Here is a 144,179-nt window from a genome sequence, read left to right on the forward strand (position 1 = left end):
GTCTGTTAAATATGGGAAGTGCCCATCCCCAGAGAGATGCGGAGACAAAGCAGGGGCTCTTGACTCTAGGCTCCTTGGCAGGTATTCTTGGAGATCTGGGGCAAGTCAGCTGCAAGCATGTCACTTCCATGTGAAGGAACAGAAGCTGGGAGGGAGGCTTAGAGTCTGGCTGGTCACCTGAGACAGGCCTGTGTCCTCTGTGTAGGTGGGGGAATGATCTGGATGCTTGGGAGGCCTGGGAGTGCCGAGACCCAAGTTCTGCCGCTGGGTTCTCCCTGCAAACACCGGGCCATGGACGGAGACCTCAACCAGCAGGGGCCTTCTTGAGCCAGGAGCATGGAACCTGTTAGGTCACAGAGACCACCTCATCAGACCTGGAATCACTGATCCCGTGGTGTCTGGAAGGCGGACACCCCACCCATACACCACATACACCAGTGAGGTCGAGACATTGTATTCTTACTGTTTGAAAGGGGTTGGGGGACCCACTCCAATTCCCTGGATGCATTAGCAAGACATAGAAATTAACTTCCACCTCTGAAGTGGATGGCAGCCTCAGACTCAGCCTCCGCACTGTCGGAGCCGACTGCAGCCCCCTCCCCAGACTTGGTCTCAGTGTCTCCTCAACCCCCACCTAAAATGATGGGCTGCATGGAGCTACAGAGCTCCATTTCTTCAGCCATGTGGTGGAGATCATTTCCACCACGGAGAAATTACCAGTAAGGGAATGCTCCCTTCTTGCCTGAAACCAAGGGATGCTTTACGCATAGTTTCTTACTTAATTTACATAATAAGTAAGCCACTTCCCTAAGGCCACAGAGTAGAGAGTCACAGAGCCCGGGCTCCAATGAGTCCTACCTAGTTACTGGCACGTGGATCACATGGTGTGGTGGGGAAATGCTGTTGAGAGCCAATTAATAGTTCTTATTTTTGCCAGGCTCTAGTAAAAAAACAGTTACCTTGCAAAGCATAGTGCAGCGCCTGACGTGTGGCAGGAACTCAGAGTAAACAGTAGTTACTCAGATTACTTTATACAGAGGTGGCACAGCAAGATGAGATCCAGCGCACCTTCTGGGTCAAACCACTTGGGCCCCTGCTCTCTAGTCCCCAGGGCTGATGCGCTGGAATTAGACAGGATTAAAGGCTTACTGGAGCTGGAAGCCGCACCCCAACTCCCGAGTTTAGCCCCAGACCTTCTGTCCGCCTGCTGAGAAGGACGAGGGAGGAAGGCAGCCACACAGCAGTGCCGTGGCCTCACGCACAGTCTAGGGGGCTTTTGTGCAGCTCTCCTGCCGGATCCACATGACGAGAGAATGGGCCCTGATCTTGTCCATGCTGCTCTGTGGTCTGGCCGGCCCCACGCACTTGTTCCAGCCAACCCTGGTGCTCGACATGGCCAAGGTCCTCCTGGATAACTACTGCTTCCCGGAGAACCTGATGGGGATGCAGGAAGCCATCGAGCAGGCCATCAAGAGCCGGGAGATCCTCGCCATTTCAGACCCGCAGACTCTTGCCCATGTGCTGACCACCGGGGTGCAGAGCTCCTTGAATGACCCTCGCCTGGTCATCTCCTATGAGCCCAGCACCCTCCAGGCTCCCCAGCAAGCTTCAGCCCTCACCAACCTCACCCAAGAGGAACTGCTTGCCCGCTTGCAGAAGGGCATCCGCCACGAGGTTCTGGAGGGCAACGTGGGCTACTTGCGTGTGGACGACATCCCAGGCCAGGAGGTGGTGAGCAAGCTGGGGGCCTTCCTGGTTGCCAGCGTCTGGAGGAAGCTCATGGGCACCTCTGCCTTGGTGCTGGACCTCCGACACTGCACTGGGGGCCACATTTCTGGTATCCCCTACTTCATCTCCTACCTGCACCCAGGGAACACAGTCCTGCACGTGGATACCATCTACGACCGCCCCTCCAATACGACCACTGAGATCTGGACCCTGCCCCACGTCCTGGGAGAAAGGTACAGTGCGGACAAGGATGTGGTGGTCCTCACCAGCAGCCACACGGGGGGTGTGGCTGAGGACATCACTTACATCCTCAAACAGATGCGCAGAGCCATTGTGGTGGGCGAGCGGACTGGAGGGGGTGCCCTGGACCTCCAGAAGCTAAGGATAGGCCAGTCCGACTTCTTCCTCACCGTGCCCGTGTCCAGGTCTCTAGGGCCCTTGGGAGGGGGCAGCCAGACCTGGGAGGGCAGCGGGGTACTGCCCTGTGTGGGGACACCAGCGGAGCAGGCCCTAGAGAAAGCCCTGGCCATCCTCACTTTGCGCCAGGCCCTGCCTGGAGTGGTGCGGCGCCTGCAGGGGGCGCTCCAGGCCTACTACACACTGGTGGACCGCGTGCCCGCCCTGCTGCACCACCTGGCCAATATGGACTTCTCTGCGGTGGTCTCTGAGGAGGACCTGGTCGCGAAGCTCAACGCAGGTCTGCAGACTGCGTCCGAGGACCCCAGGCTCCTGGTGCGGGCCGTCAGTCCTAAGGAAACCTCTTTTGGGCCCGAGGTTGGAGAGGACGACCCTCCGGAGGTGGTCCCCACGGTGCCCGACAATGAGGCTGCCCGGCGAGCCCTAGTGGGCGCTATGTTCCAGGTGTCCGTGCTGCCCGGCAACGTGGGCTACCTCCGCTTTGACAGCTTTGCCAACGCCTCGGTGCTGGAGGCGCTGAGCCCCTACATCGTACGTCAGGTGTGGGGGCCCCTGAAGGACACGGAGCACCTCATCATGGACCTGCGCCAGAACCCCGGGGGACCATCCTCCGCTGTGCCCCTGCTGCTCTCTTACTTCCAGGGTCCCGACGCCGGCTCCGTGCGCCTCTTCACCACGTACGACCGTCGCACCAACATCACGCAGGAGCACTTCAGCCCCATGGAGCGGCTAGGCCAGCGCTACCCCATCCAGCGCGGCGTGTACCTGCTCACCAGCCACCGCACAGCCACCGCCGCCGAGGAGTTGGCCTTCCTCATGCAGTCGCTGGGCTGGGCCACACTGGTGGGTGAGATCACCGCGGGCAGCCTGCTGCACACCCGCACGGTGCCCCTGCTGGAAATGCCCGAGGGGGACCTGGTGCTCACGGTGCCCGTGCTCACCTTCATTGACAACCATGGCGAATGCTGGCTGGGGGGCGGTGTGGTGCCTGATGCCATCGTGCTGGCCGAGGAGGCCCTGGACAGGGCCCAAGAGGTGCTGGAGTTCCACCGCAGCCTGGAGGCCTTGGTGGAGGGCACGGGGCACCTGGTAGAGGCGCACTATGCACGGCCAGAGGTCGTGGGGCAGACCAGCGCCCTGCTGCGGGCCAAGCTGACCCAGGGGGCCTACCGCACTGCTGTGGACCTGGAGTCGCTGGCCTCCCAGCTCACCGCTGACCTGCAGGAGATGTCTGGGGATCACCGCCTGCTGGTGTTCCACAGTCCCAGTGAGATGGTGGCTGAGGACGTGCCCCCACCACCCCCCGCCGTCCCCTCCCCAGAGGAGGTCTCCTACCTCATCGAAGCCCTGTTTAAGACAGAGGTGCTGCCTGGCCGCCTGGGTTACCTGCGCTTCGACGCCATGGCTGAGCTGGAGACAGTGAAGGCCATCGGGCCACAGCTGGTGCAGCTGGTGTGGCAAAAGCTGGTAGACACCGCAGCACTTGTCGTCGACCTGCGGTACAACCCCGGGAGCTACTCCACCGCGGTGCCGCTGCTCTGCTCTTATTTCTTCGAGGCAGAGCCCCGCCAGCACCTCTACTCTGTCTTTGACAGGGCCACCTCAAGGGTCACGGAGGTGTGGACCCTGCCACAGGTGGCCGGTCAGCGCTACGGCCCCCACAAGGACCTCTACATTCTGATGAGCCATATCAGCGGGTCAGCCGCTGAGGCCTTTGCTCACACCATGCAGGACCTGCAGCGGGCCACGGTCATTGGGGAGCCCACCGCTGGAGGAGCACTCTCCGTGGGCATCTATCAAGTGGGCAGCAGCCCTTTGTATGCCTCCATGCCCACGCAGATGGCCCTGAGTGCCAGCACAGGTGAGGCCTGGGACCTGGCTGGGGTGGAGCCAGACATCACTGTGCCCATGAGCGAGGCCCTCTCCACAGCCCGGGACATAGTGGCCCTGCGTGCCAAGGTGCCCACGGTGCTGCAGACCACCGGGAAGCTGGTGGCGGATAACTATGCCTCCCCAGAACTGGGGGCCAAGATGGCTGCCAAGCTGAGCCGTCTGCAGGGCCGCTACTCCAGGGTGACCTCAGAAGGGGCCCTGGCTGAGATGCTGGGCGCCGACCTGCAGATGCTGTCTGGAGACCCACACCTGAAGACAGCCCACATCCCCGAGGATGCCAAGGACCACATTCCTGGGATCGTGCCCATGCAGGTGAGATACAAGGGGCACTTAGCCTAGGACTCTGTGCATGGTGCAAGACAAAGGCCTCCAGACTTGTTTCTGGGTTTAAGGGCTCACCAGTCACACCTTTTCCTTCCTCTCCTCCTGTCATCCCTTCCCCTTCTCGCATCCATGAGGTCCCTGAGCAGCTCTGTAGAACACTGGAACTCACAGGAGCTCAGTGTGAAAAGCCCTCGTAGAGAAGGAGTTTCACTCTTAGCGGGGCAGAAGGCAAGTGTTTGCAGCACTTCTTATAGTCAGTGGTAAGGTAAAGGTCAGGTCACAAGAAGTCACAACGGTTTCCTCCTCTAGCAACATGGGATTTGTGTTCGTTCACACCACCTGCCCGCCTCAGGAGGCTGCAGTTTGTGGGAAGGAGTTGAGGGGTTGGAGAGAGAAGCAGGCAGAAGTCTTGGCCTCACAGTTGTCTCAGAGCTGAAGCATGGAGCTGGGACATGGGCTGGGGCATGGTCAGGGGTGCCAACGCACAGCCCCAAGAACCACAGCCATGGTGCGGCCCCGACTGTCTTCTCCTCCCCTCCCACCACGCATGTCATTGTGGTTTCCCTATATCTGGAAGGAGCTCGCTCAGTGGGTGTGCACTCTGAACCGAGGGCCAGCTGGATGGGAAATTCAGAGCAAGGCTATTGTGATCAGTTTATTTGAAGCCAGTAAGGATGTCTGGGGAAACACTGGAAAGTTGTTTCAATCAAGGTTGAGGATTTCTGCTGCTGGGTGGTTGAGGGAAAATTTCTCCAGACCCATGGCCCAGATAAGCCAAGGGTTCCCCAAACGCTCCCGTCAGCTAGGAGCCTCATCAAAAGGCAGCATTTACAACATCTCTCCACCTGGTTTATCATCCATCATTTCACTGCATTGTCTCGAGTAGGCAGGGCAGAATTTGTCTCTGGTACCCTGGAAAGCAGGTCTTAGATGCAGGCAGTTTGTGGGGGAGGCAGTCTCTGAAGCAGGAGGGAGGGAGCAGAGAGAGTGGGAAGGAGGGAAGTGGGCAGGGGGACAGGTGGGTGCATTATTGAGGCTGTTGCTTCTGAAGATTCCAGTGGGATCCTAACAAGTGTGGGGAAGGCCTCCCAGGGCTGTCCATCTGCAGATGGGACCTGCAGGTCCTGTCCTTCGTCGACTGAAGGTCCCCCTGCCAACGTGAACTCTCTCAGACTCTGAGGCAGCTTGGAGAAGGTCTTGAAGGAGAGGGTTGGAAGACGTGGAGTATGCCAGGGGCAGGCCCCTGTAGCCAAGGCCGGCGACAGCCAGAGTCAGAGGAGAGCTAAGGGCACCAGAAGCAACTACTGCAGAATCGCCATCCCTGTTTTACAAAAAAGTGAAAGGAACCCCAGAGGGGATGCACAGGAGAGGGGCCAATGGTCGAAGAGCTTGAGACCGAGGGCAGAGGAGGCCTGGGAGGCCAGGAGTCCCAGTTAATAGCAGTGTCCCTGTACACTGCTTGCTCTCATTCCAGCCCACAGAGCCCGTGCCCTTCTAGCAGTCCTGCAGAGAGAAGAGGAGGCACAAGGCAGGTTGGGGGAGCCTTGTATGTGCCAGCACTGTGCTAGGCTCACAGGCCCACCAGATTCCAAATTGAGGACTCACCCCTTTCCAATATAGCCTGGGTTCATGGTTTAGAGTCACATGTGGATTCAGCTTCTATACCAGCTTCTACACTGGCTTCTACACTGGCTGTGTGACCTTGGGCAAGTTACTTAATGACTCTGTGTTTCAGTTTCCTCATTGAAAGGATAGGGATGCTACAGGGTGCCCTGAGGGTGATGGTAAGGGCTCCAGTGTGCTCAGCAGTGGGCCAAACCCCTACTAAAGACTCAGAGGCCCAGTAGCTAGCTAATGTCTTCCTCCCTTCCCCGGGGAAGGAGAGGAAGTTGAATTCAGAGTCATCAAGGTAGTGTCTTGTGAGGTCTGGGTGGGAGGAGGAGTCAGAGTGGAGACCATGACCACACCTGGACCTTGCAGCTCTGGACAACATGGCCCCTGGAGTAGGGTTGGCACACAGAGTGTTCTCTGTAAGGAGTCTGCCAACCACATCCTACCAAACTCGGGTCCACATCCCAGGCCCACCACCCACATAATGTCCTAGATTCTCCACTGGAAAAGGTCCTGACACCTACTGCCTCTTTCAGAAGTGTTAGTCCCCTCCCACCCCTCAGTGTCATTCATGTATAAAGGAAAATTATGATGCCCACTTTCCTGAGTTGTAAAATCTGCTCGTTTGCTGACACTACCCTATCCTCCCCACTGATCTTTCAGATCCCTTCCCCTGAAGTCTTTGAGGACTTGATCAAGTTCTCCTTTCATACTAATGTGTTTGAGGACAACCTTGGCTACCTGAGGTTTGACATGTTTGGAGACTGTGAGCTGCTCACCCAGGTGTCAGAGCTGCTGGTGGAGCACATCTGGAAGAAGATTGTGCACACAGACGCTATGATTATTGACATGAGGTCAGTGGTCCAGGAAGGGGGGAGGTGCGGGCAGAGGTCTCTGGCCCTGGGGGTCCTGGCTTCATTGGCTGCAGAGAGCCCCAGCAATGGTGGTCTTTTTAAGCTCCTCAGATGATCCCAATGTTAATTCCAGGCTGAGAGTCACTGGGCTACCCCTTGACACCCAGGCTTGCCTGGTCATAGGATTCAGTGGGGAGAGAGGGGCAAAGGGAGACATTGAGAACAGATTCCCAGTCCCCAATGCCACCCTACTGAAACCAGAGCACCAGGGGTGAGGGCTCCTCATCTGTGTACTTGAAAGACATCATCCCAGGTGATTCTGATGATCAATCATGTTTGGGACAGCTAGGCCACCACCTGCAGCTGTGCCTCTCATGTCATACAAAATCAGCCTATGACCACTTCCATCATGAGAATTATAAAGCCAGAGTCCCGTATGTCAGTTGGCTAATTGAATTTAAGTAAAATTTTAAAGAAAGAAAGAAGAAAGAAAGAAAGAAAGAAAGAAAGAAAGAAAGAAAGAAAGAAAGAAAGAAAGAAAGAAAGGGAGGGAGGGAGAAAGAAAGGGAGAGAAAGAAAGAAAGAAAGAAAGAAAGAAAGGAAAACCAGAGTTCCCCTCTTTCTGCCTGCCTCTCTGCCTACTTGCGATTTCTGTCAAATAAATAAATAAAATCTTAAAAAAAAAGAAAGAAAGAAAGAAAGAAAGCCAGAGTCCCAGAGAGAATTTGCAAATTAGCCACTATTGTTGCAAAAAGAATTTTTTGCATCACAAAATGACTGTTAGAGGGATGCTCTCAGCTAGCGACCTCTCTCCTGGAAGGGGTGGAAGAACACAGTCCGGGCCTGCAGGGACCAGGCCCAGGCTTCCATGATTGCCCTGGGTACCCTCTGTGGACACAGGGCGAGGCAGACTGTTTCCCCGCTCCCCCTCCCCACCGAGCCGAAACCCCCACCCCCAGCTGCATGAGGGAAGCTGCCAGAATTGGTGGAGTCATGACCTGCAGCTCAGCCATGGTTCTTGGTCGTCAGTAGGGGGTCCGGATCTCAGAGGCTTTTTCTCCTTGGAAGAGGAAACACCTCCCGGGGCTCAGGCGTGTGTGTGTGTGTGTGTGTGTGTGTGTGTGTGTGTGTGTGTGTGTCTATGTCCAGAACTTGTGCTCGAGTGCTCCTGTCGTACTCCTGAAGATTTTATCCTTCAAACACATATTGAACATGCAGATGCTGCTCAGGCTAAGTCCCTTTATGATGAACTGTGAGACCACATTTGTAAAAGGAAGTGGCCCAGCCTACAGGTGTGCTTTGTTTAAAGACTCTTCCACCCAGAGGTTGGGGGAGGTTCAGATGCTGAGGTAACAGGCCCTAAACCCTGTCCTAAGCCCCATCGGGCCATCCTAGACCATCAACCAGAAGAGACTCCTCACATATTACCAGCCCACATTTCTTGTTCACAAATAAGAAGACAGAGGCCCAAGTAGTTCACCCTGTGCATGTCCTAGGATAGGCACAGGCTCTCCCCTCCCCCACCCCATCGCCCCGCCCAATATAGTTCCACAGTTCTGAGCACTCCGCTACACTAAGTGCCCCATGAGGACACAACAACAAAAATGTCCAGTGGGTTTTGTAGAATTATGGAGAATACAGCTGGGGAAGGCTGCATCCTCACAGGCAGCAGGGGTGCAGGAGAGCCGTCCGAAATCAGTAAGTGGGGAAAATTTATAAAAAATTTCACAACTGCATGACTTGTCAGAGCCTTTAATATAATTTCTACAGTATATACCACATAATGTATTAATATTTGATCAGAAGGGGTAGTTATGGCATTCAATATTTTCTACACAAATTTGACCACAAAGTCTCCTATTCTCAAGATTTATATGCTGGGAAATATCAACTAAGGAATTCTGCAGGAGGAAGATGGGGCACTAGGATGGGGCACTGAGGCTGCCTGGGATTAGTGTCCTCCTCAAGGCAAAGATCCCAGGCTCTTCAAAGGGGAACTGAGGACCTCCCTGTGAACTCCTCCCTAGTGGTTCCTCCTTCCCTTCCCTCAGATTCAACATTGGCGGCCCCACTTCCTCCATCTCTGCCCTGTGCTCCTACTTCTTCGATGAAGGCCCTCCAGTTCTGTTGGACAAAATCTACAGCCGGCCCAATGACTCTGTCAGTGAGCTCTGGACCCACTCCCGGCTCGCAGGTATGTGTAAAAGATTTCCTTTTCCTGTTCTCATTCCAGAAGCTTCTGGAAAGTCAGGGAAAGGAAAGATAGCTTGAGTTCGGGGAAAGTAATAGTAAATGGGAATATAAAGTCCCTGCCCTATGCTGTGCACTTTTACAATGATCCTTAATCCCTGCAAAATGCTACCATTATATTTAATTTCTAGAGGAGAAAAAAATGAGTCTTAACTGAGTTGAGTATCTCATCCAACATCACCCAGCTAGTAAGTGAAAGAGCCAGAACTTGAACAGTGGTTTGTCTAAAACCAAAATGCCCTCCATTCTCACCACTACAAGCATCAGACTACAAAACAAATCAAAAACTAGAAGGATCCCCCTGCCCATCGCAAACCCTAGATGGTGTCTAGCGCCCATCCTGCCCGAGCTCCCAGCAGAAGTTCAGAATACTTGCTTGAAGAAAGTTTGTGACTCTGGGCCCAGAGCAGTGGCCAGAGGAGCAAGTGCGGGCCCAGGGCTCTCACAGCTCCATTGTGGGTGACAGGCTCACTCTGACTCCCTTGCTCAGCATGACAAACCAAGGAACTTACACTCCCATCCAACAAGGGGCTGGGGGCTCAACGGTGGGGGGGTGCATATTACCAGAAAATCACCCCACAATTCTCACTCGTACACTTCCTTATCAAATGAGGATTTAAGGGGAGCTGCAAGACATATATTCAAAAATACTGTAAAATGTAAATAAAAATTAGAACCAGGCGAATTGTAAATTCAAATAGACATTCAAAACCAAGAGGTACAAATGACTCCAATCTGCAGATCAGGAGGTCCTAGAATTGTGGAGTCTAACCTGGGACCTGCACACCACACTGAGCATTGAAACAGGGCTCATATGAACTGAGATGTGGAAAGTGGAAAGTGCAAAACAGATTTGGAAGACTTTTTATGGAAAAATAAGGATGTAAAATATCTCAATAATTTTTGTGGATTACATTTTTAAGTTCTACTGAGTTAAATAAAACATTATTAGGATTCATTTCATCTGTTTCTTTTCACTTGTTTAAAGTGACTCCTAGAAAACTTAGAGTGACATCTGAGTCTCACATTTTGGCTCGTGTCACATTTCTATCAGACATCGCTGTCCTAGAGAGTTGTTGCCCTGAATTTGCATGTTTGGCTCTTCCTGGATTCTGGAGTAAAAAGTGAGACTGGTCAGGTTGGGCATTCTCATTATTCATGAAGAGGAAGCACCTCCTTTTCTGGGGCACACATTCTCATCTCCATTTTACAGATGCAGAGCTGGGGATCAGGAAGGAGTGATTTGCACGTGGACACGAGGCCACAAAACTAAATCCCAGGCCTTCCTCTCTGCTGGTCCAGACAGCATGGAGAAGGCAGGTGCCCCCGGGTGCTGACTGGTACTCGCCATCTTGAAGGACCTTCTATTTTCCAGGTGAACGTTACGGCTCCAAGAAGAACGTGGCCATTCTGACCAGCGCCCTGACGGCCGGCGCGGCGGAGGAATTTACCTACATCATGAAGAGGCTGGGCCGGGCACTTGTCATTGGGGAGGTGACCAGTGGTGGCTGCCAACCACCGCAAACCTACCACGTAGACGACACCCATCTCTACATCACCATCCCCACAGCCCGCTCAGTGGGGGCTGCCGATGGAAGCTCCTGGGAAGGGGTGGGCGTGGTGCCCCACGTGGCTGTTCCTGCTGAGGCAGCCCTCACCAGAGCCAAGGAGATGCTCCAGCACACTCTGCTGAGGGCTAGGCGGAGCCCCGGGGTGGGCGGGACTTCCGGGCCACAGACAAAGGGCTCTCCAGCTCGGGGTCCTGCCTGAGGCCCCGAAGGGCAGCAAAGAGGGCTACTGAACTCTGGCAAAGTTAGAGCTGGAGACACCCTTGGAGTTCATCCAGTGGTCTCTTCACCACTGCCAACATCTCTGTTTGGGCCTCTAGGGACAGGGACCTCACCCCTCAGAGGCAGCCCCCTCCATAGTAGTTATTTCGGGGAGGTGACGTCCAGGGGCACCCGCACCCCTGCTTCTTAATGGCCGACCCCTGGTCCAGAGCAGCTCCAACCAATAGAGTTACAACACGAGCCGCAGGTACCAGCACATGCGCCTCTCGTCATTTTCTAGTAGTAAAAAGAAACAGGTGATATTTATTTTCATAGTGTAATTTATTTAAGCGACTATATCCACAGTAATGTCATTTCGGCAGGATAAACATTATCATGAATGAGATGTTTTGCAGGGAGACTTTGAAAGCTGGTATGTAGTCTGCACTCACAGGATATTCCCTTCCTTACACACATACACCCAGTTCTCGGGGGCTGCCTCCAGCTGGGGGATCCCCTGTGGGACAGCGCAGGCCCACAGGCCAGGGACCCCCCCCCACTTCCCCAGCACATTGTCCCCGCTCTGCTCTCCCTGCATCTGTACCTTCCCCATGCTCTGGGATTGTTTCTGTCCCCCATCATGCTTCTCCAGGGCCACGACCAGCCTACTCACCCCTGGCTCCTACTGCCCCCTACTTAGCACAGCACCTGATGCCCAAAAAACACACATGAGTATCTGGCAGCAAATCTGTTTTCCTCCAGATGGCAGCCCTTAGACACTTGAAGACAGGTCCAGTTTCACTTAGAATCCTCCCAGCCCAATTCTATATGGCAAGTCTCTCATCCGTTCACGTGTTCCTCCCATGGCCTTGTTCTCCAGCTTCTGCCAGGGACCAAAAAGTGAGCTCTAGTGCCATGCATAGTTGCAACTTGAGGGGAGAGTGGCCCTGGGTGGGAGTCTGGGTGCCTGCCCTTCTTGGCCTCGTGCAACCTATCACTGTGCTGACTCCAGCGACCAAACGCACTCCTAACAGGAAGAGAAGCTGGCAGACCTCAAGACCTCTTCCAAGGCCAAGCAAGCTCCAGAAGGAGATGGGGAGCTTGGGGGTAACCTGGAGGAATAAGGCCCCTGGCAGGCCCTGGGATCCAAGCAATCTTACTCTGCTGGGAATCACCAGGGACCCTAAAGTAAGACACTTCTACTACCTGCCCAAAGTCATGGTAGAGATGAAGCTGGAATAGTGGGGACATCCATAGCCCCATTAGTCCTCTCAGAGCCTGGGCTCCAAGATGTCTAATGAGGATAAAGTCCTCGTGTCATCTGGGCTTGCTATCTGGTGAGTCCAGCCTGGAGCTGCCATGGGTGACATCCCCCAGGGCACTGAGCTGACTTCACTACACAACCCTGAATTCATAGCCCCCTCCCCAGGTCCCAGAGAGCTGTGGAGTCTGAGCACACCCGTGGGTCACCACCAATATCTAGGGACATGGCCACCTGGAAAACCTTGAACCAACCCTGTCTAAATAGGAAAGCTCTGATGGAAGGCACTCCAGTTCCTCTTCCTTCTGCTAAATTCAAATAAGGTTAAGTGCATGACTGAACATTAGCAGGAGCATGGATACGGGGATCTCACCTTTTTCTTCATTAGACCTATTAATATCAGGGCAGATGTGTGACGCCCCTACATGCTTTTATTCTAGGGGTTCTCTCTCCTCCCTCCTCCTTCTCACCTCTCCCCACACACGCTATCTGAGGACCACCTAAATCAAACAATGGTTCCTCTAGGTGGTAGAATCAGGGGTAATATTTTAATGTGTATGTCTTTATACTTTTCTTTTTTTCTTAAATCCTTATAATTAAGCATAGATCATAATTTTCAAACGTAGCAGTCATTATTCCAAAAATGAAATAAATAAAACAGATTACATCTTGAGTCACTAACCACGCCTTAGTGATCACTAGTAATTGCTTATTTTTTTCCATGGGTTTTCCTATGACATCATTTGGATTTCCTTGATTTACACAACTGACATTTATTGACAGTTGATTTTGTTTAAGGTGTCAGGCTAGGTGCTGGGGGTCTGCCAATGGCTCACATCTCCATGGGTCTTAAATAGGGGAAGGGATGGGGTAGCTCTTAGGGTAGATGACATAAATAGTTCTCTTCCAAGCTTCACAGTGCATGGAAAACCATTTCTTTTAATGGAACACATCACGAATTTGCATGTCATCCTTGCACAGGGGCCATGCTAATCTCTGTATCATTGTGATTTGTGTGTATGTGCTGTCGAAGCGAGCACTGGACAACCATTCTTACCATTTCCGCAGGAGTCAGGTGACACTCAGTTAAGCTCAATAATTCACAGGAGGTCACACGGGTAGCACAATGGACACGTGTCCTCCTTTAGGCCACCCAACATATGCACCCCCTTTGAATGTTCAGAGAATCGCTCCCCATATGAACCTGTGGGAAACAGACTCACTAATAGCAGTGAGGTGTTTGGGAGCCCAGGTTCCCAGGTTCAAGACAGGTTCCATCTTGAACCTGTCCTGGGGGAAAGGCCAGGCCAGCCACTTCCTAGCTGTGTAACCCTGGCCAACTTGCTTCATTTCTCTGGGCCTCAGTTTTCTCATCTGTACAATGAGAGGCATAATAGCACCTTCGGGGCTATGAAGATGAAATGAACCAATCCAGGGTCCAGCCAATGCCATCTAACACCACTTCCCCACCATTAAGCTGGACACAGCAGAAGTTCACTTTCCCGGCTCCCTGGCCAGCAGGGTATAGATACAAGGTCTTTCCTGGGCCAATCAGAGAGGTTCCTATGCAGAATATTCCATCAGTCTAAGCAAGTTGAATGTTTAAGCAAGGGAGAGCTGGGCAGCAGCTGTGGCCAGATGCCCAGTGTGCAGGGCAGCGGAGATATATCCCCACTCAACAGGAATGAGAGAAACGTTTTCCAGAGGCGGTCCCCTGCCTGACCATGGCTGAGGTCCTGCTGAGTAGTTCATTTTTCCTGCCCATTGTCCTCCCCGAGCCCTCAGCATGGCTCTCCAAAACTGGGTGCAGGCCAGGCTCCTCTCAAGACCTCTTTTTCTGCTTCCATCAACCACAGACTTTTTTTTTTTTTTTTTTTTTTTTTTTTTAACAACGAACTGCTCTGTCTGGTGAAGCTAGGCTAGGGGATAGGTGAGCTTTGAACCCACACCTGCCTGGCTCCAAAAACCCTGCTGTTTCTACCATATCATGAAGAGGCCCTGGGCCTGGTCTGGAAAGAGGGACTAAAGTGGGAGAAGTGGACCAAAAGGGTCCTGTTCAGACCAAAGAGAAAGCGTCAGTGTTCCTGAGCCGGTTTTCTTGCATTGTTACCCACTTGGAGACAGAAGACTCAAGAAATAGGAAAAGGAAAACAAAATCCCACTAGGCCTCTCTTCCAGTGGGAGAGCCATGTGACCCCCAGCTGCCTAGGAGCCTCTGCTCCAAAAGACTACGGGCCTCTTGAGCTCTTGATGTCCCAGTATGAGCTCATCACCTCTACCTTCTCTCACCTTGCTTGGCTAAGGCCTGCTCCTGTCCCCAAGACCCTGTCTTGTGCACAGCCACACCTCCCTCCTGAGATTAGGGCAGAGATCTGAGAACTAACCCAAACTGCCTGCTCTCTACCCCAACCCCACTGTGTCCACACAGTCACCAGGATGATGAGTTGTCTTAGTTAATAGCACTCTGCCCTGGGCCCACCTGCCATTCCCTCTCCCTTGTTTTGGGGTCCTGGCTTGGTTCTTAAATCCCCACCACAGACTCCTACCCACATTTCTGTGGCTCAGCCTGCAGTCAGGGCTATAGCTCTGACATGAAACCTTCTCAGGTCTCCCCCTGCTTAAGAACTAACCCCCACCAAGGCACCCACTGACCTGCAGTGGCTGGGCCAACCCGTCCTCCCCATTTCCCAAGGTAACCCCAGCCCACAGACAGGCTGGACCTTCACCGTCCAGATCCTTGCTGGAGACTTGTCTGAAGCCTCCAGTCCAGCAGGAGCCAGGGACCACATTGGAGCATCAGAGCGAAGGACCCCAGACCTTTTTCCATCTTGCCGTCCTTCTTGCTATGTCTCTGCGTCTCCCCACACAGCCCAACACAGCCAATGGCCATGTTTGCATGTCAGTGAGGGCCTTGGTTATCCACACACTTTTATTTATCTTTTTATTGTGTCACATTCATCATCATACAGCACATCATTAGTTTTTGATGTAATTAGTGTTCCATGATTCGTTGTTTGCATATAACACCTTTAATGCAATGAGAGGACATGGCTCAGAAAAAAACACTTGTGGGCCAAGAAACCTGCCTAGGAGACCCCCACTGGAGGGCGCCCATCTCTTGCCTCCTCGGTCCTATAGGATTAGCCGCCACCTGGCCTGAGGACCTCCTTTGCTGATGAGGACAGCTGGCAGTGAAAATAGCTTGCTAATCCAAGCAGCTTAGAATCGCAAGGGTATCAGAGGCCCCTGGCTTCCTGTCTCCCTCCCCCAGGAAAATACAAGACAGCCAGGGAAGAAAATGTTAAATTTAAGGAACCCCAACCCTCCTCCCAGAATGTACTGCCTCCCAACCTCCATTCAAAATTGGTTTCTGGAAATTCTCTCCTGGGAAGTGGCACAAATCAAAACACTGTGAAGAATAATTTATTTTGAAAAACCAAACATTTTTCTATGGGATTTATCTCTTACAATATGATATTTAGTCCTTTCTCATGACTTCTACTACAAAAAACAAAAACAAAGCTATGCAATTAACCAGGATATATAAAACCCTCTCCGAAGATAAGTGGACTGCTGGGGAGGCACGCTGCCTCCAGGGGGCGCCAGCACCTTTCAAGAAAAGGGAGGATGTCTGGTTCACCTTAGAACAACTAGTGAGTGTCAGCCGGAGGTTCTTTTCTTCTGCTCAGAAGAATAGGGTGGTTTGTGTGAGGTTAGCAGGACTGGGCCCAGCACCCAGCTTCTTCCAAGTCTGGATACATAATAGTCAGGGGTCTCCAGACGGCCATTCCTCTCCCTCCCCATCACCACCACCACGAATGTGCTTCCTTAAGTCCATGTTATTCTGGCCATCAGCTTTCAAAAACCAACTGAATCACTAATTTCACATATAGTACTTATTTCTAGCCTTTCTTGAGGCCTGCATTCATCCTGGCACCAAAGAGCTTTCCTTCACCCAGGACACAGGAATTCTAGGTGTCAGACCCACCCTCCCTCTTCTTCCCTCCCCTTCCCTAATCCCAGGGGACTTCACTCATGTTCATTAATCTAATTATAGAGTCATTTGAGTAGGATACCCTGTCTTTACAATCTAAGATTCAGGAACTGGCCAGAGGTTGAAATCTAGGATCCCAGCCTTGTTAAGGTTTTACTTCTCCAGATAAAAGCAGGGAGGTATAAAGCAGATTTTGGTTACAACTGAGAACTAAAATCGACCTGAATTCAGAATTCCTCATTAGCACATTTTGTGTTGCTTCTTAACTGAATGGCTGCTTCTTGGGAGATTAAGATACACATTGCCACTGTCCCAACCACCAGAAGGTATTTTCCCTCGCCTCTTCCAAGAAATTAGCCAAGCCTTTCTGTTCATTGACTCGGTGGTTTCTGTGTGACATCACGAATGACAACATGGCCAGAAAAGAGCCAAGACCCAAGATCCTGGAAGAGGGGAGGAGTCTGAACACATTGGAAGACAGGGACAAAGATACCAGTGCCCCATGGGGAGACCATGTGACACTCAGGGAGGCCGCCATCCTAGGTGGGGCACATTGGGGGAACTTTCTGTGAACTTGAAAGACAGGGGAGGAATTTGAAAATGACGAACTGTATATCTTAACAGAACCACAGGATTGGGATGCAAAGCAGTTTAAATTAGACATAGAGAATTTAAGGAATGTTGTCATTCTTACCCCAGACTTAAAGAAGAAAGTTCTCATCTGCTGATGTGATGTTTTGTGGCAACATCACCAGCCAACTCTTAACTAGTATGGAAGGTGGCAGAGGGAGCTTAAACAAAGTCATGATTCAGAGTGACTACTCTGGAAGGGCAGGAGAGAAGAAGGGATGAGACAGGATTTGACTGCTAAAGGGACTTTGGGCCCAGCCTGGTGACAAGTAGGAGCTGCCACATTCATAAACTGTAAGTCATCATCTCCACAAGTCATTTTGGAGTTTGTCAATTTCAATGGCTGCAAAGCAACTTGCGTGTCCATTACTTTTTATTAAAACAGACTGCATCTTATAAAGTTGGGGGAAGATGTTCCGTTATGTTTCTTCATAACTTTTATTTGGTTAGCTTTAATATTTTTCAAAATGCCTCCCTTGCTTTAAAATGACAGGGTCACTGTTAGTAGTAATTCTGCGTGTGGCTATAACCAATGTGCTTAGAGGCATGCGGGCAGGTCACAGAAGATGCCCAGGCTGACATTTCAGGGGTACCAGCCTTGACCTCCCCACTGCTTACCCTGCCTCACTTTGCAGGTCTGCTCATCAGTGGACCTCAGTGCTCACTGCTATAAAGTGAGAGGATGCAGGAGAGCTCTAGAGTCCCTTTCCATTCCAAATTTTGATTCTGCTTTAGTGTAGTGCACTTGTGCCTTTCAACGTGATTTCACAGAAATATGGACCAATCCAATAAGCCAGAAGGGGACAACAGTGCCCATAATCTGACAGTTGTCAAAACATTTATGAGCAGCTGACTCCAGGTTTGTCAAGGGTGAGACTGGAATCAGGCATCTCATTCATTAATCCATTCATTCATTCATTCAACAAATGTCTGTTGAACATCTACTATGTTCCTACATTGTTCTTCCTGCTGCAGATACAAAAGTGAACAAAGCCAAAAATCCCTCATAGAGCTTATGATCCAGTAATGGGAGAGACACTGTAAATAAGACAAATTGGTAAACTCATGTAGCGTACAAGATAATAGAAAAGTGTTCAAGGAAAGGGTGATAGGAAATGTGGGCGTGTATGCAGGGTGCAAGGTGAAATTTTAGAAGGGGCTAGTATCTGACCTTTAATCCTATTTGTAAACCATCCATGATGCCACATAACCACATGCTGAACAGACGCATGGCAGGCTGGGAAGGATGTGAGCTCAGAACTCGGTGGTCCTGGGACGGTATTCTTGCACCATTTCTCCTGAACCTATGATCTTAGAAGAGACGCTTAACCTCTTGGAGCTTAGTTCCTTCTGCAGTAATACGGGAATTAAAGGCCTACCTCCCACGTGTGTCATGCAGATTCAATGATGTATGTCCCTGTGTCATGCGGAGCCTCAGGTTCACACTCCAGGGGGCGCCTTTTCTTACCCACATGGGATGGCAGAGGAAGGAGGCTCCCTGAAGCTTCAGCCCCCTTCTGTGGGGAAAGGAACCATCCTACAGAGCGTCCCTTGTTTCTCTCAGTGAAGGGAGCCTGCAAGAATGGAAGTGCTCCGTTGGTGCCAGCAGGAAGCACCGCTGGCTCCTTCCAGATGCGGAGGCTCCTTCAGGAGGTCCTCTCCTCTCCTCCAGACCACCCTTTCCCCTGCAGCCAGAGGAGTCCCCAAAGTGCCTCTCAGAGCCAGCAGTCCTGTGCTCTGGGCCAAACTCCTGTCCTTGGAGGCCTTCCTCCATCTCCATCTCACTCGGTTCTCACACAGACCTTGTAGTATCCTAGAGCATCTGTAGCTATGGTGCCCCCCCAACCCTATCCATCGCCTTCCATCTAAACCTCCAGCACCTGCTGAACTTCCACAATCTGCTCTTGCCCCCACTCCTCAGGAGCCTCTGGGAGCCCCGCCCTCCCCTCCCACAAGTCTGGTGTGAGCCTGCTCCCATGTGCCCGGCACCCCACACAGACCTCTGTTTGGCATCTGTCACGCCATACGCTAGGTTGCAGACCCTGAACAAGGACCATGGGCCGAATTCAGGTGTCTCCCCTGGGGACTGGCACCGACCATGACACAGCAGGGGTGCCTGGGGAGATCAATAAATGAGTGAATAAATGGCTGGTTCTGGGTGGAGAATAGAGGGGTGTGTGGGTGGAACGGGAGGGGAGAGAGAGTCAAGGGAATGGGGGTCGGGTGGGCCAGGTGGGAAGAGCTGCTGCCTGCACCAGGTGGACACATGGAAAGAGAGAGAAAAGGTCAGGTTTGGGGGCTGTGTGGGTGGATCACTGGCCGCTGAGATGCCCCAGCAGCAGTTTCCCAACCACAGCCTGAGCTCTGCATGGGTGGCCCCACCAGAGGGTTGAAAATTGCAGATCAAATGAACATGTCCTCAAAGGGAAGTGGAAACCAGTCAAAAGAACTCACTGACTCAAAAGAACTCCCAGCTGATGGCCTTACACACAGACTGGCCTGAGTTACATCAGAGTTTAGGACTGAGGTTTACAAGGACAAAGGCAGATAAACAACAGTTACTGAGAGAAACACAATATGCAGTAGGTTCTGGTAGCCAGAGTTTTCTTAATTCCCACAAGGTTTTAAGCCTAAACTGTTGTACATGATCACTTCCTGAGAGCTAAGGGGTGTGTGGGTCTGAATTCACATATTTAGAATGTGAAGAACCATGGAGCGAGTGTTGGTTGAATTACTGGTCCCAATTCTTCATGCCCCTTCGGTAGGATTTCACATCTGCCCCCTCATCATGGCTTCACTGTGGGCAGCACGCACATATCACCCATTTACTTTGGGCCTGGCCATTGACTTGCTTTGGCTGAGAGGATATACGTAGAAGTAACCCAAGGGATGCCGAGATGGCTCAGGCAATGGTCAAACGTCTGACTCTTGGTTTCGGCTCAGGTCTTGATCTCAGGGTCTTGAGATCCAGTCCCATGTCTGCCTCCATGCTGAGCATGGAACCTGTTTAAGATCCTATCTCTCTGCCCCGCCCTCCATACTCTCGAATTCTTTCTCTCTCTCAAAAAAAAAAAAAAAAAAAGGAAAAAGTGACTCAAGCAGAGACTTGAGGTGTGCTTCTGTATTTGGATTTTCCTTCTTGGGTTCTTGGCATAAACATGAGAGAAGTATTACCTGAGAAGCCCATCAGTACTAGAGTAAAACATATGAACTTAGAGATGATTTGTGACCTGGAGCCAAGCCTAGCCAAGACCAACTCAACCCTGCCAACCCATAGACCCTCAAGTGAGAAATAGATGCTTTAAGTTGTTTGCCAATGAGATTTTGTTATTTAACAACAGCTGACCGATCTGGACAATAATAAATATCATTTACTTAGTGATCACACTGCGCCAAGTGTCATGCAAGCTATTTCCACACACCTTCCCACATAACCCTGACAACAGCCCTAAGACACAGGTGTTCACCCTCTGCATTTACAGATAAGAATACTGGGGCTTTAACTTGGTTAAAGCAATGTGTCCAAGGTCAGGGCTAATATGTGAAAGCTTTGAATCCAGGTTTGTCTGCCTCCAAAGCCCAAACTTGCCTCCACATGGAACAAACAGAAAGGTGACAGAAACAGGACCTCCATGTTGTGCCTCACAGTCCCAATGCCCCAGGTTTACAAAGCATATCATTTTATTGCATGACTTTATTTCGATCAAAACACATCAGAGCTGAGGATTCTCTTTTTCAAATGATGACCAAGCTATTCATCTACAAACTCCAATGCAGATGGTCCTGCTGACAAGTCTGACCAGCCTTTCCAAAGGAAACACCCGTGAGCCATCTCTGGTTCCTTGCCAAAGCTTAGAAGATGCCCCTACAGGTTTGCTCCACAGACACTAGCTAACTGTGAGAAGTCATGTGCCGAGACAGGTGGTGGCGCTCCTGGAAGTATTCATGGCAAATGGGACATGTGAGGGCCTCTTCTCTCAGCTTCTTAGAATGTAGGTCAGGCCTTGCGTGCTCCTTTTTGTGGTGGGACCGCATGTGAAAGACCAGGTCAGAGGTCAGGCGAAAGGACAGGTTGCACTTTGCGCACCAGTTCTGGGTGGACAGGCCCAGGGATGTGAACGTGGGTGGCAGCAGAGCCCAAGAGGCAGAGGAGGAGGACGATGAGGGCATGGGCATCTGGCCCATGGCATGCTTTCGCCACAGTGTGGGGGCACCCACTAAAGCACTATAGACAGGAGCATTTTGTGGCAACATTTGCAGGTGCCAGAAATCACCCACCAAAAACTTAGAATTTGAAACTTGACCCCAACAAGGGACATCTACCGTGTTGATGAGTCCCAACAGCTCCCCAAGGACGTCTGCCGGTCCACCTGCCTGGAATATAGAGGGTGGTCCCGGTCTCCCTGTGGGACACCTGGCTGGTTTGCTGAAGGCACTTCTCTGTTCCCCTCGGGCTCCGCTGGGCCACAGGCTGCCAGCCGGATCCCTGGGGATATCCTGGGTCAGCTGCTGGGGACCACGCTGGCCTGTGGGATTATCATGCTCCTTCTCCTTGGCTTGCGCACCCACCAGCCTCTTTTTGAGCCGAGGTACCTCCGTGAAGGCGCTCTGCCCCTGTTCCCAGCATACCTTCTGCGACGTTGGCCTTCCCAGTCTGAGTCTGCCTGGGGTGGCTAATGGCACCAGCTCAGCACAGGCCTCATGCTGACCCCCACTGCCTGGGGCAGCCTCAGAGTCCAGGTGGTTGGTTTTCTCCAGCAGCACTGGCTTGCAATCCTTGCCCTGGTCAGCTTCACTAAGCCGCCATCTGTTTTCAGCCGAAGAGCTCCACACAGCACCCTTCCCAGCAGCCATGTTCACCAGCAGGGTGTGAGCTGGCTGACGAAGGTGGAGACCGCAACAGCTGTCAGTCTTCAGGGGCGCTGGTGTTCTGGAGGGCTTGGCCCAGGGAGGAGCCCTGAGACTGGAGAGCTCCCCTTGGCTGCGCCAGCCACGCTTGGACCACAGGACTCTGCACAGAGAGGAAGCGACAGCGGTGAGACATGCGCTCTTCATCTTTGTCGTCTGCATCCAAAGAAGCCTGATTGCTGCAGATGCAGCCGCTCACCCTTACTCAGAACGCTGTGCCACCTGCTTTCACCTCCAGGACTCCCTCCTCAGGGAGGAAGGACCACACCACGGGCCCTGCCCCTCAGGGACCGGGCTCAGCACTGACCCGCACCTGCCAGCATCCAGGCAGCAGCTGCTGTGTTCGCACAGAACACAAGGTGTCAACCACCGGGCAGTTCTGACCCAGCTGACAAATCTAACGTGTTTACACCCTGATTTATGAAAAGCTTTCAATTTTTTAGAGCAGTCTTGCTGCTCAGTGTGTCCATTTTCCTTCCACACCATCAGACGTGGCAGGACACTGAATGGAGCTCCTGCAGCACACGTGGCCAGAGGGTAAAGGCTGAACAATAAAATGCCCGGGCATGCCGGTGTGGGTTTGGGCCCTGATCCCACTCTTGGGGGACAGCCACTTCTTCTCCACCTGGCCCTGGCCCTGGAGCAAGCGTGGGTCTACCCCGTATCCACTCGCCAGAGTGCCCACACTTAGTTCTCCTCAGACATTAATCCATTTCCTTCTCCTCTGCTCACCTTTCAGCTGTCCTCTTGGGCCAGTCTCCTGGGCCTACTCAGGCAGACCAGCCTCCACTTTGCCCTGGAGGTGCTCAAGGCTTGGAGGAAAGTCATTCATGGCCATGAGGACGAGAGAGGACCATCAGCCCTGCTGGGGAGGCTTTCCTCCCTGCCCTTCCCTAATCAACTCCACCAGCCAGTTCTTGAAGCTAGAACACCCATCTTCAAGCATCCCCCCCACTGGTGAGCAGCACTGGCTGAACTAGACTCACATGCACACACACACACACTCAAAGACACATACACTCAGAAAAACAAACACATATACGCACATACATACACTCACCTGTACACACTCAGACATACACATACACTCACACACACACACACATTCCCCCCAATTCATCTTTCTCCCCCCAGATATGCCTCAGACAACCCTCCAGATGACAATTTAGAATGACATGATGTCTTTCCCAAGCCTGGACAGGCACCCATGCTACTGTCCTCCCATGTCCACCCATGCTACAGCGGGCTGGGCTGCACCCCGCACCCCTCTGCATACAAGCCCACTGGGCTGCCTTCTCAGCTTGGGAAACCTCAGCCAATCGCAGCTGCATAGACCCAATCATCAGAAGTGCCCAGAGTGCCCTGAGCCACAGACGTGACAACTCTGCTTTCAGCATTCAGATTCGAAACATGGGATCTTACTGCGGAATGAAATATTTACTGCCAGAGATGCTTCATCACGTAAACATAGCAGTGACTGTTTGTTGAGTATGTAGGTGAACACATGCCAGAGACACCAGAGGCTTCATATGCCTTATTGCATGGCATTTTCACCATAACCACATGAGGGAAGCTGCATGGTTCAACCCAAGTGCATTCATCTCCAACCTGCCAAATGCCACACTGCTGAGTGCAGTGCTGCCTTCCAGCTTCCTGAGACCACTGTGGGTCTGAATTCTGTCAATCACTGTATTAGATATCCATCCAATTTCATGCTCCATCAATTTTATTATTCAAATCTTAATAATAATAATGGGACCATTATTAGGAGGAGAAAGAAAAGGAAATAATATAAAATAATAATAATAATGATAATATTGAGGAGCAGAAGAAGAAGAAAAGGAGGAGACAAGGGTACTGAACTGGCTGGGGACCTTTGGCATGACCAAGCTCCCTGAGGGTCACCTCTTTCTCATGCATCAGCCTTGCTGGGCTAAGGTTACTCAGCTAAGTACAAACCACGTCCTACAACACTGGCTGAGGCTCCATCTAACCAGTCCACTCTGTGACATTGCCAGATAGAAGCTTCTCAAAGAGGAAAATGATGTGTGTCTGATGTGGCCTGTCTCCCAGTGAGCCTGTGCCAGCTCCTGATGCTCATCTCTTCCTGTCAAATGGCTCACAGGCCCTTGCCCAGGGTCAATATCGGACCCTGGGTCTCATCCAACTCCAGGATTCACGCACCTATCCTGTGATCCACCTCCCAGATGACCTGTACAGAGGCATGATGTCATCTCTGGGGTCACATCATGCCCTGACTGTGAGTTCTGGGTCAGGAGACCACATGCACAGCTGCTTGTGCTGCCTTGCTGCTTCTTCCTTCTTCCTATGTGGTCCTTCCAATACCTTTTGCAACTGGAGGATGGTTCTCTGCCAGACGTTCAAGTGAATCTATGCAGCCCTTGTTCTCCCTGCTCCCATGCAATAGTAAGGGACCCTTTGCTGTCCCTCCACTCTCCTCAATAGCCTCAGTTCATTCTGTGCTCTCACCCCCTGACACGATCTGCTCGTCCTCATCAGTCTGTTGTGTGTGTCTTGAGAAGGGTTCTCTTGTCTTCCTTGGATTTTTTTCAGTCTGAGCTTAGCAAGAAACCCCCTGAGCCACACAGACATCGTTCAGTACCCCCACCATGGTCTTCCTATTGAAAGGACCTCATTTTGATCCCAGACTCTCCAACACTTCTGAGCCCTTAGATCATGGGTTTATAAGTGATCTTCTTTGAAACCTTCTGAATCTGAGCTCCCCAAGTTGACATGGTGTATGACTATATCCATCCTTCCCTACCATACAGGATACTTCTCTCTCAGGCTTCAACCTTCCTGGGCCACCAGTGAGGATTCCACTGATGAACACAAGAAGGGCTACATTCTTGGGAGATGAAGCTTCACCCACTTCACAGTGTTACAAGCACATGTGTCCTTGTTTATTACCCATTTCCAGGGCACCGAGTGCAGACGCTGATCATTCTTTCACCTGGTCACATTCTGTTCATGCTATGCCCAGGCCATCCCATGATCATCAAGCCACATATCACACAGAGGATAAGTGCATGGGCTCTCACGTCAGATGCTGCCACCAAACTCAACTCTGCTCTGACCAACCCGATGACCACAGGCAAGGTGTTGATCCTCTCTCTGCCTATCTTCTCAACTAAAAAAGGCACTTTCTAAAAAAGGATCACCTTGGGGCCCACTTCATCAGGTGGTTGGTAAATATTAGATCGATTAAGGTATCAGAAGTGCTAAAGAGCCTGGTTCAATAAATGTTAGGTAGCATTCATTTATTCATTATTATCACACTAGTACAAAGGGTAAGAGTCAAGTTCCTGACTGCCTTTCCTCTCCTCATGTGCTCCCAGGAGCCAGTGCACAGTAGTGACCAGTGCACAGTGAACCAGTGCACAATGAGTGACCAAAAGGCCTGCCTGTTTTCCTCCTTCCCCCTTCATTCATGTGAGAAAGAACTTTTAGTAAACAACTGGATGACCTCCTTTTCCTGAGGTATCTGGAGGTACTCTCCAACCTCGGTCAGCTGACCATCTTCAGCCTTTCCAAGCTGTATCTCACTTAAAAACTGGATCTTATTCAGTGATACCATTTACCCCACCAACTATGTCTTCCTCTGCCTGCCTTCCTCTTTAGCTAAAACAAACAAGAGCAGATAATATCTCCTGTGCTCTAATCCTTTGGTTTCTCTAGACCTTGGAGATGTTTCTCAGACCATTCTGGAAGGTGCCAGAGAATAATTATCTACCTAACTCTTCTACATATGGATTGTGACGTCCTGGGTTTTCCTGAACGAGAAATACACATGCATACTCCTAGCTCTGGAACCCTGAGAAAATTAAAAACTGGGGAGCTATCCAGGCTTTCCTGGAGGCTGGCTGACGATGTCACAGAGCTGGGAGAGAAGAGATCTTTCCAGCCAATCCCTACAGGCTCTACATCCAGCTCTGCCTACACCCCTTCAGCAACAATGCCTGCTGTGTTCCAGCAAAACCAAATGCAGAATTCCTAGAATGCAGCCAGTCACCAGGCCCATAATATGTTCAACTGGAGTCCTAACACAGCTTGGCCATGTAGACCAATGCCAATGACAACCTTTTGGGGAAAGTCTATGGCTTGTATATCAAACTGTTCATCCAGACTTTACCTGATGCCAATAATAGCATCATCATCTACTAGAAAGGAGAGATACAGCCTACCAAAAGAAGGAAATGAAATTCAAAAGCATTGCAGCTCAACACAAAACCTTGGAAAAAAATCTTTTTATTGTAATTATCTCTTTTTTAAAAAACTGAATGTTTAAAACAAGTAAATAAAACTTTATTTTTTTATTATGTTATGTTAGTCACCATACAGTATTACCCATTTTAAAGAAAAGTTGTCACTTCCTGGGTTTCTGAAAAAGAAATCTGCTAAGCAAAGCAGACATGATGGTTTTAAATCATTTGCAAAAGCATCCCTTCCATCCCACCTCTCCAGAATTCTGATACATTGGAAGTCCACAGTACAATGACTTAAAAGTCAATTTGACTCTTCAGCACAGAAAACAACCCCCTGAATCAAAGTTCCATGCACATAAGAATTTGTCCAATGTTCTTTGATTTAAAATGAAAAAATTCTTTCAATAAATACACTGCAATCCTCTTCCATCATGATTCATTTTTGTTTGTGTGATTTATGTAAGGTCACATTTCCTTTCCCATAACAACTGAAAAGTCAAAGAAACTGAAATATCATTAAAATCATAATAAACCAAAAGGTAAAATTATTTTTAAAAAACCTGTGTTAGGTGGTAATTAATAGCTTTAAAAACAAACAAGCATATATATATATATATATATATATATATATATATATAGTGCGTGTGTATGTTTGAACATACAGCTATATGTCATAAAAATAACATAAAACAATGGAATCACATCTCTCCGACAAAATCACATTTTTAACAAGAAGAAAAAACATTGCTTTAATATACAATACTTCTACTTTATTCTCCCCAAATGAATCAGGTTTGTTTTTCTAGATTTCTTCACTTAGTATGTGTCTAAGACAATCTTTGATATTAAGATGAGGATATTTTCAACTGTGGTCCTACCTAATGTACACAAAAACATTAATCTTAAATGCCACAATAATTGCTATAAAATGCCTGTCTGATTCACCATAATTATGGAACTTAAATTCTGCACATCAGCAGCACTGACAATTATCTATTTTAGAAACATACAGTTAATTTCATATTTTAACTCTCAATGGTTTCACATGAAAAGCCCTGTCATCTCTATTGTCTTCCCACAAGTAAGCTCTGAATTCCACCCATTCCCTCCCTATCAACCTGGCCTTACACAATTTCCAAGGAAGGATGGTGTGGGCCCCAATGTCCCCTCAATGTTTCTGCATGATTTAGCTTCCTGGTATGCTGTCTGTGCCTATTACTACAGGCAAATGTCAAGAAAACGATTCATTCAATGCCTTGTCTCTAAAACCAACTATTTTCTTCCAGCTCACCCCAAACCTCAGATATTTATAACTAGATTATTTATGTATTTTTCCCAAAACAGGCGCTGAATGCCCAAATCTTTGGATAGAGTCTGTTGGAGAAAGGATCTGGAACAGAGGCACCATTATTACCCTAGTGCCCAGCGCAAGCTCCAACTGAGTATAACAGAGCAACCCAGGATGAGAGGATGGGTGGATGGATAAATGGATGAATGTAAAGAACTGCAGCCTCAAAAGTCATCCTAGGAGAAAAAAAAAAAAAATCAAAAGGCAAAATTCCTGGGGGGGGGGGGGGGGGGGGGGGGGGCGAAGGGAAAGACCAAGAGAAAGAAAAAGAGAAGGGGTAGGACAGGGAAAGTAGGTAATGAAGAAGAGAAAGACAAGAAAAAGTGAGATACACGACGGAGAAAAACAGGAAGAGACAAGGAGACAAAAGACAGAGGCAGAAGGCACGGACTGGGGGGCACGGGGAGAAAAAAGGGGGGGGCGCGGTGAAGGGCGCTGGCGCCGAGGGGAAGAAAGAACCGGGCAGTCGAGGGCAGAACTGCTCACTATGCCCTGGGGAAAGGCCAGCAGAAGTGGGATGAAACGCACCCCCCACGTCCACTCGCAGCCCGTCCCGGGGGCAGGACGGCGCGTCTCACCTCGGCTCTTCCGCGGCGCTGGGCGCTGGAGAGGCGCTGGCAGCCGCTACCGCTTCCAGGTCGGACCGCACCACACGCGAGTGGGAACCTGGCGCGCGAACCCCGGGGGCCGGCCGGACCCCGCCCACCCGGACTGCTCCCGCCTCCGGGGCGGGGCCTCGGGCAGCCCACCCCCACGGCCCCTTCCGGGAGGGGCCTGCGGGTCGACGCAACCCACTCAAATGGGAGCAGCGTGCAGGCCTCCCGCGCTCGGCACGGCAAACCTCGATCCGCCTCCAGGGGTCTCGGCGTCCGCCCACGCCTCGCAGCAGCCGGGCTGAGGGGGAGCATCCCGATGCGGGCCACCCCACCGAGTGCCTTGGGAGGTGGCGCCTAGGCCACGGCGGAGCCGCCCCTGCCGCTGCTCACCCGCCCTAGACGCCGCGACTTCTCCGTGGGGCCCGGGGTCCCAGGCTGCGGCCCGGGTGTTAGTGCGGGCTCCCCCCCCGCCCCCACTCCCGGCGTCCGGGCAATTCTTCCTCCTGCCAGCTCAGCTGCGGAGCCCACTGCATCTCTGCATCGCCGCGAGAATCTCCCAAACTTCAGTGGAACTGTCCCTCTGCTTCGGGGACTCCTCAGCGGGGAGATGGCAGCACTGCGCCAGACCACGGTGAGTTCTGCGACCTCACAGAAAGCAAAGGTGTCGGGGAACTTAAGTACCCACGGAGGTGGGTCGGACCGTTGGGCGGCGGAAGGGAACGGCTTCTGAGGGGGGACATTCATGACAGAACTCGAATGAGCTCGTAGTGACAGGTGAGAAGAGATGGGAGAAGTGTGTCAGGTCACCAGAATAGTTGCAATGGCAGCCAGACGTGAGGGTCCCATTGTTGGAGCGCAGAAGGAGGGCAGAGCAGATTAGACTGAGGAAAGGAGATCCTTGACGGACTGGAAGAGGAAACAGCGCTGAGTCCCTGCTCCTTTCCTCCTTCAGTCACTCAGTCAGTTTTCTGGATGCCCGTGGGGGGCAGGGGATGCAGGGACAGAAGGGGACAGGTTCAGTGCTTTTCCCCAGGTTTTGGAGCATCTATTACACGAATAAGATTGTCAAAAAAGAAAAAAAAAATGTTTTATGGTAAATCTGGGGGGGGGGGAAGCTGATTCAGAACATACATTAGAAGAACCACAAAGCAAAATTTTCTTTTGGTGAATCTGGAAATGAGACATCAAATCCCTAATGTGAGTATTTATATAGCTTTAGTGAAAGAGAAGCTTAGAGGAAAATTTGTGGCCAAAGATGATTATGTTATGGGGGAAAATGGTGAAAAATAAATGAGTTGATAATTAACCTAAAAGTATTTGAAAAAGAATACTAAAATGAAACCCAAAGAAAATGAAAGGGAGAATATTTTAGAGAAAAAATAAACACCAAAAAATAGTAAAGTATTAAAAGCCAAAAGTTACTTGAAAAGATTATTACTATAGATAATATTCTAATGATATTGATTGTAAAACAAGACAGTGCTTCTCAGTGATGATGATGATGATTATAACCTCCCCCAGGAGCTTTTTAAATTTTTTTTTCTTATAGACCCCCATGAAATCTTAGTACCAAAAATTTACTGTATATTTCTTTATGTACTGTGCTTTGTAATTAAAAACCATAAGAAATATTTTCACCCTCTTGGGGAAATATGCTCCCTGTTGTGAATGTATAGGCTAAGGAAAGATACGAGTAATATTAGCAATTAAAAAGATATACTACAGATAGAGCTGAAATAGAAAACTCAAACATATTCTGAACAACTTTATGCCAATATATGGAAACAAATATCCAAATTCCTAGGAAAAAAAAGGTACCTAAATGACTGATAAAAGAAATACAAGCACAAAATAAGCCAGTGTGTTCGTCTGCTCAGACTGCCATAACAAAGTACCACAAAAAAGTTCCTCCTCTAATGAAACCAGACCTATAGGATGAGAGCCAATTTCTAAGGACCTCCTTTAACCTGAATCACCTCTTCATAGTATAGAGTATACTATGTGACTGTAATGTGACATTATATATTAGATATATAATTAAATATTAGTCACATTAAATATTAGAGCTTCATAATATGAATTGAGGTTGGGGAACACAAATCAAGAATATATGATATATATAATATATTAATAATATGTAATGTCCAGGAAACATTAAATAAATGATACCAGTAGTTTAAAAAATTCTCACAAAGAAAACACCAGACACAGATGATATTATACCAAATATACATGGAGCAGATTGTTAGGATCACATTGAAAGTATTTCCAAGTTCTTGGAAAGAAAAGTAAAAACACACTAAGCACATTTTCTGAGGCTATTATTACCTAACAAACGAGTTAAGACAGCACAAAAATGGGAAATTACAGATCAGGCTCTCTCATGTACATAGATTAAAAAAAAATTCTAAACTAATATTAAACTCAATCTAGCAGTATTTACAGAAATCATGGCCAAGTTGGGTTTATTTATAAAATATTAAAATTGGTTTTATACACATTAATGTAGTTAATCATATTAATAAATTACTGGAAAAATTAAATTCATCACAGAAAAAGAACTTAGATAACTCATTAATGATTTGTAGCAGACTAAGAAGAGTAGTGAAACTGCCTAATTTGTTAGAAGATGTCCACCAAAAGAAGTATTCTTTCTAAAATCAAGAATGCCTCTATCACATCTTCCAGTCAACATGTCATTGGAGAACTAGTCAGCACCACGTTTTTTGTTTTTTATAGAAACCCAAATGGCTCTACAGATATATTTTAGAATAAAAGAGTTTAGCAAGTTAGATGAATAATCAATAAATTAATAAATGTGTCCACAACACCAATTAACAGTTTAAAAACTATTTTTTAAAATGCCATTTATAATAGCAGCTATATGTATATGTATATGTATGTAAATATATGTGTATATATGTATGCATGTACATAAGCAGACATATATTGGTATATATACAGTATAGAAAAGGCATGTGGCTAAACAGTTTAAGATCTTCATAGGGAAGTTTATATGAAAGCATTAAAAAAGACCAAACAAACAGAGCTATTGCCATGTTCACCAATAGGTGAGGCTAGATGACAATTTCAAATCCTTTCAAAGGTATCTATATATTTAATGTTATTGTAATCAAATATTAAGAGGGTTTGGGGGAGTGGAGAATTGATGATCTGATTCTAAGATTTATATGAAAGAACAAGTGGCTATAAAAAAAATAAGGTAGATGATTTATATTGCCCCTGCTGGGACTTGCTGTAGACCTCTGTATGCTAGATTAGTAACCGATGCCCTGTGTGTATCATATTTGGCCAGGCTGTCTTCTGATAACAACCCCCCAATCTGATCAGCTTAAAGGCACAAATATTATTTTCTACCCATATTTCTCACTCTCCCACATATACACAACCACCTCAGATTCCCAGGAGTGCATTGCCATTGGGATTGCTGTTGGGTCCACCTGAATCATATCTAGATTCTTAAAGTGTCTGTCCAGAAGTGGCTCATGTACTTCTGTTAACATTTCACTGGTGGAATCAAGTCCAAGCCTGTCCTGAATGTGGTAGGGAAGCACAGTCCTTCTCTACGAGAGGAAGGGACAGCAAGGAAAAATAATACAAACATCCACACTATAATAATTGAGATAGTGTGGTATTTACACTATCAATATAAACCAGTAGATGGATGCACAGAATGGATAAGAGAGCACAGATCCACATCCATACCTGCATGGGACTTGCAACACATCAGAGGTGACATGCAAATCATTCAGAAGAAAATAGAACAGTGAACAAATCGAAAAGGATGGTATTGAGACATACATATGAGAAAACATGAAGTTAGATCCCTGGCACAAATCACACTTAACTAATTAATTACTGTAGGATTAAAAACTTCAGTGTGAAGTAAAATCTTTAAAACTTTTAAGATAAAGTGTGTCTCACTTTAACAGAAAAAAAAATCACTTAATTACAATACAAAATCCTGAAAATCTTAAAAGTGAAAAATAAGCTACAGGCCAAAAGAAAATACCTGCAACAACTGATAAAGGATTTGTATCCAAAATGTATAAGGAATCAGTATAAAAAGTATGAATACCTGAATCAGAGAAGGTACAGTAAGAACAAGAATTTCATAAACAAAAATGAATGACCCAAAATCTCTTGAGCAGATAAACAGTTCCATCAGGAATTATGGAAATGCAAATTAAGACCACAATGAGATGTCTAATCAATAGATAAGCATGAAAAAGTGTGACAATACCAAGTGCCATGAAGGATGTGAAACAAAGCTACTACACTAATGACAGATGCATACCAATCTTATCAATTCCAGAATACCATTTAAGATATCCCATGGTTTTATCACCAAAGGCAAGGGAAGCAAGGGCAAAAATGAACTAGTGGGACTTCATCAAGATCAAAAGCTTTTGCACAGCAAAGGAAACAGTCAACAAAACCAAAAGACAAATGCAGAGTGGGAGAAGATATCCGCAAAGGATGTATCAGATAAAGGGCTAGTATCCAAAATCTATAAAGAACTTATCAAACTTAACACCCAAAGAACAGATACTCCAATCAAGAAATGAGTAGAGGACAAGAACAGACATTTCTGCAAAGAAGACATCCAGATGGCCAACAGACACATCAAAAAATGATCAACATCACTCGTCATCAGGGAAATACAAGTCAAAACCACAATGAGATACCACCTCACACCAGTCAGAATGGCTAAAATTAACAAGTCGGGAAAGGACAGATGTTGGAGAGGATGCAGAGAAAGGGGAACCCTCCTACACTGTTGGTGGGAATGCAAGCTGGTGCAGCCACTCTGGAAAACAGCATGGAGTTTCCTCAAAAAGTTGAAAATAGAGCTACCCTACAACCCAGCAATTGCACTACTGGATATTTACCCTAAAGATACAAACATAGTGATCCGAGGGGGCACGTACACCCGAATGTTTATAGAAGCAATGTCCAAAATAGCCAAAGTATGGAAAGAACCCAGATGTCCGTTAACAGATGAATGGATAAAGAAGATGTGGTATATATATACAATGGAATACTATGCAGCCATCAAAAGAAATGAAATCTTGCCATTTACAACTGTGTGGATAGAACTTGAGAGTATTATGCTGAGTGAAATAAGTCAATCAGAGAAAGACAATTATCATATGATCTCCGTGATATGAGGAATTTGAGAGGCAGAGTGCGGGGTTTGGAGGGTAGAGAAGGGAAAAATAAAACAAGATGGGATCAGGTGGGAGACAAACCATAAGAGACTCTTTATCTCACAAAACAAACTGAGGGTTACTGGGGGGGGTGGGGTATGGTGAGGGTGGTGGGGTTATGGACATTGGGGAGGATATGTGATATGGTGAGTGCTATGAGGTGTGTAAGCCTGACGATTCAGACCTGTAACCCCTGGGGCAAATAATACATTATATGTTAATAAAAATAATTAATAAAAAAAGATGTTCCATGGTTTTAAATACCACTCCAAAAAAGAAAACAAAACTGCCTTTTTATCACTTGTAATTTTTATATAATAAACATTGGAAGATCTATTTTAAACTTAGAAGGATATTTAGTATATATCACTCTTGTTTTGTGTATACAAAAAATGAAGAAAATAAAATCAGTTAATGAATTTCTAAATGCTTTTTATGTTGCATACTGACTTTTTGCAATCACTTTTGACTCAGAGTTGTCCATGCCTGTGTTTTTTCCATGAAGCACAGGCAAGCCATCCCCTCTCAGCCTTCTCTGCATTTCTGATCCACAGAACCTGTGCACATAGGAAATGGTTCTCTTGTATGTCACTACATTGGGGCGGTTTGTTACACAGCAGTACCTAACTGGAGTGTCCCTCATTTACAAAGGACTTTGGAATGCTTGCACAAACCTTCTTGACCTTCTAGATCCTTCCATGTCCATGGGTGTTCACACCAATGACTATTACTGTACTCTAGTCTCCTGGTTCCTGGACCTTCTCACCCACAGGGATGTCCTCATCTAAACCACCTCAGCTGCCTGCTTTGAGTTATAAAAAGGCAGGGTCTTGAGGATTTGAATGGCCATCTGGAGGGTTTGGGATAAGGGACAAATGGCAGCCTCATCTTATCCCCCATTCAAAGATCCCATGACTCCCACCTGGGGTTGTCAACAGGCAGGACACTGAGCAGAGCTGCAGGTCACAAAGTCACCATGCCAACCCTCCTGTCCATCAGAAGGGACATCACAGGGAATTCTGCCTCTGTGGGGCAGGGGAAGGGCCACTAAGGCAGTGGGGCCATCTTCCCAGAGCCAGCCATTGGCCTCTTCTGCCCAAAGGGCAGGTGTCAGGTGGAGGCTCTCAGAGCATCTTAGGGAAAGGGCTAGAGGGGACAAGGCCTCAGGGCACAGGGGTTGCGGGGAGACAGTGGATGAGGCAGAGGCATGTGGTGGTTGGGCATGGCCAGCACGAATCCCACTCCTGCTCCAGGAGAGAGTGGGGCCTCAGGGACAGCTAAGAAAATAGCGAGCAGCAGCATCTGTGTCCCAGGCCCTGCACTTTCCCTGTTCCTGCTCCTGCTGCTGCCACCTCCATTGCTGAGCACAGGGAGCTTCCTGCACCACCTCCCAGGCTGGAGAAACTCCCACCAGGGCACCAGGTACTACAGGAGCAAGACAGAGAAGGTGAAAACCTGCGAGGGTGCCTTTGATCTCTACTTTATCCTGGACACGTAAGCAGCCTTCCCATCCTGACCTGGGGTGTCCCCAGGGCACTTCTGACCCCATGGTCACTGCTGGCATGAAGGGCTTCAAGGAGACCCCAGCCTCTGGGAAAGGGGAGGGGTAAAATTCTTGACAGACCCAACATAAAACCCTCTTTGAGTGCCTTATTCCTGAGATAGAAGGAAAGCCCCAAGAATTTGTTCCCTGAGACTCTTCCTTTTAGAAAGGGATAAAGGCCACCATAGAGTTTCTGGGTGGCTTTCAGTCCCTCCATCAGCATGGCCTGGTTCTATAATGTGAATGCCCTTAAACAGTCGGAGGGACAGGTGATTGCTAGAAGCTCCTCCTCAGCACTTGTTAGAAGCTATCTATGGGTCTGGGTTTTTGTCTGTTCTGTTTTTTACCCAAATGAGTTCTGTTTTTATAGGACCACAGAGATTGACATGTTGCTTCCATTGGGCATTCTCATAGTATCACTGGGATGTTCTTTTCTTTCATGCTGCTAAGTGTTTTGCTTCTTTCTTTGACAACTTGGAGACCACTTTTCTGAAAGTGTGCACTTTCAGAACAGTTTGATCTGACCAGGTTTTGTCCTAGGAACCTGTGCTATGCATTAGACACTTTGTGGCCCTTAAGAAGGAAAGAAGGTAGATCTTCATGCTTGAAGAGATTGCAAACATTACCTTGGTTCCATTTTCAACTTCTCTAGTAGGTTGAGAATGAACTTTACTAAATCCACAGTAACAGTAACATGACTGTCAATAAAGTGTTAAAGCACTTTTTTGATTTCCAGAGCCCATTTTACTGCACTTTTGTCATTCTCAAAGCCATCCTGGGGTGGGGGGAAGGCATCCTGGGATGTAGAGTAGGGAAGGCATTTGCATTTTTGATTTCCTAGAAAGGTGGGAGGCATCTAGAGGTTTCATGAAGTAGCTTCCTGCATGCCCTGATTGCAGCATCTTAGGCTGTACTGCCTCTGATTCCTTCTATTCTCCATGGAGGCTACTGACTGTGGAGATGTATGCCTGGTCCACTAGCATTTAAGGAAATCCAGCAGAGCTGGAAGCTACTGTGCCCACTGAATAAGTCCCTTCACACTGTCCCATGGAGGGACTTCTGAGTTGTCCTGAGCAGATTGTGCCTCACTGGTACCTGGCATAGCCCAGAGGGATGGTGGTTTCTCACTTGGGCATTGGGGTTGGGGTATGGATGGGAATTGTGAGGAAATGAAGTTTCCCTTTCTGTCAGTTTTTGCAGAGAATGGCATTGAGTCCAAAGGGCCCCCTCTGGTGCCATCCTGTTACAGTGCCCCAGTCCATACCTCTCTTTCTGCTATTATGCCCAATATGGTCACAGTCCAACCCTGCAATAGATATGAAGGGCTCTTGGCACAGGTAGAATATAAAACAATATTAATTGAGCACTTTTTGTAAGCCAGGCAATGTGTTGACCACTTTAAGCGTCCTCCTGCTTGGAGGAGCAAGATCTATTTTTCTATTTGGGGTAATGCAACAGATTCTGGAGAGTCAAGTGATTTTCTCAATGTCATTTAAGCTAGTTTGCTGCACAACATTAAACAATAGGGGTTAGTCTCTTCTCCTCTTTCCCAAAGAAGGTGTGAGGTGGGGGAATGAGAAGGCATTCTAAAGAGGTGGTCAGGAAAGGCAGGGCTGATAGGACTATGAGGAGGTTTGGGGTGGGGACCATGTTTTTGAGCAGAGGAGGTATGTGATTGGAACCTGTTCTAAAAGGATCATAGTTCGTGGACACAAAGACAGAGAGCAGTGAGGAGCTGGTGCAGAGGTCCACAGATGACCTGATAATGGTATATACCAATAAGGTAGGGGTGGTAATGATAAGTGGCCAGATTCTACATTTAATTTGAAACTAGAGGTCACAGGAATCCAGACAGATTGGATGGGGGAGACAAAGTATGGCCCTAGACTGGGGGTAAGAGTAAGCTAGGAAAACAGCTTCATCACTGAATCTTCCTCACAACTGTAGATAAATGTTATTATCCCTATTTTATTGATGAGGGAGGGAGGCTTCTCGGGGCAGGGAATTAGGCCCTTGGGTTTGGCATTTCCTGATTCAAATCCCTCAGAGAGAAAGACATGGAACCAGAATTGACACTCTGAAATGTCTGATTCCATAGCCCATTTCAAAGACTTCAAGGCTGGGTAAATTTCTGAGAATACCTGTGCTCATCTTAAATATAAAAGGAATCTGTCACCTGTAGGAAGGTCTTGAAGGTTTGCTTCCAGTTTATTCATTGGATTCCTTATTCATTTGGTCATTCATTAGACTGAATAGGGTGAAAATGAGTGACTGTTCCAGTGTGCCTGCCTTATTGGTATGTGAAAGCCAGGGAGCTCCAGGCAGAGAGAGTGGCCTTTGCAAAGACCTGAGCATTGAGGCTCTCAGGGGATCCCAGAGGATTCAAGTGTAAGGAGAAAGAGGGGGAAGGAAGAAGACAGGCTGATGGGGGTGGGAGTGGTACTTAACCTTAAGGTAAAGGAGGAGGTGTGTACTTCACCTTAAGTTCAGACCTGTAGGAGTTGTGTACTTCACCTTAAGGGTAACTGGGAGTCCATGGATGGAGGGCTCTTATCAGACGAGAGATGGATCAGATCTATGTTTTCGTTAGAGCCATTTGGCTTCCTTGGGGAGCATGGGTAAGAAAGAGTGAAGGATGGAAGCAACAGCTGTAGTGAAAAGGGGAAGGTCTTGGGAGTTCCCAGGAGGCCTGAAAGGCTAGGGAAAAACGGGTAGGATCCCAGGGCAGATGTGTCCCATGAAAGGAGAATGGATGGACTGACCCCCAAGACAGCTCCTGCCTGTGTGGTATGGATGTGGAAAGAGAAGCTGATATAGAGGGGAGAAGCAGAGCTTCAAGATCCATTCATTCTAAGGACATTGGAATTCTAGACATTGTCACTGTGGGTGCATTGGGGATGGGAGAGGAGCTCACAGCCACCTTCCCTGGTGTTAAAAGGTAAACTGAGGCACTTTATCATTTTTAAGGATTTGAGTGTGCATAGATTTGAATCAGGAAGCTCAAAAGCCCAGTTGTTAGGGACACTCCACTGATAGGAGTTTTATATAGAGAAGATGTGGAAGAAAATCAAAGAAATTATTCAAATAATTACAGTTTAAGCAGTTGCCTTATTTGGGAAAGCCAATTTCGCTACTTGTGTTTGGTGTGCATATGTATGCTTTCAAGGCATTAGAGCCACCTCAGTACAATGGCTCTTTGTGTTAACACTTTAATAATTCCCCCCTTTTGGTCATCCTCTCATACAGGAGAGACTGATCAACAATTCAGTATGATGAGCACTGGGTGTTATGTTCAACTAATGAATCATTGAACATTATGTCAAAGACAAATGATGAGCTTACCTTGGCTAATTGAATTTAAATTTAAAAAATTGATATTAGTGCCACTCTTAGTTACCATTAGGGTTAAATTGTTCTTGTCTTGTCATGAAGCTTGAGGTAATAATGTCACAGATACATTGGAAGAATTGTTTTTGCTATTTATCTGTTCATCGTTTTTGTTTCTCCAAGTGCACTGAGACCATCTGATGTACTGATGATGGTTGCAAACATATATTTAAGACCCTTGAGAGAATATAGCACACCAGGGAGACTACCACGCTGACTATCAGGAGGACACTAGTAAGAAACTTAAGAATGTTCCTTAGCCAACGCATACATGAACAAAACCAGTTGGTATCAAATAAATCAAAGAATATACCAGAAGAGACATCCACCTGCTTAGTTAAGTGGCTTGTTTATTAATTTCTCATATTTTAATGTGTATAATATCAGTATTGAAATAATTACAGCAGGAAGTAATTGCTATGTCAGAGACTCCTCATTGTTAGCCTGAGTCTTGTATCTAAAACCACCTTAACAGCTTGAAATAATCCTTAAAACAGGCACACTTTGAAATTTCCTCAAGAATTTTCAGTCTAGAAGTTGAGTTGGTAGTTTGTTTCCTCCCATTGAACCCATCCCTTAGTCTTGAGAATAGGTCAGTTCAGTTAAACAGTGATGTCTCATTTCAGGAGATGGTATTGTAGGTGCACTTCCAAAGTTTGACTTATACCATGTCAGTAATCAGGTATTTTATTCGAGGCATTTCAGTGAAAACAGTCAATGATTGAAGCAGACTCTGCATAAGGTTCTGAATTCAGAGAGCAGCCAGGTGAGAAGACTTCTAGACATTGGGCTCCTAGATGTTGGTTCAAAGCATCTTCTGTAAATTGATTGTCTCTGGTGATGTTACTGGGTCCTCAAGTAAATGTTCTGAATGGCCCACACAGCAAGAGACACAAAAATTGTCTGTGCATGAGTCATTGTGTTGATTTCTATGAAGTTTCATATCAAGTTATCCAGCTCAGTTTGCAGGGCTTTGGGAAAAGGGCAGTTTTTGTTCTTGGTAATTCCTAATATAAAGGTGGAAGAAAATTGAAACCATTAGTTTGGAGAGTTGGAGACAGATATTGGAGAAAAACAATAATTTAGAATCCATTTCATTTTACAAGTAGGTAACAACATTCAAAGTCAGTGAACAGGTCTAAAATCTGATACCCATCAGGGTGTGTTATAGTTTCTACTGAAAATACTTTTTATCTCTACAATTACTCCAATTTCTACCAGAAACTATCATAGTAAGACTAATCTGTTTGCAAAACATGTCTAATCCTATTAAACTGGGTATGGTTATTTTCGTAAGTAGAGCAAGAATAGTGATTTAGCATATAATCTCAAATACAATATTCCAGTTAAAGCTTTGGTGATAGCTAAGGGGATTTATTGTCTTTATAAAGTCCATGTTGTTTTCTTAAACCTTGTCATAACTTAGATTACATTTTTAAAAGCTTTTTTAGGCTAAGAAACCAGACTAAGCAGTTGCCCAATTTTGTCCTGTAACAAGAACAAATTTTCATTGAACTTATGCAAATACCTATATTGTCATGTAAAATAAGAATATTCAAGAATTTCTGGATAATAGAGGGGTCAGATAGAAAAAGACAACTACAGTTGACATTTGAACAACGGGTTTGAATTGTATAGGTCCATTTATACATAGATTTTTTAAAATATAAATACTGGACATCAGTAGAAAGAGACATTACATTTCTCCTCATCTGCATCCAAAGTTAGCAAAGCTGGATCCTTAAATGACGCCCATTCCTTCCTTCCTCCCTCCCCTCCCTTTCTTCCTTGTTTTTGGTTTTGGTTTTCCTTTTTTTTTTTTTTTTTTTTAGTTTAAATTCAGTTAGCCAACAGATAGCACATCATTAGTTTTTGACATAGTGTTCTATGATTCATTAGTTACGTATAACACCCAGTGCTCATCACATCACATGCCCTCCTTTAGGAGCTCACAGAGTTCCAGTGGTGCAATCAGTTAGCGGGCAGTACTTATACCACTCCTTGCTCTCTACCCAGGAATATGGGAACCCTTCTTCCTTTTTTAAAAAAAATTTATTTATTTGACAGAGAAAGAAGTCACAAGTAGGCAGAGCAGTAGGCGGGGTGGGGGGGGAAGCAGGCTCCCTGCTGAGCAGAGACCCCGATGCAGGGCTCAGATCCCAGGACCCTGAGATCATGACCTGAGCCAAAGGCAGAGGCTTAACCCACTGAGCCACCCAGGTGCCCCGGGAACCCTTCTTCCAAGCAAAGTCTGGGGGAAGACAGAGCACTTTTAATCATCTCTCTAGGTCACTTGCTCCACCTGACCCCTCTTATGTGTTTGTAATGCAGTTCCTACTTGCAGGAAATTATGACAAGCCTTAAGCCTCCAGTTCCCTGGTGGTATTAGTTACCCAGCCCAGAGAATTTTCAGCACCGTGAACAGCACCCTCTTGCTATCCACTGCCTACTATCCTGCACCTGGTGTTCCGTTAGACCCCATCCCAGTGGTCCTTATTCTGTAGTTCTTCGCGGACTCTGGCCAGTCACTGGACCCACCACTTTGGCAAGAATCCCTCCACAGAACTGGTTTCTTTATGCCTCTCAGTTAGGGACCTCCATGATCTAAGCTTCACATAAGAGGGCCAGGAACAGATCAGAACCCTGCTGCTTGCTGTTCCAGCCTTCCCTACATCTTTCCTCCACCTTCCCTTCTCTTCTAGTCATTTGGCAACTTCTACCTTACTTTTAAGTCACAGTGTGATTTAAAATACAGTTGAATTTTGAGGGGAGGTAAATTTATATGTGAATTTTCAACTCCGCAGGGGGTTGGCACTCCTAACACCCATGTTGTACAAAGACCAACAGTATTCCATTTTTGTTGTAAAAAGTTTGCTTTAGCAAATTGCTATGTTATAGATAGGTTAAAAGAGAAGAGAAATGGTGCTTCTTAACTCTGGAAAACAAAATGTAGACAAAAGAGCAATGTTTCAAAGTCTTACAAAATTATAATCATCCTTATAAGTTCTTTCAGTCCTGTGTACTTAATTATTGTTAACAGTTTTATGAATATATCATTCTCTCCATTAGAGTTAAAAAATTCTTGTAGTATAACCAGCTGAAGGTATGTTCTTAAAGTTATCAAAAACCTGTATTCATGGGCGTCTGGGTGGCTCAGTGGGTTAAGCCTCTGCCTTCAGCTTGGGTCATGATCCCAGGGTCCTGGGATCAAGCCCTGCATCGGGCTTTCTGCTCAGCAGGGAGCCTGCTTCCCCCTCTGTCTCTGCCTGCTTCTCTGCCTACTTGTGATCTCTGTCTGTCAAATAAATAAAATCTTAAAAAAAAAACCAACCTGTATTTGTCAGCCCCTTTCATGAATCTCTTTGAAGAGGAAGCACTTTTGCAAAAGCATTAGAGTAAAACAGTAACTGTAAATATCAAAAGATTTAAAAGTAGCCAATTGGAAAGATTTCATGAGAGTCTGTTACAATGAAATTGACAAGAAAATTTTATTTTTTCTGACAGACATTTTAAGATAATAATTAGAATTATGACTGATAACATTATACCAACACATATCAGATTTCTAGAAATTTCATACAATTTCTGGAACACATATCAGTAACATATATCCATACTAATATAACCTAAAGAAGGTTTAGCATCACTTATTATTTGACAATGCTTCCCATGTAATTTGACATGTTAAATTAACCTAATTAGTCTAACATGTATCTTTTATAAAGACAGAAAAAAAATCTTTTGAGATGTTCCAGGGACCTTCTTATATATATCAAAGTTAATTCAAGATCAAAAGGACTTCATTTAGAATTTCTATGGGAAGTTTATAAAAAATATCAAAAGGTGATCTGGGTTAGCTATTCAACAGAAGTGACAAAGATTTCTAAGGCAAACTAAAAAAGTTACATAGTTGTTAAAAGAAAGTTTAGCTTTTTTAATAGAGAAGGCTCAAGTAATCAAAGACCTGATAATGATAACATGAAGCACAAGAAATTATTCTGGTAAGATGAAATATATTTGCTTTCAAAATAGATTACAGGGTAAATAACAACATTTCTTAATCTCTTATTAAGAGCACACCAATAGTTTAAGAAAACTTTCTGTTCAACAAAAGAAAGAGAATTACATTTTAATTTTGCATAGATACACCATTGACATTAAAGCTTATTTTAAAAACCCAACAATAAATTCATTCATTTTTCATCAGCTTTACTAGATAAGATTTTCTCTTGCTTTCTGCTTTCTACTTCCATTTGGTTTTTATCTTATATTCCTCATTTTTTTCCATTCTAAAATGACCATCCTCTTTAGAACAAATTTACTTTCTTTTCCCTTAACAAAAGTTCGTTTTCATATCTCTACCTTTTCTTAACAAAAATACTGTTCTCCCAGTAGAGTCATTTGTCTTATGATTTGTAGTAGTTTTAATTGCACATATTGATTAAAATTATTAGCCCTTGGAAACTTTAGTTACTAGTGAAAACTGAAAGGTGAGCTATTATGTACTCTTCTCCCAGCATTCTGAAGATTGGCAAATTTATGAATACATTTCATAATTTCTGGAAGTATATTCTTCCTCACTGTAAACTTTTCAGTGTTGCATACAATATGTTTATTAAACCCAAATAGCTTTAGTTCCTCTGTAATAAAAGCCCAATGTAAATAAATTTATGTTGAGTAATTAATATTTCCATGTTTTATCTTACTTGGAAATTGACGTAGTCATTACTGGAGGAAAGAGGAAGGGCCTCCTTGTGGGTTTCTTGAATTCATATGACATAAGAAAGACATGAATTGTCATAGTCCGGAAAAAGAGTCCAGGCTAGGCATCCAACTCTTTCACCCTTTGTCATCAGCAGGATCTTGACCAAGACACTTAGTGAACCTCACATTTGCGAATCATAAATTTGAATTAGTACAGAACTATAGAGTATGTATGTTGGACTGCAAAGATCTTTGAACCCTGGGCTGGTAGAGCACATTTAAGAACTTCTCATCTAGACAAAAGGGGATATCATAAGACTCCACCCCCATTCAGCATCTTCACTATCCAGGAACTAAGGTGGGAGCTAATGAGTAAGAAATGGAAAATAGGGAGAGGAAGGATCTGTGGCTTTCCTTGCTGGTCAGCGCATGATGGCAACAGAACATCAGTGTCCCAGGTCTGTTCCTATCTCTCCTCTTGCAGTGGTGTTGGAATAGGCCTTTCATGTCCAGAGTGGCTCAGCTTTGAAGGATGGAGGAAAATAAAATTGTCTGAGTAGCACATCCTTCCTGGCCTGAGGTGTAGTCCCCTATTGTGAATGTCTCTTCTTGCTCTGGGAGTGCTGGAAACCATGAAGGTGTGAGCAGAATTTGTGTGTGTCATGAGGGATGGTTGGCAGGTCAGACTTAGGCTTACAAATGGATCCCCAATCTAAGGAGGTATGTAAGGGTAGCCTGATACCCAAGAATCCAGAATCCAGCAGAGGATTACAGGACTGGTTTGGGCCACCTTCTGAGGCTGGATCTGTTGGTTCAAAAAGGTATATAATAGAATGCAGTGCCAAAAGCCCTGCCTTGCACCCCACTATACAACTTTAAAGAGTAGACGAGGAGCATACAGCTGTTAATGGCTATTCCAAAGGAAAATGGAGAACCAAGAGAGCTAACATGTCAGAATCAGAATGTGTTTTCCAGCAAATGCATCCTCCTTCATTTCTTGTCCACCTACTATAACCACCTACCATAACCAAACCAACCATCCTGGTTTGCCACCCAAAGTCCTTCCTCCCTGGAACTCACTTGGTCCCAAGCATGTGCATCTGGTTATTCAACCTTCCCACCATTCACACTGATGAAAATCACCACCAGGGTGACCTAAAGAGGTCACCAAGGGTGTGTGGCAGACTTCAGTTATGTGGGATAAGGAGGAGCTTGCTAAAGGAGCTATGGGAGGTATTGGGCAGAAACTTCCCACCCAATGTATATGCCTCTTCTGTCTGACTCAAGTCTTTGTTTTCAGGTCAGAGAGCGTGAACAACAATTGGAAGGACATTTACACATTTGTGGATGATGCAGTGAAGAAGTTTCCAAAGTAAGGCTCTCCATGCTGCAGGGTATTTTCCTCTGCCAGGAAGATACACAGCTGCTTAGATTCAGTGGACATGGAAGTCCCTCAGGCCAAAAGCACAGTGCTCACAATGGTGTTCTGAAACAGGAAAAGAGGGAAATTCAAATTGTCCATTGCTTCTCAGCAGATTTTGCTGGCTCTTGCCTGAGAGGAGAAATTAAAGGGGACATAGTCTGCTTCTGAGAACCTTACCAGCTTGGAAAGGAAGTTAAAGCACACTGACCAGTAGCTCAGTAACTAAACACCTGGTTAAATGATACCAATGGCCAAGAGAAAGGGACAAAAGTCTTACATGGCAATATAAAGGTAAAAGCAAGAATTCCTAGAGGAAAAAGTCAAGGCTAATTACCTAGAAGATGTGGAAATTTGAACTAGACCTTGAAGAATGGGGAAAGCCAAAGTAACAGGAACCACTAAGAAGATGTCTTGTGGAGGAAATGGTCTGTTTGTTGGTAGAATAGGTTTAGTCAGGAGAAGACTTGAAGATGAGGCTGGACCAGTCACCTTGGAGCCAAGAATATAAGGGCTCTTAATGCCAGGCCACAGGGCTTGAATTTCCTGCTGGAAATTCCTACTTCCTATAGAAAGTACAGGATTCTTGAGTAGGGCTCTCACATGATCAAGGATGTGCTTCATGAAAAGAAGTCTGTTCCTAAGTGGATAAAATTAGTTGGAACAAGAGCCAAGAGCAAATAAAGAGCTCAGCTAGGGACCTATTGTAACAATTTAGCTCAATGATACTGAGGGTCTACAGAGCAGAAGATAGTAGCCAGAGGATGGGAAGGAAGGGATGTATATAAATGGCTTCCAAGAAAGAGAATAATTTCTTTGGCAAGAGAAGGAGATGAAGAAGGAATTAGGAGGGAAGGGAATGAAGGTCCAAAGAATGTTACAGTAGAAGAGAGGACAGGGGCGAGCCCTGCATGCAGGAATGTGAAGGTGTTTATCTCCTTATGATATGTTGTGCATGTGCCTCTGTGTGTGTGTGTGTATGTGCATGTTCATGTGTGTGTGGAATGCGTTCTTTAAGAATGTAAGAAGGGAGCAGGATTCCATCTTGGCATTCTATTCTGAGGAGGTGACACATCTTACCAGCCTCAAAGTTTTTCACTACATTTGTGGGAACTTCCAGTGTTTGGGAAATGGACCTGAAATCAGAAGAGTTATAGTGGGAACTGTAGAAACTGACATAGACTGCCTCTCACTGGCTGCAGTGAAACTTTTTTTTGGGGGGGGGGGGTGTTTTTTGGAGTTTTTTTTTAGCTTTATTGGCATCATTTTGAGCCTGTGTTGATGGCTTCTCACAAGCACATGCTTCCTCTCTAGCTTGAAAATGCGGATGTCCTTCATTACCTACTCCACACAGGGCCACACCCTTATGACGCTCACATCAGACAGGTAAGCACTGATTGGATCCCCCATGGCAGACATGAAGAGCCAAGTCTTAGGGACTGCCAGGAAGCTGAAGTATTCCCTGAAGCCACATTGGGAAGGCCAATGGAGTGCAGGCTGTGCTGGCTTGAGGTCCACTCATTGTGCACCCTGACTCCCAGATCTGGCTCCCTAGCCTTCTCTGAGCCCTGGCTTCCCTGACATTGGCAGATGATATGTTGCTAGACCATCTCCACCACTCTAAGCCCTGACCTAGAGCTGTCCTGAATGCTTCCCTCCATGCTATTTGATTTTTGAAGAATGCGCTATATGTGAGGACTCCTAGGATTGTATGGAGCAGATGTGCAGGTCCTTTATGAACAGTGACCTGTGTTGTGTATCGCTCTCTGCCCTGGTCCGGTGTGGGAGGAGGGGTGGATGGGAGACAGATCAGACACAGGAAGGAAGGGATGGGCAGCATCGAAGTACTGATGTTTTCAGTGGAGGGGTTTTGCTCCTTTGGTTGCTCTGAGATAAGAGAGCACATGAGTAGGGTTCTGAGCACAAGGCTGGGATAGGGCACTTGAGAAAGGCATGATGTGCCACATCCTAGGTGGACCATGGTAGGCCCAGCAGTTTACCCAAAAGTCTGAAAGTGGAAAATTATGGCGGTTAAGATTCTCATGAACACAAATGGCTGAAACGCAATTTAGAGAGGGGGGATACACAAAAGAGGTTGAGCACCCTTAGGACTGTATGGACCCAGGATTTGGAACATAGAGCCACCATTCAATACCATGGAGACAAACCAAGAGCAGCAGAGTGCTGATGTCAGTGCATGGAAACAGCACTCTCATGTCTGACTCCAGGAGAAGCGGGGAGTGGGCTGGCTGCTCCAAGCATTAGTGGAGGCATGGGTTTGTGCATATGTGTGGTTATGTGTTTAGAACAGATAGACCTGAGTGCATATGAGGTGGAAGAAAGCAAGTCCATTGGGGGTGATGCTGGCAAGTGGCAGAGAGATGCAAGACTGCTGGGCAGGGGGCTCTGGTGGAAGAGCCGTCCTTTGGGGAGGGGAAGACTTCTGCCTTCTCCAAGGTGAGTGTCTTGGGGCCCAGATGTGAGAACCTGTGTGGGGGCTTAGGGAAGGCCTCCTGGTCCTCTCGCACAGAGAACATAGTGACATCTTCCCCAAATGAAGGTACAGGAGTAGCAGTGTGCCCAGGGGAGTGGAAATGATGAGTAATTATGTTTTGGCAAGGGAGTAATATTTTAAGAGGAGTCTGTCTGAGGGTGATAAGAGCCTATATTCTTTCCAAGTTCAGAACTAGGAGTAGGGCTGGAGAGGCAGCACTTCCTTGGGGCCATTGGGGCAAGCAAGCATATGCCTGGCCAGGGGGCTCCTAGGCCAGAGATTAAGAAGGGATGAGAGTTACCCCATATTTGAGGGTTCAGTCAAAAAAATTTTTTCCAAAATGTGGCAAGAAGAAGGAGAATGATTCTGCTGGGCTGGCTAGTGTCTGGTGTGGCTCCACTGGCCACAGGTCCCAGGCCTCACCTCCTGGGCTGGGTGGGCTGGACAGGGCTGGACCTGGGGCTCTTAAGTCTCCCCGACAGCAACATCTGCACTTCCCACAGTGAGAAGCCTTCTCAGGGTCCACTCTCTCCTAGACTGGCTGTGCCAGCCCAGATTGTCACATGGGATTGGCCTGAACCTAAACACCCAGCCCCTCCTGTGTCCCCATCCCACCTATGAGATCTGCCTTCACAGCAGTTGTCTGGCCACAGACCCGTGGCTGCCAGGGGATCACTCCTCAGGGCCACTTCCCCAGGCTTTGGCCTTTTTCTTCAGGAGCACATGAGCTCAGGAGCCCCAGTGTACTCACAAAGCAGCTTGCTACTTCCTTTAGGACCAGTCCAGAAGGGAAAGAAGCTTGGGGGTACTGGGTCAACCTCAAGGGTCTGTGGCAGGGGAGGATGGGACAGGGCAGGAGCATCAATCAGCAGGATGACTTTTCCAAACTCAGCCTTACATGTTGGAGGATAGTGTGCCTTCCTGAGGGACCTGGTAACTTCTAGCATCCCTGCCCATCACATCATGAGTGGGATTCACAGTGACACCTCCATGGGTGTGCCCCACATTCACCGTGGATGGTCAAGGCAAGGCCTTGGGGGTCCCCCAGATCTGTGTGCCTGAGACTGTGACGAGTGCAGAGAAAGCCAGGCCATAGCCATGGGACTAGCAAAGCAGCATCTCCCACCCTATGCTCACCCAATGGGAGACAGTGGAGGCCTAAGCATGGCCTGTCAATATCAAAGACAGGGGGCTGAAGGTCATGACCGGGCTACTTGACTTGTGTCTTGTCCCAGCCAGACATGTACACATTGCACAGTGGTTCCAGAACGGCTTGGGGCTGCCTTTAATATCAAGACCAAATATCACTTCAACCACTTTTCTGATTTTTGTTTTTTAGAAATGAAATAAGTGATGGTCTCACTAAACTCCAGAATATAGTGCCTACCGGAGCCACAAATATGCAGGAAGGATTTAAAAAGGTACCGAATCTAGAGTTCTAAGGACTTCTGCTTTATGGAGTTCTTAGAGTATTCCTGTGTCCTCCCACTGCCCTCCCACAATACTCTTTCATTTCCTTGCAGGCAAATGAGCAGATTGAACAAGAAAATGCCAAAGGTAAGTTGCCTGGTGACTTCACTGTGGGCAGGTGTAGGGGCAGAGCAGGCCTGGGCCTCAGGGAGGTCTGGTACAGACCCTGGTCAGCCCCTTACTATCACTGACTCTTGGAGCAAGGTGCTGTCCTCTCTGGACCATAGATCCCTCCTCTGTGCATTGAAAATGAAAACCATCCCTAGTGATGTGTCTCAGAGTAACGTGGGGCTATATGTGTACCTTCTAAGTTCTTGGTAACTGAAAGGTGCTTGAACTACACTTGGGATGCCTGAACAAGAAAACGGAAAAGCCAGGGGACCTAGAGCAGACAAGATTCCATTTCCCGAAAAAAGTGATGGATTTCCCCCTTGCTACCCACACTTTGTCTCCATTACATTTCTGGTCCTGGCTCTTTTCCCTTCCTTTCCTTCCCTTTGGCTGATATCATCCTGTGACTGTGTTTCCAACACTGGAAAAGGCTGTGCTCTGCCCAGACCATCTTCATCTAACATCCTGGCTAAGGCTCCCTTTCCTATCAGATCTGGCCTTCTAGTCCTCCAGATGCTCGTGATGGCAGGTGCTGAGGTCTGGGCACTTTTCCCTTGGAGAAGGAGGTACGGGAGCAGTGTTGTGGCTCCAGCAGCCTGCAAAGAAAGTCATTTTCTGTGCCCCTACCAATGGGGTCACTCCCTATTTCCCCTGCAGGCAACAGTGCTGCCAGTCTGATTATTGCTCTGAACACAGGACCACTGACGCAAAAGTCATTTGAGGAGACTAAGTCTGAAGTGAGTCCAACCAATTGTTACCAGCATTTTGTTCCATGTATTTGGTATTTTGTACTCAAAGGGTTCTTTCTCTTAGGCTGAGAAGGCTCGAAATATGGGTGCCAAAGTTTATTGCGTGGGTGTAAAAGACTATAGGAAAGACCAGGTAATTCAGAACAGGTAACCAGGTGCCCCTCCATGAGCCTAGATGGGGAAAGCGTTCACAGGCAGCTTTCCTAGGAATGTTCCTCTAACCCACCTGTAGTGTCTGGATAGCAGATAGCCACTCCAGAAGTGAATGACAAGTGTGTAAAACCTGCCACCAGAGGCACAGGTGGAAGGGCTTTCCCTTTCCTAAGTGTGGGCTGCTGACCGATGCCAAGGCCTGGCCCTTGGAATCCAACATGGCATGAGGGAAGAGACCCTCTCCTGGGATGGGGACGTATGTATCCTCCACTTCTGGCCATGGGCTCAAGTCACTTCTTCTCTCTTGTAGCTGAATGACATTGTAGAAAGAAGGGATCAAATGTATGGTGTAGACAATGGATTCAAGTCCCTGGAAGACATTGTTAACTTGGTGAGTGTGGGCTAAATGTGAGAAAAGGAATGAGGTGGCTTCTTACCTTGTCCCCTCCATTCACTATCCCTGACATGCCATCCCTCTTTCTATTCTAGCTGGTGGTAAATTCCTGTCATGAAGTCATGGCTGGGGAGAGTTACTTTGTCTGTGTAGGAGGTAAGAGCTGTAGTCAACTGTTCTAGACAGAATGTGCTGTGTGCATGTGTGTGTGTGATATGAGGTGTGTGAACATTTGGTATGTGGGTAGTGTGTGGGTGTCTCAAGAGTGTCGTATGTGCATGTAACACAGTTGTACAGAAACATTTTGGTCATATGAGCGTGCATGGAGCATAGTAGTACAGCTATGTTTCACTGGAGTGTGCATGTCAAGCATGGGTTGTGGTGTGGTGATATCCTTAATGACTGTTTTCCCATTACTATGGAGGTATAATTGACACACACCTGTGTATAAGTTTAAGGTATTCCATGTAAAGACTTGACATGTATATATCGTTAAATGATTACCACAATAAAAACAGTGTCATTACTTTTTAAATCTCACAGTCAAAAGTTTATACATAACAAGAAAAAATATATTTAAAAACCTTCAACAGAGCACTGTAAAATGAAATCTGAGAATATATAAAAAGCACAGCACATCAAGAAGAATTAGGGAAAACTCCTACAATACAAGTCTGATTCAGTATTTAAAATATCAGTGTAACTTACCACATCAGCAATGTGCAGAAGAGAAACATTATCTCAATGGATGACTAAAGAATTAGACACAGTTAAATGGCCAGTGTCCTACTGGGAACATAGCCAGACAGAAGGCATCCATACAAATACAGCTAACATCTCATCCAGTGGTTATGGGGAACTCCTCTCCCTCACATCTGGAACTTCACAAGGGTGCCCTCTCCCCATCCAGGGGTCCTTGCGTCAGTCTGGTGAGGACTCCTATGCAGTGACTACTGGGACAGAAGCCCCCTCTCTGTAATGGACTCTGTGTGTGCACACTGCGGATCAGTACAGCAGAAGTGGATGGATAAGCACATTTCTTCCACTGCTAACAGCACTGAGCTGGATCCATCCAGATGCAGACCCAGAGGCTGGCTCTGGCTTCTGCACTCCTAACTGTAGGGGCATAGTGCCACAGACCATGGGGTCAGACAGACCTGTGTTCACATCTGGCTGTGCTGCCCATGAACGTGCCACCGGAACAAACCACTGAACATCTGTGAGCTCCCCTCTTGTCTCCAAGAAGTAGCAATAACAACACCCATGAGCAGATGTGAGACAGAAGGCCAGGGGATTTTATGAGGACTGGCACAGGATCTAGAAGTTGGCCAGCCCTAAGCAGGAGTAGTGGTACTAATATTCCCATCATCATGGTGCCCCTGGCCGCAGTGCTGAGGCCATGTGTGGAGAGTGTGGGGAAATCATCCCGGATGAAAGCATCTCCAGCCAAATAAGCTGTGAGACGCAACTCTCTGATTCCTCCTGTCTTCTGCACCAACCTGCAGCGCGAGGGGGGAGGTGGGGAAGAGACCCCACACAAGTAGGCTCTTCTGGTTTAAAGCACTGAGCTGTGTAGCTGACCTGACAGCTTCATTTCTCTGATTATGTCCCCTGGACACGCACAGGCCATGGCGTCGCAGCAGCCTGTCAAACTGCAGGTGCAAATGACGGTCATCTACACTCCCCCATGGTGGCCAGGCCAGGGTGACGGGTGCCTTGCCACACACCCACTGACAGCTTAACTCAGCATTTCCTGTTCTGACCTTTTCAGTTGTTGCCCTCTTGAGGAAGCTGCCACAACGTGACAGTCACTGGGAGGCCAAGCTCAAGGCAGGATCCTGGACCCCAAATGAAATCAAAGGAGGCATTTCATCAGGCTGTCACTCAAAATAAATCAGTGGGTCAGGGAGCCTTGGGAAGCAGACAGGGGACGAGCATGAGACTCAGGACCTTTTCAGCCTCTCGGGGTGCTCTCCAGGGTGAGGTAGAGGTCTCTGCTGGCCTTCCTGCCTCTATGCCTGGTGTCCAGCCCATCCTCGGCTCAGTGCCCTCAGGCCCTGTGTGAGTGTTTGGTGTTAGTGTGACTTGTGTGAGTGTCTGGTCTTAGCATGGTGAATAAATCCCATGGCCATAGCACCTAGAAAAGCTGGCAGGAGTGAGAACAGACTCGTCATTTCTCCACCGCGGTGGCTCATGCTGGCATCTCCTACACAGGGCCCGAGCGCACTGAGCAGGCCACTTCCTGAACCCCAGCCTGGCCTGAGAGTGTGAGGTCCCTAGCCCCCATCAAGGCCAGGCAGGTCTCCCCTCAGCTCTAAGGCTGGGGCGAGGGGTGACACTGGGCTTCCTGCAAGCCACTCCGTCCACTTTCCAGGGTTCAGTCCACCCCTCCTTTGAGGCCTCACTCCCAGGAGTCTGCCCCTTGCCCCTTCCCTGATTCACTGGCCCCTCTGGATTCCCACCGCCCTTGCTCTGTCCCTCTCATTAGTCACTTGTCACTTTGTACCTGCCGTGACTTTGCCTCGGCTGTGTCACCGTTTATTTTTACCATTCAGTACTTTGATATTTTCTCGGACTTTGTGAAGGAAATTTCCAAACCTACAGCAAAGTGGAAACACCAGTACAAGAAACAGCCCCATCTCCACTACCTGGGTTTTACAGTTCATATTTAATATCTGACCATATTTCATTATAATTTTGTCTATCTAGTGCTCTCTCTCTGTCTTGCAAACACACCCATCTATGCCCACACACAAATACAGACACAGTGCGTATTTTTTTGTGCGTTTCAAACCAGTTACTGCCATCAGGCTACGTCATCCCCAAAACGCATCATTCTGTATGTATTTCACTATTTATACTGATATTTGTTACGAGTTCTCTTTTTAAATTGCAGCAAACTTTAGTGCATCATTTGATGACTTCTGGTAAATGCACACCTCAGGAAGACCCAGAGTTTACCATTGACCCCAGAAAACCCCTCAGATCACTTGCCAGGCGATCCTTGACCCCCTCCCCCCATCCTGAAGGCAACTGCTCTTCTCAGTTTTTCTCCCATAGGCTAGTTTGCTCCTTTACAACATCCTCTCGGTGGACCCATGTGGCACGAACACTGGTTTGAACATCATGCTTGCTCTGGTACTCTTGGCACGGTGGTTTGCAGATTCATCCTTCCTGTGTGTGTGCTGGCTGGACTTGGAGTATCGTGTCAGGGAGGAAGGCTGGAGGGGGCACCTTGTCATTCTTTCTTCTGTCTGTGACTGGCCCAGAGCGAGTCCGTGGTGGCACGTAGTAGGACCCAGGGCAGAGGAGGGCTCTCCTCGGAGATCCAGTGAGCAGGGCCTGCACTGGGTGCAGAGGGCAGGGCGGGCTCTGTGGGGCAGGAGCCCCCAGAGGGGGAAGGCAAGACCCACGGTGCTGGGCAGAGACACCTTTGCCACCAACATGGATAGCCGCTATCCATCTACCATGATCAAGCTCCCCTTTCATCCCATCCTCTGTCTGCCAGAGATAACTACCACAGACAGTTCATTGTTTATCTATACAGAGCTATCTAAATATGCTTTCCAAGGATCTTTTTACATGAATGGGGTCATGCAGTATGTAAAATTCCCCAACCATCAGCACATATTCCATTCTACAGATGGAGGAGATTTCTTTCACTAGTCTCCCTGGTCAAAATTCTGGTTGTTCCTAACATGTGGCTACAGCAGACTATGAACACCATGAGGCTCACTGTTTGTGGGCATGGGTCAGGATTCCCTGGGTCAATCCCACAAGTAGGATTGCAGCATGAAGAGGACACACAGGGTAAACATTGGTCAGTAGGGTCGGATTTCTCCCAAAGAGCCTATGCCGAGCAGCAGGGGGTATTCCCAGAGCCCGACCCTCCCCAGGGCGGTCATGTCTACTCGTGTGACCTTGTCAGTCTCATCGTCCATGGGTTTCCCTTCCACATTGATGATTTCCTCCTGGCATTTCCAGACTTTCCAGCTTTCCCGCTTCCCGCCTTTCCACATCTCTCTCTCTCGAGCCCCAGGAGGCCCCTGTAGAACTTGTCCATCCAGAAGGACGAGTCTTCCTGTCAGGGGCTGCAGGCCCTCATACCACCCAACGCAGCAATGCTATGGACCCCTGTGTAGGAAATGCAGCCGATATTAATCTGTCCCTGGCTTCATTTTCTTCTTGTCGTGGTTACTGTTGGAGGAATTGGGTAGGGGCTGCTAGAGCAGAAGGAGCAGCTACTGGACAGAGCAAAATTCTTTAACTCCACGTCTCTTCTACTCAAAAATCTGAACCCATCACCTCCTTTCCACTTACTGAGTCTTGCCAAAGTGACAGGACCCTCTGAGAGATGCAGTGCCTGGGGACACAGATGGCACTGCTACAGAGGAGGAGTGATGACTGAGGAGGGCCCCGAGGGCTACAGTGCACACCTCATAGGAAGAGGGCATGTGGGCAGAAGGACAGTGTGCAAGATTCCCAAGGAGTGCAGGCTCTGTGAGGTTCCGGGCTGTCAGGCAGCCCTGCCCTCAGCGGCCGCCCTATATCCTGGGCAAACTGGTGATAGCTGCTCAGAACTAAGAGAGGAGCAGAGGGGGCAGAAGTGGGACTTGCCTTGGGTACATGAGGTCAGATCCTAGCCCTGTACCTGCCAGGGCTCCAGGGAAAGCCACCTGCCCTCTCTTAGCCTCAGCTTCCTTTTGTGTAACTTAGGGCGTAATGCCTAGTGTGGGCATGTTGGGAGGTGAGGGAAAGTATAGATCAGCCCATAGTATATGCTGTTCATGGGGAGTGTTATTTTGGATGAACGCCGGCGTTACACACCTTGGCCTGGCACAGATTTGCACACTTCTGGTTCCTTCTGCCTGTTTGCTAGTGGCAGGAAGAGTCTACTTGCTGTTTTGGCCTCCTCTGGAGCCTGATCTCACCTGCAACCACACACAGCCCGCTGAACTTTCCCTTCTCTGCCTGTATTTAATAACAATGTGGGTTATGCGTTTACAGTTCTGTCTTGCAAGGAAATACTTCTTTGCAATTAAAAAATCCTGGGATAACATGTAAATGCTACTTCTGTGAGACTGAGGGGCAGCAGCTCTGTTCAGGGTGGCCTTAGCTAGGCTGGCAAATGGTTTCACGGGAGATAACCCCAACTGCTTGTTCCAGGCCAATTACGGAGCCCTGTGTCATGGAAGGCAAGGTGAGCAGTGAGTAGGCAGCCTAGTACAATCGAAGTCAAAGCAGCATTGTGGTATTGGCTACTGTATGTGGGAAAGAATGTGTTCCTTAGGGATATCAAGCCTACCCGGAGTAGACTACATGCAGATTTCTTGGCATAGGCCATCAGCTGGACTTTCCTGTCCTCTATCAACTCCTCAGTACTCTCATCTTGCTTCCATGTGGTTCATGCTCCTTTAAGGCAGAGACGCTGCTATCAGGAGCCTTCAGTGGCCAAGCAGGTACCATGAGCTGGAACAGTGAGTCAGGGCAAGTCAAGGATGATGTGCTGCAGTGTGATGGAGAAAAGGCAGCCACTGGCCCCAGGGAGATGCTCCCTTGTGAGCAGGACAGTGGCCCCTGGCTAAGCCAATTGTTGCCATGCAGAAATTTAAACCCACTGATGCCAGGTGTTCCCATTTTCCAAAAATCTAGTAATCTGGATTTTTAGGGAACTATGTAGACTTTGAATGCTGACTTCCATTTTTAGAAAATACTTGAAAGACAAACATACCATGTCAGCAGGTCTGCAAAATCTACAGAGTAAGAATCTATTTTCTTTAAAGCAGAAAATTTTCAAACTTTCCCTCAATCAGTGGGAGATGCAGTAAGAACTGAAGTAGGAGAAATCAGGACAGCCATATCCAAGGTTGCACTGGAATTCTGAGAAATTGTTCCATTAATTCATTGACCTATGGCAAATCAAGCTTTAGGAACTGGAATGATCTATGCTGGGAAAGGTACAGAGGAGGATGTTAATGACCTTGTGCTTGCAGCTGAAGACCTGCCTGTTATCCTGGCTAAATCCTTACTAGGATTTATCTCTCCTGGCTAGAGCCTATCTGCTAACTATCCTCTCTGTCCCCTGCTGTTTACCTGCACCACCAGGAAGCACCAGGGCCTGGTGAAGGTCTAGGGCCTAGACCTGTACCTGAGCATCTCAGTGTCTCCACACTGAGAGAGGAAGTGTTTGCTGAACCCCAGGTGGGTTAGTTATGTCCATGAAGCTTCAGGAGGAGGCAGGGGAAATGTAATCATCTATAGACTTCCAGAACCACAGTTAAGACAGGACTTCTCTTTCCCTGGCAAATTCTTCTGCACAGGGTCCTGGGCTCCTTGCTTGCCATGCCTTAGTCCAGGCCCTACTCTTGGGATCTCCAGCCTGCACAGAGGAAGAGAGGCAGGAGGAGAAAACCCTAAGCATCAGAAAGTCACATAGGCACCAGGCCTGGGTAACTAGCTCAGGCATGGGACAGGGCTGTCTCCAGGCTTGTGGTCCTGGCTCTTCTCTCATTCATGTGGGAGACCCCATGGAGAGCATTGCCTGTACCCCTCAGGGAGTACTTGGGCATTTCAGGGTCTGAAAACCAGGACTAGCATTGACCCCATGGAGGAGATGAGGCTGGATGCCTTCATGGGCTCCGTGGGTCAGGGATGGATGTGAGAGGACCCTGAGTGCTCAAGTCCCCCTCAGCACTCAGGACTCTCAGTGACACTGGGTGAGGATCTGGCCCTGGAGTGTCACACATGTTGGTTTGAACACAGTTGCTTCCTCAGGAGGAGTCCCTGGGAGTAGGATTCTGGGGTGACTTACTATAACTAGCAGATAAGAGGGAAGGCAGCCCTCAGTTCTGCCTCACACAGACCTTCAAATGTTGCCTTTGCAGAAGAATATGCTGTGACATTTTATGATACTGCCTTAGATCTATACACAAAGGATGAAATTGTTTGCAGATACAAGTTGGAAGACAACAGTTTCTATGGTAAGTAGCCCCAGTGTTGCCTCCAAGTGACAAATTCCTCACCTCAGGCTGCCTTCCCCTCAGCCAGCCAGGCCTTCAGAGCCCTTGCTGACCATGCACTGTGAACATTGTGAGGATAGATCCCCGTGGACAAGGGGAAGGAGGGATCTGACCAAGAAGTTGGGAAGTCATCAACCCCAAAACACAAGAGCCTCTTGGAGCAGGGCTTTCCCCCTACTGGGAATGGCTCTGGGTGCGGGGTGTGCCCCAGAGCTGCTCTCCCCTCCCTTGGCTCAGCACTCACTTGCCTTGAGTGACAAGGACCCGAATCCATGGAGATTGCTGGTAGAAACAGGGCAGCCCTGGGGCTCTGAGCGTGGGCCAGGTGCGCTGGTAGTTTCCCCGGAAGGTACGTCACCTGGGATGGAGAGAGGCTGCCAGCTGCCAGGCCCAGACCCTGGAATCCTGGCACAGGCACATGTCACATGTGTGACCTTCACCAAATGAGGAATCTATTCTCAGCCTCTCTTTTCTCTACCGTAAAATGAGGCCAGTATGGTAGCTGAGCTAACTAAGCCATATTGCCTATGTAAACCAACATTTGGGAACACTCAGGCTCAGGTGTACCTCCATATGGCCGAGTGGCCTGAGGAAGTACACGGGTGGGCAGGCAGATGTGCCCTCAGTGCAGAAGTGGGTGTGATTCTCCCCAGAGATCTTGAGGGCAGGAGGACTTTCTGTGTCCTCCGACTTTCTGTGTCCTCCTCGGCTCTCTCAGTTAGCCCCTGATGCCATCATTTGACCTGATTATTGTATGTTCAGTGACGTCCTCCTCCATCTGGTCAATCCTTAGCAAATGCTCTCCCCCGGTGTATCTCTAGTCTCTCTTCGTCTTTCCTGTGGGCACACAGAACAAGATAGGGCCCTGCTGTGGCCACATTCCCGCAGCTGCAGTGTGTGGATGGCCTCAGGGAATTAGATTTTCCTCACTCAGTACTTTCTCAGGAGTGGCTTAAGGACTGAGGAAGTCTTTATTTGGAGAACAATGTTCATGGAGCCCTTACTGTGTCAGGTAATGTGCTAAGGGCCTTGCATATACCATGTCCCTAAATTCTCAAAACAGACCTATTGTTATTTCTTAGTATAGCTCTGGGATGAGGCAGAGGGGTAATAATGAGTTTGCCCAAGGTCTGGAGCCACTGTAGAAAGAGCTGGAAAGCAGACAGAGGCAATCTTATTGCCTAGTCTGGGCCTTGCCTTGCTCAGGTGACATTTTTAAGGAGTGGTGGACACAACCTATCTCCTAGAAAATGTGCTCAGATACTTCTTCTGTGGCCTGTGACCGTACTGGTTCGCACCCTGGAGATCACCAGTGTTTCTCTCCAGCGTGGGCTGGTGCCAGGGCCTCACATGAGAGAATCCAACATATACTCCTCTGCATTTCAGCTGTTGGCCACTCTGCATGCATCCAATGGCTTGTAGCAAGTGGCCTAGGAGGGTTTGGTTTTTTTTATTGCCAAGACCTCTGATGCACTGATGGAGAGTGAATCAATTTTTTCTAATTATATTTTTCTTAGGTTTCTATGTCTGGGAAAACATTTTAGAAAATACAGAGAAGCATACAGAAAATTTTAAAAATCAGTATTGCTATGTGCCTTATGTTTTCTGTCTTTAGTGTGTAATGTTTTTACGTTTTGAGAAATTTTATACTAGTTTAAATAAATAAAGTATTCAGCTTAACCAGTTAATAGTGGTCTGAAAACTCCTTTCCACTTCAGCAAGCTTCTGGGCCCTCAATGTGCCAGCTACATGCCATCAGTTCCTCTCTGCTCTGGACTGTGAACACCCTACTGAAAAGTAAATTGCATTTCTTAGGGGTTTTTCCCCCCACTAACCCCAGTTACCTCTCAGCCACAACTGCCTTTCTTGAAATCTTATGTGGTGGTTAGCTTTCATCAGCAGCCCAGTGGAAGGGTCAGACAGTTCAGGAGCTCATAGCTAACATGACCATTAAGTTAAGCCAGGGCTGGTCCATATGGAAATGAATAGTTCTGTAGGGAATAGTCCTGGCTTGTGACCAAGTTAGAGGTATGAAAAGAGTTTGGTCTCAGGAGAGAGAGGGTGCCAGAGCTGCAAGAAACAAAACTGTTCTGAGCCTCTTGAGTGCCAACTCCCAGGATCCCATTTAAAACACACACACACACACACACACAGAGAGAGAGAGAGAGAGAGAGAGAGAGGAGAGAGAGAGAGAGAACAAAGACAATGAGAGGACCTCTTCCTTTCTCAGACTTTGCTACCTCACTAAATGGCACCACCATCCACCCAGGCATTGTGGCCAAACCCTGCCAATCAACACTACTTCCTCTTTGCTTTCGCTCCAACAGCCTCAATGTCCAACACGTACCCAGATCTGGCCAGCCCCTGGTCAGATTCATCATCTTAGAATAAAAACCAAACCCCTTCCCAGGGCTCACAATGCCCTGCCCACCTCCTCACTCACTTCTCTCCACAATAAGCTCAGCTAGTTATGCCCCAGGCCCTTGGCACATGCTGCTCACAGAAGCCAGACACTCTTTCCTTGGATCTTTCCCTGGCTTTCCCCTCACCTGGTTTCAGCTCTAGGATCCTCTCCTCAAAGAGACTTTATTTGGGATGGAAATTTTCAACAGTAAAGAAAAGTAACAAAAATTGTAGAATGAACTTGACACAGCTTCACCTACTTTCAATAATTATCAACGTTGGACAATCTGGTTTATTGATGCCTTCACCATGGACTATTTGAAGCAAATCCCAGCCATCACATCAGCGAAGTCACTGAAGAATACAGATTTTTAATTCTGTAAAAGGAAATGGTATCTCTTAAGGACAGGACAGGTCCCCCCATTCCTAAGCTGTGTCTTTTCCTTTCCATTCTCTGTCCTCCCCTTGCTTCTTGTCTCAGCACTTTTCACTGTCTGCATTAATTTTGTTCCTTGTTAGTTATTTCAATGTCTGTCTCCCTCCAATCCCTCAAATGTAAGGCCCTTGTGAACTGGGACTCAGCCAGCCTTTTCCATCCAACCAGAACATTCTAGAGAACCTGGTGCACAGTAGGGGCTCAGAGGAAGACAGGGAAGAGAAGCTGGCGTCTTTCAAAGTGTTATCTCTGCTTGCCAGGGGCTGGCAGAAAGGAAGAGATGGATGAAAGGACATGCCATTGACATTATTCTATTGTGATTTTTCTCTTAGATAAAAAAGCCATATTTAAGGATGATGAATCTTTAGTTTGCCCAGGACATATCTTTGAGAAGCCTGGAAAGTAAGTATCTCAGGTCAGCAGCCACGTGGGCAGTTTTTGTCACCACGAGGTGTATAGAATGTGGGATGGTACTTTTCCTGGTGCACCACATGTCTTTCAGAATGCTCAGGGCATTCTTCATGACTATTCTTACCGGTGGTTCTCTGAGATGCTCGGGGATCTGCTGTGGCCCAGTCTGTGCTGAAGAAAGAAGAATATAAGACCTGTTGTCCCCAAGGATGGTCCTTTTGCTCCAGGCAACCTTTCCAAGCTAAGCCAATGTACTCTGTAAATAGAGGAGTCAGTCACCAAGCCACCTTCCCTGATACTTAGTACATGGCCACGAGGCATTCTGACCCCAGGGAAGACAGTTCATGCCTGGTCAGCCTTTACTGTAGAGGTTGACCTCAAGTGCTTAGGGTGAGCCCCCTTACCTATGCTGTATGCTCACGGGTGGCCCCAAGGTGTGATGAGCAAACCATTGCAACACGAAAATCTGCGGGCTGTGGTGTGAACAGAGTGCAAGAACTATACCTATCCAGGTGGTTGTTACCACATGACCTTTCTGTGCTTCAGGGTGGTCATCATTGAATACAGCCTGAACAATGGGGTCACCTTCATTGAGGAGAACATAAAAGCCACCAGCCTGAACTGTGTGAGTGCCATGGTGGGACTGCAGCCTTCCTCATTGGCAGTCCAGAGTGCCTGTACTGGAGGCAAAAGAGGGGAACATGGTGGCAAGGGCCTGAGCAAGTAGCTCCTGCAGACAGGCAGCTGGGGCAGCTTCTCACAGCCAGCTTGGGGCCCTCAGACTGTCATCGGCAAGCTGTCCCCATACTCAGACTTCTCAGGTGCCCTGAGAGGAGGTCCATAGGAGTCCCTGCAATGCATCCACCTGTCCAGGCCTTGCAGAAACTCATGTCACTGGAGGCACATGAAAGAGGACAGCCAGAGCCCTGAGCAGACCCTAGAAATGGTGCTGAGCCTCTGACACCTGCCTACTCCCTTGCTACCTCCCCTGGCCCAGCTGTTTTTGGGGGGAGCTCAGGGCTCCATCCTGCATTCCAGCCAGTTAGCTGAGAGAGGCTGTGGGGCTGTGGGCTAGGAGCCAGAGTCCGGGACCTCTGAGACAGTGGGACACTCCAAATCCAGGTCCCGGACACAGGACATCTGGAGGGTGGGGCCAGGTGTGTTTCCACCATATGGATGCAGCTGCTGGAACAGCTGAGCCCACACATGCCCATCACTGGCCTGAGCCCCAGCCCACTTGGGAACCACCCCCCCCTGGTCATTTGGCAGAGACCATCAGCCTCCCCTTTACCTCCACTGCTTTCTCGTGATCCTCAGCTGTCCCTCTCTGCTAGTGCTCTCTAACCCTACTCTCCTGCAAGGAGAGGGGAAGCAACCAGGGCTGTGGGAAGGGCCTGGGGCTCAGCTCAAGGACAGGCACATAAGCAAAGAAGGTTCTGCTCCCAGGTTCCTCCTCCTCAGAGCTCCGTATCTCCTCGACAGCTGGCATAGGGCACCTTGACATGGGCGACAGAGAGCGTTAGGATGGAGAAGACAGCTTCCTGGGAAGAGGGATGATGGTGCCTAATTGCCACCACCCTAGTGTCCAGTCCCAGCCTGGGAGGGTTCCAGCAGTGCTGACAGTCCTCCGACTGGGTCTTCGTTTATGCCCGGACATACATTCCTGAATCAGCAGACTGACTCACCTATGTGCGCATCAGGAGTCCCACTAACTGACAGTCCGCCCCCTGCACACACATGTCAGAAAGACTCAGGAGGAGCCACACCACCCTAGGCTCCGACCCTGCCTCTCCCTTTAGCCGCTTTGTCTCCTAGACACAGGCCCTCAGTCTTCTCCCTCCCCTGCCTCTGGGAAAGGAGACCACTTAGCTTAGGGCAGGGCTGTGCAGCATGTCCGCCAAGGGATATAGTGAGGACTGGCTTTGTCTCACCATGGGGATTCTGCTCCCTGGTCGGAGCTCTGGGACAGAGCCTCTGAGCAGGGCTGGTGGTGCACTCTGTGACCCAGAGCTCTTCAGTGGCTCTCTGGGTGCTGTCTCTGTCCTCCAGCCTTCAGTGTTCCCTGGGGTGGGGAAATCTGAGGTCCATGGGAACAGGTGGATGGGGGAGGTCTGGTGTGGGTACTAGGGTATGCTCCCAGTAAGAGGTCACTCATGCCCACCCCTGTCGCTGACATGTCTGGATTTTGCAGGATGATCCATTAAAGTCCATAGAACGAGCAGAGATAACCACAATACCCACAATGACCACAACGCCTATGACAACCACAATGACCACAACGACCACAATGACCACAACGACCACGATGACCACAACGACCACAATGACCACAACAACCACGATGACCACAACGACCACGCGGACAACCACGACACTCACAACAACCACACCTACGACTACGACAACCACACAGGCAACCACAACACCCACAACGACCAAGCGGACACCTACAACACCCATGACAACCACGCAGATGATCACAGTGTCCACCACTGTCACATGGGAGATGACTGGGAAAGCAATAGTCACACCAGAGTCCACAAGGCCCATGGTTGTCACAGAAAAGCCAATCCTTGACAAATCTCTCCTCTACCCAGTGCTCGTCCCCACCCTGCTCATCATCCCTGTGGTTATCTGCTGCATCTGCTGCTGCAAGAACGTGAGCGAGCTCTGGCTGCACAGCCTGGGACATGGCCTGCCCAAATCACAAGGGACCCAAGCCCATTCCACCCTTAGATTCTGCCTGTGGCAGCTGCCCATCAGCAACCAGGTCCTCACAGGAACAACCAGAGGCACCGCCTGTCTTCTACTCCTGGGCAGAGACAGACTGTGTCTGAGGGACCACTGGCCTCATGCATGTCTCTGGAGGTGGCCTGTGAGCTGTCCTGGCCACTGGGGAGAAGCCACTCCAGAACCCAGATGCCAGGGAGGCCTCACAGCAGCCAGGCTTCTGGAGACTCAGACTTCTGGTGCTGAGGGAAGAGCGTGGCCCCTACAGGAGGCACTGAGAGTCCCAAGGGAGAATCCTCCTGTCTAGGAGGGTTCCTGACCTCTAGGACAGCTGAGCCTTGGACACCAACAAGGCTTTCTGCCCTCATACAGTGGGTCTGACCTTCCTTTCTCCTTGCTGGCCAGGGCATGCTGGGCCCCTTGCTGGCCACAGAGGGACAGGAATGGACCTGCCACCAGCCTTGCCCTCAGAAACTCACAGTCTGGTATCTGGTCAGGATAGGTATCTGGGGGTGGAGGGTAAATTATCACCTTCATGGGTGTGGCAAGCAGAGTCCTAGCAAAGGACAGACACTGGCCCTGGGAGAGGTAGGAGGGCAGACACACTGGCTGCTGGGTTTGCAAGGGCCCCGGCCAGAGCTGGTGAAGGAGGAGGGGACAGTAGACGTGGGAAAGGACAGAACAAACCTGCAGGACACAAGCAGGTCCCATTTTGCCGGAGGGGGAGCTGTGAAGATGGAAAGAGGAGGTGGGCACTGCCATCCCTTAGTGGTGATCAGAGAGGGCTGCTAGGAATTGATAGGTAAGGGAAGGGGAGGAAGGGAAGTGGGGGAAGTTCTCCCATCTTCATGTGATGGAAGGGCTTCTGACAAAAACTACCAGCTGGGGTGCCTCTGCCAAGGTCCAGAAAGCATACTCCTATTGTCTCCCCTTGTACCCTCCAGGGAGCTCCGATACCCCTTGAATAACCCAAGAGCCTGAGGCTCAAGGCGGTGCAGCTGGTTAGCCAGAGATCATGGGCAGTGGGCTCATAGACTGTAACCCTAAAGTCCATGTTCCATTTGCCTGCTGCTCAATAAGGTCCCTTCCTGTCTGCATGGTGGACCCAGCTCTCTCCATGCCACTCCAGCCTCTGTCCGTGTCTCTCTTTAACATTCTAGACTGACAAGGAGCCACCACCAATGGAAATAATAGAAAGGGTAAGTCATGATTTTGGCCTGATGCGGTCTGCATCCTCGATGCCCACACTGAACTTCACACACAAGGGCTCCTGCTGCCTGTGGGATATTTGCACCCCCTGCCCCAGCACCTCCCAGCTCCCTGGGCAAAGAGAGCTGGCAGAAAGAAGAGAGTAACTGAGGGACAGGGGAGGGCCTCAGAAGGACTTGGGACTCATAACACCCTTCCCATGTATGCAGCTCTGCTGCTCCAGGGCCTTTGCCCCCAAATTAGCAACTTGAGGGAGTCCGTTTCAGTAAGCACCGGGATCCCTATTAAAATATAGGGACGTTGGGTCAATTTCCAAAGGACTGTTTGAGAGAGTCGGGTGAACTTTGAGAGTAGGAACCTTAGATTTCAAACATTGGTCCTCTGCCCAAACTCTGATGTATGTTGTGCTGCATATCGTTGATCTCCAACCCTGTCCCCTGACAGGGCCAGGAGCTTGGCTAGGGTAGGACTCTAGGGACATGAGGGGCTGTGAAGGTTGGAAGGTGTCTTACCTGGCATCAAGCTGGGAGGCAGGCCCAGTCCAGGTGAGCACAGAGAACCAGGGTCAGGGGAGCAGGCTGGGATATCCCAGGGTGGGGGCCCAAACCATGTCCCAGGAGAAGGAGTTTTATGGGGACACAGTGTCCAGAAGAAGGTACCGGAGCCTGACGGCTGGAAGGAAGCAGGCCTCACTGCCTGTGGCTGTACAGGGACTGGGTGCAGTGCCATGTGCTGAGAAAGGATCTGCCAAGGTCGGGTGAGTGCCGCCCTGTCCCCTGCCAGTGCTCCCACCTGGACAGCCCTCCGGTACACTGCAAAACCCCACGACGCGGTTTCTCCCCCAAGGGTAGCCCCAGGAGACCGAAGGGACAGGGTAGAGTTTGGTGGTCTTCTGGGAAAGTGCCATATTTGCAAGTGCATTGAGTTTGCTTGTTTTTCCCCTGGGGAGACTGTCACAGAGCACGGTGCTCCTTGAGGCTCCTTTAAACCTCCTAGCGGTGCTCTTTTCCTGAGTGGCCACTGAGTGGCCACATGTCATGTGCCTCTGTCCAGGAGCTGCCGACAAAGAAGCAAGCTGTGCTTTCTCTTCGTAGGAGTCAGACACGTGTATACAGAGATGCACTCCAGTGGTCATCCCTTGTTGTCCCTACCAGGAAGACATGAGTCGCATAGAGGTAAGAAGAGCATTAGGGAGGGTGCTGTGACTGCCAGGTAGGCTGAGGAAGAAAAGGGAGCAGTCCGTTCATGGCCCACGGGAACCGTGGCTTCGGGAAGATGAAGTTTATGGAAATGGACACTGATCCCTTGGCACTAGAGAAAAAGCAGACTGCATCCTGATCCCCAGGCCCAGGAGAGAACAGAAGGGATGGTCCCTGCCTCCACTACCTTGAGGGGCCCAGCACTAGTGTCTCCCCCTTGGCATGGGCCCAGGTTTGCAGAAGCTGGTAGCTGGCTATAGCCGGACGGTCCCTGGCTCACTCAGAGCTGCTCAGCATCTCCAGCAATGGCTTGGGGTTTACCAGCCAGCAGTGGGATGATGAAACACAAGCGCAGTCATAAGCAGGCTCCCATGGGTCAGAAACAAAATTTTTTACAGGAGAATTCTGAGCAAGGTTTGTTCACTATTAAAAGTATCCAGAAATACCAGTGGCTCCTGTGAGCCTTTCATGCATCTGCTCAGCAGGGTGACGGACTGAGCTAACTCCATTGTCCTGGGAACCCAGTGACATGGAGGGACCAGGGCCTCGTGAAGGAGAAGGCCTGCAGGAAATGTTCTCACCCCAGGGCGTGCTAGGCCCCCACCCAGTAGGGAGCCCCTAACTCTGCAGGGGGGTGTGAAAACCAGGATGGGGAGGCCTTAGGCAGCCCAGCATGAGAAAGACATGTTTCAGATTCCAGAGACCCCAAACATAAAAGGCTACCAGGTCCCTGCCCCAGGTAGATGCTTCAGGGCTCCCTCAGTGTGTTCCTGGGGATAGAGCCCTCTGGGACCATCTCAAGCCAGAGAGGACTGTACCCTCTGGAGGTGACCGCCATGCCTACAGCTTCCTCATGGCCACATCTGCTTCTCAGGACAAACTGGATACCCTGTGTGACTTTGTTCAAAGCTGCAACCAGCTGCCATTGATGTGGTGTCAGCCTGGTGACCAGGTAAGCAGGGGCACAGGGATGCTCCCCGTGGGCCAGCAGGCCTTTGCTCTTTGCCCTTGACCATTGCACTCAGGGACTGTGGGTCAGAGACGGTGTCCAGGCACTGGCCAGGGAGGATGCCAAGACGTGGAGAGGTGGTGTTCATGAAGCTCACAGGCCGATTTGGGTCTGGCACCTGCATTTTCATGCACATCCTCTCCAGAATAACAGGAAAGTTCTTATGACCCAGTGCCTCCGAACCTAAGTCAAAGAAGCTGTAAAGGGAGGCCAGCCACAGAGTTCTCCTGGCCCAACCATCATCCCTCCCCACTGTGCTCCCCGCTGGAGGTCTGCTGGCTGCCCCCATCCACTGAGACTCTCCTGTGTGGCTAACCCTCATGCCAGGACTGGTGGAGGGTGTGGTGACACCTCCATATTTTGGCCAACACTGACTGCTTTTACCAGGTAGTAGAGTACCTCCTTCTGTCATTGCCTTTGACAGTAGGTGAAGCCAGCTTGCATAAGGTGTCCTCCATGGAACTGAATAGTAGTGATGTCTCATTGTTATAGAGTTCTTCTTGTGGGCCTGCTGCCAGTCTAAGAAGTCTCCATATTTTCAGTATTTAATCCTGCCAGTATCTTTCCATGCAGTTACAAGAAATATGCCCATTTTACCAAGGAGGGAAATAAGGCACAGAGAGGTCTAGTGACCTGCCCCAGATCACAAACCCTGGGCATGGCAGAGTTGGTCTTGAACCTCAGGGTCTAGTCAACACTTGAACCCCTTGTCATGTCAGCACTGAGGTAAGTGATCTCATGATAGCTACCCCACAATATTCTCAGGGCTCAGACCTAGACCCCATGAAGAGCACGTTCCTGGTTCATCTGGGTGCCGCATGTTTTCCCATGTTCAGATCCTTTGCTCAGACTGGGCCAGAAGTCTGGAGAACATTTTGATCACCCGTATCTGTAGCTAGGGCTGCTTTGGTCACATTCAGACACTCAATATCTGTGACTGGGCTTGTAGTCATTCAGAATCTTTGAGCCAGTATCATTTTCTTCTCATACCAAGAGACCCGTGGGTTCTGCTACCTCCTTAGTCTTTAACCCATGGGAGCATGCCCCTACTTTCCCTGGCTTTAGGGGCCTGCATCCTGGGCTGAGGGCTGAATTGAAGGCTCATCCCTTCATCGCACACTCCCTGAGGAAGCCTGGGAAACACTGGAGCTTCTAGGCCTCCTCCTTGCTTCAAGGCACCCAGTCCAGCAAGGAGCATCAAGTCCAATGCAAAGTAAGGATTTTCAGAATCCAAAAACCTGGGGTGTCTGGGGGAGGCAGGGCTGACTTCCATCACCTGAACATAGTCTTGAAATAGCAGCGCATCCTGGAAGCCAGCACCCAGGGAGAAGAAGGGTATCAACAAAGGCCTACCATGCATGTCCTTAAAGTTCTTGAGTTCAACTCCCTTAGGCCAAGGACACTACAGCCTTCTGGCCCTCATTCCAGTGGCTCCTCAGTGACCTTCTCTCTCTTCTCTTCCTTGCAGGAGAGGTATATCGGCTTCACCCTAGTGAAGCCACTCTGCAGGCAATTGCAGTGCAACCCAAAGATCAGCCTTCTACCCAGCTAGGAGTGCTTTCCCCTCAATAGCTGGTGTTCACGGTGCCAACACCCCCCACCCGTGTGCTCCCAGCCACCCACCAAGATGCTGCCACTGGTCTCTCCCTCTGCCCAGGCTCTCTGAAGAACTATTTGTCACTCCCACCCCCAGAGTCCAGCCTCTAAAACCCCCAAAACCCAAGACCGTTAAGAGCCTTTTGTGTACTGAATTGGACATATATATTGAGGCTTGGTTTATGGTCAAAAGGAGTTGAAATTATTGCTGATAAACAAGAATTTGTTACCTGGTGAACATTGTTTCACTGCATGAGACGTACAGTCTGTACTGCTCTTGTCTGGACAAAGCACTCTGGTGTCCTATGGATGTGGACATAGATGAGTCTCACTCCCCACAGCCTGCTCTTCATCTGTCACATGTGGTTTTAGCCAAATTCTGTTCTTTGAAGAAAGTCTATAATGTCCTTGAAGTACACCCTGTGTCTACCAGTCATTGGCTCTTATTTAATATTTTTGGCAAGTCACTTAATCTCCCTGTGCTTCAATTAACTCTTTGAAAAGATGGGGATAATTGTATCTCCTCTACACAATCGCCTTGAGGGTAGTGATATGGGCTGCCATGAGCCCAGCACAGGGCCAGGTGCCTGCTAAATACTCAGGTATCCAGTAACTAACATCTTCCTTTTGTGCTCCAGGAGTGGACAGGAAGATAAGCCAAGAGATATCAAGACATATCTGGTGAGGTCAGGGCAGTCAGAATGGAGGCCATGTCTGAGCCTTTCTGCTCAGAAAGTCCTCCATGGAACTGAATAGTAGTGATGTCTCATTTGGACACGAGGGCATGGGGATAGTACACCCTCAGATCCACCCCCGTACATGACTGCCATGACACCATTGGGAAAGGCCTTGGCTTCTACTGCCTTCTCCAGAAATGTTAGTTCTCTTTCCATACCCTTAGTATTCCTCATGATACAAAGAAAAATTATGGTACCCACTTTAAAATCTGCTTCCCTCCTGACAGAGGCAGACCTCCCAATTTTTCAAATCCTTTCTCATTAAGCCTTTGTTAACCTGATCAACATTTTTCTTCCACACTAACATGTTTGAAGACTATCTATAGAAAAGACTCCATTTTGAAAATCCCAGAGCATGGGAGTGAGGCTAAAATATCTCCCTGGACCCCAGTGTCTGAGAAAGGTAGGAGAAATGACTAAACTCTGACTTCATCACCCCTCTCCCAGGCTGTCATTGCACTGCAGGAGAACCCTCAACCCCCCACCAGGCCTGTGGTTTCTTCAGCGGGAAAAAGAGAGCCTAATCTAGCTTTTCCCAGCTTTAGGGGACATTCCCAGGAGGCCCATTCTAGTCTCTCCTTACCAGAATCAAAGGTGAAAGCTGCAGGGATTGAGCATGATATTGGACTGGGATGGAAAAGATAGGCAGATCTTATAGCAACCAGTGTTCAGATATTGGCAGACTGTTCCTCTTCTCAGTGGTCCCTGAATAGAGACCTCAGCCAATGGTTCTGCCCACCACAGACTCAAGCCAATGGTCCCATCTAGCCAAGGAACTTTGGGGCAGTTCCTCCTGATTCAGGTCTCCAGCCAACAAGACATGCAGCCCTTGGAGCCTGTTGTAGTCCCTCACCCAGGCAGGGAAGCAAATTTCTGTCCCCATCCACTGAAGAGTATAACCCCCAGTTCTAGCTCAGGAAGCCTAACTAGAACACCTGAAAGCTGCATAGCCCAACCTATTGCACTGGTGACCATGGCATCCAAGCAAAGAACGCATCCACCAACTCTTCCCAACTGCAGAACCAATGTGGTGGCTCTATATGGGCAGGGCACTTTGTGGACAGCTCTGCCTGATGTTTGCCCCTAACCAGTGAACCATGCTGGCCTTGGAATCTGTTCTGCGATCCTGTATATTTAAGGAAAATGGTTCATGGCTCTACATACTGAGTAGAGCACGAGGAAGCCTGACCAGAGAACTGGGGCAACTACAGAGCCCATTCAACAAGCGTACTCAGGCTGGAATCAAGAAAGCAGTGCTATCCAGCTGTTACCAGCCCATGTCACCCCACTGACCTCCAAGCTTGGATAGTGTTCTCCCCCAAATAGAAACCCCAATAGCAAGCCCCACTTATTCAAGTACACTGTCTACTGACCCCTCCAGAACCCCAAGCTGAACTGACTAGTGAAGAACTGTCTTGGCCAGAGCAAACTTGTAAAGTCAGAACAAGGAGACTGCTCAGTCAAATGTACACATACCAACATAAAACACGGGGAATCACAATTAGATACAAATGACACAATGAAAAGAAGGTAATCAGGTTCCAATAACTGAACCTGAAGAAATGGAGATATATGAACTTTCTGAAAGAGAAGTCAGAATAATCCCCTTAAAGAATTTTAGTGAACTGCATGAGCACACAGACACAAAACTGAACAAAATTAGTAAAACAATGTCAGAACCAAAGGTCAACAAGGAAATAAAGAGGCCAAACTGAAGTGGAGTCAGGAGGCCAGCAGGTGGAGCTCTCAGACCCCTCTCTGGGGGCATCAGTTGCAGACTCCACAGGAAGAGACGCATCTTGCAAGGTCACAGTACTTTAGCTTATACACCACAGGAGGAAGAAAGGTTTCCTCCTGGTCCAGCAACAGCCCTGCCAATGAGAAAGTGTCTCAATTCAGCCAATGCAGATTCACTATACTTCAGACTCTCAGTTTTCTCTAGTGACTTTTTGTTCATAATAGCCTTCCCAACTTCCCTACTCCTCTGTAAAAGAACATTCCTCTCCTTTGTTCTCAGGACTTGTGAATGGTTTTGCAGTAGCTTGCCTGTTCCAAATTGCAATTCTCTGCTATTCCTGAATAAACCTATCTTTGCTGGTAAAATAACTGACAGTTTTATTTCTAAAGTTAACAGTATTTGGCAGTCAGAAGTGGGATCCAGAGAAGACCCCTAACAATTCCAAGGCTGGTGAGTAAAAGGATGCCAGTACCCCCAGAGCTAATTGGACTCACTACTTTCTTGCCAACCCTGGAGTTTGAGGGTAAGTTTTCTCCTGGATTTGAGCTCTACTCTCTGTGTTTGAGTTCTCCTGGCTTTATTCAGAATCTGTTTTAAGCCTTGTCCTTTCTGGGAATCCTCTTTAGCCTTTGGCCTGACTATTTTTTGGAACTGGACTGTTCCAATTGAGACTGTGCCACTTCGAAATTTTTCTTTATGCTCCAGGAAAAAAAAAAAAACCTCCAAGAAATGGGATCCCAGTCATCAAAATGCTTTGAGGCTCCCCACCACCACCACTGGGACGCTAGCTGATTTTATACTTAAAAACCATGGTCCCTCCTCATGCACACTTATAGCTAAATGGGCCAACCTAACCTAAAGTAATTTAGAACTTCAATCGCTATTATGGGGAACTTTCAATCTCCCCATATTTAGTTTTCTCTAAATTAACTTAGAAAGCCATGGCTCCAGAAAACAAAAACAAATAAACAACCAACCAAATGGGGTGCCTATTTTAACTGGTATCTTGAAACTTCCAAACATTTTCAGGATTCTAAGGTTGCTCTTTGCAAAAGACTATTTCTTAAATTAACTGAGGCAAACAGTCGAAATAAGTCAAAATGGCTTCTGAGAACTTTCTTCCCCTCTCCTGTCTTCTTTGTCGGCAGACACTTGGCAACCACTTTGTGCTCAGGCCCTAACCCTAGGCTCTCTGTCAAACTTACTTTTCCTCCAAACCTGTCCTTACTCTCTCCTCTCCTGAATCTGTTAAAACCTGCTTCTTTAAAGTTAGGTGTTCTGAGAATCTAAATAAACCCCAGATATTTTATGTTCCTTGGACTAAGGCTGAATTGCAAGACATAGTTAAAGAGTTTCCCTAAAGCAACTGAGGGCCCCCATAGGTTTGCTGAAGTACTTCAAACTTACCAACAGGTTTCTCAGGTTTATATCAATTACTCCACATGCTTGTTGGTAAGTGCAAGGTTAAACAATGGATGACACTAGCCCAGTGGGAACATCCTGAAAAAGATTTAGAGAACCCTTTTTGTCAAGATGCTAGAACACTTGCTAGAAATCTCCACTGAGCAATTGTAGTAGCTTTTCCTAAGCCTGTTGATTGAAACAAAATTCAGTCTTACTCTCAAAAGCCTAGTAAACCTGTCCATGACTGTTACAGTTGACTCCAAATTGCTTTTTAAAGAAAATTCTGGTTTTCCTTTAGATACAGAAGCCCTCGAAATAGCATTTAACTCTGTGTTTGTTAATGGACTGAGGTAGAATCTTTCTTCTTTAGATAAAAGGACCAAGAAGGAATGGGAAATTATGTTCACTCCAGATTTACTTAATTTGGCAAACCGATTCACTTGCATACTAGATTACTCACCTAAAAGAAAAACCACTACGATTTTAAATTGTTAGCTCCAGTAAATGAAGACTCCTCTACAGAACTTACAATCTCCTAGTCTCTGCTATTATTGAAAAGCACCAGGACATTAAAAGTATAGATTGCTCTAGGCAGTATAGACATTTTAACAATGTTTATTCTTCTGATCCAAGAGCATGGAATCGTCGTCCATCTTTTTGTGTCTTCTTCAATTTCTTTCATGAGTGTTCTATAGTTCCTCAAGTACGGATCCTTTACCTCTTTGGTTAGGTTATTCCCAGGTATCTTATGGCTTTTAGTGCTATAGTAAATGGAACCAATTCTCTAATTGCCCTTTCTGTGTTTTCATTGTTAGTGTATAAGAAAGCCACTGATTTCTGTACATTGACTTTGTATCCTGCCACATTACTGAATTGCTATATGAGTTCTAGTAGTTTGGGGATGGAGTCTTTTAGGTTTTCCATATAAAGTATCATGTCATCTGCGAAGAGAGAGTTTGACTTCTTCATTGCCAATTTGGATACCTTTTATTTCTCTTTGTTGTCTGATGGCTGTTGCTGGGACTTCTAATACTATGTTGAACAAGAGTGGTGAGAGTGGGCATCCTTGCCGTGTTCCTGATCTCAACGGGAAGGCTGTGAGCTATGGAGGGCACGGATTGCATGGAGCACTGGGTGAGGCGCATAAACAATGAATTCTGTTACACTGAAAAGAAATTTAAAAAAAAATAAAATAACATAAAAAGAAAGCAAGGAAGGAAGGAAGGAAGAAAGAAAGAAAGGAAGGAAGAAAGAAAGAAAGGAAGAAAGAAAGTAAGAAAGAAAGAAAGGAAGAAAAGAAAGAGAAAAGCACCAGGACATTGTGGGGATGGGGAAGGCAATTACAAACTTAAACACTCCGGGCAGCTTCAGACCTCTGGTCGTTCTTTCCAGTCTCTTCTTATTTCCTAATGATGGGGCTCTAAGGAACTACAGGGATCCTTCACAATCCTCCCTTTTAATCAGGTCAAAGAAAACCACCCTCCAGGTAGTTTCTTTCTTCTTTAGAACTTCAATCACTATTGACAGAGAATTTGTCCCTGTCCTTACTGACACTGAAGCTACACTCTCAGAACTCAATCCCACTGCTATAAAGCAGCCCCAGTCTCAGAGTACTAAAACAGTTCAAATAGTAGGGGTTTGTAGTAAACCTCAACAGGTTCTTGTCTCTGAACCTGTTCTCCTTTGTTTAGGCCCTTTGAGAGATACACACCATTTTCTCGTTAGTTCCTTTGCCCTATTCACATATTGGGCTGAGATATTTTAGAAAATTATCATGCCAGAATTTCTTTCTTTCAAACGGGAGGAAATAGTTATGAAATTTGATAGTAGTAATCAAAATAGCCAGCCAGAGAATTAAGTAACACTTCAGCACCTTTTGTTTGCTGTATCTGGCCCTGCAACTGGGAACAATGATCATTTGTTCCTACTCGATCAGCTACAATCTTCTTTATGGAAAAAAAAACCTTCAACCGATACTGGCAGAATCCACAGTACAACTCCCATCAAGATTCTAATGGATCCCTCAAAACCTCTTCCCAGAATTAATCAATCCCCTATAAATAAAGAAGACTTTCAAGGCATTAAGCCCATAACAGAAGATTACAAGAATTAAGGTCTCACTATCCCCTGTACTAATCTCTATAATGCCACTATCTTCCCTGTGAGAAAAACCAATGACTGAGGAAGGAATTTTGTCCAGGATCTTCAAGTAATAAATAACACTGTTTTCCTTTGGCACTTTATTGATTCTAACCCCTAACCCCCTAACATCCATTCCAGCAAATTTTTCACTGTAATTAACTATGCAATGTATTTTTAGTATTTCAGTTGAGAAACATAGCCAATATCATTTTGCTTTTACTTGGGAAGAATAGAAATACTCCTGGACAATAATGGTCCGGGTTTCACAGAGTCCTTCTTACTTTTTATAAGCCTTCAAAATTGATTTGGATGATAGAAAAATTTCTGCTTTGTTAAAATACATAAACAGTTTGCTCTGCTTCCCTTCTCACACCTTTTTACAGGAAAATAACATCCACCTGTGAAAACCTTTGGCCTTAAAAGAACATCCAGTAGCCAAAGAAAAATTACAGTTTACTCAAGCTCATGTTTGATTCCTCAGGCATTTGACCTTGGAGCAAGGACTCTATATGGATCCAGGCAAAATTCTTAATGACTGCTTATTGTTGACAGATTACCTTTTGACTTCTCATGACAATTTGCAATAGTCTTCCCTACCAACAGCAGATTTTTCATGATTTATTGATGGTTGAAATGATGAAAGTGATAATCATGATTGGTATGCTATTGCAACTTCTTCTTGAAGTCTTTCAGTCAGTCCCTTTGGCTATTTTGGCCCAGTGGCTAAGTTACATGCCCTTACTTGAGCTGGTACCTTAGCAAAGAGTAAAAAGCACAAACATTTATACCAATAGTTGGTATGCCTTTGGGGAACCTCATTACTTTAGAATATTATTGAAACAATGAAGTGTCTTTATTTCCAATGAGGATAAAATTTAAAATAGCTCCTCCATATATTTACCTGCTGCTCTGGTTATCATTAAGGTTCCTGGACATTCCAGCCTCAATCCCTAGAGGCAGAAGTAAACCACCTCACTGATATTTCCACCAAAAACTCTGCTCTCAAGGAAACCAGTAGTTTGGCTAAACCACTGTCATAAACCAAAGGGATACTCCCCCAAATAATCACTTGGAAAAACTAACAAGAGATACCCAACAATTGGCCCCAGAAAGGGAAAAGCAATATTGGAAATCTAATAATGAATCTTGGAACACTGAAAAAATAAAATAAAATTTAAATTTAAAAAAAAAATACTATTGGCTTAATAAAAAGAAAACTCTAGCTTGTATCAAATAATAATCCAGCCCTACCAGAAATTCTAAAATTCTCACTACTTACCATTGTATATACATTAGTCTACTGACAAAATGATAGTGTTCATGAGCCAATATTTGTGAGGAGATAATAAGGCCCAAAAAGCACCTACTGCTCTTATCCCACCTATTCAAAGTATAATCCAGGTAAACCTATTTGCACAAATAGATTTCATACAGGTTTCCCATCTCATAAATATAAATATAAATATAAATATAAATATATAAATATAAAGATGTTGTTGAGATGATTTTTTTTTTTTCCACTGGACTGAAGCTTTCCCTTATAAATAGGTCAGTGTTTCTTTGTGGCTAAAATTCTGCTAGAAAAGAGGGTCCCTACCTGGGAAACCCTCTGGCTTCATAATGATCAGAGAACCCATTTTATTGGGTGCTTTAACAAGTGTATGTTGTCTGGACAGTTTCACCACAATTTTATTGTGCATGTCTTCCTTAATTTTAAGGATTAGTCAGATATATTGGCATCACTATTAAGACTCAATTAGCAAAATGTGTAAAGGCCCTCAAATACCTTGCCGAAAGTACTGCCATTAGTCCTAAATGTCAGATCTATCCCTTTCGATAGTCCATGTGTATAGCTCTGAGTAGTCATAGGATGTCAAATGCACTTGGTCCCTTTGATCCAAAGCTGACGATATCAGCCAAAGCAACTTCTTTCAAGATATGTCTCCAAAGGCAAAGGAAACAAAAGTGAAAATGGACTTTTGGGACTTCATCAAGATCAAAAGCTTCTTCACAGCAAAGGAAACAAACAAAACAAAGAGGCAACCCACGGAATGGGAGAAGATTTTGCAAATGACAGTACAGACAAAAGGTTGATATCCAGGATCTATAAAGAACTCCTCAAACTCAACACACACAAAACAGATAATCCTATTAAAAAAATGGGCAGAAGATATGAACAGACACTTCTCCAATGAAGACATACAAATGGCTATCATACACATGAAAAAATGTTCATCATCACTAGCCATCAGGGTGATTCAAATTAAAACCACATTGAGATACCACGTTACACCAGTTAGGATGGCCAAAATTAGCAAGACAGGAAACAACATGTGTCGGAGAGGATGTGGAGAAAGGGGAACCCTCTTACACTGTTGGTGGGAATGCAAGTTGGTGCAGCCACTTTGGAAAACAGTGTGGAGATTCCTTAAGAAATTAAAAATAGAGCTTGCCTATGACCCTGCAATTGCACTACTGGGTATTTACCCCAAAGATACAGATGTAGTGAAAAGAAAGGCCATCTGTACCTCAATGTTTATAGCAGCAATGGCCACGGTCGCCAAACTGTGGAAAGAACCAAGATGCCCTTCAACAGACGAATGGATAAGGAAGATGTGGTCCATATACACTATGGAGTATTATGCCTCCATCAGAAAGGAGGAATACCCAACTTTTGTAGCAACATGGACGGGACTGGAAGAGATTCTGCTGAGTGAAATAAATCAAGCAGAGAGAGTCAATTATCATATGGTTTCACTTATTTGTGGAGCATAACAAATAGCATGGAGGACAAGGGGAGATGGAAAGGAAAAGGGAGTTGAGGGAAATTGGAAGGGGAGGTGAACCATGAGAGACTATGGACCCTGAAAAACAACCTGAGGGTTTTGAAGGAGCGGGGGGTAGGAGGTTGGGGGAGCCAGGTGGTGGGTATTGGGGAGGGCACGCATTGCATGGAGCACTGGGTGTGGTGCAAAAACAATGAGTACTGTTATGCTGAAAAGAAATAAATTTTTAAAAAGTTAGCAATCCCATCAAAAAAAAAAAAGGAGATATACTTCAGTACTATAAAGATCTAATGCCTTCCATTTAAAAGTAATCGTACTTTGACAGAGAGATCTTTTCACAGTGCATTCCCAGATGATGCCCTTAAGCATCATAACTTGCAACCCAGAGATTTTGTCTGTTGAAAAATACACCTCCAGAAAGACTCTTTATCTTTTATCCTGGAAAGGTTCTTATCAGGAACTGCTAACCAACCATTGTGCTACCAAACTCTAGGTATAGATTCTCAGATTCCTATGATGCATTTAAAAACACCAAAACTGACTGGACCTACACTCATTCTGATGACCAGAAAGTAAAGGTTTCCTAGAGTTGAAGCAGATGATATCTATCAAGACAGCTTTCCCAAGATGTCTGGACCAGACCTGTATTCTCTCCAGGGTTTCCTGGAAAACAAATGCTTTTGTTTTCATTTCTCAAACTCTTTCAAAAGGGAGAAACCTCTGCTATTACTAGAGCTTTTTGGAAAAAACATCACCATGATCTTACAACAAATTACTCTTTCACCTTTTTCTGAAAGGTTAGAAGTTTCAGAATTTACAAGTCTTTTCTTCATCTGAGCTATGAACTGAGCCTGGATTCTTATCCACATTCATAATTTCTGAATTTACAATTTTACAGACCATATTACTGATTACACATGGTTCTAAACAGTTCTTTTGAGAGAAATAATACTGTTTTTAAACTTCTTTGATGTTTCACTATTCTTGCAAAAGGTTCTTAGCTATTGATTTATGTTTATACCTGCATAGTGTCTTCCCAAATGCACTTAGTTCTTTCAGTATGTTCTGCAGTGTTCAATATTCTGCTTTCATGGCTTCTTTAAGCAGAGACTTCCAGAAGGCACACATGACTCTGGATTTGCCTTCATAGAGAAAATGTTTACCCCTAAGATAGATTAAGTGCCAATAAATGTTTCAGTTGGTGGCTTGCAGACCTAGAGTCCTGGATTAGAACCATCATGTAATTTACAATTGTCACATTCCTTTTGATACTTTGTTATCTGTCAGAATTTGTATAAATGATGTATACAATAAGGTGATAGTGGTTCAACATGTTTAGATGATCTCCAACACTTACAATCTTGTGAAGATATAGATTTTAGATGGTAAGTGGCTGAGAACTCTCTTTCCTAACCTTTCTTGTTACTTAACAAGTGGTTCCTCTGATATAGGACGTGAAAACCAGATAAGGTCCTTCCTAGCCCTGAGAGACAAAACCACTTAATATGAAAAACCTGACTCTTGATCAGTGATGCTTACAAGGAAAGATCTTGATCAAAAGGGGGAAATGTGGACATTACTAAAAGTAAACCTCACTAAAATGGAGTCAGGAGGCCAACAGGGGGAACTCTTGTGCCCTACCTCTCATAATAAATTACAAACAAAAGAGAAGATGAACCTTGAAAGCCCACAGTATTTTAGCTACTACTTTATTACTTCAGCAGGAAGAAGGAAGGCTTTTCTCTACTCTTGGCAATAGTCCAGCCAATGAGAGTCTATCTCAACTCAGCCAAAGACAATTTATCACACTTTGAACCTCCAGTTTACTTCAATGGATTTTTGTTTAAAGCAACCCTCCCAACATCCCCCTTTTCCGCTACAATAAACAAACAAACATTTCTCTCCTTTGTTCTCAGGACTTGCTTATGGTTTTGCCATAGCTTGCTTATCCCAAATTCTAATTCTCTTCTATTCCTGAATAAAACCATTTTTGCTGATAAAATAACTAGCAGTTTTACTGTTAAGGTTAATACTATCAAAAGTGCAAGTAGAAAACTAGAGCTGAAGAATACAATAACCATACTAAAGAATACAATAGAAAACTTCAATAGCAAATGTGAACAAGCAAAAGAATCAATGAACTAAAAGATACATCATCCAAAATTATCCTATCAAAGGAGCAAAAAGAAAATGAGTAAAGAAATACTTGGTTATCAACAAAAATAATATATAAATTATGGGAATACCAGGATGAGAAGAAAAGGGGAAAGGGAAAATATCTGTAAACAGTAGGGTCTGAAAAGTAACCAATGAGGGAATGAGGAATGAGAAACGGACATCCAGCTTCATCGCCCAAAAGACTCCAAATAGTTTGAACCTAAAAAAATTATACTGAGACACATTAAAAGTAAATTGTCAAAATTTTAAGAAATTTGAAAGCAGCGAGCAAAAACAAGGTGTCACTTACAGGGAAGGCCCATAAGACTTAGGTTAGGTTTCTCAACAGAAATTTGTAAGCCAGGAGAAAGAGGGATGATATATTCAAAATTGGGAGGAAAAAAACCCTGTCAACCAAGAATACTTTACCCAACAAAGCAGTACTCCAGAAATGAAGGAGAGATCAAAGCATTCCCAATGAACAAAAGCTAAGGGAGTCCATCACCAGGAGATCTGCCTTACAAGAAATATTAGAGGATGTTCATCATGTAGAAATAAAGGATTATTAACATGATGAAAACATAAGAATATATTTGTAAAATTCACCAGTAATGACAACTATATTGTCAAAGTCAGATTCTCTAATATTGTAATGGTGGCACATAATTCATGTAAAACACTAGTTTAAAAGTCAAGTATTAAACAACCATAAACACAGCAATTTGTTATTGAATACAAAATTGAATATAAAATATGTTGAATATAAAAATGTATTAATTATAACTGATAGCTTAAAACATGAGGGTCAGAGAAGTAAAGGAATAAAGTTTATATATAGCATCAATATTAAGTAGTCAGCTTAAAATAGGATTTTATAAATAAATAAATCAAAGAAAGATAAATACCACATGACTTCACTTATATGTGGAATCGATGAAACAAAACAAAGAAAGAGACAAAAAAGCAACCAAAAACTCAGCCTCTTAAATACAAAGAACAGATTGGTGGTCACCAGAGGGGAGATGGCTGGGGGGATGGGTGAAATAGGTAAATGAGATTAAGAGGTACAACCTTCCAGTTATAAAATAAATAAGTCATGGAAATAAAAAGTATAGCATAAGAAATATAGTGAATAATATTGTACTAACATTGTTTAGTGACAGACGCTGACTACACTTACCATGGTAAGCACTTAGTAATGTGCAGAATTGTTGAATCATGTTGTACACCCGAAACTAATAGAAAACTATATACTATATGTTAATTATATTTCAAAAAAAAAGATATTTTATGTAAGCCTCATGATAAGCACAAAGGAAAAACTTATAGTAGATACACAAAGATTGTGAAAAAGGAACCACAGCACAGCCATGCAAAAGTCACCAAATAACAAAAGAACAGCAAGATAAGAAGCAAGGAACAATGGATCTACAAAATAGTCAAAAAACAACTTTAAAAATTACAATAGTAAGTCCTTACCTGTCCATAATTACTTTATTTTTTATTATGTTATGTTAGTCACCATACAGTACATCATTAGTTTTTGATGTAGTGTTCCCTGATTCATTGTTTGTGCATAATACCCAGTGCTCCATCCAATACGTGCCCTCCTCAATACCCATCATGAGTCTCACCCATTCCCCTATCCCCCTCCTCTCAAAAACCCTCAGCTTGTTTCCCAGATTCCATAATCTCCCATGGTTCATCTCCCATTCCAATTTTCCCCTTCCTTCTTTCTTCCTTCCTTCTCCTACTATCCTCCATGCTATTACTTATCTACACAAATAAGTGAAACCATATGATAATTGACTTTCTCTGCTTGACTTATTTCACTTAACATAATCTCTTCCAGTTCCATCCATGTTGATGCAAAAATTGGGTGTTCATCCTTTCTGATAGCTGAGTAATTTTCCATTGTGTATATGGACCACATCTTCTTTATCCATTCATCTGTTGAAGGGTATTTCTCCTCTTTCTACAGTTAGGATCTTGTGGACATTGCTGCTATGAGCATTGGGGTGCATGTGGCCCTTCTTTTTACTACATCTCTATCTTTGGGGTAAATATCCAATAGTGCAATTGCAGGGTCATAGGGAAGCTCTATTTTTAATTTCTTAAGGAATCTCCACACTGTTTTCCAAAGTGGCTGCACCAACTTGTGTTCCCACCAACAGTGTAAGGGGGTTCCTCTTTCTCCACAACTTCTCCAACATTTGTTGTTTCTTGCCTTGTCCATTTTTGCCATTCTAACTGCTGTAAGGTGTCATCTCAATTGTGGTTTTGATTTTTATTTCCCTGATGGCTAATGATGATGAACATTTTTCATGTGTCTGTTAGCCATCTGTATGTTTTCCTTGGAGAAGTCTATGCTCGTGTCTTCTGCCCATTTTTTGACTAGATTATTTGTTTTTTTGGGTGTTGAGTTTGAGAAGTTCTTTATGATCTTGGATATCAGCCTTTGGCTGTGGTGTCATTAGCAAATACCTTTTCCCATTCCATGGCTTGCCTCTTTGTTTTGTTGCTCTTTTCTTTGCTGTGCAGAAGTTTTTGTCTTGGTGAAGTCCCAAAAGTTCATTTTCTCTTTTGTTTCCCTTGCCTTTGGGGATGTGTACTGAAAGAAGTTCCTGTGGCCAATGTCAAAGACGTTACTGCCTATGTTCTCCTCTAGGATTCTGATGGGTTCCTGTCTCATACTGAGGTCTTTCATCCATTTTGAGTTTATCTTTGTGTGTGGTGCAAGAAAATGGTCAAGTTTCATTCTTCTGTATATAGGTGTCCAATTTTCCCAGCACCATTTATTGAAGAAACTATCTTTTTTTTCCATTGGATATTTGTTCCTGATTTGTCAAAGATTATTTGACCATAGAATTGAGGGTCCATATCTGGGGGCTCTACTCTGTTCCATTGGTCTATGTGTCTGTTTCTGAGCCAGTACCATGCTCTCTTGGTGATCACAGCTTTGTAATATAGCTTGAAATCAGGCAACGTGATGCTCCCAGCTTTGTTTTCTTTTTTTAACATTTCCTTGGCAATTCAGGGTTTTTTATGGTTCTATACAAATTTTAGGTTTGTTTGTTCCAGCTCTTTGAAAAATGCTGTTGGTATTTTGATCGAGTAGGCATTGAAAGTATAGATTGCTCTGGACAGCACAGATATTTTAACAATATTTATTCTTCCAATCCATGAACTTGGAATGTTTTTCCAACTTTTTGTGTCTTCTTCAACTTCTTTCATGAGTGTTTTGTAATTCCTAGAATATAGATCCGTTACCTCTTTGGTTGGGTTTATTCCAAGGTATCTTGTGGGTTTTGGTGCTATTGTAAATGGAATCAATTCTCTAATTTCTCTTTCTACAGTTACATTGCTAGTGTATTAGAAGGAAACTGATTTCTGTGCATTGATTTTATATCCTGCCACATTACTGAATTGCTGTTTGAGTTATAGTAATCTAGGGATGGAGTCTTTTGGGTTTTCCACATAGAGTATCATGTCATCTGTGAAGAGAGAGAGTTTGACTTCTTCTTTGCCAATTTAAATTCATTTTATTTCTCTTTGCTGTCTGTTGCTGTTGCTAGGACTTCTAGTAGTAAGTTGAACAATAGTGGTGAGAGTGGGCATCCTTGTTGTGTTCCTGATCTCAATGGAAAGGCTCTCAGCTTTTCCCCACTGAGAATGATATTCACTGTGGGTTTTTCATAGATGGATTTTATGAAGTTGAGGAATGTTCCCTCTACCTCTATACTCTGAAGAGTTTTAATCAGGAAAGGATGCTGTATTTTGTTAAATTCTTTTTTACATCAATTGAGAGAACCATGTGGTTCTTGTCTCTTCTCTTATTTATGTGTTCTATATCACATTGATTGATTTGTGAATGTTGAACCACCCTTGCATTCCCAGGGATAAATCCCACCTGGTCGTGATGGATAATCCTTTTAATGTACTCTTGGATCCTGTTACCCAGGATCTTGTTGAGAATCTTGGCATCAGTATTCATCAGGGATACTGGTCTGAAATTCTCCTTTTTGATGGCGTCTTTGGATGTTTGGGGGGATCAAGGTAATGCTGGCCTCATAGAAGGAGTCTGGAAGTTTTCCTTCTTTCCATTTTTTGAAACAGCTTCAGGAGAATAGGTATTATGTCTCCTGAAGGTATTATAGGTAAATAAATAAATAAATAAATAAATAGCTATTATTTCTTCTTTGAATGAAAAGGGAATCCATCAGACCCTGAACTCTTGTTTCTTGAGACGTTTTTGATCACTGCTTCAATCTCATTACTGGTCATGGGTCTATTCAGGTTGTCAATTTCTTCCTGACTTGGTAGTTTATAGCTTTCCAGGAATGCATCCATTTCTTGCAGGTTGCTTAATTTATCATCTTTCAGCTGTTGATAATAATTTCTAATAATTATTTCTTTGGTGTTAGTCATGATCTCTCCCCTTTCATTCAAAATTTTATTAATTTGGGTCCTTTATCTCTTCTTTTGCATAAGTCTGGCCAGTGGTTTATCAATCTTATTAATTCTTTCAAAGAGCCAGTTTCTAATTTCATTATTGTGTTCTACTGTATTTCTGGTTTCTAATTCATTGATCTCTGCTCTAATCCTAATTATTTCCCTTCTTGTGCATGGGTTAGGTTTAATTTGTTGTTGATTCTCCAGATCTTTAAGGTGTAAAGATAGTTTGTGTATTCAGGATTTTTCTATTTTTTTGAGTGAGGCTTAGATGGCTATGTATTTCCCCTCTTAGGACTGCCTTTGACATATCCATAGGTTTGGCATCAATGTATCTTCATTCTCATTGGCTTACATGAATTGATTAAGTTCTTCTTTGATTTCCCGATTGACCCAAACATTCTTGAGCAGAATGGTGTTTAGCTTCCAAGTGTTTAAATTTCTTCCAAACTTTTTCTTGTGATTGAGTTCTAGTTTCAAAGCATTGTGGTCTGAGAATATGGAGGGAATAATCTCATTCTCTTGGTATCAGTTGAGACCTGATTTGTGAACGCAGTATGTGATCTATTCTGGAGAAAGTTCTATGCACTCTCAAGAAAAATGAGTATTCTGTTGTTTTAGGGTGGAATAACATCTGGTCCAGTGTGTCATTCCAAGCTCTTGTTTCTTTGTTGATTTTCTGAATTACTTTAATCATAAAAAATAAATTCTTTGATCAAAAGATGTACAATGCCTGAATGGATAAAAACCAGAAAAGATCCAATGATATGCTACCTACAAGAGATTCACTTTGGCTTAAGGAAACACAGTTTGACAATTAAGGGAAGGAAATTTTTATTTATTTATTTATTTATTTATAAGATTTGTTTATTTTAGAGAGAGTGTATGTGCATGCACGTGCATGAGTTGGGGATGGAGCAAAGGGAGGGAAACTTCAAGTAGACTCCCTGCTGAATGCAGAGCCTGTTTATCCCACAACCCTGAGATCACAACCTGAGACAAAACCAAGAGTCAGACATTTAACTGACTAAGACATCCAGACACCCCATGGAAAAAGATATTTAAAACAATGGTACCAGAAGATAACAATGATAGCTATATTTAAATCAAACAAAAAGAGACTTTATTCGAGAATGGTCAAAAGAAAAAGAAGGTCCTTATTATAATGATAAAGAGGTCAAACCATCAGGAAGATATTACAATTGCAAACATTTATACACCCAACATCAGAGCACCTAAATATATAAAGCAATTATTAACAGAACAAAAGAAGAAATATATAGCAATACAATAACAGTTGGGAACTTTAATACCTATTCTATACTCTAATAGTAGAAAGACCATCCAAACAGAACTGATAAGAAAACAGTAGATTTGAACAACACTACAGACCTAACAAGACCTAACAGACATATGCATTACATTCCATCCAACAACAGCTGAATACACAATTTTTTAAAGAATCAATGAAACATTTTCTAAAGTTGATCATGTGAAAGGCCATAAAATAAGCCCTAGCCAGTTTGAGAAAACTGAAATACAAGTATCTTTTCCAACTACAAAGGTATGGAACTAGAAATTAATAACATGAGGAAACCTAGAAAATATTAAATAGATACAAATTAAAGACCACATTCTAGAACAATCAGTGGAACTTGAGGAAATAAAAGGAAAATAAAAAGTACATATCTTTCAAAATGAAAATGGAATCCCAGCATACCAAACATATAGGATGCAGAGCAAACAGTTTAAGAGGAAAATTTATACAATAAACACATAAGGCAAGGGGAAAAAAGATCTTGAATAGGTAACCTTACTTTACACCTTGACAAACTAGAAAAAATAATCTAAGCACAAAATTAGCAGAAGAGCAGAAATAATAAAAATTGGAGCACAAATAAATGAAATCAAGAATAAAAAAATACAAAGATTAACAAAAGTTAATAGTTGGTTCCTCAAAAAGATAAACAAAAATGACAAACATTTACTGAGACTAAGCAAGAAAAAGAGAAAAAGGACTCATATCGATAAAATTATAAATGAAAGAGAAGACATTATGACTGATACCACAAAAATACAAAGGTTCATAAAAATTTACCATGAACAATTATACACCAACAAACTGGATAATTTGGAAGAAATGGAAAATTCCTAGCAAATACAGCCTACCAATATTGAATCATGAAGAAACAGAAAATCAGAGAAGACTGATAATGAGTAAGGACATTTAATCAGTAATCAAAATCCTCCCAAAAAAAGGAAGTCCAGAACCAGAAAGTTTTACTGGCAAATTCTACCAATCATTTAAAGAATTTACAACTGTCCTCAAACTCTTCCAAAACATTGAAGAGAACTCCCAAACTCATTTTCACAAGACTAGTATTACCCAGATGCCAAAGCTAGATAAGGAATCCTTAAGAAAGGACACTACCAGCCAATATCACTGATGATTATAATGCAAAAATTGCCCCATATCACGATCAATTGGGATTTATGCCTGGAATGCAAGGATGATTCAACATATAAAAATGAATAAATGTGATACATCCCATTAATAGGATGAAAGAAGAAAACCTTATGATCATCTTAATCAGTGCAGAAAAACCATTTGACAAAACCAACATCTATTCATGATAAAAACCCTCAGCAAATTGAATATGGAAGGACTGTACCTTAACATAATAAAGGCCATATAGGACAGTCTCCCAAACAACATCATAATCTATCATCAAAAATTGAAAGCTTTTAAGATCAGGAACAAGACGAAGTGACCCAACATCATTACTTCTATTCAACTTAGGACTGGAAGTCCTAGCCACAGCAATAATGTGGGAGGAAAAGTCATCTGGATCAGAAAAGAAAAAGTAAAATAATCTGTTCACAGATGACATGATTTTATATATAGGAAATCCAAAGAACTCAAACATTATTAAAATTGATTAACAAATTCAGTAAAGTTGCAGAATACAAAATCGACATATAAAAATTACTAGAATTTCTATACACTAACAATAAATTGTCTGGAAAAGAAGAAAAGTAAACAATCCCATTCACAATAGCAGGACAACAAATAAAATATTTAGGAATAAATCTAACCAAGGAGTAAAAGATCAGCACACGGAAACTGTGAGTCATTAGTGAAGGAATATATAAATGGAAAGATATACTGTATTCATGGATTAGAAGAATATTGTTAAAATGTCCATGCTCTTAAGGCCATCTATAGGTTCAATGCAATGTCAGTCAAGATCCCAGTGGAGTTTTTTTTTTTTATAGAAATGGGAAGAAAATCTCTATAATTCATGTGGAACTACAGCTGATTCTAAATAACCAAAATACCTGAGAAGAACTAACCTGGAGGCATCACACTTTCTAATTTCAAAGTATGTAACAATGATATAATAATCTATACAGTAGATACTAGCTTAAAAATAGACACATAGAACAAAGGAGCAGAACTGACACCCAGGAATAAATCTTTATATATACCATTAACTAATATTTGACAAGGGAGCCAAGAGCACTCAATGAAGAAAAGACATTCTCTTCAATAAATGGTTCTGGAAAAATTGGATATTTACAAACAAAAGCTAAAACTACACCCCTAACTTACACCATGCACAGTATTAACTGTAACTGGATTGAAGACTTAAATGTTACACCTGAAAACATTAACTCCTAGAAGAAAATGTAAAGAAAAAGCTCCTTCATATTGGTCTTCACAAAGGATTTTTGGGCATGGCTCCAAAAGCACAAGTAACAAAAGCAAAAATAAATAAATAAGAGAGACTACATTAAAATTAAAAGCTTTTGTGCAGCTAAAAAAACTGTTAAACAAAATAAAAAGGGAAACCTACAGAATGAGAAAACATATGTGCAAACCACATGTCTAAAAAGGGATTGATATACAAGATAGATAAGGAAACCCTTACAACTCAAAACACAATTGGAGGGGAAGGGTGTGGGGGCTTGAGTGGCCTGGTGGTGGATATTAAAGAGGGCATGTATTACATGGAACACTGGGTGTGGTTCATGGACAATGAATCTTGGAATACTGAAAACAAACCACAAATAATCCAATTTAAAGTGGTCAAAGGACCTGTACAGACATTTTTCCAGTAAAGACATTCAAATGACAGTAGTACATGAAAAGGTGCTCAGCATCACTAATCACAAGGAAATGGAAACCAAAACCACAACGAGATGTGGTTTTTAGACCTAGTAGGATGGATATCATAAAAAGCACAAGAGATACCAAATGCTGATGAAGATTTGAAGAAAAAGCAGTCCTGGTGCACTGTTGATAGAAATGTAAACTGTGGACACTAAGAAGTCTCCTCAAAAAATTATAGAGGGTATGATGCTAAGTGAAATAAGTCATAGAAAGACAAATACCATGTGATTTTAATTATACTTGATATTTAAGAAACAAATGAACAAAGAAAAAAGAGGCAAGCCAAAAAATGGAATCTTAACTATAGAGAACATACTTCTGGTTACCAGAGGGAAGGTAGATTTGGAGATGATTAAAATAGGTGAAAGGAGTTAAGAGTATATGGGGGTGGGAGGTTGGGGGAACCAGGTGGTGGGTATTAGAGAGGGCACGGATTGCATGGAGCACTGGGTGTGGTACAAAAACAATGAATACTGTTATGCTGAAAATAAATTAAAAAAATGTTTAAAAAAAAGAGTATATTCATACTGATGAGGACTGAGTAATGTGTAAAACTGTTGAATCACTATATTGTACACTTGAAATAAAACACTGCATGTCAACTATACAGAAATTTTAAAGAATATATTGAAAATTTTTAAAAAATTATAAATAGAACTATCATATTATCCAGAAATTCCTCTTCTGAGTATATATCAGAAGGAAACAAAATTGCTAACCTGAAAAAATATCTGCACTCTTATGTCCAATAAAGCATTATTTACAACAGCCAAAATACAATGTAAGTGCCCACTGACAGATGAATGGAAATAGATGATAGATAGATGATAGATAGATAATATGGAGATATATTTATATAGAGCTATATATAAAGTTATAAAAGGGAAGGAAATTCTGCCACTTGCTACAACATGGATAGACCTTGAAGGCATTATGCTAAGTGAAATAAGTCAGACAGGGAAAGACAAATACAGTATGATTTTACTTATTGTGAACTTAAAAACGAAAACCAAACTCATAGATACAGAGAACAGATTGGTGGTTGCCAGAGGAAAAGGCACACGTGGGAGAAATGGGCTAACATGGTCAGAAATTACAAACCTCCAGTAATAAGACAAAAGCTCCCCTGGCAGTGAATGGGTCTATATAGCCCCCTTCTTCTTGCTCCCATCCAATATTAATGAATACTTTGCTATCCTCCACTGTCCTTAAGAACCTCAGTTCATTCTGGGTTCTCATCACTGATAGTATGTGTTCTTGTCACTCTTAATATTTGTGTCCTTAGAGGAGGCTATCTTGTCTTCTTTGGTTCTTTTCAGACCAAGTTCAATAAATAACTTTCAGAGTCATACACATATCTTTCAGTAACATCCCATGGCTGTCCTATTGAAACTGATTTCAATCCCAGACTCTCCAAACTCTCTGAGAACTTGGATCATAGGATATGAACTGATGGGTCTTAGAAAGCTTTGGATACTGGGCTCCCCAAGTCAATAGGGTCTCTGACAATATCCAGCATTCCCTGAAAGGATACTTCTCCCTCAATCTCTCAACCTTCCTGGGCCACTACCCATGATTCTATTGACTAATACAAGATATACTACATTCTGAGAAATGAAGCCTCACCCATAACAAAGTATTAAAAGCATGTTTCTTTATTACCCATTCACCAGACACTGACTGCAGACTCACCTCCTGGAACCTAGATCCACCTTCCCACTTGGCTTTAGCCAGTGTTGGCTTCCTCCAGGCTGTGGTACATAAGAAGACATCTTGGCACAGGCCACCCCATGGTGCATTCGGCCTCATGCTGTCTTTAGGTGGCACCTGGGCCAGAGCTGAGGCTGCACTAGCCACTGCTCACTCACCCTGGGAGCTGAGACCTTTCCTTTTTTGGGTTTGCTGGCTCAGGTGATAGCTGGAATATCAGCCCAGCTGGTCACATCCCACACTTGTGAATACACCATGTATAACCAAGAGTCTGCATTAGAGTTCAAGACAGTCCTTCCCCATCCTAGCTGAGTGGCCACACAAGTTGCATCTTTGCTACACCCTGAGAATCCACCAGATTTTACTGGGAGCTTTCCCTCTGCCTCTCTGCCTCTGGCGACCCTCCACAGTTATGATATGGGAGGATTATACCAGGTAGCAGTGAGTTCTGTGACCTGACAGAGTGCAAATGAGTCTGGGAACTTAACTACTGGTCGAGGGTGGAATAGGCAATGTCTAAGAAGGGGCTTAAGGGAATGGCTTCTGAGTAGGCATCCTTTGTGCCAAGACTTGAACAACCTAGGACTTCTCCCTGTAGTGACACTTGAGAGGAGATGGGAGAAGTGACTCAAGTAACTGAACTGTTGGTGCAATGGTAGCAGGTGTGGGGTTCAGGGGTCCAGGGAGTGTAAAGCAGATTAGAAAAGAAAGAGAATCCTTCAGGGACTGAAAGAAAAACTAGTCCTGAGTACCTGCTCCTTCCTTCCTTAATTCACTCACTCAGTAAAAGTTCAGGATGTCCGGGGAGAAATGGTGTAGCAACATAAGGTGTCAAGGCTCTGTACTTTTGCCCAAGTTTTCGGAGAATCTATTACAAAGATAAGATTGTAACAGACAAAAATAGGAAGTCTAAGGTGGGGAGAGCTGATTCAGGAGATATATTAAAACTTTGGGGTATCATCCCCAAAGCAAAACTTTATTTGGTGAAAAAAGCCCATTTGCGAATATGGAAACGAGATATCAAATCCCTAAATTTCAACATTCATCTGTTAGGATTATAAAATATTCCCTAAGCTGTAGAATATTTGAACAACATAATAAACTTGTTTTATTTATATAGCCTAAGTGAAATTGCAAAATATCTAGGACAGCCTGAAAACTAATCTGTCCATTTAGAATTTTGCATCTGACTGAACCATTATTCAGGAGTAAGCAGAAAACAGATATTTTCAGATGTACATAGCTTAAGTTTATCACCCACACAAATCTGGTAAGAGAACTACTAAAAAAGTGCTTCAGAACAAAGGAAACTGAACTCAGATGAAAAGAGAGGGTTTCAAGAACAATTGGTGAGCAGCAGAGCCAGGAAAACATGCTGACCACTGGAAATACCTCTATACTGAAAATCACAGGACTAGTCACCATCTGGGAGAGTTTATCTTAAAAAGGATAGAGAAAATCAAGGCAGGATGAGTAGGATGGTCTTAAAGAATGGAACAGTTCCAGAAAATTTCAGCCATCTTTACAGGAAGTGTTGAGGCCACTGGAGGAGTCTGCAACACTGTCCCTTCTGGGCTTCACACTTGGCTGCCAGCAAGTACTGCCTCTTGATAAAGTGGGGTGAGTGATGATGGTGAGTAGTGTTCCCAGAGCATCCCTCTCCCTGGAGGTCAGAGATCTGGCTGGTGTATTTCCAGGGGTCCCACAGGCAGATTGACTTGACTCACCAGTTAAAGGCAGAATTCCTCAGGTTGTGGTGGCTGTTGTTGTTGTTAAGCTATCTATAAACTTTTTAAAGGAGACTTGTCTAATACATAAAGAAATGGAAAAGTTGATTGTAAAAGAATGGAAAAAAGATATGCCAGGAATGCTGGACAAACCAAAGGACTAGAGTCTTCAGTACAGAAAAACAGTACTAGGGTTAGAGAGGGTGAGTTCCTAATGATAGAGCTCCATTTTCCAGAAAGCTACACAATTTTAAAATGATATACACCTATAAAATGAAAATGGTAAACAGTAAGAAGAAATTGCCAAATCCACTATTATGCTAGGAAATTGCAAAACTCACTTCTTAAGATTATAAAATATTAAACTGTTGAAGATTTGAATAACACAATAAACTTGGTTTAATGGACTTATAAAGCATCCTCTACCCAGTCATGTATTAAAAGGAGTCCAAATAAAACTCAAAGAAACAACATCATACAGACCATGTTCTCATAATGCAATTACATTGAAAACCAATGACAAAAATAATTTTTGAAGAGCACATAAAATTCAAATTTTAAATTATGTGTAAGTAATAATGGATCAAAGGACAAATCAAATTTTTAATTTAAATATTCTTAAGAGATTATGCTGAGAGAAATATCAGGCAGAGAGAGTCAATTATCATATGGTTTCACTTATTTGTGGGGCATAAGAAATAACACGGAAGATATGGGGAGATGGAGAGGAGAAGGGAGTTGGGGGAAATTGGAGGGGGAGGCAAACCATGAGAGACTATGGACTCTGAAAAACAATCTGAGGGTTTTGGAGGGGCAGGGGTTGGGAGTTTGGGTGAGGCTGGTGGTGGGTATTATGGAGGGCATATGTTGCATGGAGCACTGGGTGTGGTACATAAACAAAGAATTCTGGAACACTGAAAAGAAATTTAAATAAATAAATAAAATTAAAAATAAATAAATGAATATTCTTAAGATCAAATGACATATAGAAACTTAGGAGATTCTCTAAAAGAGAAACTTAGAGGATAATATGAGGTGCAGAAAAGAGTGAAAATAAATTGAGCTAAGCATGGGACTAAATACATTAGAAAAAGAATAGTTTTATAAAACCTAGAAAGCAAAAGGGAAAAGGTTTTGAAGAAAGAAAAACTTAACTAGAACGAGAAAATTCAATAGAAAGTAATAAAAAAGCTAAAGGTTATTTGAAAAGTTTACTAATATAGATAATGTTATAATGAACTTGATCATAAAACAAGACAGTGCGGGCCACCTGGGTGGCTCAGTTGGTTAAGCAACTGCCTTCAGCTCAGGTCATGATCCCAGAGTCCCAGGTGCGAGTCCTGCAACAGGCTCCCAGCTCCATGGGGATCCTGCTTCTCCCTCTGACCTTCTTGCCTCTCTCACTGTCTCTCTCTCAAATAAATAAATGAATTAAAAACAAAACAAAAACAAACAAAAAACAAGACAGTGCTTCCCAGCCTATGTTTTCATGAGAAACTCCCCAAGGAGCTTTTTTTTTTTTCTTTTCTTTTTTTTAATTAACAAATAATGTGTTACTTGTTACAGGGGTACAGGTCTGTGATTCATCAGTCTTACACAATTCACAACACTCATCATAGCACATATCCTCCCCAAAGTCCATCACACCGCCAACCCAACCCTCCCACCTCCATCCCCTCCAGAAACCCTCAGTTTGTTTGCTGACATTAAGAGACTCTTATGTTTTATCTCCCTCTCTGATTTCATCTTGTTTCATTTTTCCCTCCCCTCCCCTATGATCCTGTCTTGTTTCTCAAATTCCTCATGTCAGTGAGATCATATGATAATTGTCTTTCTCTGGTTGACTTACTTCACTTAGCATAATACCCTCTAGTTCCATCCATGTCATTGCAAATGGCAGGATTTTGTGGTTTTGATGGCTGCATAGTATTCCATTGTGTATATACACACACACACAGACACACCATATCTTCTTTATCCATTCTTCTGTTGATGGACATCTAGGCTCTTTCCATAGTTTGGCTATTGTGGACATTGCTGCTATAAACATTCGGGTGCATGTGCCCTTCAGGTCACTACATTTGTATCTCTAGCGTAAATATCCAGTAGTGCAATTGCTGGGTCATAGGGTAGCTCTATTTTCAACTTTTTGAAGAACCTCCGTACTATTTTCCAGAGTGTCTGCATGAGCTTGCATTCCCACCAACACTGTAGGAGAGTTCCACTTTCTCCACATCCTTGCCAACACCTGTCATTTTCTGACTGGTTAATTTTAGCCATTCTGACTGGTGTGAGGTGGTATCTCCCTGTGGTTTTGATTTGGATTTCCCTCATGCCAACTGATGTTGAGCACTTTCTTATGTGTCTGATGGCCATTTGAATGTCTTCTTTGCAGAAATGTCTATTCATGTCTTCTGTACATTTTTTATTGGATTATTTGTTCTTTGGGCATTGAATTTTATAAGTTCTTTTTTCTTTTTTTTTTCAGTGTTCCAAGATTCATTATCCATGCACCACACCCAGTGCTTCATGCAATACGTGCCCCCCTAATTACCCAACACCAGGCTCACCCAACCTCCTGCCCCCTCCCCTCCAAAACCCTGTTAGTTTCTCAGAGTCCACAATCTCTCATGGTTCACCTCCCCATCCAATTTGCTCCAATTCACTTTTCCTTTCCTTCCCCACACTGTTTTCCAAAGTGGCTACACTAACTTGCATTCCCACCAGCAGTGAAAGAAGGTTCCCCCTTTCTCCACATCCTCAACAACCTTTGTTGTTTCTTGCCTTGTCAACTTTAGCCATTCTAACTGGTGTAAGGTAATATCTCAATGTGGTTTTTTTGTTTGTTTTTTGTTTGTTTTTTAATTTCTTTTCAGCATAACATAATTCATTATTTATGCACCACACCCAGTGCTCCATGCAATACGTGCCCTCCATAATATGGTTTTGATTTGAATCTCCCTGATGGTCAGTGATAATGAACATTTTTTCATGTGTCTGCTCGCCATTTGTATGTCTTCTTTGGAAAAGTGTCTGTTCATGTCTTCTGCCCATTTTTTTAAATTTTTTTTAAATTTCTTTTCAGCGTAACAGTATTCATTGTTTTTGCACCACACCCAGTGCTCCATGCAATCCATGCCCTCTCTAATACCCACCACCTGGTTCCCCCAACCTCCCATCCCCCGCCCCTTCAAAACCCTCAGATTGTTTTTCAGAGTCCATAGTCTTCATGATTCACCTCCCCTTCCAATTTCCCTCAACTCCCTTCTCCTCTCCATCTCCCCTTGTCCTCCATGCTATTTGTTATGCTCCACAAATAAGTGAAACCATATGATAATTGACTCTCTCTGCTTGACTTATTTCACTCAGCAGAATCTCTTCCAGTCCCGTCCATGTTGCTACAAAAGTTGGGTATTCATCCTTTCTGATGGAGGCATAATACTCCATAGTGTATATGGACCACATCTTCCTTATCCATTCGTCTGTTGAAGGGCATCTTGGTTCTTTCCACAGTTTGGCGACCGTGGCCATTGCTGCTATAAACATTGAGGTACAGATGGCCGTTCTTTTCACTACATCTGGAGCAAATAATCCTAAATTTGTATGGAATCAGAAGAGACCTCGATCGCTAAGGAAATGTTGAAAAACAAAAATAAAATTGGGGGCATCACGTTACCTGATTTCAAGCTTTACTACAAAGCTGTGGTCACCAAGACAGCATGGTACTGGCATAAAAACAGACACATAGACCAGTGGAACAGAGTAGAGAGCTCAGATATGGACCCTCAACTCTATGGTCAAATAATCTTTGACAAAGCAGGAAAAAATATACAGTGGAAAAAAGACAGTCTCTTCAATAAATGGTACTGGGAAAACTGGACAGCTATATGTAGAGGAATGAAACTCGACCATTCTTTTACACCATACACAAAGATAAACTCAAAATGGATAAAAGACCTCAACGTGAGATAGGAATCCATCAGAATCCTAGAAGAGAACATAGGCAGTAACCTCTTTGATATCAGCCACAGCAACTTCTTTCAAGATATGTCTCCAAAGGCAAAGGAAACAAAACTGAAAATGAACTTTTGGGACTTCATCAAGATCAAAAGCTTCTGCACAGCAAAAGGAAACAGTCAACAAAACAAAGAGGTAACCCACGGAATGGGAGAAGATATTTGCAAATGACAGTACAGACAAAAGGTTGATATCCAGGATCTATAAAGAACTCCTCAAACTCAACACACACAAAACAGACAATCATATAAAAAAAATGGGCAGAAGATATGAACAGACACTTCTCCAATGAAGACATACAAATGGCTATCAGACATATGAAAAAATGTTAATCATCACTAGCCATCAGGGAGATTCAAATTAAAACCACATTGAGATACCACGTTACACCAGTTAGGATGGCCAAAATTAGCAAGACAGGAAAAAACATGTGTTGGAGAGGATGTGGAGAAAGGGGAACCCTCTCACACTGTTGGTGGGAATGCAAGTTGGTGCAGCCACTTTAGAGAAAAGTGTGGAGATTCCTCAAGAAATTAAAAATAGAGCTTGCCGGGGCACCTGGGTGGCTCAGTGGGTTAAAGCCTCTGCCTTCAGCTCAGGTCATGATCCGGGGGTCCTGGGATTGAGCCCCACATCGGGCTCTCTGCTAGGCAGGGAACCTGCTTCCCTTCCTCTCTCTGCCTCCTTCTGCCTACTTGTGATCTCTCTCTCTCTCTGTCAAATAAATAAAATCTTTTAAAAAAAATAGAGCTTGCCTATGACCCTGCAATTGCACTACTGGGTATTTACCCCAAAGATACAGATGTAGTGAAAAGAAGGGCCATTTGTACCACAATGTTTATAGCAGCAATGGCCACGGTCATTTCCATGGCCAAACTGTGGAAAGAAGATGCCCTTCAACAGACGAATGGATAAGGAAGATGTGGTCCATATACACTATGGAGTATTATGCCTCCATCAGAAAGGATGAATACCCAACTTTTGTAGCAACATGGACGGGACTGGAAGAGATTCTGCTGAGTGAAATAAGTCAAGCAGAGAGAGTCAATTATCATATGGTTTCACTTATTTGTGGAGCATAACAAATAGCATGGAGGACAAGGGGAGATGGAGAGGAGAAGGGAGTTGAGGGAAATTGGAAGGGGAGGTGAATCATGAAGACTATGGACTCTGAAAAACAATCTGAGGGTTTTGAAGGGGCGGGGGATGGGAGGTTGGGGGAACCAGGTGGTGGGTATTAGAGAGGGCATGGATTGCATGGAGCACTGGGTGTGGTGCAAAAACAATGAATACTGTTACGCTGAAAAGAAATTAAAAATTTTTTTAAAAAAAGACTAATTTTCACCCCTGGGGGCAATATCCTCCTAGAGTAAGAAAAGACATAATTAAGTTATAAGAATTATAAAGAAAGTATAGCTACAGATAGAGCAGAAATATAAAAGTCAAATACATTCTGAACAACACTATACCAATATATGTGAATACATGTTCAAATTCCTAGAAAAATTTAATACTTAATGACTTCTAAAAGAAATAGAAGCACTAAATAATCCAGTGTGTATGTTGGCTCTGGCTGGCATAACAAAGTACCACAGACTGGATGACTAAACAGAAATTTATTTTCTCACAGTTCTGGAGGCTGAAAGTCCAAGATCAAAATACCAGTATGGTTGTTTTCTGAAAAGACATTTCTGAAAAAGACATTTCCAGAAATTGTCTGAAAAGACAAAAGGCAGCAGGCATCTGCCTTCTTGTTGTATCCTCACTTGGCCTTTTCTCTGTGTCTGCATGGAAGGAGAGCTCTAGTTTCTCTTCCTCTTCTTATGAGGACACCGGATCTGTAGGATGAGACCCCAGCCTTAAGACTTCACTTAACCTTTATCACCTTCTTAAAGTCTCTGTCATCTCCAAAAACAATCGCATTGTGGGTTAGGGTTCAAAATATGAATTTGGGGATGGGCGCTACAAGTCTATAACATTCAATAAATATTAATTAAATTATATGGGTAACTTCAAGACTTTCCACAAAGAAAACAGGCACAGATGATATCATACCAAATATTCAAGAAGCAGATTGTTGTGTTCATATTCAAAGTCTTACCAAGAGAAAAGAAAGTAAAACCACTCCTAGGTGCATTTTATGAGGTCAGTATTATGTGACATCAAAACCAGGAAAAGATAGTACAAAGATAGAAAATTATAGGCCAGCTTCTCTCATAATCACAGGTAATTACAAACTAATGGTAAATTTAATCCAGCAGTGTTTTAGCAATATTTTCATAGCCAAGCGGTTTTTTTTAAATAAAATGTTAAAGTTGGTTTTATATGCATTAATATAATTAACCACAGTAATAGATCACTGGAGGAAAATACATTTATTCATGACTTGTTGCAAACCAAGACTAGTAGCAAAACACCTAATCTCATAAAGTATGTCTATCAAAAGCCTTCAATATAGATTATTCTTCATGCTGGTGTGTTAGAAGCAATCTCTTTAAAATCAAGAATTCCTCCATCACAGTTTTTAGGCAACATTTAACAGGGGAAGTAGCAAAATGTGTGTATGTGTGTGTGTGTATCTGTAGAGAACATATATATATTCTAAAACATACCTGGAGAATCATGATATAATATATATCATATATATTATATGATATATATTATATGATATATATATGATATTATATATATTATATCATATATATATCATATATTATATATGATATATATTATATCATGATTCTCCAGGTATGTTATGTATATATATTATATATAATTATTATATAATTATATAATATATTATTATATATTATATATATTATTATATAATTAAATAATATATTATTATATATATTATATATATATATAATATAATTATTCTCCAGGTATGTTCTCTTGAACAGAAAACCAATCCTACCAGAAATTATAAAAATGTAAATTAAGACCACAAAAAGAGGTTAAATCAATAGATATATAAAAATTTGACAATACCAAGTCTTATGAAAGATGTGAAGAAAGGAAAAACTAATATGCTAATGAGAGATGTATACCAAATCCTAAATATCATTTAAGATATCCTGTGATTTTAAATACCACTTCAAAAATTCATACATACACAGTGTTTTTAATCACTTACAATTTTTATGTAATAAGTATTGAAAGATATATTTTAGACTTAGAAGGATTTGGGGGATATATCACTCTTCCTTTGTGCATACAAATATGAAGAAAATAAATTTGTTAATGAGGGGCACCTGCGTGGCTCAGTGGGTTAAAGCCTCTGCCTTCGGCTCAGGTCATGATCCCAGCGTCCTGGGATCGAGCCCACATCAGGCTCTCTGCTCAGCGTGGTACCTGCTTCCCCCTCTCTCTCTGCCTGCCTGCCTACGTGTGATCTCTGTCAAATAAATAAACAAATAAATTTAAAAAAAATAAATCTGTCAATGAATTTCTAAATATTTTTCACATCACAGTCTAAGTGATGGAATCGCCTTTGACTCAAAGTTATCAATGACGGTATTTTTCCACGAAGCACAGGCAAACCATCTCCAGTCACCCTCTCTGCATTTCTGATTCCCAGAACTTGTGCACATAGGAAATGGTTCTCTTGTATGTCACTACATTGGGGTGGTTTGTTACATAGCAATACATAACCAGAATGTCCCTCATTCATAAAGGACTTTGGAATGCTTGCACAAACCTTCTTGACCTTCTAGATCTTTCCATGTCTATGGGTGATGTCAGTGTTCACACCAATGACCCATACTGTACTCTAGTTTCCCAGTTCCTGGACCTCCTCACCCACAAGGATGTCCTCATCTAAGTCACTTCAGCTACCTGCTTTCAGTTATAAAAAGGCAGGGTCTTGAGGATTTGAATGGACATCTGGAGGGTTTGGGATAAGGGACAAATGATGGCCCCATCCTAACCCCCATCCAAAGATCCCATGGCTCCCACCTGGGGTTATCAACAGGCAGGGTACTGAGCAGAGCTGCAGGTCACAAAGTCACCATGCCAACCCTCCTGCCCATCATAAGGGACATCACAGGGAATTCTGCCTCTGTGGGGCAGGGGAAGAGCCACTCAGGTAGTGGGGCCATCACCCCAGAGACAGCCACTTGCCTCTTCCGCCCCAAGGGCAGATACCAGGTGGAGGCTTTCAGAGAAATTTGGGGCAGTGCTGGAGGGGACAAGACCCCAGGGCACGGGGTTTGGGGGGAGACAGTGAATGAGGCAGAGGTCTGTGGTGGTTGGGCATGGCCAGCACTAATCCCACCCCTGCTCCAGGAGAGAGTGGGGCCTCTGGCACAGCTAAGAAAATAGGGAGCAGCAGCATCTGCGTCCCAGGCCCTGCACTTTCCCTGTTCCTGCTCCTGCTACTGCCACCTCCACTGCTGAGCACAGGGAGCTTCCTGCACCGCCTCCCAGCTGGGAGAACTTTCCACCACGGCGCCAGGCACTACAGGAACAAAGTTGATCTGAGAACCTGCGATAGTGGCTTTAACCTCTTCTTCCTCCTGGACGCGTGAGCAGCTCTCCCACCCTGGCCCTGGATGTCCCTCAGGGCACCTCTGACCTCAGAGCATGAAGTGGTTCAAGGAGATCCCAGCCTCTGGGAAAGGAGAGGTGGAGACAGTCTTAACACCTAAGATAAAACCCCTTTTTCCTGATGCAGAAGGAATGCTCCAAGAATTTATTCCCTGAGAATTTTCCTTTTGGAAAGGAAAAAAAGCCACTGTACAGTTTTGGGGTGACTCTCAGTCCCTCCTCTGACATGGCCAGGATCTGTGCCCTGCATGCCCCTTAAACAGCTGGATGGGCAGGTGATTGTTAGAAGCTCCTTCTCAGCAATTTTTAGAAGCTCACTGGGTTTCAGATTCTGTCTGTGCAGTTATCTGCTTGTGTTGCTTTTCACTCAAGTAGATTCTATTTTTATTAGGCTCCAGAGCGATTCCCTGTTGGTTCTGTTGGACATTCTCAGAGTGTCACTGCTTAGAAAGTCCTTTGCTTTACTGCCAAGGCTTTTGCTTCCTTCTTCAACTACTTGGAGACCAAATTCCGGAATGTGTACACTTCCAGAAGAGCTAGGTATGACCAGGTGTTATCCTGGGAAGCTGGGCTGTGCATTAAGCACCCCGTGGCCCTCAGAGAAGGAAAGGGGGTAGATCTTCATGCTTGGAGAGACTGGAATTTTGCCTTGTTTCCATTGCCAACTTGTCTGTTGGGTTGACCCCTTCAGTAGTAATAATAATATGACCATCCATAATGTCATCATTGAAGCACATTTTGGTTTCCAAAGCCCTTCCACTGTACTTCCATCACCCTCAAAACCATCCTAGAATGTAGAGTAAGGAAGAATGTAAAGTAAGGAAGACATTTTGCATTTTCACTCTACTGGAGAAGGGACAGCATCTAGAGGTTGGATAAAGTAGCTCCAAGGCTGGTGGGTGATTCCAAAGACCCCCCTCATCTGCCATCCGGTTACAGTGCCTTTCTTCATGCCCCTAGTAGTGTGGGCAAAACCCAGCCCTGGGTTGCACTGGGAAGGATTCTGGGTATAGGTGTGGCCTGTGAAATAATAGTAATTAAGCAATTTCTACATGCCTGCAAAGGGCTGAACTAAGCCTCCCAAAGCTTAGGGAAGTGGATTCTATTTCTCTATGAGGGTGACAAAACCGAGGCTGAGAGGGATTAGTGATTTGCTCAATGTCAATTGAGTCAGTTTGTTGCAAATCATTAGATAGTGGGGGAATGCTCCCTTTCTTCTCTTCTGAGGAGGGTATGCAGTGAGGGAACAAGAAAGGTGCCAGAGAAATGGCTTCTGAACAAAGAGGTCCCCACTTCTTGTCCCTTTCATAGCTCTGCTCTTTCCCCCTTCAGCTTTTAAATGCTGGGAGGTGGTACTGTTCTCTCTGATCACAGCTGGCCGTAGCTGTATGTTGATGTGAAGGGTATGGACCCCATTCTGAAGGCTGGGAGGGCAAGGGAGGAAGGGGAGCAATCAAATCCCTTGTACCCTCACTCACGCTCTAGGATCAAGGCCCCCCAACCCTTATTCTGACATGTTACCCAGGTAGCCAGAACTGAATCCTGCTGGATGCATTGATGGGAGGAGGAGCTGAGGGGGTCCATGAAAGAGCCCTTACACGCCCCTTTCACAGCTCCCAGAGCCATCAGTGAGGGGTCTGGCTAGAACCTGCCTGCAGTTAACTAGGCAAAGATTGTCTGAAACCACAGAAAACTCCTCAGCCCCAGGGAAATAATCTCTGTGTGACCTGGGCACAACTAGTATGGTTGAAGATGGCTTTGTGCATTTTGAGGGCCAACTTGATGAGAAATTCATGGAAGGTGAGCACATAGTCCCTCCAGCATTTCTCCCTGCTGCTCTCAGAAGAAGGGGAGTAATGACCATTGAGGATCATTTTTGCCCACACTGGTGAGTGAGGCAGACTGCACTAACCAGTCCTGTCCCCCTGGACAACCTGTTTCACCTCTCTGTGCCTCAGATTCCCCTCTGTGATGGGGATCTTCATACCCAACTCACCAGGTTGTGATGAGAATGAAGGGGAGTTTGTATGCAGTTTGCCCAACATAGCATCTGATGGAATCATAGAAGATGAGTACAAAATGCTGCTAGGGAAAGCAGAGTCGGGCACACCGGCGCTGGGGACTCCCTGGCACTACAGGGGCCCCTGACCAAGCCCTGACTCCCTGGCTTGACTCTCTTCTGACATGCCCTTTTGGGTGGCAGGATACAGGTCAAATGCCTGTGCTGGTGACACTCCCAAGGTTCTCTGGGGCCTATCATCCATGTGATGAGCAGTCCTGTTCGTTCATTCATTCCCTTAACAATTCATCCACTCACAAATAATGTCTGAGCAACTGCTATACATCAGTCACTATTTGGATGTGCAGGTAAGGCAGCAAACAAAACTGGACAAAGTCCTTGTCCTCCTGGAGTTTCCATGACTAGAGAGGGAATAAAGAGGAGAGGAAGTAGTGTATTAGATGGGATAAGCACCAGCGGAGAATCAGGGAAGGAAGATGAAAGTACTGAGGGAGGGGCCTTTCTGATGAAGTGGTCAGGGAAGGCAGGGCTGGCAGACTAGAAGGTAGAGGGGAATAAGAGGGTGTGTTTGAGCAGAGAGGGCATACAACTAGATCTTGGTCTGAAAGGATCACAGTTGAGGGGCCGAAGGACAGAACCTGCTGGGAGACCACTGCAGGGGTCTCTGGGGATCCAGGGAGATGATGGTGGTGTGGACCCGTGGGGTAGGGGTGGAGGTGCAGAGTGGCTAGATTCTGAATCTATCTTGAGGAATGCAGAAAGTTTGGATGGGGGAGCCCAAATGTGGCTGTAGACTGGGAACAAGGGGAAGGAGAAGAAGTAGCTTCATCACTGAGTCTTCCTCTCCACTGTGCGTAAATATTTTCTATTTCACCAATGAGGAAAAAAAGGTCACTCAGGGCCAGAAATGACCCCCTAAAGCCCTCAGAAGGGAAGACATGGAGCAGGAATTGAAATCCTGGAATGTCTTCCTCCAAAGCCCATGCCAAAGAGTCCAAGGCTGCATGGGTCCCTGAGAATCGCTGTCTGCAGGAAGGTCTTGAGTGGTTCATTTCCACCTTATTCATTAGACTCATTAAGTTAATTGGATGAAAATTAGTGAGCTCTACCATTGCCCCAGGGCTGACTCCCTTTGAGGGCCAGGAAACTCCAGGTTAGGGGAATGGCCTGTGTAAAGTCCTGAGTGTGAGACCCTCAGATGATCTCAGAGTGTGAGGAGGGAGGGAGGGTAGAGGAGGAGGAAGAAGGAAGGGGCTGGCCAATTGTGGGCACTTGGGCCTATCTGAGCAGTGTGTGTTATATCTTAAGGGCATCTGTGGGATTCACTGAAAAAACTACTTTTATCAGAAGAGAGATGGATCAGATCTGCGTTCTTGAAAGAACTCCCATATTCCTTGAGGATTAGATAGGAAAAGGGACGGATGGCACATGAGTGAAATTAAAGGGGAAAATTCTAGAAGTTCACAGGAAGCCTGACAGGCTGGGGAAAAACAAGTGGGAAAAAAGATCAGGTGTGCCAAATGAGAGAAGAGGGAGACAGACTCTCCCAAAGCTCCTACATATGTGGCACAGTTGGAGTATGAAGGGCTGGTATAGACAAGACAGGCAGTTCTTCGGATCCATCATGCCAACAACATGGGTATGTCACTGTGAGTGCACTGTGGATGACAGGTCTCATAGCTTCTTTTTCTGATGTTAAAAGATAAACTGAGGCACTTTGTAATTTTTAAGAATTAAAGTATGCATGGATTTACATTAAGTCACACCAAACTTAAGTTGTTAGGAACACTACATTGGCAGGATCTAGTGCCAAGATTTATATAGAGAAGATGTAAAAGAAAAACAAAGAAATTATTTTCATTTAATAGTTTAAGTAGTTACTTTATTTGGGAAAAGCCCAATTAGCTGGTTTTTATTGGTTTTCTTATACAGGCTACCAAGACATTAGGACCACCTAGTCTAATGACTTTTGCCATAGATATTTTGCTACTGTTCATTCATTCACCTTTTTTTTTTAATTTCAGAAGTTTTGCAGTCTAGAAGTTAAGTTACAGTTTGTTCCAGCTCACTGAAGTTGTCCCCTATTCTTGAGAATAGGTCAGTTCAGTTAAACAGTTTTATCTCATTTAATGAGGTATTGTTACAGAGGGGTTCCCAAAGTTAGACCTATACCATGTGAACATTCAGGTATTTAATAAGATGCATTTTAATGAGAACAAAAGAAAAATTAATGGTTAGAGCAGACTACAAACCAGATTCTGAGACCAAAAAGCTGTCAACTGAGAAGGTGTGCAGACATAGGGCTCTTAAATGTGAGCTTAAAGCATCTTGTGTAGTTTGAATGTTCCTGGTGATGTCAGTGGGTGTTCAAATGATTGTTCTGAGTGGCCTACCACACAAATGTTTCTTGTGCATGAGACATTGTGTTGATTTCTATGAAGTTTATATCAAGTTATCCAGCTCAGTTTTGCAGGGCTTTGAGAAAAGAGCAGTTTCTGATCTTGGTGATTCCAAATCAGAAGGGTGGGAGCAAATTGGAAGCATTAATTTAGAGAACTGTACACAGATATTGAAGGAAAATAGAAGTTAGGATTCCATTACATTTTACAGGTAGATAGCAGCACCACAAAGACAAGAACAGGTCTAGCTAGAATCTGATCTCCATGAGGGTGTGTTATAGATTTTACTGCTTTTTACAGAAAAACAAAAAACAGTTTTTATTGAAACATAATCTTCCTCTTTACCATTATCCCAATTTCTAGCAAAAATAATCTCAGTGAGAATAATTTATTAAATCACTCTAGTCTCATTAAACTGGGCTTAATTATTTCCATAAGTGCAGGAAGAATAATGATTTTAAGTATAATCTCAGATATGATATACCAGTTAAAGCTTTGATGATATCTAAGAGGACTTATTGTCTCCATTAGGGTCCACCTCATTTTTAATTCTGGTAATAAGAAATCTTTGATTAGATTTTGTCATTGTTTTCTGTGGTTTTGTGATTAGATTTTTTTAAGCTAAGAAGCCAAACCAATCACTTGCCCAATTTCATCCTGTTAAAAGGAAATCAGATTCTTATTTAGCTTACACAAAGTAAGAATACTCAAAGAGCACCTGAGTGGTTTAGTCAGTTGAGCATCCAACTCTTGGTTTTGGCTAAGGTCATGATCTCAGAGTCCTGAGATCGAGCCCCACCTGGCTCTGTACAGAGTCTGCTTTGGATTCTCTCCCTCTCCACCTCTACCCCTCCCCTCATTCTCTTTCAGAATAATAAATAAATAGATTATCTTTAAAAAAAGAATACTTAAAATTTTCTGAAGAATAGAAGGATCAGATAGAGAGTAAAAGATATTTTATTTTCAGTAAAAAGTTTGTTTACTAAATTTCTATAAATTATAAGTAGATTAAAAGAAAGGATAAAAATGACTCCTTAAATCTGGAGATGGAGGAACAGAAAAACCAGCAATGTTTAAAAAAAAGAACATAGGGGCACCTGGGTGGCTCAGTGGGTTAAAGCCTCTGCCTTCAGCTCAGGTCATGATTTCAGGGTCCGGGGATCGAGTCCTGCATCGGGCTCTTTGCTCAGCTCCCTCCCTGCTTCCTCCTTCCTCAGCGGAGGAAGCCTGCTTTCTCCTCTCTCTCTCTCTGCCTGCCTGCTTATGATCTCTCTCTGTCAAATAAATACATTTTAAAAAATCTTAAAAAAAATAAAATAAAAAAGGATCATAAATTCATAATAATCCTCATGAGTTCTTCTAGTACTATGTAATTGATTCTTTATTAATGTTTAATCTTCTGTTAGAAATTATATGAATCCATCAGTTTCTCCATTAGTGTTCAGAAAATTCTTCCCACTTCAGTGATATCACCTGAAAGTTATCTGAAACTTGTACCTGGAGAGTTCCCCAGTTCATTGATATCACCATAAAGTTATCTGAAACTTGTACCTGGAAAGTTACCAGAAAAGGTCCTTTCCATAAATCTCTTTGAACAGAAACTACTTCTGCAAAACCACTAGTGTAAAGCAGTAACTGTCTATAAATGTCAAAAGACTTAAAAGCTTAAAAGCTGGAATATTAAAGATCTGATGAGGGTTCATTACAGTGCAATTGACAAGAAATTTCACTTTTTCTTTGACATACTTCTTACAACCATAATTAGAATTATGACAGATAACATATTACCAAGACATTGATTTCCTGGAATTCCATACAATTTCTGGAACTTACCTTAATAACATAGATCCATACGAGTATAACCTAAAAAAAGTTTAACATATCTTCTTATTTGAGAATGCTTCCCTTGTAATTCAACATGTCAAACTAGCAAAATTAGTTTAATATGTCTCTTTTATAAGGAGAACAAAAAATATTTTGAGATGTTCCAGGGACCCTCTTAAATATCCCAAAGTCGTCCTAAGGTTAAAAAGACATCATTTTGAAACTGGTAAAGAGAAGTTTATAAAAAAAAAAAAAAAAAGAAATCAGATAGCGCAAGGGAGGAAGCAAGATGGTGGAAGAGTAAGGGACCTCATTTCATCAGTCCCTTGAATTTAGCTAGATAACTATGAAGTCATTCTGAACACCCATGAATTCAACCTCAGATGTAGGAAGAGATTATCCAAAACCCTGAAAGTAGAAAAGTGACCACTTTTTCCAAGGTAGGAGATACAGAGAAGTGAATCTGAGGAAAGATACCAGAAAATAAATGGAGTGGGGAGGGAGCCTCTGTAAGCTGGCTACCAGAAAGTGATATAGCTCCAGAGGGCAAAGTCAGAATCCTTAGAAATCTGCTCCAGTGAGAGACATCCCTGTCTGAATGGTGCTCAGGGGATTAAATTAGAAGATTTCTAGGTGGGACAATGTGGTCTCAGGATCCCCGGAGTCACAGAATTAACAGGGACTCCTGAGCTGGTCAAGTTCCAAAGCAGAGGAAAGGGGAAACTTGTTCTGGTCAGTGAGCCCAGGAGGGGGCTCTCAGCTCAATTTGCCATAAACTGTAAGCCAGGCCAATTGGGTGGCCACTCTCTTGCCTGTGGACCCTGGACTAGAAAGGACTAGAAACACAGAGACCATTCACCATCCCCTGGGAGGGGCAGAATGGGTGCACACAGGATCCAGCCACTGCTCTCAGCACCACGGCCCTACAGAGAGCATTAACACAGGACCCTACAACTTCCCCCTGGAGGACTGCTGTGGGCATGCACTACCAGAGTCTGCAGAGTTTGGCACACAAAAAAGTAAAGAGCCTTGATCCCAGAGAGTTTACTAAGAAGAAGGAACTGTGTCTTTCAGTTCTAGGCCTGGAGAACAGGTGTAGCCATTTTTGTTTTGATCCTCTAAAGAAGCACAGAAAGTCTTAAGGGAACAAATGACACACAAAGGACTAGCTTACACTGAGGTCAGACACCTGGCAAGGGGCGGGGCTACTCCACCCAGGAAAGACACCTGAGAAGCAGCACAGCAGGCTCTCCCCCACCAGAAGACCAACTGGAAGAAGAGGAGCAGAGCAAGTTTACAGACCCCACAAGACTTTAAAAATCCAGTGTCAGAGGAAAATAGTATATAGAATTTGAGGCCTTTTTCTCATAATTCATTTATCTTTCAGTTTAAAATTCTTCATTTCTTTTTTCTCTTTTCAACTAGTTTCTTATCAATTCTTTGTTTTTTAAGTCTTTTTTAACTTTCTTTTTTTGCATTTACATTTTATAGATCTATTCTTCATTTTTTGCTTCCTTTCACTTTTCCTTTCACTCTATTCAATTTTATTCACTCATTTTGGTTTCTGATTTTATTCACTCATCTTGACTTCCTTTCACTCTATTCAATTTTAGTGTGTGTGTGTGTGTGTGTGTGATATATATATAGTTTTGCTTTCTTTACAATTTTGGGATTTAGTGTCTTCTAACACATAGAGCAAAATACACTCAGGAACAGGTGGATCACCCTGTTTTGTCCACCTAGTGAGATTATATTCTCTCTTCCCCTCCCCGCCTTTTTTCTTTTTTCTTTCATTTATTCTTTTGCTCTTCTGTTTTAGTTTCTGACCTCTTGGGATTTTTCTAGTGTGTAGTTTGCTTGAGTCATGGTTGATATTTTTTATTGTTCATTCGTATATCCATTCTTCTCTGGGCAAGTTGACTAGAAGTAGGAATTCACAACAAAAGAAAGCAGTAATACTCTCTGCCACAGATCTAACTGATATGGATAGAAGTAAAATGTCAGACCTGGAATTCAAGATAACAATTATAAAGTTACTAGTTGGACTGGAAAAAAAAGGGCAAAAGACACTAAAGAACCTGTTACTGCAGAAAGGAGATTTAATTAGCCCAAAATTAAAAATTTTCTAACTGAAATGCAGTCTAAGTTGGATGCTCTAACAGCTAGGGTCAATGAGGCAAAAGAGAGAGTCAGTGACCCAGAAGAAAAATTGATGGAAAGGAAGGAAGCTGAGGTAAAGAGAGAAAAACAACTAATAGGCATGAAGAGAGGATTTTTTTAAATTTAATTTTATTTTTTTCAATGTTCCAAAATTCATTGTTTATGCACCACACCCAGTGCTCCAGAAATCAGTGATGTTACAAAACGTACCAACATCAGAATTATTGGAATCACTGAGGATGAAGATGGAGGCAGGTGGGGGGCAGCAGAAGGTGTATTTGACCAAGTCATAGCTTAGAACTTTCCTAATCTGGGGAAGGAAACAGGCATTCGTGTCCAAGAGGTAGAAAGGACCTCTCCCCAAACCAATAAAAATTAGATCACTCTGACATGTAATAGTGAAGCTTCCAAATTTCAGAAACAAAGAAAAAATACTGAAAGAAGCTCAAGAAAAGAGGTTCCTAACCTACAGAAGTAAGAACATTAGACCTGCATCACACCTATCCACAGAGACATGGTAGGACAGAAAGGGCTGGCATGATATATATTCAGGGTACTTAATGAGAAAAAACATGCAGCCAAGAATACTTTATCCAGCAAGGATATCATTCAGAATGGAAGGAGAAATAAAGAGCTTCCAGGATAAACAGAAACTGAAAGAATATGTGGCCACCAAACCAGCCCTGCAAGAAATTTAAAAGAGAGACCCTGTAAGCAAGGAGAGAGCCAAAGAGTAACATAAACCACAAAGGAACAGACAATTTATAGAAACAGGGACTTTACAGGTAATACAATATCACTAAATTCATATCTTTCAATAGTTACTCTGAGTATAAATGGGCTAAATACCCCAGTCAAAAGACACAGGATATCAGATTGTTCCCCTGAAACAAATAATACATTGTTAATTTAAAAAAAGAATGAATGGGTCAACCAGGAAATTAAAGAAGAATTTTAAAAGTTCATAGATACCAATAAAAATGAAAACACAACTGTTCAAAATGTTTGGGATACAGGAAAGGGGGTTCTAAGATGGAAATACATTGCAATACATGCCTCTCTCAAAAATTGGAAAAATCTCAAATATAAAAGCTAACCTTACACCTAAAGGAGCTGGAGAAAGAACAGCAAATAAAGCCTAAACCAAGCAGAAGAAGAGAAATAATTAAGATTAAGAAATAATTAAGGTTAAGATTCAAGCAGAAGTGAATGAAATAGAAACCAGAACAGTAGAATAGATCAATGAAACTAGAAGCTGGTTCTTTGAAAGAATTAATAAGATCAATAAACCCCTAGCCAGACTTATCAAAAAGAAAAGATAAAGGACCCAAATTAGTAAAATCATGAATGTAAAAGGAGAGATCACAACCAAGACCAATGAAATATGGTCAATTTTAAGAACATATTATAAGCAACTATATGCCAACAAATTGGGCAATTTGAAAGAAATGGATGCATTCCTGGAAACTTATAAACTACCAAAACTGAAACAGGAAGAAATAGAAGATCTGGACAGATCCCATAACCAGCAGGGAAATTAAAGGAGTAATCAAAACTTCCCAAAAAACAAGAGTCCAGGACCTTCTGGCTTCCCAGGGGAATTCTACCAAGTATTTAAAGATGAAATAATACCAATTCTACTGAAGCTCTTTTTTTTTAAATTTTTTATTTCTTTTCAGCGTAACAGTATTCATTGTTTTTGCACCACACCCAGTGCTCCATGCAATCCATGCCCTCTCTAATACCCACCACCTGGTTCCCCCAACCTCCCACCCCCCACCCCTTCAAAACCCTCAGATTGTTTTTCAGAGTCCATAGTCTCTCATGGTTCACCTCTCCTCCCAATTTTGAAGCTCTTTTTTAAAAATGGAGAAGGTCCAAACTTCTTTAGGAGGCCAGCCTCACCTTGATCCCAAAGCCAGACAAAAACACCAACAAAAAAGAATTACAGACCAATATCCTTGATGAACATGGATGTCAAAATACCCATACTGGCTAATAGGATCCAACAGTACATTAAAAAGATTATTCACCACAACCAAGTGGAATTTATTCCTGGACTGCAAGGGTGGTTCAACACTTGAAAATCAATCAACATGGTACATCACATTAATAAAAGTAAGGACGAGAATCATATGATCCTCCCGATTAATGCAGAAAAAGCATTTGACAAAATACAAATCCTTTCCCTTTTTTTATTGTGTTATGTTAGTCACCATAAAATACCTTATTAGTTTTTAATGCAGTGTTCCAAGATTCATTGCTTACATACAACACCCAGTACTCCATGCAGTATTTGCCCTCCTTAATATCCACAACATCCTTTCTTGATTAAAACTCCTCACAGTGTAAGGACAGAGGGAACTTACCTCAGAATCATAAAAGCCACCTACAAAAAGCCCACAGTATCATTCCCAATGGAGAAAAACTGAGAGTTTTCCCCTAAGGTCAGGAACATGACAAGTATGCTCATTCTCACCATTATTGTTCAACGTATTACTAGAAGTCCTAACCTCAGCAAAAAGAAATAAAAGGCATTAAAATTGGCGAAGGAGAAGTAAAACTCTCAGTCTTTGCAGATGACATGATACTTTATATGGAAAACCCAAAAGACTCCACCCCAAAATTACTACAACTCATACGGCAATTCAGTAATGTGGCAGGATACAAAATCAATGCACAGAAATCAGTTGCTTTTCTCTACACTAACAATGTAACTGTAGAAAGAGAAATTAGGGAATCAATTCCCTTTACAATAGCACCAAAACCCATAAGATACCTATGAATAAACCTAAGCAAAGAAGTAAAAGATCTATACTCTAGGAATTACAAAACACTCATGAAAGAAGTTGAAGAAGACACAAATGGAAAAATGTTCCATGCTAATGGATTGGAAGAATAAATATTGTGAAAATGTCTATGCTACCCAAAGCAATCTGCATATTCAATGCAATCCCTATCAAAATACCATCAACTTTTTTCCACAGAGCTGGAACAAATAATCCTAAAATTTGTATGGAACCAGAAAAGACCCTAAATAGCCAGGGGAATGTTGGAAAAAAGAAAGCCAATGTTGGTGGCATCACAAAGCCTGACTTCAAGCTATATTACAAAGCTGTGATCATCAAGACAGCATGGTACTGGAACAAAAACAGACACATAGATCAATGGCACAGAATAAAAAACCCAAAAAGAGACCCTTGACAGCATGGTCAACTAATCTTTGACAAAGCAGGAAAGAATATCCCATGAAAAACAATGATCTCTTTAATAAATGGTGTTGGGAAAATTGGACAACCACATGCAGAAGAATGAAACAGGACCACTTCCTTATACCACACACAAAAATAGACTCAAAATGGTTAAATTATTTCACTTAGCACAATACCCTCCAGTTCCATCTACATCGATATAAATTGTAAGTATCCATCATTTCTGATGGTTGAGTCATATTCATATATATGTATATATGCATATATGTGTGTGTGTGTGTGTGTGTGTATGTCACATCTTCTTTATCCATTCATCTGTTGAAGGACATCTGGCTCTTTCCACAATTGGGCTATTGAGGACGTTGCTGCTATGAACATTGGAGTGCAGGTTCCTCCTAATTTCACCACATCTATATCTTTGTAGTAAATACCTAGTAGAGCAATTACTGGGTCATAGAGTAGTTCTATTTTTAACTTCCTGTGGAACCTCCAGCGTGTTTCCAGAGTGGCTATACCAGCTTTAAATCTGATGCCTTGACTTCCTCAAGGATGGATTCTGTAAATTTATTTAGTTCTTTGTGAACAATGTTCTTCTATTTCTTTGTACATTCTGTGATTTTGGTTGTTGTTGGAAGTTTGATTTGGATTATCACAATGTAGTAACTGTAGAAAGAAGATTTTCTAAAAAAAAAAAAATGTCTCACTGGTCTCAGGGGTGTTTTGCTCCTTCTAAATGTGTAGAAGTTGATTTGTTTTGAGATTTTTCCAAATTACATTTTCAAAGAATGTATCTTGTGTGGGGACACTGGAGTTTCTGTTTCTTTGGCTAATTTTCAGCTTATATTTTGACAGCGATTCCTTTGAATGCCGGCAGTTTGAAACAAATATAAAAACACCATAACATTAAAAGAAAAGAAAGAAAGAAACAAACAAACAAAAAAACCACGAGAAACAGAGAAGAGAACCTCTTCCACTTCCAGTTAGGCAGATGTTATTTACTGGGCTTTCCTTTACCACTTAACTAGACTTGTTCTGAACCTAGGGATCAACCAAAGGTGAAAGTTTATTTATTTTTTTAAAGATTTTATTTATTTATTGGACAGACAGAGATCACAAGTAGGCAGAGAAGCAGGCAGAGAGAGAGAGGAGGAAGCAGGCTCCCCGCTTGAGCAGAGAGCCTGATGTGCGGCTCAATCCCAGGACCCTGGGATCATGACCCGAGCTGAAGGCAGAGGCTTTACCACACTGAACCACCCAGGTGCCCCCCAAAGGTGAAAGTTTAAAGTGTTCACAGAATATGCTTCTGGATGAGCATATGTGTAGCTTTCTAAATTTATCTGTGTCCACAACTATCTTTGCAAATCCTAAATTAACCCCCACAGCAAGTTTAGAGAAAAGATGTACACAATAATTTATAAGTGAGGTCCACACTGCTCCCTCTGGTTCAAGAAGTTGGAACTGGACCACAGATCACGACTCAAACTGCCACCGGACTAGAAAAAGAATGGGGGAAGGGTGATTAAAAATGCCACCAAACTTTCCTATTGTTACAGGATTTCCTTCTTTAGTGCCTGTGGTTCATGGTCACACTGCTGCAAAGTATGAAGAGGTAGACCAAACAAAGAGTGGTGGGCAGCAGAGCAAACTTTATTGAGCCATAGGACAGTACAAAGCTCCTGAAGAGGAAGGGATCCGAGAGGTGTTGCCACTGGAGTTTTTCAGTCTAAGGGTTTTTATGAGCTTGTTGGTGGGCTGTTTTAATCTGATTAACCCTCTCCGCACCTGTCATCCAATCAGGTTTTTGTCATCTATCACACGGGAAAGGGTGGAGGGCTCCTTCCTGGGTGGTGTAAAATCCTCTAAAGGGTGATTTCCTCTTAGGATGGGGGCCACTTTTGCCTGCCTGCCTTTCTTCCAACTATCCTCCATCATTGTCATCCCAGTCTGCCAAGTCGAACAGGGAGAGCATGAGCTTTACAACTAGATCTGGAGTCAGATCTATGCTACCCATAAATTGTGCCAAATTCTTTGAACTATGAGAGCCTCAGTTTTCTTGACTGTAAAATGGAATTAATTCTGATATCACAAGCCTGATCTGGAATTGGAAATCTTTAATGTAAAGTGCCTCATATATACATGAATGATAATCCTGACATACTTAGGATCATCTATCCTTGTTTCCCTCACCATCTAGTGACAGTTTTAGAAGTAGCTTAGAGGAGGCAGAAGGAATGGTGGAGTGGAGAAAGGATGCTTTTGGATGTGTGGGACACATGTAAAAACATGTAAACATGACATTTGGAATGTAAATGAACATAGGAATCATTGGAAGAAAAGGAAGAGCCTCCTTGCGGGTTTCTCTGATTCTGACTTATGTTCTCTGACTCTGGCATATGTTCTTGGACATAGGGCATGTAAAAGGCAGGAACCATCACAGATCCAGGGAAAGAGTCCAGGCACCAGCACCAGTCTGTTTCACTCTAACCATCCACAGAACCCTGACAAAAACACTTAGTCAATAAACCTCCAGAAACTGGAATTGTGCAGACCTACAGAGATATGACATTACAAAGAATTTTGAACCCTGGGCAGCTAAGGCACAATAAAGTGCTTCCCACCTATGCAGAAGGGGCCATCATGAGGGATCAACCTTCTTTACCCTCCTACTCTCCATCTAGGGATTAATGTGGGAGCCAAACGGAACCAAGATACTGAAAGTAGGGACAGGAGGGACCTGTAGCTTTCCCTTCTGGTAGTAGCATGATGACACCAGAACAGCACTGTCTTGGGCCTATTCCAGTCCCTCCCCTGGCAGTGGGGCTAGAAAAGTCCTCCTGTGTCCAGAGTGGCTCAGCTTTGCAGGCTGATAGGAAAGAGGGAAATAAAATAGTCCTAGTAGCACATCCTCTGTGCTGAGGTCAGGGCTTCTACCAATGTGTTGGTAAGTGGGAAGGGGGAGCATATCAACATATCAGAATCAGTTGGGACTTTTCTATCCTCCTTCCTTCCTTGCCAAACAGCCTCATCTAACATGACCAACCATCTGGGTTTGTATCCAAAGTCCCTCATCCTCAAGCATGGGTCTGTGTGGTCATCCTCCCCAGCACTTCCACTGATGATAGTCACCACCAAGGTAACCCACTAAGGTGTTTGGCAGATATCAGTTATGTGGGCTGGAGATGAGCTTGCCAAAGGGACTGTGGGAGGTAGGGAGGCAGAAATGCTGCCTACCTGATGGAGGCACATAATCCCTCTGATCAATGTTGTTTTGGTTTTCAGGTCAGAAACTGCAAAAGAATACTGGGAAGAATCACAGACACTTGTGGAGGAAATGCTGAAGAGGTTCACGAAGTAGGCTTGTGTTTCCCTCTGCCAGGCAGAGTACACAGCTCTTTAGCTCAGTAGGCATGAGCATCCCTCCAGTCAGGAACGCAGAGCCCAGGGCAGTGTCTTGAAACAAGAAAGGACAGATCAGTCATTCCATTGGTTCATGGCAGCTTTGACTGGCTCCTGCCTGAGAGTCAGGCCATATTGTTGGAGATACAGTCTGACCTTGAGGACCTAACAGATTAGGAAACAAGCAAAACAGTAGCAGTAAATAAACACTTGCTTAAATAATGCCAGGGGCCAAAAGAAAAGGCAAATGACTTACAGCAACTTTAAGGAAAAATTAAGAATTCACAGAAAAAGTTCAAGGATGGCTTCCCAGGGGATGTGAAATTTGATCTATTTTTTTAAAGATGGGAAAAACAGGGTAATGGGAACCATCAGGGAGATTTCTTACAGAGTAAGAGGTCTGTTTGGGTGCAGGATAGGGTTAAAACGAGGGGAGGGCTGAGAGATAAAGCCAGATAGGTCAGCATGGAGCCAAAACACAGTGACTCATGCCAGGCCATGGGGCTTGCATTTTCTGCTGTGAGCTATAGGAAGCCACAGATAACTCTTGTTTAAGGGTGTGGAAATACCAAATTTGTGCTCTAGGAAAAAAAAAAAAAAAGGAAGTCTGATAATAGTGGTAAATGAGTTAGGAGAAGAACCAAGAGCAGTTTAGCTAAGGAATAATGAGAGTCAGCAGACCAGAAAACAGTGACCAAGGAGAGGAAATGAAGGGATGTATATGCATGGTTACCAAAAGAGAGAATAACTTTTTTAGAAGAGAGAGAGGTGGGGAAGGAGTTCCAAAGTATGTTGCAGTAGAGGAGAGGCTATTTGGGAGGCCCTCTTGCAAGAGTGTGAAGGTGTCTATCTCCTTGAATAGCACTGTGCATATGCCTCTGTGTGTGTGTGTGTGTGTGTGTGTGTGTGTGTGTGTGTGTGTCTTTTGGAGAGAGTGTAAGGGTGATTCAGGATGCCATTCTCACATACTCTTCCAGGAAGGCTGCCCATTTCACAGGCCTCAGAATTTCTTTGCTAAAGTTACAAGAAGTTCTGAGGTTTGGAAAGCAGGGCCCAAAACAGAATAGTTGAGGTGGGGACAGGGAAACTCTCATGCATTCCCTCCCTGATTGCCACTGGTTTCATCTGAAACTGTGTCGATGGCTTCTCACAAGCATATCTTCCTCCCTAGCCCAGCCGTGAGGATCGGCATAGTCACCTACAATTCACAGGGTGAGACCCAATTGCCACTCACCATACACAGGCAAGTGCCACGTCGACCCCCAAGGCAGGCCTTAATGGGTGAGACCCCAGAAAGATCAAGGGAGCTGAGAGGTTCCCTGAGACCACAGTGGGAATCCCAATAGTGTGTGCATGGGCGGGCCTGAGATTCCTTCATTGTGCATCCTAACCCCCAAGCTCTGACCCCTCTCTTTCCTCTGACCCCTGGCTGTTCTGAAAATGGCCAGCCCTGTACCGGTAGACCATCCCTGTCCCTCTAAGCCCTGTGATCACATGTCTGAGTTCTTCTCTCTATGCCCTTCCCTGTTCTTAAAAGTGGCTGTCAGTGAGGACTCCCTGGATGGGGTAGGACAGATGTGTGGCTTACTTATGAGCAGTACCTATGATGGGTACTTGCTCTTGTGTGTCACTTTCTGCCCTGGGCCAGTGGGGCAGGGAGAGACAAAGTCAGTAGTGGGGGAAAGGGATGGGATGGCAGCATCATAGTGTTGATGGGTATCAACGAAGCAGATCTTGGTCCCTTAGTAGGTCTGGGACAGGGGAACCAATGAGTGGAGTCCTGAGCACCAAGTTGGGATAGAATGATTGAGATGGGTCATGGTGCGCTAATCAGTTTTCTCAAAAACCTGGAGATAGGAAGTATGGAGCTTCTGAGTGGCTGAAAGTTTAAGATTCTCATGGACATAAATGACTGACTCCCAATTTAGAGAGAGAGAAGGACCAAAGAGAGGTTGAGCACCCTTAGGACAGAATGGACCCAGGATTTATGACATAGACCCACCATTCAGTACCATGGAGAGAAACCAGGTGTGCACAGTGGTAATGTCTGTGCATGCAGACAGCACTCTCATCTCTGACTCCAGGAAAAGCAGTGAGTGGGATGGCTGCTCCAAGCATTAGTGGAAGCACAGATTTGTGCATATGTGTGGTTATGGGTTTAGGACAGAGAGATCTGAGTGGATATGAGCTGAGTGGAAGGAAGCATGTCCATCAGGGGTGACACTGGCAGGTGGCAGAAAGATGCAAAGCTGTTGGGCAGGGGGCTCTGGTGGAAGAGCTGTCACTGGGGAAGGGAAGGCTTCTGCCTTCTCTAAGGTGGGAGTCTCAGGGCCCAGATGTGAGAAGCTGTGTGGGGGCTTAGGGAGGGCCTCCTGGTCCTCTCTGGACAGGAAACATAATGACATCTTCCACAAGCGAGGTTTCAGGAATGGCAGTGTACCCAGGGGAGTGAAAAAGATGTGAAATGAGATGGGACAAGATGTGCAGCTGGGAAGAGAGCTCACACTCAGGTCAGGGTCCTAAGGCTGTCAGCTCCTGAGAAACCCAGAGAATCTTGAGTGGAGTTAGGCTCCACTTGAGACTGGGCCTTCCCAAATGTGCTGCACCGCCTAGAAGATGAGGAAGCCTATGGCTGAGAGCCCAGGTGGACCCTAGCATTCAGAGAAAATCCCGGAGGGGACAATGTTACCTGATACAATTGTGACTCTGGAGATTCTGCAGAGAATGTGGGACCAAGGCTAGGACCTTGCTTGGTGCTTTCTGAGCCCTTCCTGCTAGGATTGAGTAGGCTGAGGAGACATAGTCCAAGAGGGGTTTCGTCTGGATGTTGGAGAAGCCAGATGGCACAGAAGCTAGAAAGACTGAGAGGTGTTGCCCAGGAGGGTGACAACAGGAGAGAGATGGGGAGGCTCCAAGGAGTTGAGACAGGTATTAAGGAGGAAGAGAGACTGCTAGGGGACAAGGAGCCTGGTGTCCCTCCCATGGACAGAGCTGGGAGTAGGACCAGAGGGGCAGCACTCCTTGGAGGGAGCCTATTGGGCTAGACACTGGGAAGAGGTGAGAGTTCCCCCATACTTGGGATGCTGTCACAAAATACAAAATCTTCCAGTGTATGATGAGAGAGAAGGGGAGAGTGCTTCTGCTAGAAAGGCAGTGTCTGGTGTGTCTTCCACTGGCCCCAGGTCCCAGGCCTCACCTCCTGGGCTGGGCTGGGCTGGGTGGGGCTGGACCTGGGGCTCTCAGGTCTCCCCCATAGCAACACGTGCACTCTCCACAATGAAAAGCCTTCTTAGGTCCACATTCTCCTAGACTGGCTGTGCCAGCCTAGCTCATCATATGGGATTGGCCTGAACCTAAACACCCAGACCCTCATGTATCCCAGTCTCACCCATGAGTTCTGCCTTCACAGCAGCTGTCTGGCCACAGAACTGTGGCAGCCAAGGGATCACTCCACAGGGCCACTTCCCCAGGCTTTGGCCTTTTCCAGGAGCACATGAACTCAGGAGCCCTAGTGTGCTCATGAAGCAGCTTGCTACTTCCTTTAGCACCAGTCCAGAAGGGAAAGAAGCTTGGGGGGACCAGGTCAACCTCAGGGGTCTGTGGCAGGGAAGAATGGGACAGGGCAGGAGCATCAATCAGCAGGATGACTTTTCCAAACTCAGCCTTACCTGTTGGAGGATAATGTGCCTTCCTGAGGGACCTGGTAACTTCTAGCAACCCTGCCCATCACATCGTGAGTGGGATTCACAGTGACACCTCCATGGGTGTGCCCCACATTCACCGTGGATGGTCAAGGCAAGGCCTTGGGGGTCCCCCAGGTCTGTGTGCCTGAGACTGTGACGAGTGCAGAGAAAGCCAGGCCATACCCATGGGACTACCAAAGCAGCATCTCCCACCTATGCTCACCCGATGGGAGACAGTGGAGGCCAGAGCATGGCCTGTCAATATCAAGGTCAGGGGGCTGAAGGTCATGACTCAGCTAATTGACTTGTGTCCTGTCCCAGCCAGACATGTACACACGGCACAGTGGTTCCAGAACGGCTTGGGGCTGCTTTTAATATCAAGACCAAATTACACTTCAACACTTTTTCTGATTTTTTCAGAGAGGAATTTGAAGAAGCTCTTAACAATCTTAAGACAGTACAACTTTCAGGAGAAAACCTATTGGAGACAGGATTTGTAAAGGTACTAACTGTAGAGTTCTGAGGACCTCTGCTTTATGGAGTTCTTAGAGTATTCCTGGGTCCTCCCACTGCCCTCCCCCAATACTCCTTCATTTCCTTGCAGGTAAATGAGGACCTTCGAAAAGAGCATCTCTTAAGTAAGCTGCCTGGTGACTTCACTGTGGGCAGGTGTGGGGACAGAGCAGGCCTGGGCTTCAGGGAGGTCTGGTGCAGACCCTTACTATCACTGACTCTTGGAACAAGGTGCTGTCCTCTCTGGGCCATGGGTATCCTCCTCTGTGCAGTGAGGATGAAAACCATCCCTAGTAATGTATCTCAGAGTAACATGGGGCCATACGTGTACCTTCTAGGTTCTTGGTAACTGAGAGGTGCTTGAACTATACTTGGACTGCCTGAACAAGAAAACAGAAAAGCTAGGGGACCGAGAGCAGACAAGATTCCATTTTCAGAAAAAAGCACTGGATTTCCCCTTTGCTATCCACACTTTGTCTCCACCACATTTCTGGCCCTGGCTCCTTTCCCTTCATTTTCTTCCCTCTGGTTAATGTCATCCTGTGACTGTGTCCCCAACACTGGAAAAGGCTGTCCTCTGCCCAGAACCATCTTCGTCTAGACTGTAGGGTCGCAGCCCTTGCCGGGAAGCAAGGGTGGGCGTGCTGGGGAAGGGCATTGAGCTGGCCATAGGGTCCACAGCCCGAGAGTCTCCACCTTGTCTTCTGGACCCCTGGGTGCGTAGATAGAGCAGGACTTTCTGAGGGCACTGCCCTGAGCCAGAGCCAGGCTTTCCACTGTCCTGCGGGACATCTGGTACAGTCGAGTCTGGCTGTCCGTCCCTTTTCTCAACTGAAAGGCTGATGCTTGTGCAGTGAGATAGCTGGAGTTACCTTTCAGAGCAAGGGTCGTACGTCTGGTCATAGTGACGGTTCAGTAGGAAGGGCCAGAGCAAGGCTCAGTGCTGTCATCTATAATGTAGGTCTTGGCTAAGGCCCTTCTCCCTCCAGGGCTGGGCTGCTAGCCCTCCAGACATCGCTGATGGTGGGTGCTCGGGTAGGGGGGCCTCTCCTCTGGAGGAGGAAGTGTGGGGAGCAGCACTGTGCTCCAGAATCCTGTGGAGAGTCACTCTGGGGGCCTTTACTGATCAGGACACTCCCTGCCTCCTCTGCAGACCCACGTAAGAGCAGCCTGATTATTGCGGTGACCACTGCACCACTGAAACCATCATCAATACCGATGATCAAGGCCGAAGTGAGTCCAGCCCATCATTATTAGCATTTTGCTGCATGTTTCAAGTATCTTATACTCAAAGTCTTATTTGTCTTAGGCTGAGGAGGCTCGGAGGATGAAGGGCTCACTTTACTTCATGACTTACAACGATTATGACAGAGAGCAGGTAATTACAAGCAGGTAACCAGGAGCCACCTGTGAGCCTATATGGAGAAAGCTTTCATAGGTGGTTTTCCCAGGGTTACATGAGGATGGACCTCTAACCCACCCCTAGTGTCTGGACAGCAGATAGCCACTGCAGAAACGAATGACAATTGTGTTAAACCTACATGCCCAGGTACATGTGTAAGGGCTTTCCCTTCCTGAAGGGTGGGCTGCTGGCCCTCGGAATCTATAAGCAAAAGACTGTCTCCTGGAATGGGGACTTCTGTGTCTTCAACTGCTTGTGAACACCTCAGAGTTACCACTCCCTATGAGTCCATGACACTTCTTCTTCCTTGTAGCTAGTTGACATTACAGGAAGAGAATCCCAGGTGTATGCAACAAAGGGGCTCAAGAAATTGGATCTCGCTTATCAATCGGTGAGTGTGCATTAAATGTGAGAAGGGGTAAAGGAGGCTTCTTACCACGCTACCACAATCCACTGTCCCTGACCTGCTACTCCTTTCTCTTTTCCAGCTTGTGGCCAATACCTGTATGAAAATGAATGCAGTCGGCGTTTACTTTGTCTGTTTGTTTGGTAAGAGATGCGGTCACTGTTATAGTGTGGGGAGTGTGTGCATGTAAATGTACATGTGCGACTGTGCTCATGGGCTCAAATGTGTGGGAGTCTGTGTTCATCTGAGTGTTAGTGTGACTGAGTGTGTGTTTGGTGTTAGTGTGACTTACGTGAGTGTCTGGTCTTTGCATGTGAATAAATCCCAGGGCCAGAGCACCTAGAAAAGCTGTCAGGGATGAGCACAGACTCGCTGTGGCTCAGGTGACATCTCCTACACAGGGCCCTGAAGGCACTGAGCAGGCCCCTTCCCAAACCCCAGCCTGGCCTGGGAGTGTGAGGTCCCTAGCCTCCATCAAGGCCAGCCAGGTCTTCCCTCAGCTCTAAGGCTGGGGAGAGGGGTGACATTGAGCTTCCTGCAAGCCCCTCTGTCCACTTTCCAGGGTCTAGTCCACCCTGGAAAGGTGGGCTTTGAGGCCTCATTCCCAGGAGTCTGCCCCTTGCCCCTTCCCTGATTCACCGGCCCCTCTGGATTCCCACAGCCCTTTGTCTGTCCCTTTCATTAGTCACTTGTCACTTTGTATGTGCCGTGACTTTGGGTTGGCTGTGTCATGGTTTATTTTTGCCATTCAGTTCTTTGATATTTTCCTAGACTCTGAAAGAAATTTCCAAGCTTACAGCAAAGTGGAAACACCAGTACAAGGAACAGCCCCATCTCTACTACCTGGATTTTGCAGTTCATATTTATTATCTGATCATATCTCATTATAATGTTATCTAGCTAGTCCACTTGCTCCCTCTCTCCATGAATCCATTCTTAATTTTTGTTGCATTTTAAAGTAAATTACAGGTATAAGTCTACTTCACCAAACCCTTTCATCTACGTATCTTACACAGGGGGCTAATATTTACTAAGAGTTATTTTCTGAAATATGACAAAAGTGTATCATTTCATGATTTCTGACAAAAGTACAAAATGCATGTGTGACTCCAACCCATGAAAACACAGACCATTACGGTGGCTTCCAGAAAATCCACGCTAAAGCCTTGTTTAGCAAATCTTGCTCCTGCCAGCTGAAGGCTGTCAATGTTCTGATTTTCCTTGCATAGGCTAGTTTGCTCTGTAAAAAACATCTCCTTAATGGACTCAGGCACTAGGAACACTGCGTTTGGTTGAGGCACTAGGCACAGTGGTTTGGAGATTCCTCTGTGTTTGCTGGGTATATTTGAGGCTTTCTTGCCCACTGAAGCCGGATGTTGCTGGCACCTTGTCACTCTTTTTCCCATATGTGATGGGACCCAGAGTGAGTGTCTGCAAAGAACAGACAGGGCACATCTATGGGGACACATAGTAGGACCCAGGGCAAAGGAGGGCTTTCCGCTCAGATTCAGTGGGCAGGTCCTGAAGGGTGGCAGGTAGAATCTTTGTGTGGAGTATGTGCAGGTTCAGCTGGGCAGGAGGAGCCTGAAGAAGGAATGCAAGACCAGCTACACAGTGCAGGGTCATGCCTGCAGCCAGTCCACTTAGTGACCCTCCCTCCACCCCACTACGATCAAGTTCCCATGTGTCCCATCCATCTCTCTCCCACAGATAACTCCACCAGATGGCTGATCATGGGTCTGTACACAGCTATCTAAATATGCTTTTCAGAGAAGTTTTTACATGAATGGGGTCATGCAGGGCCTTCAGGGTGGCCAGGAGACTCACTGTGTGCAGAGAACAGGATGGGCTGTGTGGAGCAGGAGCCCCCAGAGGGGGAAGGCAAGACCCACGGTGCAAGGCAGAGACACCTTTGCCACCAGCATGGGTGGCTGCTATTCATCTACCATGATCCTTTTCATCTCATCCTCCAGAGATAGCTACCACAGACAGTTCATCGCATGTCTATACAGAGCTATCTAAATATGCTTTCCAAGGATGTTTTTACATGAATAGGGTCATGCAGTATGTAACATTTCCCAACCATCAGCACATACTCCATTCTACAGATGGAGGAAATTTCTTTCACTACTCTCCCTGGTCAATATTCTGGTTGTTCCTAACATGTGGCTGCAGCTGGCTATGAACAACGTGAGGCTCTCTTTGTGGGCATGGGTCAGGATTCCCTGGGTCAATCCCACAAGTAGGACTGCAGCATGAAGAGGACACACAGGATAAACATTGGTCAGTAGAGTCGGATTTCTCCCAAAGAGCCTGTGCCAAGCAGCAGGGAGTGTTCCCAGAGCCCGACCCTCCCCAGGGAGGTCACTTCTACTCGTGTGCCCTTGTCAGTCTCATGGTCAGTGGATTGCCCTTCCTCACTGCTGGTTTCCTCCTGACCTTCTTGGGGAGCTACCCTCCCGCCTTCTTGGGAGCTCTTCTCTCTGGAGCCCTTGGAGGCCCGCTGTACAACTTCTTCTCCAGAAAGAAAATTCTCCATCCAGAAGGACCAGTCTCCCCTTCCAGGGGATACAGGTCCTCATACTACCCAACCGCTGCAATGCAGTGGCCCCCGTGTAGGAAATGCAGCTCCCACAAGCTGATGTTAGTCTGTCCTTGGATTCATTTTCTTCTTGTGGTGGTTGGAATTGGGTAGGGGGTGTTGGAGCAGAAGGAGCAGGTAGTTGCTTTCCTCAGAAGGAGTTCCTGGGAATGGGGTTTTGGGGGCACCTGCTATAACTAGCAGGTCAGAGGGAAAGTGGCTCTTAGCCCTGTCTCATACAGACCATTGGATGTTGCCTTTGCAGATAACTATGATGTGGGATTTGAGAGACATGTCCCAGATCCAAGCAACATAGAGAACTTTGTTTGTGAATATACTTTGGATAGCGAGCCTCTCCCCAGTAAGTAATCCCCTTGGTTCCTCAAAGTGACAAATTCCCCACCTCAGGCTGCCTTCTCCTCAGCCACCCAGGTCTTCAAAGTCCTTGCTGACCATGCACTGTGGACACCATGAGAACAGAACTGTTCTAAGCCTCTTGAGTGCCAACTCCCAGGGTGCCATTAGGAAAAAGAAAAAAAACACAAACAAAGACAAGGAGAGGCCCTCTTCCTTCCTCAGGCCTTGCTACCTCACTAAATGGCACCACCATCCACCCAAGCATTGTGGCCAAACCCTGCCAATCAACTCTGCTTCCTCTTTGCTTTCACTCCAACAGTCCACTATTGCCTCAATGTCCAACACGTACCCAGATCTGGCCAGCCCCTGGTCAGATTCATCATCTTAGAATAAGATGCAAACCCCTTCCCAGGGCTCACAGTGCCCTGCCCACTTCTCACTCACTTCTCTCCACAATAAGCTCAGCTAGTTATGCCCCAGGCCCTTGGCACATGCTGTTCACAGAAGCCAGACACTCTTTCCTTGGATCTTTCTCTGGCTTTCCCCTCACCTGGTTTCAGCTCTAGGATCCTCTCCTCAAAGAGACTTTATTTGGGATGGAAATTTTCAACAGTAAAGAAAAGTAACAAAAATTGTAGAATGAACTTGACACAGCTTCACCTACTTTCAATAATTATCAACACTGGACCATCTGGTTTTATTGACGCCTTCACTATGGACTACTTTGAAACAAATCCCAGCCATCACATCAGTGAAGTCACTGAAGAATACAGATTTTTACTTCTGTAAAAGGAAATGGTATCTCCTAAGGACAGGACAGGTCCCCCCATTCCTAAGTTGTGTCTTTTCCTTTCCACTCTCTGTCCTCCCCTTGCTTCTTGTCTCAGCACTTTTCACTGTCTGCATTTATTTTGTTCCTTGTTAGTTATTTCAATGGCTGTCTCCCTCCAATCCCTCAAATGTAAGGCCCTTGCGAACTGGGACTCAGCCAGCCTTTTCCATCCAACCAGAACATTCTAGAGAACCTGGTGCACAGTAGGGGCTCAGAGGAAGACAGGGAAGAGAAGCTGGTGTCTTTCAAAGTGTTAACTCTGCTTGCCAGGGGCTGGCAGAAAGGAAGAGATGGATGAATGGACATGGCATTAACATTATTCTTGTGATTTTCTTTTAGATAGAAGAGCAGATGCTGTAACGTCACGCAGTATAATTTGCCCTGGATTCATATTTGAGAAGGAAGATCAGTAAGTGCCCCAGGTCAGGGGCCAGATGGACATTTTTCCACCATGAGGTGTAGAGAATGTGGGATGCCAAGCTACAGGCAGCACATGTCTAATTCAGGGAGGGCTCCAGGCATGCTCAGGGCCTATTCTTGGTGGTGGTCCCCAGAGGTATTCAAGGATTCCCCCATCCCTGGCTCTGCTAAGGAAGGTAGGATTCAGGAGATGATGTACTCTGTGGTGGTACCTTTGCTCCAGACAGCCATTCAAAGCTAAGTCAACGTACTCTGTAAATAGTCAAGATGGTGACACCAAGCAGCCCTCCCTGGAAACTTAGCCCATGGCCATGAGAGTATCATACCCGATGTAAGACTCCTCATGCTTGGTCAGTCATCACTGCAAAATTGACCTTGTAGTGCTTAAGGTAAGCCCCCCCTTACTTATGCTATATGCTCACTGATGGACCCAGTGCCTGATGGTCAAAGTCATTGCAATAAACAAAACTAATGACTATGGCTGACTCAAGTGCAAGAAGTATACTATCCATACTAGTGATCACCGTCTGCTTTTCTATGCTTTAGGGAGCTCGTCGTGAGATACAGCATGGATGCTGGAATCACATTCCAAGGCAGCATGGTTTTCAGCGGCACCAACTGTGTGAGTGCTAATGTAGGGTGGCAGCCTCCCTCCTGGGCTGTCCAGAACCACTGCACAGAAGGAGCAGACACCAGGGAAGCAGAAAGGGCAAGAATGTCCCAGGCAGTCTCAAGAGGTGGCTCCTGCAAACACGAAGCTAGGGCAGCGTCTCACAGCCAGCTTGGGGCCCTCAGCCCGTCATCAGCAAGCCGTTCCCCCACACAGCCCTCGGAGGTGCCCTGAGAGCAGGTTCACAGGAGTTCCTGCAATGCAGCCACCTGTTCCGGCCTTGCAGAAACTCTGCTCTCTGTGAACCAAGTGTCATTGGAGGCACATGAAAGGGGACAGTCAGAGCCCTGAGCAGACTCTAGAAATGGTGCTGAGCCTCTGACACCTGCCTCCCTCCTTGCCACCTCCCCTGACCCAGCTGTTTTGGGGGGAGCTCAGGCTTCAATCTTGCATTCCAACCAGGCAGCTGAGAGAGCCTGGGGGGACTGTGGGCTAGGAGCCAGAGTCCAGGACCTCTGAGACACTGGGACACTCCAAATCTAGGTCCTGGACACAGGGCATCTGGAAGGTGGGGCCGGGTGTGTTTCCACCATATGGATGCAGCTGCTGGTACAGCTGAACCCACGCATGCCCATCACTGGCCCAAGCCCCAGCTCACATGGGGAACAGCCCCTGTCATTTTGCAGAGGCCATCAGCCTCCCCTCTGCCTCTGCTGTTTTCTCGTGATCTTCAGCTGTCCCTCTCTGCTACTGCTCTCTGACCTGACTCTTCTGGAATGGGAGAGGAAGCAACCAGGGCTGTGGGAAGGGCCTGGGGCTCAGCTCAAGGACAGGCACATGGGGGAAGAAGGTTCTGCTCCCAGGTTCCTCCTCCTCAGAGCTCCATATCTCCTCGACAGCTGGCATAGGGCACCATGACATGGGCGACAGAGAGCGTTAGGATGGAGAAGACAGCTGCCTGGGAGGAAGGATAATGGTGCCTAATTGCCACCGCCCTAGTGTCCAGTCCCAGCCTGGGAGGGTTTCAGCAATGCTGACAGTCTTCCAACTCTGTCTTCGGTTGTGCCTAGACATACATTTCTGGATCAGCAGACTGACTCACCTATGTGTCCGTCCGGAGTCCCACCAACTGACAGCCCGCCCCCAGCACACACATGTCAGAAAGACCTTAGGAGGAGCCACACCACCCTGGGCCCAGACCCTGCCTCCCTCTTTAGCTGCTTGTCTCCTGGACATAGACCCTCAGCCCTCTCCCTCCCCTGCCTCTGGGAAAGGAGACCACTTGGTTTAGGACAGGGCTTTGCAGCATGTCCACCGAGAGGTGCAGACTGGTTTTGTCCCACCATGGGGATTCTGCTCCCTGGTCGGGGCTCTGGGACAGGGCCTCTGAACAGGGATAGTGGTGCACTCTGTGGCCCAGGGCTCTGCAGTGGCTCTCTGGGTGCTGTCTTTGTTCTCCAGCCTTCAGTGTTTACTGGGGTGGGGAAATCTGAGGTCCATGGGAACAGGTGGATGGGGACATCTGCGTGGTTACTAGGGTATGCTCCCCTTAAGAGGTCACTCATACCCACCCCTGTCGCTGACATGTCTATATGTTGCAGGAGGACCCATTAAAGTCTGCAGAAAGAACCACGATGCCCTCGATGATCACATCTACGACGACCACATCTACGACGACCACATCTACGACGACCACATCTACAACGACCACATCTACAACGACCACATCTACGACGACCACATCTACGACGACCACAAACACCACGACGACCACGTGGATGCCCATGATACCCATTTCAACCATGACGACCACACAGACAACCACAACACCCACAACAACCAGGTGGACGACCACAACACCCATGATAGCCGCGCAGACGATCACAGTGTCCACCGTCACATGGGAGATGAATGGGAAAGGAGTAGTCACACCAGAGTCCACAGGGCCCATGGTTGTCACAGAAAAGCCAATCCTTGACAAATCTCTCTACCCAGTGCTCGTCCCCACCCTGCTCATCATCCCGGTGGTTATCTGCTGCATCTGCTGCTGCACGAACGTGAGTGAGCCCTGGCCACACAGCCTGTGAAGAGGCTCACCCAAACCACAAGGGACCCAAGCCCATTCCACCCCCAGATTCTGCCTGTGGCAGCTGCCCATCAGCAACCAGGTCCTCACAGGAACAACCAGAGGCACAGCCTGTCTTCTGCTCCCAGGCAGAGACTCACCATGTGTCTAAGGGCCGCCAGCCTCACGCATGTCCCTGGAGGTGGCCTGTGAGCTGCCCTGGCCTCTGGGGAGAAACCACCTTAGGGCCCAGATGCCAGGGAGGCCTCACAGCAGCGAGACCTCTGGAGACTCAGGCAGACCGAGCACCACACAAGGCCTCTGAGGGAAGAGCATGGGCCCTGCAGGAGGCACTGAGAGCCCCAAGGGAGGATCCTGCTGGCTGGCAGCGGTCCGGACCTCTGGGACAGCTGAGCCTCGGACACCAACAAGAATCTCTGCCCTTGTGCAGTGGGTCTGGCCTTCCTTCCTCCTTGCTAAGGGCCAGGGCATGCTGGGCCCCTTGCTGGCCATAGAGGTCCAGGAATGGACCTGACACCAGCCTTGCCCTCAGGAGCTCACAGTCCTGTGTCTGGTCTGGATGGGTACCTGGGGGTGGAGGGTAAATTGTCACCTTCATAGGGTGTGGCAAGCAGAGCCTTAGCAAAGGACAAATACTGGCCCTGGGGGGAGGGAGGAGGGCAGACACACTGGCCGCTGGGTTTGAGAGGGCCCCAGCCAGAGCTGATGAAGGAAGAGGGGACGACAGATGGTGGGAAAGGACAGAACAAACCTGCAGGACACAAGCAGGTCCCGTTGTGGCAGAAGGGGAAGTGTGAGGACAGAAAGAGGAGGTGGGCACTGCCAGCCCGTAGGGGAAATCAGAGAGGGTTGCTAGGAATTGGTAGGTACAGGAAGGGGAGAAGGGAAGAGGGGGAAGTTTTCCCATCTTCATGTGATGGAAGGGCTGCTGATAAAAATACCAGCTGGGTTGCCTCTGCCAAGGACCAGGAAGCCTACTCTGATTGTCTTCCCGTGCACCGTGGAGGGAGCTCTGATCCCCCTTGAAGCCTGAGGAGCCTGAGTCTCAGGGAAGTGCAGCTGGTTAGCCAGAGATCATGGGCAGTGGGCTCATAGACTGTCACCCTAAAGTCCATGTTCCATTTGCCTGCTGCTCAATAAGGTCCCTTCCTGTCTGCATGGTGGACCCAGCTCTCTCCATGCCACTCCAGCCTCTGTCCGTGTCTCTCTTTAACATTCTAGGCTGACAAGGAGCCACCACCAATGGAAATAATAGAAAGGGTAAGTCATGATTTTGGTCCTGATGCGGTCTGCATCCTCGATGCCCACACTGAACTTCACACACAAGGGCTCCTGCTGCCTGTGGGATATTTGCACCCCCTGCCCCAGCACCTCCCAGCTCCCTGGGCAAAGAGAGCTGGCAGAAAGAAGAGAGTAACTGAGGGACAGGGGAGGGCCTCAGAAGGACTTGGGACTCATAACACCCTTCCCATGTATGCAGCTCTGCTGCTCCAGGGCCTTTGCCTCCGAATTAGCAACTTGAGGGAGCCTGTTTCAGCAAGCACCGGGATCCCTATTAAAATATAGGGACTTTGGGTCAATTTCCAAAGGACTGTTTGAGAGAGTCGGGTGAACTTTGAGAATAGGAACCTTAGATTTCAAACGTTGGTCCTCTGCCCAAACTCTGATGTATGTTGTGCTGCATACCGTTGATATCCATCCCTGTCCCCTGACAGGGCCAGGAGCTTGGCTAGGGAGGGACTCTAGGGACATGAAGGGTTATGGAGGTTGGAAGGTGTCTTACCTGGCATCGAGCTGGGAGGCAGACCCAGTCCAGGTAAGCACAGAGAGCCAGGGTCAGGGAGCAGGCTTGGATATCCCAGGGTGGGAGCCGAAACTTGGTTCTAGAAGAAAGAGTTATATGGGTACACAGTGTCCTGAAGAGGGTACCAGAGCCTGACGGCTGGAAGGAAGCAGGCCTCACTGCATGTGGCTGTACTGGGACTGGGTGCAGTGCCACGTGCTGAGAAAGGATCTGCCAGCGTCGGGTGAGTGCGGCCCTGTCCCCTGCCAGTGCTCCCACCTGGACATCCCTCCTGTACACTGCACAAAACCACGACTGGGTTCTCCCCCAGGGGTAGCCCCAGGAGACCAAAGGGACAGGGTAGAGTTTGGTGGTCTTCTGGGAAAGTGCCATATTTGCAAGTGCATTGAGTTTGCTTGTTTTTCCCCTGGGGAGACTGTCACAGAGCACGGTGCTCCTTGAGGCTCCTTTAAACCTCCTAGCGGTGCTCTTTTCCTGAGTGGCCACTGAGTGGCCACATGTCATGTGCCTCTGTCCAGGAGCTGCCGACAAAGAAGCAAGCTGTGCTTTCTCTTCGTAGGAGTCAGACACGTGTATACAGAGATGCACTCCAGTGGTCATCCCTTGTTGTCCCTACCAGGAAGACATGAGTCGCATAGAGGTAAGAAGAGCATTAGGGAGGGTGCTGTGACTGCCAGGTAGGCTGAGGAAGAAAAGGGAGCAGTCCGTTCATGGCCCACGGGAACCGTGGCTTCGGGAAGATGAAGTTTATGGAAATGGACACTGATCCCTTGGCACTAGAGAAAAAGCAGACTGCATCCTGATCCCCAGGCCCAGGAGAGAACAGAAGGGATGGTCCCTGCCTCCACTACCTCATGGGGCCCAGCCCTAGTGTCTCCCCCTTGGCATGGGCCCAGGTTTGCAGAAGCTGGTAGCTGGCTATAGCCTGCCAGTCCCCGGCTCGCTCAGAGCTGCTCAGCATCTCCAGCAATGGCTTGGGGTTTACCAGCCAGCAAGGGGATGACGAAACACAAACTCAGTCATAAGCAGGCTCCCACGGGTCAGAAACAAAATTTTTTACAGGAGAATTCTGAGCAAGGTTTGTTCACTATTAAAAGTATCCAGAAATACCAGTGGCTCCTGCGAGCCTTTCATGCATCTGCTCAGCAAGGTAAGGGACTGAGCTAACTCCATTGTCCTGGGGACCAGTGACATGGAGGGACCACGGCCTCGTGAAGGAGAAGGCCTGCAGGAAATGTTCTCACCCCAGGACGTGCTAGGCCCCCACCCAGTGAGAGAGCCCCCAACCCTGCAGGGGTCTTTGAGGACAGGGATGGGGAGGCCCGAGGCAGCCCAGCATGAGGAAGATATGTTTCAGATTCCAGAGACCCCAAACAAACAAGGTCACCAGACCCCTGCCCCAGGTAGACGCTTCAGGGCTTCCTCAGTGTGTTCCTGGGGATAGAGCCCTCTGGGACCATCTCAAGCCAGAGAGGACTGTACCCTCTGGAGGTGACCGCCATGCCTACAGCTTTCTCATGGCCACATCTGCTTCTCAGGACAAACTGGATACCCTGTGTGACTTTGTTCAAAGCTGCAACCAGCTGCCATTGATATGGTGTCAGCCTGGTGACCAGGTAAGCAGGGGCACAGGGATGCTCCCCATGGGCCAGCAGGCCTTTGCTCTTTGCCCTTGACCGTTGCACTCAGGGACTGTGGGTCAGAGACGGTGTCCAGGCACCGGCCAGGGAGGATGCCAAGACGTGGAAAGGTGGTGTTCATGAGCCTCACAGGCCGATTTGGGTCTGGCATCTGCATTTTCATGCACATCCACTCCAGAATAACAGGAAAGTTCTTATGACCTAGCGCCTCCAAACTTAAGTCAAAGAAGCTGTAAAGGGAGGCCAGCCACAGAGTTCTCCTGGCCCCTCACCATCATCCCTCCCCACTGTGCTCCCCGTGGAGGTCTGCTGGCTGCCCCCATCCACTGAGACTCTCCTGCATGGCTCAGTCTTATGCCAGGACTGGTGGAGGGCGTGGCGACAGCTCCATGTTGCTGGCAAACACTGACAGCTTTTACCAGGTAGTAGAGTCCCTGCTTTTGTCATTGCCTGTGACAATAGGGAGAAGCCAGCTTATTACAGGTGTCCTCCATGGAACTGAATATTAGTGACAACTTGTTGTTCTAAGTTCCTCCTGTGGGCCAGCTGCCAGTCTAAGAACGCTGCATATTTTCACTACGTACTCCTGCCAGCAGCTCCATGTGCAAGTACTACTAATATGCCCTTCTTTCCAAAGGGGGTGCTAAGGCACAGAGAGGTCTAGTGACTTACCCCAGGTCACAAAGCCTGGGAGTGGCAGCGCTGGACTTGAACCCCAGACCCTGGCTCCACCCCTCTCCCTGCCCTGCCCCCTGTCAGGTCAGGATCCTGATCCCATGATGGTTACCCCACAAATACCTACAAGGCTCAGACCGAGGGCCCACGAAGAGCATGCTCCTGGCTTACCTGGCTTCCGGGTCTCAGACCCTTTGCTCAGACTGGCCCAGGGGCCTGGAGGACGTTGAAGTCCCCAGAAGCCCTAGTGAGGACCACATAAGTCACTTCTTTGGATCGGGCAAGCACGGCTCTCCCTCAGTACCAGGTGGGCATTTCGGAGTCCTGGGCAGGCCTGAGGGGCTTGGGACACTGCTGAGGAGACACTCCCGATGCATGCTGACCCCCAGCAGGGCCACCGTCTGGTGTCAGAGGTGCCAGGGCTCCTCTGGGGCTGGGCTCCGGGCTCTGGGTCTGAACAGGGCTCTCAGTCCCAGCCATGCTCACACAGAATTCCCTTCTCCATCTGATTCTCCTGGAGCCTCTTCCCAGAACCGCAGCCCCACGATGGTCACATGAGCACCACACCAACCCTGTGCCCTGAATCCACCCAGCGGTGCCCACTCAGGGCGGAGGGATGGAGCAAGACATGGAGGGAGGCCTGAGACCAGATGGAGAACAAGGAAGGGATACCAGAAAGGGCCATCCTACCCATCCAGGTGAGGGCAGGGTGCTGAACAACCTTCCAGAAGGGTCACATTCCTAAGATCCCAGATGAAGGGTGGCAGAATTCAGACTCATGCATTGTGGGGCACTGCCAGCTGCCCACGGCTCTGCGAGACCCCTGCCATGCCAGCTCTGGCACTGGCCCAGCCCCCTCTGGAGCCAGGAGGGACCCTGTGTGTGTGCCGATGGCCAAACACTGTCCGAGAGGTCAGGGAAGCAGCAAAGTCCAACAGAGAGCAAGTTCAGCACCCAGGGCTGTCTGAAGTCAATCCTCTCATCCTGAGCAGACCTGGGAGCCCATTAACTAAGCCCTGTGGGAGGGGGCTCCCTCCCCACTCATCTGTCCCCTCCCATATGACTCTGAGGGTCAAAGCCTGCCCAGGGTCTCTTTGGCAATAGACAGCTGGGCTGGGAAAGCCACTCCCTCTCCTGCCTCCTGAGTCTGCACACATCGTCTGTGGATGAGACCCTCATCGTGGCTTGAGCCCCTCCCAGAACAGGCATCACACTGCTGGGAGCTAGATCTGATGACTCAGCACAAACCCTGAACCCCGAACGCGGCTGTGTTCTGTGGGTTCAGTCTGTTCTTTCCTCCAGTATAGTGAATGACTGTGTTTTTACTGTCGGTCCACCGGTGTTATAAGGTGCTACTCTCCTGTGGCTGCTCTAATACAGTGTCACAAACTCAGCAGCTGAAAACATCAAGTTTTCAGTTGTGAAGTCCTCTCAGCTCTGGAGGCTGGAAGTGTGAAACAGGTTTCCTGAGCAGAAATCCAGTTCTCTCCGAGACTGCGCTCTTTCTGGAGGGTCCGGCAAGAAACAATCCATTTCTTGCCTTTTCTACTTCCAGAACTGCATTCCCAGGATTCTCTGGCTCCTGGACCCTTCCTCCACCCATATGCTAACAGAGTAGCACCTTGAATCTCCCTCTGCTTCACCCTTCCCATCACCTTCTCCTCTTCTGTGGGTAGGTCTCCCTCTTTCAAGAACCTGGGCTCACCTGTCAGCCCATTCAGATAACCCAGGAAAATATCCTCATCTCAAGCTCCTTGACTTAATCACATCACAAAGGTCCTCTTCCAGTGTAACCCAAACAGCCACAAGTTCCTAGGACCTTGATATCTTTCAGGGCCATTATTCAAGTGACCACTGCAAGCCAATGACCTAGAAGCTCCTTTGAGAGTAGGGACCCTCCTATCTGACACTTTGCACTTCATGTAGCACATAATTAGCAAAAGGACATGGGGACCTGGAGGTTCAAGTGTCTGTGGTGTGTGGGGGTGTGCAAGGACCACTCAAATAAGGGCCACACCCAGGGGCTTTACCCAGTTAGTGTTCCTAAAGGTGTGGCTGCCTTGCTGTGTCAATAGGTTTATTTGAATTAAATTTGTTTCAAATTTATTTGAAGTAAATCAAATTTGAATTTGAACTAATGGCTCTAGAAGAACTGCTCCCTGGAAGGAAGCTGGGGGTCTGGGAAAGCCCAACATGGTCTCCCTCCTCTCAGGTGTGCTGCCTGTAGAAGATGCAGGACCTTTCTTATCCACTCTCCGTATCTCCTGGAGCTAGAGGGGCCAGAAATGCTGTCAGATGGCCAGCATGCCCAGGCCCCCTCCCTGGCTTTCTGAGCATTTCAGCTGGGACTCCTCAGCTGATTCGGAGCTAGGGTCTAGAGGGGATGCCAGTGAACCACAGGCAGACTGTTCTGTCCCAAACATCTCTATTGTTCTCTTCCCAAGCCAAAGAGTTTGGGTTTGCTGCCTCCTCCACAGCCCATCATCCATCTGAGGGTGCCCCCAGCTGCGCTTGGCCTGGGGGCCCAGAGCCTGACCTCAGAACTGTGGTGAGAAATCAACCCTCCAGCACACAATCACTGAAAGAACTGGGGCAAGGCCTGTGTTGCTGTGGCAGTCAGGCTTTGTTCTCATTTTTGAGGTTCCCAGTCCAGGGGAAGCAGACAAGTTCAAAACCAGAACAGAGGGAGTCTGGAGTCAGAACACTGGAGCCTCCTGGGGGAGGCAGGAAAGACTTCTAAAACCTGAACTGAGTCTTGAAATGGCAGTCCAGCCTGGAGGCCAGCACCCAGGGAGAGGAAGGGTATCAACAAGGTCCTACCATGTTGGTCTTGATGGGTCGTAAACCAGAACTCCCTTGAGCCAAGGACAAAAAGCTTTCTGGTTCCATCTCCAATGCCTTCTCAGTAACCTTCTCTCCTCTTCTCTTCTCTGCAGGGTCAGTGTTTCAACTTCACCCCACTGAAGCCCCTCTGCAGGCAGTTGCCCTGCCTTCCACCCAACCAGGGATGCTTCCCCCTCAACAGCTGCTGTGCACAGTGCCAATACCCCCCTACCATATACTCCCAGCCACCCTCCATGACGCTGCCATTGATCTCTCCCCCTGCTGAGGCACTCTGCAGAACTACTTTGTCACTCCCACCCCCATAGTCTTGCCTGTAAAGCCCCCAAAACCCAAGACTGTTAAGAGCCCTTTGTGTACTGAATTGGACATATATAAAGAGTCTTGATATATGGTCAAAAGAGTTAGAATTGTTGGTGATCAACAAGAGAGTTAGTTTACCTGGTGAGCATCACTCTATTGTATGAGATGTGTCAGTAGTGTTCCTGCCAGGAAAAAGCACCTGGTCTATGGATGCAGACATGAATGTCTCCCATTCCCTGCAAGTTGGTCTTCATCTGTCATGAAGGGCCTGGATGCATGGGGTTTGGTACAAATTTTCTTCTTTGAAAAAAGCCTGAAATGTCTTTGAAATATGAATAAAGCCTGTTTCCCCACTCACTGACTGTTTTAATCTCTTGAATAATTTACTTAATATCCCAATGATTTAAGGACAGGTCATTTGAAATCATCCCACTGGAAAAACAAAAAGAAAATGGAGTTAAAAGGAGTAAAGAAATACTATGGGACATCATCCACAGAAACAATGTTTTAGAATCCCAGAATGAAAAGAGAAAGAGAAAGATACAGAAAGTACATTTAAAGCTAAATAGCTGAAAACTTATCAAATGTGGAGAGAAATGGAAATCCAAATTCATTTGGGTCCAATGACCCGCCCCCTACCCTGGTGGTTAAACAAGATAGGCACATTCCAACAGATCTTGCCAAACTGAAATACAGAGAGAATTGTGAAAGCAACAAAAGAAATGTGAGTCATCACACACAGGGACTCTGCCCATAAGACTGAAGGTGTATTTTTCAACAGAAATCTTGCAGAAAAAAAGAGGGATGATAGAGTCAAATATTTAAGATAAAAGCTGCCAACTAAGAATAGGATGCCCAGCAAACCTATTATTTGGAAGTGGAGAGAGAAAAACATAACAAACAATAGTTGAGTTCATAACCAGTAGACCTGCCTCCCCCAAAATGTTGCAGAAATAAATGATCATAATTAACATGGTGAAAACAAAAGAATGTGTTTGCAAGACTCATTGGTAGTGACCATCCTATTGTCAAGGTGGTCCATAATTACGTAGAACTCTAGATCAAAGATTAGAAAATGTATAAAATAAACACAACCACAATAACTTGTTTTAAACCATATTTAAAAATACGTAATTTTTTTTAATTTCTTTTCAGCGTAACAGTATTCATTGTTTTTTTGCACCACACCCAGTGCTCCATGCAATACGTGCCTCCTTAATACCCACCACTGGCTCCCCCAACCTCCCACCCCCTGTTCTTCAAAACCCTCACGTTGATTTTCAGAGTCCATAGTGTCTCATGGTTCACCTCCCACTCCAATTTCCCTCAACTCCCTTCTCCTCTCCATCTCCCCATGTCCTCCATGTTATTTGTTATGCTCCACAAATAAGTGAAACCATATGATAGTTGACTCTCTCTACTTGACTTATTTCACTCAGCATAATCTCTTCCAGTCCCATCCATGTTGCTACAAAAGTTGGGTATTCATCCTTTCTGATGGAGGCATAATACTCCATAGTGTATAGGACCACATCTTCCTTATCCATTCGTCCGTTGAAGGGCATTCTTAGTTCTTTCCACAGTTTCCATTCATCTGTTGAAGGGCATCTTAGTTCTTTCCACTGTTTGGCGACCGTGGTCATTGCTGTTATAAACACTGGGGTACAGATGGCCCTTCTTTTCACCAAATAAATGATGTAAGGTGGTATCTCAATGTGGTTTTAATTTGAATCTCCCTGATGGCTAGTGATGATGAACATTTTTTCATGTGTCTGATAGCTATTTGTATGTCTTCATTGGAGAAGTGTCTGTTCATATCTTCTGCCCATTTTTTGATATGATTATCTGTTTTGTGTGTGTTGAGTTTGGATACAAAGTCAATGTACAGAAATCAGTGGCTTTCTTATACACTAACAATGAAAATACAGAAAGGGAATTTAGAGAATCAATTCCATTTACTATAGCACCAAGAATGATAAGATACCTGGGAATAAACCTAACCAAAGAGGTAAACGATCTGTACTTGAGGAACTACAGAACACTCATGAAAGAAACTGAAGAAGACACAAAAAGATGGAAGACCATTCCATGCTCTTGGATCGGAAGAATAAACATTGTTAAAAGGTCTATACTGCCTAGAGCAATCTATACTTTTAATGCCATTCCGATCAAAATTCCACCAGTATTTTTCAAAGAGCTGGAGCAAATAATCCTAAAATTTATATGGAATCAAAAGAGACCCTGAATCGCTAAGGAAATGTTGAAAAACAAAAATAAAACTGGCAGCATCACGTTACCTGATTTCAAGCTTTACTACAAAGCTGTGATCACCAAGACAGCATGGTACTGGCATAAAAACAGCACATAGACCAGTGGAACAGAGTAGAGAGCCCAGATATGGACCCTCGACTCTATGGTCAAATAATCTTCGACAAAGCAGGAAAAAATATACAGTAGAAAAATACATAAATTTTAATATCAATTACCTAAAATGTGAAGGACAGATAAATATAAGGATAAATTTATGTATGCTATCAATAAGTCGTTATCAGTTTAAAATAGGATGTTATAAAAATAACATATTTTATGTAATCCTTTACACAATTACAAAAGCAAAACCAATAGAGATAAACAAAAGTTATATGGAGTGCCTGGGTGGCTTGGTAGCTTAATTGTCTGCCTTCTGCTCAGGTCATAATCCCAGGGTCCTGTGAACTTGCTTCTCTGCTTCTCCCTCTCCCTCTGCCTGCCACTCCCCCTGCTTGTGCTCTCTCTGCCTCTTTGTCAAATGAATAAATAAAGTCTTTAAAAAATAAAAAATAAATAAAAATAAAAGAAAACTTATGAAATAAGAATCAAAGGAATCAAAGCATATCCCTACAAAAAGTCATCAAACAACAAAAGACAGCTAGCCAAGAAATAAGAAACATATAAATTAAGTTAAATGGCAATGGTAATAAATAATTCCTTTAGTCATAAAATAATTAAATTATTTAATCAAAAGACACAAAATAATTGAATGGAGAAAAAAAAGATCTAAGAATATGCGGCTTACAAGAGATTCACTTTAGCTTTAAATACACACACAGACTGACAGGGAAGGGATGTAAAAAGATATTTTAAGCAAATGGTCCCAAAAGACAGCACTGATAGCTCTATTTCTATCAGACAGAATAGACTTTAAGCAAAAAAAAAATGGTCAAGAGACAAAGAAGTCATTATATAATGATAAGAAGGTCAGTCCACCAGGAACATACAGCAATTGTACTTATTTATGCACCCAACATTGGAGCAACTAAATGTATAAAGCAATTACTAACAGAACAAAAGGATAAATAAACAGCAATATAATAATAGGTAAGGGCCTCAAAACCCACTCTCAACAATGGAAAGATCATCCAGACAGAGGATCAATAGAGAAACAGTGGATTTGAACAACACTGTAGACCAAACAAGGTCTAACACACATAACCATTACATGCCAAACAATAACAGCAGAATACACATTTTTCTCAAGCAGCTATGGAAAATTCCCTAGGATAGATCATATTTTAGGCCACAAAAATAGTCTTAACAGATTTAAGATGATTCAAATCATTTCAAGTATCTTTTCCAATCACAATGGTGTGGAACTAGAAATGGATAACATGGGGAGAGCTGGAAAATGCTCAAATACATACAAATTAAACACCACACACTGAACAACCAATGAACCACAGAAGAACTCAAAAGGAAAATACATAGATATTTTGAAAAAAAGAAAACAGGAAACACAGTATACCAAAACATAGGGTGGAGCAAAAGCAGTTCAAAGGGAGTTTACAGAAATAAAGGCATATACCAAGAAAAATGGAATACAGCCTCTGAAAAACCTTACCTTACACCTCAAGGAACTATGAAAAAAATTAAGTGCAAAGTTATCAGAAGGAAATGAAGATTTCAGTGCAAAAAGTAGAAAACAATAAAACTGTACAAAAGGTTAACAAAACAAAGACTTGGTTTTTTGAAAAGACAAAGCACATTGGCCAATCTCTGACTAACCAAGAAACTAAAAAGAGGACCAAAATTTAAAAAAAAAATTATAAATGAAAGAGAAGACATTACTACTAATACAGAAATACAATAGATCATAAAATGCTATGAACAACTAAAAGCTGCTAAATTGGAAAAATTCAAAGAAATGGAAAAATTTGTGGAAAATACAACTACCAACACTGAATCACAAGTAAATAGGATATCTTAACAAACCAATGGTGAGTCAGGAGATTCAATCAGTAATTAAAAATCGACCAAGAAAGAAAAGCCCAGAACCAGATAATTTAACTGGTGAATTATACCAAGCATTTATAGAATTAACACCAATTATTCTCAAACTCTCCCAAAACACTGCAGAGGAGGGAACACTCCCAAACATATTTTTCAATACCAGCATTACCCTAATATCAAAGCAGATAACAACACTACAAGAAGACAATAGACCAATATCCCTTTGTGATTATAATACAAAAATTACACACACACACACACACACACACACAATTTAACAAAGAAAATTCAGCAGCATATTAAAAATATAATGATCAAGTGGGATTCATTTCTGGAATACAAGGATGGTTTGACATACACAAATCAATAAATGGGATACATAAAAAGAGTCTGAAAGTTTTCCTTCTGCTTCTATTTTTTGAAACAGGTTCAGGAGAATAGGTATTATTTCTTCTTTGAATGGTTGGTAGAATTCCCCAGGGAATCCATCAGGTCCTGGACTCTTGCTTTTTTGGGAGGTTTTGATCACTGCTTCAATATCATTATGAAATATTGGTCTATTCAGGTTGTCAATTTCTTCCCAATTCAGTTTTGGAAGTTTATACGTTTCCAGGATTGCATCCATTTGGTCTAGGTTGTTTAGCTTATTGGCGTATAACTGTTGATAATAATTTCTGATGATTGTTTCTATTTCCTTGGTGCTAGTCATGATCTCTCCCTTTTCATTCATAATTTTATTAATTTGGGCCCTATTTTTTTTATTAGTTTGCCCAATGGTTTATCAATCTTATTGATACAAAAAAAAAAGCTTCTATTTCATTGATGTGTTCTACTGTATCTCTAGTTTCTATCTCTGCTCTAACCTTATTTCCCTTCTTGAGTGTGGGGTTGGCTTAATTTGTTGTTGATTCTCTGGTTCTTTAAGGTGAAAAGAGAGATGGTGTCTTCTGGATTTTTCCTTTTTTTTTTGAGAAAGGCTTGGATGGCTTTGTACTTCCCCCTTAGGACTGCCTTTGTTGTATCCCATAGGTTTTGGACCAAAGTGTCTTCATTACCACTGGTTTCCATGAATTGTTTAAGTTCTTGCTTGATTTCATTGTTGAGCCAAACATTCTTAAGCAAGGTGGCCTTTAGCTTCCAGCTGTTTGAATTCCTTCCAAACTTTTTCTTGTGGTTAAGTTACAGTTTCAAAGCATTGTGGTCTGAGAATATTCAGGGAATAATCTCAATCTTTTGGTGTCGGTTGAGTCCAGCTTTGTGACCCAGTATGGAGCCTATTCTGGAGAAAGTTCCATGTGCATTCGAGGAGAATGAGTATTCTGTTGTTTTAGGGTGGAATGCTCTGTATATATCTATGAGGTCCATCTGGTCCAATGTGTCATTCAATGCTCTTGTTTCTTTATTGATTTTCTGCTTGGATGATCTGTCTATTACTGAGAGAGGCATGTTAAGATCCCCTACTATTAATGTATTCATATCAATATGACTCTATCTTGATTAACAGTTGTCGTATGTAGTTGGCTGCTCCCATATTGGGGGCATAAATATTTACAATTGTTAGATCTTCCTGGTGGATAGACCCTTTAAGAATGATGTAGTGTCTTTCTTTATCTCTGACTATAGTCTTTAGTTTAAAATCCAATTTATCTGATATGAGAATCCCTACCCCAGCTTTCTTCTGAGGACTACTGGCATGAAAGATGCTTCTCCATCCCTTCACTTTCAGTCTGGATGTATCCTTAGGTTCAAAATGGGTCTCTTGTAGACAACATATGGACACGTCCTGTCGTTTTATCCAATCTGCAACCCTGTGCCATTTTATGGGAGTGTTTAGGCCATTCCTGTTGAGAGTGACTATTGAGAGATACATTTTTATTGACATCATGTTGCCTGTGAAGTCCTTGTTTCTATAGATTATCCCCGAAAATTTCTGTTCTATGACACTCTTGGGTTCTTTCATATTTTATAGAACCCTCCCCTTAATATTTCTTGTAGTGCCAGCTTGGTGGTCACACATTCTTTTAAACCTTGCTGCCGGTCTTGGAAGATCTTTATCTCTCCACCCATTTTGTCAGTCTTGCTGGATAAAGTATTCTTGGCTGCATGTTCTTTTCATTTAGTGCCCTGAATATGTCTTACCAGCCCTTCTGGCTTGCCAGGTTTCTGTGGACAGGTCTGAAGTCATTCTGATGGCCCTTACTCTGTATGTAAGGAAGCTATTCCCCCTAGCTGCTCTCAAGAGCACCTGTCTAAAATTTTGATTCATCAGTTTCACAATCACGTGTCTCAAGGTCTTTCTAGATTCTATGATCTTGGAGGAGCTGAACTTTCTGCCTCTAGGACACAAACGCTGGTTCCATTCCCCAGATTGGGAAAATTTTCATGGAGAATTTGTTCAACTATATCTTATAGTCTTCTTTCTTTCTCCTCCCCCTCAGGGATTCCAATAATTCTGGCATTGGAACGTTTCATAGTGTCATTTATTTCCTTAATTCTGTTTTCATGGCTTCTAAGCTGTTTGTTCCAGGCCTCCTCCTGATCCTTTTTCTCTATCAGTTTGTCCTCTAGATCACTAATTCTATCTTCTGTCTCAGTTACCCTAGCTGTTAGAGAATTTAAATTAGATTGGAACTCATTGACAGCATTTTTAACTTCTTCCCAGGTTACCCTGATCCCAAAACCAGGCAAAGACCCCACCAAAAAATGAGAATTGCAGACCAATATCCCTGATGAATATGAATGCTAAGATTCTCAGCAAGATCCTAGCTAATAGGACCCAACAGTACATTAAAAAGATTACCCACCATAACCAGGTGGGATTTATCCATGGGATGCAGGGGTGGTATAACATTTGCAAATCAATCAATGCAATAGAACATATCAATAAGAGAAGAGAGAAGAACCACATGGTCCTCTCAATCGATGCAGAAAAAGCATTTAATAAGATACAGCATCATTCCTGATTAAAATGCTTCAAAGTACAGGGATAGAGGGAACATTCCTCAACTTCATAAAATCGATCTATGAAAAGCGCACAGTGAATATCATCCTAAATGGGAAAAAGCTGACAGCCTTCCCTTTGAAATCAGGAACACAACAATGATGCCCACTCTCACCACTCTTGTAAACACAGTACTAGAAGTCCTAGCAATAGCAATCACACAACAAAAAGAACTTAAAGGTATTCAGGTTGGCAATGAAGAAGTCAAACTCTCTCTCTTCAAAGATGACATGATACTTTATATGGAAAACCCAAAAGACTCCACCGCCAAATTACTAGAACTCATACAGCAATTCAGTAATGTAGCAGGATACAAAATCAATGTACAGAAATCATTTGCTTTCTTATACACTAACAATGAAAATACAGAAAGGGAAATTAGAGAATCAATTCCATTTACTATAGCATCAAGAAACATAAGATACCTGAGAATAAACCTAAGCAAAGAGGTAAACGATCTGTACTTAAGGAACTACAGAACACTCATGAAAGAAATTGAAGAGGACACAGAAAGATGGAAGACCATTCCATGCTCATGGATCAGAAGAATAAACATTGTTAAAATGTCTATACTGCCTGAACCAATCTATACTTTCAATACCATTCTGATCAAAATTCCACCAGTAATTTTCAAAGAGCTGGAGCAAACAAACCTAAAATTTGTATGGAATCAGAAGAGACCCCGAATTGCTAAGGAAATGTTATAAAAGAAAAACAAAACTGGGGGCATCACATTACCTGATTTCAAGCTTTACTACAAAACTGTGATCACCAAGACAGCATGGTACTGGCACAAAAATAGACACATAGACTTGTGGAACAGAGTAGAGAGCCCAGATATGACCCCCAACTTTAGGGTCAACTAATCTTTGACAAAGCAGGAAAAAATATACAGTGGGAAAAAAAAACAGTCTCCCCAATAAATGCTGCTGGGAAAATGGAACAGTTGTATGTAGAAGAATGGAACTCGACCATTCTCTTACACCATATGCAAAGATAAATTCGAAGTGGATAAAAGACCTCAATGTGAGGCAGGAATCCATCAGAATCCTAGAGGAGAACATAGGCAGTATACACATAGGGTTTTTTCTTCTAAAAATTTTTTCTTCTAAAATATTTGGCATAGATCAAAATACACCCTAAATCTAACACCGGGCCTGTTCTAGTCTCCAGCCTGAGCAAACTCTCTCCACTTTCTTTTTCTTTATTCTCCCAACCAACTTACCTTATCAACTCCTTTTTTAGAAATTAAAAAAAAATTTTCATCTTTATAGTCATATTCCATCCCTTCATTGTGTTTACCCTTATATATGTTTTTCATTCTTTAAAATTTTGGGAGGTAGTTTCTTCTAAGGACCAAAATACTCCCAAAATTAAGTGGGTGACCCTGTTCTAGTAACCAGTCTAATATATATAATTTTTTTCTTTTTTCTTTTTTCTTTTTCTTTTTTCCTTTTTATATTTTTTCTTTATTTGTTTTCTTTTTTTAATTTTTTTTGAACTTCTTTTTACTCCCTTTCTCCCCCCCAATGACTTGGGGTCTCTTCTGATTTGGTTAAAGCACACTTTCTTGGGGTCTTTGCCACCCTTTTAGTATTTTATTTGCTCCATCATATATTCTTATCTGGATAAAATGACAAGGCAGAAAAACTTACCACAAAAAAAAAAAAAGAAAAAAGAACAAGAGGCAGTACTGAAGGCTAGGGACCTAATCAATATGGACATTGGTAATACGTCAGATCTAGGGTTCAGAATGACGATTCTCAAGGTGTTAGCCGGACTCGAAAAAGGCATGGAAGATATTAGAGAAACCCTGTCTGGAGAAATAAAAGCCCTTTCTGGAGAAATAAAAGAACTAAAATGTAACCAAATTGAAATTTATAAAGCTATTAATGAGGTGCTATAAAAAATGGAGGCTCTTACTGCTAGGATAAATGAGGGAGAAGAAAGAATTAGTGATATAGAAGACCAAATGACAGAGAATAAAAAAGCTGAGCAAAAGAGAGACAAACAACTACTGTACCACGAGGGGAGAATTCAAGAGATAAGTGATACCATAAGACGAAACAACATTAGAATAATTGGGATTCCAGAAGAAGAAAGAGAGAGGGGAGCAGAAGGTATATTGGAGAGAATTATTGTAGAGAATTTCCCTAATATGGCAAAGGGAACAAGCATCAAAATCTAGGAGGTGCAGAGAACTCCTGTCAAAATCAATAAGAATAGGTCCACACCCCGTCATCTAATAGTAAAATTTACAAGTCTTAGCGACAAAGACAAAATCCTGAAAGCAGCCTGGGACAAGAAGTTGGTATGTAACATACAATGGTAAAAATATTAGATTGGCAGTGGACTTATCCATAGAGACCTAGAAGGCCAGAAAGAACTGGCATGATATATTCAGAGCACTAAATGAGAAAAACATGCAGCCAAGAATACTATATCCAGCTAGGCTATCATTGAAAATAGAAGGAGAGATAAAAAGCTTCCAAGACAAACAAAAACTGAAACCAGCTCTACAGGAAATATTGAAAAGGGTCCTCTAAGCAAAGAGAGACCCTACAAGTAGTAGATCAGAAAGGAACAGAGACAATATACATAACAGTAACCTTACAGGCAATACAATGGCACTAAATTCATATCTCTCAATAGTTACCCTGAATGTAAATGGGCTAAATG

At 45.1% G+C, this 144,179-nt stretch overlaps 3 protein-coding genes, 2 long non-coding RNA genes, 1 other non-coding gene and 1 pseudogene across 6 annotated transcripts; 5 read left to right on the forward strand and 2 right to left on the reverse strand.

Annotated features, from left to right (window-relative positions):
* The first annotated feature begins 1,302 nt into the window (after positions 1-1,302).
* On the forward strand, positions 1,303-11,970 carry RBP3 (retinol binding protein 3). The gene is made up of 5 exons (XM_032842973.1): positions 1,303-4,350; positions 6,637-6,827; positions 8,879-9,021; positions 10,453-10,790; positions 11,881-11,970. Exons 1-5 carry the CDS (start codon positions 1,303-1,305, stop codon positions 11,968-11,970), a joined length of 3,810 nt encoding a protein of 1,269 aa, XP_032698864.1.
* Positions 11,971-13,043: 1,073 nt separating this feature from the next.
* LOC116858699 lies at positions 13,044-13,147 on the reverse strand. The gene has a single exon (XR_004380994.1). It is a non-coding gene; the product is annotated as a U6 spliceosomal RNA (small nuclear RNA).
* A 7,475-nt stretch (positions 13,148-20,622) lies between these two features.
* ZNF488 (zinc finger protein 488) lies at positions 20,623-21,591 on the reverse strand. The gene has a single exon (XM_032877819.1). The coding sequence runs from the start codon at positions 21,583-21,585 to the stop codon at positions 20,623-20,625; it is 963 nt and encodes a 320-aa protein (XP_032733710.1). The 5' UTR covers positions 21,586-21,591.
* A 12,472-nt stretch (positions 21,592-34,063) lies between these two features.
* On the forward strand, positions 34,064-44,000 carry LOC116879518. The gene is made up of 3 exons (XR_004385047.1): positions 34,064-34,154; positions 34,294-34,534; positions 43,975-44,000. It is a non-coding gene; the product is annotated as an uncharacterized LOC116879518 (long non-coding RNA).
* Positions 44,001-45,345: 1,345 nt separating this feature from the next.
* On the forward strand, positions 45,346-48,166 carry LOC116879524. The gene is made up of 3 exons (XR_004385048.1): positions 45,346-45,480; positions 47,928-48,009; positions 48,112-48,166. It is a non-coding gene; the product is annotated as an uncharacterized LOC116879524 (long non-coding RNA).
* Positions 48,167-54,187: 6,021 nt separating this feature from the next.
* Positions 54,188-67,613, forward strand: LOC116858274 (annotated as a pseudogene).
* Positions 67,614-98,598: 30,985 nt separating this feature from the next.
* On the forward strand, positions 98,599-134,579 carry LOC116879529 (anthrax toxin receptor-like). The gene is made up of 17 exons (XM_032877849.1): positions 98,599-99,046; positions 113,964-114,035; positions 115,252-115,327; positions 118,188-118,265; positions 118,368-118,401; positions 119,430-119,509; positions 119,586-119,654; positions 119,992-120,069; positions 120,167-120,227; positions 122,931-123,026; positions 124,194-124,263; positions 124,821-124,896; positions 126,486-126,941; positions 128,192-128,230; positions 129,334-129,414; positions 130,313-130,390; positions 134,026-134,579. The coding sequence occupies exons 1-17, from the start codon at positions 98,778-98,780 to the stop codon at positions 134,236-134,238; spliced, it is 1,926 nt and encodes a 641-aa protein (XP_032733740.1). The 5' UTR covers positions 98,599-98,777; the 3' UTR covers positions 134,239-134,579.
* The last annotated feature ends 9,600 nt before the right edge of the window (positions 134,580-144,179 follow it).

This window comes from Lontra canadensis, unplaced genomic scaffold (assembly GCF_010015895.1).
Source record: "Lontra canadensis isolate GAN:19392208 unplaced genomic scaffold, GSC_riverotter_1.0 scaffold3, whole genome shotgun sequence".
NCBI lineage: Eukaryota > Metazoa > Chordata > Mammalia > Carnivora > Mustelidae > Lontra > Lontra canadensis.

What these genes read in the sequence shown, in the direction of transcription:
- RBP3 (XM_032842973.1), top strand. Translation starts at nt 1,303, where the DNA reads ATGACGAGAGAATGGGCCCTGATCTTGTCCATGCTGCTCTGTGGTCTG. An exon ending in CTGGGATCGTGCCCATGCAG is followed by an intron (nt 4,351 to 6,636) that starts GTGAGATACAAG and finishes CTGATCTTTCAG; the next exon opens with ATCCCTTCCCCTGAAGTCTT. An exon ending in GGGCTAGGCGGAGCCCCGGG is followed by an intron (nt 10,791 to 11,880) that starts GTGGGCGGGACT and finishes CACTCCTAACAG; the next exon opens with GAAGAGAAGCTGGCAGACCT.
- ZNF488 (XM_032877819.1), bottom strand. Translation starts at nt 21,585, where the DNA reads ATGGCTGCTGGGAAGGGTGCTGTGTGGAGCTCTTCGGCTGAAAACAGA.
- LOC116879529 (XM_032877849.1), top strand. Translation starts at nt 98,778, where the DNA reads ATGGCCAGCACTAATCCCACCCCTGCTCCAGGAGAGAGTGGGGCCTCT. An exon ending in AAGACATGAGTCGCATAGAG is followed by an intron (nt 129,415 to 130,312) that starts GTAAGAAGAGCA and finishes TCTGCTTCTCAG; the next exon opens with GACAAACTGGATACCCTGTG. An exon ending in GGTGTCAGCCTGGTGACCAG is followed by an intron (nt 130,391 to 134,025) that starts GTAAGCAGGGGC and finishes TCTTCTCTGCAG; the next exon opens with GGTCAGTGTTTCAACTTCAC.